General features: G+C 37.4%; 1 protein-coding gene and 2 pseudogenes across 3 annotated transcripts; 1 reads left to right on the forward strand and 2 right to left on the reverse strand.

Annotated features, from left to right (window-relative positions):
• Positions 1-23,298: 23,298 nt before the first annotated feature.
• On the forward strand, positions 23,299-118,006 carry LOC122737353 (zinc finger protein 474-like). 3 transcript variants are annotated; one of them, XM_043979841.1, is made up of 5 exons: positions 23,299-23,416; positions 62,906-63,036; positions 69,501-70,687; positions 108,268-108,448; positions 111,366-118,006. In XM_043979841.1, exons 3-5 carry the CDS (start codon positions 69,683-69,685, stop codon positions 111,515-111,517), a joined length of 1,338 nt encoding a protein of 445 aa, XP_043835776.1. In that variant the 5' UTR covers positions 23,299-23,416; positions 62,906-63,036; positions 69,501-69,682; the 3' UTR covers positions 111,518-118,006. The 3 variants fall into 3 exon arrangements, with proteins under 3 accessions (XP_043835776.1, XP_043835775.1, XP_043835777.1); XM_043979840.1 differs by having other exon boundaries at positions 62,906-63,031; XM_043979842.1 differs by lacking the exons at positions 108,268-108,448; positions 111,366-118,006 and adding an exon at positions 73,301-73,871 and having other exon boundaries at positions 62,906-63,031.
• LOC122751006 lies at positions 51,575-52,796 on the reverse strand (annotated as a pseudogene).
• Positions 66,564-68,737, reverse strand: LOC122751014 (annotated as a pseudogene).
• Positions 118,007-144,179: the final 26,173 nt, after the last annotated feature.

The raw sequence follows: 144,179 nt of genomic DNA on the forward strand, positions 1-144,179 counted from the left end.
CTTTCCTGGGATCAGCTCACATTTGCCTCAAGAGTTTATTTCTGTTAGTCCTAGGAATGTATGTATGTGTGTGAGGGGGCGCGCTCGCACGCGCGCGTGCGCGCGCGCGCACACACACACACACACACACACACACACACAATGGCTCTCTGCTCACTTGCTTATGTGGAACTTGTATTTACCTGTGTTTGTGTACTTGGTCTAATTCCTAAAAGTGCTTCTCGAACACCCCCAAAACTGTTGTGCTTCTTTGTGAAGGTAAAGATAATTTTTCTCTCCCAGCTTCCTTTTCCCAGAAGCCTCCAAAGCCAAATTGAAAGAGATATTATGAAAGTGCTAAATTCTGAGCTAACATTTGTTTTTTTTTTTTGTTTTTTTTTTTTAGTGAGGCAATTAGGGCTAAGTGACTTGCCCAGGGTCACACAGCTAGTAAGTGTTAAGTGTCTGAGGCCAGATTTGAACTCAGGTATTCCTGACTCCAGGGCTGGTGCTCTATCCACTGCGCCACCTAGCTGCCCCACTAACATTTGTTCAAAGCTTGTATTTGCCACCTCTGTTTCCTTTTACTTCCTCTTTCCTGGTATTGCATTATGGCCATGACTTTCCATGACTTTCTCTGACTTTACTTGAATTTCTTGTTGCCTGAGTTTGTTTTTGTTCATGTTTTTCCCATAGAAGTGCTTCTAATATTCTAGCAACCATGAACACATTAGCATAAATTACTTTATCAAATTAGTTAGCAGGAACAAAAGTGTTAAATATATTGAACAGTGGATATCTAAGGTTCAATGGAAAACTTTAGGAAGGGGATGTTTAGAAGCGATGTGAACTATCTAGGGAGGGTCTGCTTAGATGAAGTACCAATGAGGTATGGTGAGACCTACAGGTAGAGGGCAGAGACTTGGGAAAGCATGTAAGGGGAACAGCAAAAAGGAAGAAGAATGATCAAATAGAATTTTAAGTTGGTAGCAAGAGGTACTTAAATTTTACTGCATGCTAGCCCTGGCCAAAGTAAAGGTTCTAGAGAAAAATGGAATTTACATATTAAAAATAATTTCTTCCAAGCTTTGGTTTTGAAGCCTTTTATGTCAAGTAGCCAGTATGACCATAAAGTAAGCTAGTTAATGTTTTAAACACCTGTTTCCTAGGTGGTTAATGGAATACCTATAGGGAGTAGAGATTGAAGTTAAAAGCAAAAGACTAGAGGGAGGCAAGAAGTGAATGGAAATGAGAAGCTTTCAGGAGGCAGTTTAACCAATTTGAAAAAAAAAAGTTTTGGTTTTGTGTGTGTGTGTGTGTGTGTGTGTGTGTGTGTGTGTGTGTGTGTGTGTGTGTGAAAATAGGACAGTATCTATTTTAAATGTATTCACTTCATGACTAAAGGAAGAATAGTACCTCCAAACCTGGCATCAGTTCTTGGTAATTATTTCTGTCCCTCTCCACTTTACTTGGGAGCTATTTTTGCAGGTTAATATTTGGAGAATTCTCAACCCCTGTGGTGAGCTTATAGCAGGAGTTTTCCAGTGCTAGCTCATCTGGGTTTACAAAAAGCTGGTTGCTAAACTTTTAGTGTGAGGGTTTATACATCAGAAATCAGCAATTGCTACAAATCAGTGTTTGTGTGTGTGTGTGTGTGTGTGTGTGTCTGTTATTGTTTATTATCTAGAATCTTAAATGTGCTGGAGAAAATTTTAATGATTCGGATTAAATTTAAAAGTATACATTTGAGGGGGCAGGAAGAGCTCCTTGTTAAACATTTACCAGCACACCTCTGACTAATGGCTACTAAGCTTTACCCTACCTCCTCCTTCCTAAACTTTAAGAACAAACTGCAAGAATCTCTGGAAAGTTTAGGTGGTCTTTTGGTGTAAATGAATGTTGGGATTCTTATTAGAATGAAAACTCTCACTACAAATTAGTTTTTCGGTAGATTGATGTGTCTGTTTGCAGACTAAAATTTCTCCAAAGTAATCACTGTATATTTCAAGTATGTGTGTTTGATAAAATACCTGTCCCTGTTTTTAAAGGGAAGAAAAATGTGCATGTGACTTGTTAAGTACCATCTGCCAAGACATACTATTGCCAACATTTTAAGATCTCTGGATTTATGAGATATTCGTTCTGCTACAGAACCTAGAGAACAATCTTTCAACTGTAACTGATTTATGCATGCATTGTAACCACATGAAACCAAGATTTCTTGTAATACATTTGGCTAAAATAAAAAGAGGTGATATTTTTAGAGTCTTATTTTAAGGTTTGTAAAGCTCTACCGTCATTATCTCATTTGACTATCACCATTTTTACAGAAGACCCCAGCTTCGATCTAATCTAAACCAAAAGTGAAAGAAATACACAACATAACCTACTTGACAAGTGGTCATCCAGCATCTACTTAAAGACCTCTGAGAGTAGACAGACCCTCTCTTAAAGAAGCCCTTTATACTATGGACAACTCTAATCATTAGGAAGTTTTTCCTGGTATTAAGCCTCAGTTTTCTTCTTTGTGACTTCTACCCATTCCTCCTACTTCTTCCTTTTTGGGGAATCAGGAGCTCTCCTCTTTTCTAGATGTAGAAACTAAGCCTCAGAGAGGTTATGACTTACCCCTGGTGATGCAGCAAAGTGTTGTAGATAGGATTCAGACTTTGTTCTTTGTAACTCATGGCATTCATACAGTATCTCACACTGCTTTATATCTCTGTATGAGCTATTTATGTATATAACAGACACACCTTGTGAGCCTGTAAACAGTTAAGGGTAAAGAGCTTCATGATATAATTAATAGTTAACATTTATATAATGTTTTAAGTTTGGCAAAGCACTTTACTTTTTTCATTTGGTCCTCACATCAATCCTATAAAGGGTCACACAGCTAGTAATTGACTGAGGCAGGATTGGAATACAGGTCTATTTGACCATAAGTTCAGTGTTCTAGCCACTGTTCCAGCCACTGTTCCATTTTTAAGAAGAATAGTATGGTATGTATAGATACTTTTTCTTACTCAGTCCTTGACATGGTTACTGACATGTCTCTCCCATAGAAGGCATGAAGTGAAAATTCATTTTTGTATTGCCATCACAAATATGAATTCTGTTGTCATATTGAATTTACTATTTATCTCAAGGAAATATAGTGGTAATAATAATAACAACAACATGTATGCATGTGGATATATGCATGCACACATATATGTATATGTATGTATACACACACTCTCTCTCTCTCTCTCTCTCTCTCTCTCTCTCTCTCTCTCTCTCTCTCTATATATATATATATATATATATAATTATAAGGCCCCTTAGATGCATTATAAAATTTTGATTCTCACAATCATCTTGTGTGATAGGTAGTATTATTACTCTCAATTTATAGATGTGGAAACACAGAGGGACCAAGTGCCTTAGCCAAGGTCACAAAGGTAGTGGATCTAGGATTCATACTCAGATCATCTTACTAGGCCAGACTAGATGAACTTTAAGGTTCCTTTCAATCCTAATTATTTGCTACTATGTTCTTCTACAATCCTTTTACTTTACCCAAGCTCCCCAATTCGAGATGATTTCACATAAATAGGAGTACTGGAGTATAACTAATTGGGGAAAGTAGGTGGTGCAGTGGATAGTGTCTGGCCTGATGTGAAAAAGGTCTGAGTTCAAATCCTGTCTTCAAATACTTGCTGACGCTTCAAATACTTGAAGATAACTTCCATGTCCCCCACTCTCACCCCAATCTTAAGTCTTTTCCAGGATAAATTTTCCCAGTTACTTCGAGCAATTTCTTATCACATGAACTCGAGGTTCTTCACTATCCTGCTTATACTCTGGCTACTCTATACTTAATTTAGGATATCACAAAGTATTTTTTAATGATTCAGAGCTTCTCCATGAAGCAGAAATCCAACTTTTTGATGACATAGTCTTTAGGTGATGCTATAGTATTACAAATCATGTAATATCTTTAAGACTTATAATTGTGGATTACTCAAAGGGGGAATGCAATGACCCATAAGTCAAGGGTATTTATCTTTTTTAACACTATGTATAATTACATCTCTGCCTATCATTTCCATTTTAAAAAATGTGCTTGCCCATATTTATGCTTATGTACTTTTAAAATTTATTTAGAATTTTATTTTTCCAAATTACATGTAAAAAATTTTGATATCAATTTTTAAAAATTTTGTGTTCCAACTTCTCTTCCTCTCTCCACCCCCCCCAAGAACTCAAGCAATTCAATAAAAGTTATACATGAATAGTCATGAAAACATCTCCACATTAGCAAGGTTGTGAAAGAAAACAGACAAAAACAAAACTTCAGATTAAGGAACTATCAAAAAAATTATTCTTCAATCTGTTTTCAGATACCATCAGTTCTTTTTCTGTAGATGGATTATAATTTTCATAAATTCTTCAGTTATGGTGGACTATTGTATTGCTGAAAATAACCAAGTCATTCACAGAAGATCAACTTATAATATTGCTGTTATTTTTTACACAGCATGTTTCACTCTGCATCAGTTCATGTAGGTCTTTCCAGGTTTTTCTGATAGCATCCTGCTCATCATTTGTTGTTGTTGTTTCAGATAAAGTAACTAACAAAAAAAATATGTTTCAATCTGTATTCAAGTACCATCAGTTCTCCCTCTCTAGATGGATTGCATTTTTCATAAGACCTTCAGAGTTGTCTTGGATCATTGCATTGCTGAAAATAACCTAGTCATTCACAGAAGATCATCTCACAATATTACTGTTATTTTGTATACAGTACATTTCATTTTGTATCAACTTATGCAGGTCCCTCCAGGTCTTTCCAATAATATCCTGCTCATCATTTTTTTTTATAATAAACTACATTTATACAGTACTTTAAAGAGATTTCCTTATGATAAATCCATGAGGTTGATTATTGCAACAACGGTAATATATAACATTTATATAGTACCTTAAACTTGACAAAGAATTTTCTTCACAATAGCCCAGCAAAGTAAGTACCATACATTTTGCCATCATCATCACCAATCATCAGTCAACCATCATCCATCACTCCTCATCACCATCCTCAGTCAATCCTTCTAATCATCAATCCTCATCTTCCTCCAATCATCATCAATTCCACCAATCCATGATCATCATCTTACATTACTCTTGCCTCTGCTTCAAAATTTTTTCACAGTTACTATTGTTAACTGTTTCCGTCCATCCTGTCCCTTTCCCATGATATTTACTCTATTTTCTATCTTCTTTTACCCTATCCCTCTTGAAAAGTGTTTTGCTTTTGACTGTCACCTCACCCAATCTCTCCTCCCTTCCTTCACCCCTCCCTCCTTATCTCCTTCCCCTCCTACTTTCCTGCAGGGTTATGTAGATTACTCCACCCAATTGAGTGTGTATGTTATTCCTTCCTTGAGCCAACTCTGATGAGATTTAGGTCTTTGAGCTAATTCTGATGAATGTAAAGCTCATTCATTGCCCCACTCCTCCCCCATCTTTCCCCTTACTCCATAAGCCCTTTCCTGCTTCTTTCATGTGAGATTTCATCCCATTTTACCTCTGCCCTTCCCCCTCCCCCAATGCGATCCTCTACCCCCTCAATTTTACCCTAAAGATGTCATCATGGGGAAGTTATGTGACACAGTGGCCCAAGCACCCACCCTGGACCCAGGAGGACGCAAGCCCAAATTCAGCCTCAGACCCAAGACACTCACCAATCCGCAACCCCAGGCATGCCACTCAACCTTGACCACCCCACAAAAAAAAAAAAAAAGATTAAAAAACTTTAAGCAGTTTGCAACAACCAATTTACAAGGTTTTATTAAATGCTATGGGATAGGCCCTGTACTATGTGCCAGGGAAACAAAAACAAAAACCAAACAATCCTAACCATTATAGCTCCAGACAAATTTCTACTGGTTAATAGAAAGATTGCTCAGTGGAACATATTAGGAACATGACATAGAGAAATAAATGTTTCTAATGAATGCCTGGTTATTTGATAAATACAAAGAATTCAGCTACCAGGATAAAATAAAGTGGATAATTTTGATTATATAACACTAAAATGTTTTGTACAAACAAATCTAAATAAAGTGAAGATTAAAAGGGACACAAAGGACTGAAAAATCTTTGTAGCAAGTTTTTCTGATAAAGAAAAACTTTGTCATTTTCAAGATAGAAGGAAGTGATTGAAATTTATAAGAAAAAGAGCCACTTCTGAATTGATAAATGGTCTAAAGATATGGACCAACACTTCTCAAGTGAAGAAACTAAGGCTATCTATAGCCATATGGGGAAGGGGAGACAGTCCCAAATTATTATTAATTAAAGAAATGAAAATTACTATTATTTTTATTTAATTTATTTGCAGTCTGAGTGGAAGAGAAACTGATGCTGTCATTAGGGTTATTGACAGGAACTGTTGTCTTCCTGCTGCACACAGATCTGTGGGGACCAATTTTTAATTAGGGAGTGTTAGCTAAGCGGCTTGCTGCAATATTGGGGCAAGGAAGGAGACTGGCAGCCTCCCTCAAAACAGAACAGGATTTATTTTAACAAGAATGAACTTTAAAAAAAAACCACACAAACAGGATCAGTAGGATCGCGGGAAAGGTAATAAAATGGGGGAAGGGAAATTATACAACCTCAAAAGATACCACCACCCAGGAATCAGCTGAGAATATGCAGCAAAACTCCTGTTGTTCCAGCGTCCAGCTAGAATGCCCAATTCTCCTCCCCCAATCCCAGAAAAACCCCACATAGCCCTAGCCAATGGGATGGCCACTCTGACAGTCACATGACTGTCCTCACTAGGCTTTCAATCATTTTAATTCTGCCAGGCCCAAGTAGGTGGTGATGATGAGAGGTGCCAGCGCCATGGCAACGGCTACAACCAATGGGTGGAGCACTGTGTGGTTTGTGGAGCCCCAGGCCAGTGCCTCCGAGGCATTAAAAACCTCAAATAACAATTAATTCTTTACAGCTCAAAGATGCTCTGCCTACTTGATTGTAGTAAGAATCTAATCTAAACTTTTACTGAAAGAAAAAAAATGAGTGGTTTTTAATACTGTGAGATTAAAATTGGATATTAGATCATAAATCTCCCCTACTTAACCTTTCCCTTAATTTATCTCCCAGACTAGTAAATGGAAGAAGCTTCTGGTTTTCTAGATAGAGCCTTTATTGTATGGTAGTCACAAGGTGATGTTGATTAGAAGGATAGGAAAGTAGAAATACAATACAAATCGTTTTAAGTCTAGGCTTAGTCTATATTCTGTATAAAACTCACCAAAACCCAAGGCCACTTTTGGGGAGAGAGACCGAGTCAAGCGTGTGCTGTTAACCAAGAGCCTGGCCGAGTCAAACTCCAGTCTGAGTTTGTCTGTGCAGCGCAGCCAGGAGACCAGCGGAGCAGGAAAAAGCTCCACTTCCGTTCTCTCCTTGTCTTTTCAGCTCGCACCCCGGAAGTCAAGTGCATAGCAGGCAGTCTGACATGTGCAGCAGGCACACTGGCGTGTGTAGCTCATGCCATTGGTCTCCTCCCCGAAAGGGTGGTCCTTAAAGAAAAACTGGCGTCTTTCAGTTATCCTAACCGACTGTTAAAAAACTTTCATATTTTTTTACCACAATACCTAGAAGATGTGGAACACATCTCTTTGATTTTGCATAGCATACATTATGGTGCCATGAATAAATGGACAATTAACAATTATTATTTGCTGTTAATCTGAATGATGATAATCATGATGACAAATAGCTTCACAAAAGAGCAACAAGGTCCAGAAAACCTGTATAACAGCAATATCTCAGTGATGAATAAATGGATGAAACACACACACACATTTATAAGTTCAGGGTTCAATAAAATGACATACTGAATAGGAATACATTAGGGTGAAATGAAACAAAAGGCAGTGTGTCATAAGAATTTTGAATTAAGAGGCATGAGCTGTATTCCTGGCTCTGCTGTTAAGTCTTGGACAAATTACACATCCTCTTGGGCGTTAGTTTCCTTACCTCTAAAATTAAGGCTGACTAGATGATTTTTTAATCTTTTTTTTTAGAATCATATCCATAATTCTCATTAGAACAGTTAACCCCAGTCATGTTTTTTTTTAATAAACAGAAACAGGGAAAGGCGATCATATTGAAATGAAATGCTATTAGTTATTAATGCATTGCCTGTGTTAGTAGATCAGTCAATAAACATCTATTAAGCACCTACTAAATGGCAGGCACTGTGCTAGGTGCTAGGGATACCAGAAGCTATGATTCAATGATAATTCAGTGGATCTGTGATCTCACTGATGTGGGTATTTTCTCCAGTGTCCCAGATTGCTTTCTCATCCTGAGGGGACTCTTGCCAGTGAATTTTATTTTGTTTGAAAAATCATTGTCAATTTATGTGAGCAAGGAAAGCCAGAGGCAATCACACTGTGGGTCCTGTCCAGCCATGCCCTAATAGCAGAAATATTCTCAGACAGGAATTAGTAAGTACACAATGTCTGTTGAACCTGAATCCACAACATCATCACTGACTACTCACAAATGGCATTTTCTGTGGGCTTTGCAGAGGCATCCCAACCCAACCACAAGCAGACAAGGCCCATTGTAGGGGAAATACACACACTGTCTACTCATCTGGCTGCCTCTCCATGAGATTTAGGCATATGAACAAAATACATAATGCACACAGAGAAGGGCAGACACCTAGGGACTTGATTTAATGGCAGTTAAGCTGTTCTCCACCTGAGTCCTACTGGCCTCCCTCTGCCTTGTATCTTGAGCACAGAATAGTAAAGGGCTAATTTACAAACTCTACTCAAATATGCTTGGTTGAAGGCAGCTCTACCATGAAAGGTAACCTGGTATACTTTCCATGTCTATTAGCTATAGCTGTTTCTTTTCCAACCAGGAACAGCTATAGCTAAAAACAAAACAAAACAGTTTTTTCACTAGTCCAACCAATATCCAGCTGCACTGTTTTTCTTACTGAACTAACACAATCCACTTACGGTATCTGACTTAATCATCAGCAGAGGGAGAGATACCACAGATTTCAGCAAAACAGAAAAGATCAAATATTCCACATCACATAAAATTTCCAGATGCCTCAACAATATAAATGAAAGTGGTAGCATGTTAAAATGGAAGATTGCTAGCAACTGGACTCAGGAAACACTTGGATTCAATTTCCTGGCTAGTGAGCAAGTCACCTAACTTCTCTAAGTCTCAAGTTCTTTATAAAATGGGGATAATCATATCTATAGTACAAACTTCATGCGATTCTTGTCAAGATCAAATGAGATAATATGTGGAAGAGACTAGTAAATTCAAAAGCATCACTTACACAGCAAATTCCAAAAGCTTATTCTCTAAGCTATTTAGGCTAAGAACTACACGAAGACTTCCTGGTTCATTCATTTCAGTCGTGTCTGACTCTTTGTATCCCCTTTTGGGGTTTTCTTGGCATAGTATTTGAATAGTTTGGCATTTCCTTGTCCAGCTCATTTTACAGATGAGGACACTGAGGCAAACAGGGTTAAATGACTTGCCCAGGGTCACATTGCTAATGAGTAGATACGGTTGGATTTGAACTCATTTCCCTGATTGAAGGCTTGAAGTCTATCCACTACACCAGTCTTCTTGGACACCCTGTATATTAGTTCTCAGTTTATTTTATATGCAATAAAATATATAAGATGATGTCTTCATTCAATTAAACTTCAATCAATTAAATCTTAATTGTTCACTCATTGCCCCAAAACTTGAATGCCAAAGGGTATTTTTTTCGGTGTTAATTTCTTTTAACAACATACTTTATTTTCATAGTTTCATTACTCATTTGCCACATATAATTCTATGTATGGCATAGTGAAAAGAGCACTGAACTTGGAATCTCAGGACCAGGGATTGACCACTTAGTATCTAATTGATTTTAAACAAATAAGCTTATAATCTGAAGGCCTCGGTTTTCTCATCTGTGACACAAGAGGATGTGACCAAATGATATTATCTATCCTAATCCTATAATCCTTTTACATTGTATGGATAAGAAAAGAAGGAAACAATAACAAATAATAAGCATCTACTATGTACCAAGCACTGTGCTAAGCATTTTACAAATATCTCACCTGATCCTCACCAAAATCCTGGGAGGTCATGTGCTATTGTTATCCCCATTCGAAAGTTGAAGAAACTGAGGCAGACAGAAGTGACATGCTGAGTGTCATACGAAGCTGGTTAGTGCTAAGGCCAGCTTTGAACTTAGGTCTTCCTGACTCCATGCCCAGCCATTACAAAGACTTGCAATGATTCCAGTAGTTTGACCAGTTTAATCTTCAGCTCAGTATAATACTATGGGGCACAAGGTATCCCCTAAATATTGGCATCCTGATGTACTCATTTCTCTTTGCTCACTCAGGACTGTTTTCTTAGAAGAATAATTAACTAGAAAACTGACTTCAAAACGATATTTTGCCTGGTGCTTTGAGTAGGATGACATGAAAGTATGGTGATATTTAACAACAAGCTTGGGGATAGGAGAGGAAGTATAAACTGCACACATTTTAATCTATATTATTGACAGTTTCTCTATTGTGATAATGATAGAGAATCTAGATAATCAACAAAATCTAGACAATCAACAAAACAATAACTGAAGCCCTAAATTGTAGTTTTTCTGATTTCTAAGATATAAAATGACCATCCTGAAAATTTAATTGACTTTCCCGAGCCAGTTTGAGCTGGCACCAGTACATCACTGGATGGGAGAGCCCATGCAGGGTATTCTCTATTCTGCTTAGGAGTGGATGACTCTATAGCTGACTCTGTTCTTTCATTCCATGGGCTGTTCAAGAGTTTCTATATAATCTGTGGTATTTTAGCAGTCACTATGACCCTATACAGGGACGAGGACTCAGAGAAAGTGGACCCTTGCAGGTCACTGACTACTGCTCAGTGCTTCTTCCCAAAGGATGAAGTTCTACTTCGTTGAACTTAACCTGACTCCAGGGAAGTATAATAGGATGGAGCCAGAAGACATCCTTTTCTCTTTTATAGTCAGAGAAGTCATACTCCCTATTACATAGTGAGTTGTTGAATTCTCTGAGAATTAAACAGTCCTTGGAACTCTTTCAGAACATAAAGCATAGACTTCATCAGTGGTAAGGTTAATGCTAGGCTGAGACTTTCTGCATGTAATTTTGGTAGAGTTTCCTGTTTATAATAATCTTGAGGTTTAAGGATTGTCTGACTCAGGGGAATTCAAAGGAAAAACATTAAAGCCAATATAATTGAAGGGAAGGTGCAAGTTGTAAAATAGCAAGTTTCTGACTCAGTTCTGGTTGGTATGAAACATTTCTTTTACTGGACCAGCTAATAAAAATCTATTTTCATGGGCAGTTTTTCTCTGTTATGCATTACTTTTCCTGCTTAGTGAAACTTTACTATGAGAGCTGTTTATTAAAACAAAACAAAACAAAAAAAACCTTTTTTTGAGGAGTTTTGGATACATTTTTCAAAATGGGAATTGTTTTCTCTTTTAAGTTTGGGACATTAAAAAGCAAGGATCCCTTATTTAATAGCATCAGAAACCCAAACTTTTAACATACTTTTTACATTTGCACATGGTGATAAATCTCTGGGATTTATCAAATGGACAAATATATAAAGACCATAAAGGAGAGCAGTTTGTTAGTGAAGGTTTATACTAAAGGAAGAACAAGATATATTATAGAATATAATGCTTCCTCCTTGTTTTGTTAAAAGAATAAATATACTATGTGTCAGTATATTTCCACCTTAACTGAGGATAGGCATAACTTAGTGATGATAAAATGAATCCTTTGTCATTGTTTTAGACATGGCAGACTTTTCCTTCCCCTTGTCCCAAGATACAGCTAAGAATTTTATTCTCATAGTGGCAATGTAACCTTTTGGAGGTTAAAATATAAACTCATTGAGAATAAATATTATTTCACATTCATCTTTGTATCCCTAGCCCCTCACACCATATGTAGCATAGATTTTAATAGGCACTCAATAAATGCTTATTCAATGGAACTCACTTGGAATTTCTTTGTTTTTTTTAATCTAAAAATTGGATAGCACCTACCCCACAGGGGTTTCTCAAATAAGAAAATATATATAAATTGCTTTGTAAATGTCAGTTATTATGATTTAGAATCTTCCTAAACAGGAGATGTCATAGATTCATAGAATCTTAGAAATGGAAGCAACCTTAGATATCATTTGGGCCAACTTCTCATTTTCTAAACAAGAAAATGGAGACCCAGAGGGGCAAGGTCACTTTAGTGACAGATCTGGGACTCTAACTCAAGACTCTTCACTCCTATCCCAACTTTCTTTGCGTTATTCTTCACTCTCCAAATGGCAAGTCCAAAAGAGGGTTGGGTCACACAAAAAGTCTTTATTTGGCTTCTTTGCATATCTGCTTATGCCAGCCTATCTCCCTACTGTTTCCCTGTTTTAATTTGATAAAATAGGCATGGGTGTAACCCCAGAGGAACTTTAAAGTTCTAGGAGGGGAAGAAAGTTGAACCCTGATAGTGGGATAGTCTGCCCACCAAATGACTGATGTTATCAGTGTGCTTACATGAAATGGGTAGATAGGCTAATAGTTGCATGCAGCCAACATTTCACGTGGCAAGGTGAGTTTGTGGGGAAAGGATTAGATGTAGAGAGGGAGTAATCATGCCTTACAGGCACTCCTGACATCCGTTGGACTGTTTTACATGTACAGAGTTCTCACTGATTTGGCCGAAAGGCCCCTACTCTTCTCAGCTGGCAAACTATGGCACCCACTAAAACAACTGTGACTTTCAATAAAATCCATGCTGGAGGCCAAAGCAAACTTGTGAAAATTGTTCACTTTCATGCAACCTCAGAAAAGTCTATAGAGTGCTGAAATCACCATTTAAAAGGATTTCCCTAAGTGCCAAAAACTCATTTGAATGGAGATTCTTCTAAAGGGTAGAAGTACTCAGAGCCAAATTTGCATTTCATATCTGGAACCAGGACTAGCTACAGGACTGTGGGAGCCAGTGAAAACAACACAGCCTCCCTGGTTTGTGTTCTCTGAAAGAAGAGTAAATGATGATCACAGGAGTATGGGAAGCTAATTCTTGGGGTTTCTTTGGGTGGGGCTTTTGTTAAAAAAATACACACATACATGATGTTCAATGAATGTCATGTATTTCAACAATTATAGAAAAAATTAGATCATTAAGATAATCTTTTTTTATTTTATGAAATAATTTTTGGGGTCTCATTTTCTTTTTTGTCACTTCAGTTTAGGAATTCCCTACCTTGTAAGTTTTAATAGGATAATTTAATGCTAAATCAAAATGTCACCACTGATCTTGGCAATGTCACCTGGTAACAAGGATGAAAGGTACATGGAACAATTTGTATCATTAAGTGAGTAACCCAGTTTTCCTTCAACAGCAAGAATGTGTCATATGTTTTGTCATTATTTTTCTTGAGCTATTGCTCAAGCAAATGTCTACTTGCCCTGCTAAATTTAGTCCTAGGTAGATTGTGAACAATATCACATATTCGCAATTCAATGAAACAAACATTTTTTGACTACCATGGGAGGAGTCAGTGTATTGTAGGGAAACAGGTTCTTCCTTAGACAATAGAAGATTTGGGTACTAATCTGAACTCTGCTATGAATAGCTATATTATATAACATGATAGAATACAATACCACATTACAGATATACAATCATAGACACATATAGACATCTTTGTGTCTGTATTTGTGTATTTATATATACATACTGCATATTACATGTGTGTATGTGCATGTAGATGTATGTATGTGTTACATGTATGAATATGTATAAACAAAACCATAATTTAATCAGTGTAGGGAAATGCCAGGAAAAAATTTCTTGTACTAATTCAGATTGACACCTTCTCTGCAATTTATGCTGTTAGAGATTTGCCTGGAACACTGAGAAATTAAGGGAATTACCCAGGGTTATGTTTGTTGCCAGTTAGTGTCAGAGGCAGGATTGAACCTAGGTTTTGCAGCTGCTCTTTATCCATTACAAAAGGTGTAAGAAGCATAGAGTAGGAAATGTGCCCTCAAAAGTACTTATTATCTAGTTGGGTAAACTGGACATAGCTTCCAGAAACAGTTAATCATATGATGCCTTGAATTATTAACTAAATACCAAAATGGGTGATACAACTATCAGTCTTTTGCAGTCAAAAAGGGTCAAGATCAATTTGGAGTGGAATGATTGGAAAGATTTCTTAAAGAAGGTAGGATTTGAAATAGACATTGAATGACAATTAAGGTTTGGAAGGGTGGAGACATACAGGATTACTTTCTTTCCTTCTTTCTTTCTTTCTTTCTTTCTTTCTTTCTTTCTTTCTTTCTTTCTTTCTTTCTTTCTTTCTAATCTTGATTTTATGATCAACCTTCTGAATTTGAAATTTGTTTTGCTTCTGACTTTTCTTTCCCCAACATTATTCTTCCTTTTCCCTCCCCCACATGAATATGCTGGAGCTGAGGAAAACCTATTGGTAAACTTTCAGTGTAAAAATTGATACCTCAGAAATCAGCAAATTTTACAAATCAGGCTTTAATTTATTGATTTTTTGGTAGACTACATTTAAGAAAGTGTTAGAAAAAATGTTAATATTGCAGATTACATTTCAGTGTCAGGTATACTTTTTTTGGGGGGGATTGTCAAGCATTTACAATCACACCTCTGCTTCCCTCTTTTTTATCCCCTCAAATCTTTCCCTATTGTGTTTAATGTTTTACTATATGATATTCTCTCTGAGTGTTCATTCTTTCCTTGTCTTTTTCAGATTACAATAAAGAGAGGTGAACTGGGAGTCAGGAAGACTTGAGTTTGAAACCTGACTCAGATACTTACTAGTTGTGTGACCCTTGACAAATCACTTAATCTCTCTTGGCCTTAATTTCTTCTGTAAAACGGGAATACACTATCACCTACCTCCAAGGGATATTGTTAGGATCAAATGTGATAACATATGTAAAGCACTTTTAAAATATTAAAGTGCTATATAAATACTGGCTATTTTATTATTATAAAGCCATGAAATGCACATTCCTCCTAACCATTCTCTTGTTTACATACTTTCCCCTCCACATACTTTATGTTCCTCTATTTCTTTTATTCCTTCCCTAGTGTATTCCTTTATTTATCCATTTTATTTCTTCTCTTAAAACCAACAAAACATAACCCCCCCCCCCAACACACACCTAGACCTTGTGTTTATCTTACTGAAATACTTCTGTAACCTTTGAAGATAATATGATTCTGGTTTTACTTGTCTCTTCTCCCCATCCACTTGGATATAAATACTCATAGTCATTTATCCCCTTTCAAGGACTCAATTTTTTTTCTTTTTTTACTTTTCTATGTTTCTTTTGATACCTCACTTCTCATCTCGAATTTTCTCCTCTTGTCTGTTCTTTTCATCTAAAATGCTGGATAGGATTCATTTGTATTAAGGGTTCATTTTCCCCTTGTACTATTATACTTAGCTTTGCAGAATAAGTTATTCTTGAGTGTTTATCTTTTGCCTTTTTGGAATATATTCCAAGATCTTCTGTACTTTAGATTTGTTGCTGCTGTGTCTTTTGTGATCCTGACTGTGGTCCCTTGGCACTTGAATTCTTTCTTATTGGCTACATATATATATATTTGTCTTGAATGCTCTGGATTTGGGCTCTGTTATTCCTGGTTGTTTCCACCTAGACATAGCTTATGGCCCCTAATTATTAGACCTTGTACTGGTTTTTAGTACCCCTTCTCAGATTGATTTATGACTTCAAATCTATTTGCATGAGGTCACAGTGACTTACCTAGTGTGGCTCCTCTCCTCACTTCTAACTCCTTTTGTTCTTTTTTTTCCCCTTGAGTTGCATAGCTGGTTTCCGTGGCATGACCTCTCAACCAATCTCTGCAAGTTTCTCTATCTTTTGATACAGTTCTCTTTTGGATGGAGGATTTTAATTATGTCTAATTTTTCAGTTTTATTTATAAGTAGTATTTCTGTGATCCCTTCCAGATAGTTGCTAGGGGGATAGGATAATTTACATAAGGAGGCAAGGCTTTTCCAAGACCTTTAAAGTGCAGAAAAGAATCTTATTATTTTGTAATTTCTACCTTAAAAATATATCTTACATCCATCCTCTTTTCTCTACTCACAGTCACCACCCTAGTTCAGGTTCTGATTACCTCTTGCCTGTACTATTATAGTAACCTCCTAATTGGTCTCCTTGATTAAAATCTCTCCCTTTAAAAATTTTGTCCTCCCCATGGATACCTGAGTGATTTCCTTAAAATGCAGGTCTGTACCTATCTCAATAAACTGCAATGGCTTCCTAGTGCTTCTAAGTTCAAATATAAATTCCTATGTAGGGGCAGCTAGGTGGTGCAGTGGATAAAGCACTGGCCCTGGATTCAGGAGGACCTGAGTTCAAATCTGGTCTCAGACACTTGACACTTACTAGCTGTGTGACCCTGGGCAAGCCACTTAATCCTCATTGCTCCACCAAAAAAAAAATCCCATGTAAGCTCTCAGATTCCTTCACTTTGGGGACTCAACTGTATTATATTTTACTTTCCTTCCCACATTCATGGTCCAGTCAAACTGCCCTTGTTGTTACAAATGACATTCTATCTCTCATCTTTGTGCCTTTACACTAGTTGGCTGCCTGCTATGCTTGGAATTATGTTTATTTTGAATATGTTCTGCAACATAATTTATGTTTCTTGAAGGGAATGTTTCATTTTTATTTCTGAATCCCCAGTGATTATTACAGCGCCTGGTACATAGTAGATTTTTAATAAAGTCTTGCTTTATTGGCTATTATAATAATTTAGGCAAGAAGTAGTACAACCTTAAAGAAGTTGGTTGAAGTCTAAATAGAATGAAAGGGCCAGATTTGAGAGATACTGAGGAATTATTAATCACAGGATGTGGCAACCGATTGAATTGGGGTATGGGGAGGTGAGGAAGTGAGAAGTGTTAAAGAGCATATCAGGCATGACTGACTTATATAACATGGTGGTGCCACTAAAAGAAGGAAGGAATAACACATCTTTTGGGGGATAGGTGACAAGGTTAATTTTTGACATACTGAGTTTCAAATATTTGGCAGAATATCCAGGTAGAGGTGTCCAGCAACTGGTAAATGTGAGACTGAGCTTGAGAGAGAGAACTGAATATAGATTTGGAAGTCAGTCATATAGAAATGGCAAATGAAGTCATAGAAATGGATGAGATCACACAAATAGTACCTAGGGAAAAAAAGAAAGTAGAACACTACCTATATTTATGCTGTGGGAAAGGCAAAAGGAACTTGAAAAAGAGACAAAAGAGTGAGGGTATGGTGCTGTAGAGGGAGAGGCCTGTGTAAGATAGAGGTGCTATTTCCTAAAGTGAGGATTTTTAAGTGGATTTTATTGTCTTTTAGTTCAATGAAAGATACTCTGTAGAATGGTATAGAATTTTGATTACCTTGGAGTTTAAAGGCAGTAAACTTAAAAAAAAAAAGTCATATTGTAGATATTTCAGAATTGGCCCAAAGCTCACCTCTTGGAAAACCAACTGCCTTGCTGGAGAGGAAACTTCTCATGAAGGTTGAACATATTGAACCTCATTTTAGATAGGCAGAAAGGAAAAATACATGATCCCTTTTAACTCTAAAATGGTATAATTCTCTGTAATTATTTTGAAGAGAATCAACTCCCTAGTTAAGTTATTTTTATTAAACCTTGGTAATGCCAACTTTGCATTTCTGCTATGGCCACTGGCAAAAAACATTCTCACATGACTTTGTCTAGACTCAGAACAAGTTCATGGAATAAGGCCAGGAGGACTGAATCAATGAAAATCAATGGGGAAAGGGGAAGCTTGGTGGTACAGTGGATAGAGTACTGGCCCTGGATTCAGGAGAACCTGAGTTCAAACGTGGCCTCAGACACTTGACACTTACTAGCTATGTGACCCTGGGCAAGTCACTTAACCCCAATTGCCTCACACACACACAAAAATCAATAGGGAACAACAACAACAACATGTCTTTTATTCCATAAAACCAATGTAATTTATTTCTTTAATGAAAAGTTTAGTGTTGTGGTAAAAACCAGAAATTTTAACTGAATCATTTGAGAGTTGAACGCATACTACTGAAGCGGTTTTTGAAAGACCGCCCTTTTGGGGAGGAAACCGTGAAGAACAGCCATGCTCTCTGTCTCACACTCTGGCTTGACGGCGCACGCTTTGGTGATTGGCTCTGGTTCTTGGTCTGGCAGGCAGTTTTGGGATTCAGTGAGTTTTATAAAAGAATATAGCCTAGGGGGCGGCTAGGTGGCGCAGTGGATAAAGCACTGGCCCTGGATTCAGGAGTTCCTGAGTTCAAATCCGCCTCAGACACTTGACACTTACTAGCTGTGTGACCTTGGGCAAGTCACTTAACCCCCACTGCCCCGCAAAAAAAAAAAAAAAAAAGAATATAGCCTAAGCTTAGATATAAGACTATTCATTTGTATTTCTACTTTCCTATTTCCCTAATTGTTATCACTTGTTTGTTGTCTAAACAATAAAGGCTAATCCCTCACTGATTAAAGCTCAGAGGCTTCTTTTTTTAGTGGTCTGGGAGATATATAAAGAAAAAAGTTAAAGGGGAAGTTTAATGCTCTTATATCCAATTTTAAATATCACAGTTTAGAAAATATATACAACAGCCACAGTTATGTGAAAAGTAAAATAGCCTGGAATTTCTCATTAAGAGTAAAGGTTAAAAAAAAAAAAAAGTAAAGGTACATTTGTGAGTCAGATTGTGGGTTCTGATGTACTGATGAAACATCCTACTTTGTTGGGCTTTTCAAGTTATTGTATGGGGTCAAAAGATTCTTCATAGTGCCTTAAGAAGTGGAAGAAATTCTGGAATTGTCTCACAAATGATAACAAGAGTATTAAGGAGTGAATTGCTATTTGAAATCATTTTTTGCTTCCTCATCTTGTAAAATGAAGGAGTTGAGGGGCAGCTAGGTGGCGCAGTGGGTAGAGCAACTGGCCCTGGATTCAGGAGGATCTGAGTTCAAATCCGACCTCAGACACTTAACACTTACTAGCTGTGTGACTCTAGGCAAGTCACTTAACCCCAATTGCCTCACCAAAAAAAAATAAAAAATAAAAAAAATGAAGGAGTTGGATTGGTCAGGAGTCCCTAAACATTTTTGTGTGTCATGCATGTAACCTTTTTGAAGTTTATTGAAATCTATGGACTCTTTCTCAGGGGAAAAAAAGGTTTTAAATGAATAAAATAAAACACACAGGAAGACCAAAAAAAACCTAGTTATATTGAAATATAACTATCAAAATTAAAAAAAAACACAAGTTAACAGACCTCAGATTAAGAATCCCTCATAGGAAATCTCTGAGATCCCTTACAGCTCTAATAGCCAAGGATTTTATCTGAAGCAGTATCAAATAAACCAGCTCTAGTGGGGAACTCATTGAACAAGGGCTATGGAGTCCTTGTTCTCAAATTGAGCTCAGAAGGACCTGAACATAGTTATCTTGGAAGTTGCTGCTATTTGTTGCCCAACCAACAGATGTGAGTTTCTTAGGAGCCTTCATGAATCAAAGGCATTTTGCCAGTGTTATAAATAGAGATGGGTAAATATACTGGATTCATCAGCTTCCAACTCCTCTTCTGATGTTTGGGGCTCCACAACACCCAGAAGACATCGTGCTGAGCACATTTTCCCTTAATTTGGGGGACCGTGTGTAATTTCTGGAAATGGAATCCATATGCTTCTGTTTCATTTACACTGAAATCATCAAAAGATTGTGTTGTAACAGCTATTTGATGTCTGAGATGCCTTTTGAGGTTTTCTTAAAAAAAAAGAAGAAATAATCTTTAAAGCCTTTTCTCCCTTGAAAACAGGAAGGCATATTTGCCAAGACCAAATAAACTTGAACTAAAAGGTTCCTAACCTATGAATTTCAACTGGGTTCTCAACTCAGAGAAACACAAAGGACATTTTCCCAAAGCTAGTTACTGAGATACACTTGAGGGAATATAGAGAGGCCTGTAACTTGGCAGCTACTCAGAGGGGACAACAAGAGCCCTGAAGCATCCTTTGTTACCAAGCTAACAAATGCTCAGGTTGCTCTAAGCCTCTGTTATTTTCTAGACTCTTGAAAACAGTCACTCCAGGTCAGGGTTAAGAGCTCTTGGCAGGAGCCTCATGTGGGTGAAGCTTTAAATACAACCACTGGCCTTTGTGTGGAATTTAATGATCAGATGCTGTTTTTCTGGGGATAGTCTTTGGGTCCAAGACATTTTTTCTCTGCAGGCTAATCTGCAGCCCCATGTTCAATACTGAGTAGATTGTGTTTGTGAAAGTGTGCAAAAACTCTTTTTAAAATTTATTATATGATTGATTCTCAGAAAACCACTCATCTCACAAGTGTGTTAAAGATAGCTAGTTTTAATAAAGGAATAGAGTGCTTTGATAAACTAACAAGGAACAACAAAGTCTTTTAGTTAAAGGACCTGAGTTAAATTCAATCTTCATAGTGCCTTAGGAAGTGGAAGAAATTCTGGAATTATTTCACAAATGATAACAACAGGATTAAGGAGTGAATTGCTACTTGAAATCATTTTTTGGCTTCTTCATCTTGTAAAGTGAATACTGTGTGGGAAATACTAGACTAGATGTTACTGGGTTAGGTGAGAGTGTATGCTATGGTCACAGTTATACCTAGAATGTAAACAATGTAAAACAAACTTGTGTATTGGGGGTAAACAGGAAAGCACTTGTTCAATTTGTTAATTCCACCACTCACCTTGAAGAGAATACAGAGAGGGAAAAATATATGGACCACTGTTTCCCTGGAGGTAGACATGTACCCTACTTCCTTGCAGAAAAGATACAGTGAGCTCCTCTAATGGGTTGCCATTAGCTGAGGCAATTTGGTCAGAGAAGCCACTCCCACCATAGTCTATAAGAGTGAGCTGGGAAATACCTTGGTTCTTTTATCTACTATTTTACCTACTATTTATTACCTACTATTTTACCTACTACTTTACCTACTATTTTTTCCTGTGCACTTTAAGACCAGAGTGCAAAAATGGTTTAATGAAAATCTCTACCAATCCTTGCCCTAACAGGAGAGGAGAATAGAAACTTGTAAGGGAAACAGATGTCAAATGACCTGTGAATCCCTAGGTGAGCCTGGGCCTCCCAAATCCTGGCTGACTTTTTTTTCTATTTCTTTTTCTGAACCCCAAATCAAAGAATAAGGATTCTAAGAATGGATGTTTCCAGACTTAAGTGTTGTCCCCTGACTAATCTTGAGTTCAAAAGTATCTGAGTCAAGAATTGAACACAAGTCTCCCAAATGAAGAATGTTTTCTCAGAGAAGGAGGAAAGAATCCTTTAAAGATAACCAAGCATCCCTCAGTTAATGTACAAAAGCCATGCCGTGAGAGTCCTAGAGTTTTAGACCTTTGTCACTTTTCCATGATATTTCTGTGAAGTGCTTAGATGGCACAAACCCAAAGTTAATGGGAAGTATTTTTTTATGGAGTCCCAGAAAAAGATTTTACCTTTCTAGGGGATTTTAAAAGATATAATGGGCTATTTGAATATTGTATATTTCTGTATATATTCTTGGGCTCTAATGAGTCTCTGTGTATTATGTCTTATTTTTTTTTTTAGTGAGGCAATTGGGGTTAAGTGACTTGCCCAGGGTCACACAGCTAGTAAGTGTTAAGTGTCTGAGGCCGGATTTGAACTCAGGTACTCCTGACTCCAGGGCCGGTGCTCTATCCACTGCGCCATCTAGCTGTCCCTGTGTATTATGTCTTTTGATGTTGTGTGTGTGTGTGTGTGTTGGAGGAAGTAAAAAGTTATTCCATATGCGATACCCATATTGAACACTGAACATTTTTATGGGAAGAACCCCTGATACTCATAAATATAAGGAGATGAGAAAAGTTCTAGGGATGACATGACACAGACCTTACCTTCAAAGAACTTAAATCCTAATAAAGGATATGTTGTATACCAGTAAGTGGAAGACAAGGTAGGGAATGATGAGGATGAAGGAGAGATCAAACACATATTCTAGGAAAAGGGAAGGAAGTCAGTGTTTTCAGTTGGGGAGATCAGAAAGAAGGATTTCACGGAGCCTTAAAGAAATAGAAGAATTCTGAAAGCTGGAAACGAATAGGGAGTACATGAATGCAAATAATTTTATTAAGATATCTTCTTATCACCTCTACAAACTGGAAAAGCAATGTAGTGATGTGGATAGAGATGGCTTTGAAGTCAGAAAGATCTGGGTTCAAGTCCCTTCCCTACCTTCTACTAGCTGTGTGATAATTGAACAAGTCAATTAATATCTTGGTGTTGTTGGCAACTCTTTAAGACCCTAATTTTCAGAGAATGTACTGACCTACATTGATAAAGGGAGTTTCCTATATCAGTGAATTCACTATCTCATATCACCTCCACCTGCAGATAGTTATATTGTAGGGTATTTAATATAATGATAAAACTTTAAATCATTTAGAGATCATCTAGTTCAGTCAAACTTTATGTTCCATGAGTTACTGAGTCACCTTGCAGGTGACCTCTGCCATCCATTTTTGGTTTGCATAACAGGAAAAAAACCTGAACTTTTGCATTAGGTAAACCATCATTTTGTGGATATTTTTGCACATGTTCCTTTTGCTTATTTTGACAAGGATTCAGATGTATAGTGAAAATATACATTTTCAAAAAATTAATATTTTGGTGTGACTTGTATTTTGGACTTATTCAAAACTAATGCTTTGTGACCCACTAACCTATACCCTCAACTAGACTCAAGTCCTAGACAAGGAAGGATCTTTAACAATCTTTTCTAGAGAAAAGGATATTAAGTAAACAACTAAATGGAAATAACAAAGAAGAAAAATGTATTTATTAAAGGGACATGGTCTATTCCCTTCTTTTTCCCTACTAAAGAAAGAGTCTCTGGTATTTTTCCCCCTATTCCTTTTGGGTAGAATATAGTAGTTCATTTTATGGGTTAGTTTGTGAGAAAATTGCTGCCTCTACCTATTTTCATTGCTTGTTGCTGAGTTCCTTCATTTTTGTTTTAAACTTGTCCAATGTCAACTACTGCAAAACCCAGTCACATTCTTTTTGTTGACAGGTTGCCAGGTTACATCCAGAAGACAAAGAGCTTGGAATCCTGTTACCCAGGCAGTATCAAGAGCTAATATTCTAAAGTCTTAAGGGAGAGGAGACTTCAATCCTTGAACTGGGTAGTTTTCTTCCTATCTTTCACCAACTCTATCGGGGCTTGATATATGATGGCAAAGGGCTGAGACTGAAAGGTAAGAGAGACAATGTCACAAGCCACAATTGTCAGAATGTGTTATTTTTGTGTTGTCTATATCTCCTTTACTCTTAAATTTTTCTTTGAACTAAAAAGAGATTAGTTTTGTTCCTATTAAAGGCTTCTACCAGATCTTGTCATTTGATGATCATTTAATCTTCAATATATCTTTGCTATAGACAAGAAAACCAAAGTAAGATAATTAGCCATTAAGCAAAAAAATAAAATAAAATTATATTTAAAATTCCAATCACTTCATTGTTTGATGCTGGTAATATGAGCCACTATTAAATTGCACTAACACATAAAATGGAGAGTCAATTTTTATGCTGAGAGAGAAACTTTTATCATATTCTGGGGGAGGGCAGAAGACTATAAATTGAGAATGTTTTTGATAGATGTTTATAAATTATGTTATCTGTGAATGAAGAGGGACTATTGGGGCCAAATGCACTCACCAACAATTTAAAAAAATGATTTGATACAGTCTCATTTGTGAATTTCCAATGCTCTACATCATTATGTTTTTAGTATTTGCACCTGGAGCATGCATTAAAAACAAATGTGCAGATTGACACCTTCTTTATTCTTCTTTAGCTGTGATGGACTGTCAGGCAGTGCGTGCTTTCTCCACATATTGCGTGCACATATTCATTTCTCCCACTACTCTGATGCCAAAAAGTTTCTGTAGTTAGCCAGAACCAAAGAGATAAAAAGTTTAAAGTCTCCTCTCAAATAAGATAACTTTAGTAATAGAGAAATATTTTCAATATATATGATTTGAAGTTGGTTAGACCTCAAATTTCTTAGACAACATGTTTTATATGCAGTATATGTATGTGAATATACATTTTATATCTGAGCATATATGTACAGTGTTGCATAGTAAAATGTTAGTTTCTCTAAATAATAACAAATAAATAAATACTTTCTTTAAAAATTGGAGGGGCAGCTAGGTGGCGCAGTAGATAAAGCACCGGCCCTGGATTGAGGAGGACCTGAGTTCAAATCCAGCCTCAGACACTTGACACTTACTAGCTGTGTGACCCTGGGAAAGTCACTTAAACCCCATTGCCCTGCCCCCCCCAAATTGGAGCAAAATAAAATATCTTTACATTTTTATAGCCCTGGATGTAATTCATAAGTAAACGAAAAATTAGCACTTTAAAATTTTTGCTAGCCTATCATTTTAATGAAACAGCAGGTTTCAATGTTTTTCATAGTTAAAAAAAAACACAAAAGTCTTATATTCCTCTACTATTCTGCAGCTAAAATGATCATGTTATCTCATTTTAATCCACAAAAAAACCTATGAGGTAGGCAAATAGATTTGTTATAACCATTTCACAAATGAGGAAATTATGGATCCTGGAAGTTATATGACTTACTCAAGATCAAACAATTAGTAAAAAGCCAGAACTAGAATCCAGGTTCTGTGACCTCTAGCAGCTGATCTTTTCATTGTACCATACAGTACTTTTTCTATGGATTACATTTTCTAGCTTCTTTATAGAAAGTATGATTCTTCCATAATGCCAACGTGCCACCTTTCTTAGGGATTGACTGCTGATATTACCTCTTTAGAGGTTTTAAAAAACCTACACATTCATGAAAATACATACAAAAGCATTTTATCAACCACATACAAACAGAAACTCAATTAATATATTTATATATAAATTGTACACACACATATGTATGTGTGTATACATAATACACCTATTTGCATATGCCTTAAGTTGAAATTTAATGAAATACAAACCAAATGTATTTTTTTCCAGAGGGCTTTTTATCCCAAAGTACATTAAAAAGCAACATCAGAGTGAGTAGCCATACAGACTCAAATATCCTTCCTGACTGAGTACAATTCCTTTCATAAGCTTGTATTCTCCACTATTTTATCAATCTCTGAAGCTGCACAGGCTGTTATAAAAAGTCACTTCTTCATGAGGGAAGGGATAATAACAACTATGTTTGTGCTAAATGTGACCAAAATGGCCAAGTCATGGGACCCAAATAATGAAAAGAAGTTTAAGGATGGTGTGGGGAGAAGCTCCAAAACTTGTTTGATAAACAGTTTTTTTGTTTGTTTGTTTGGTTTTTTTAGTGAGGCAATTGGGGTTAAGTGACTTGCCCAGGGTCACACAGCTAGTAAGTGTTAAGTGCCTGAGGCCGGATTTGAACTCAGGTACTCCTGACTCCAGGGCCGGTGCTCTATCCACTGCACCACCTAGCTGCCCTGATAAACAGTTTTGATGAAGAGGCTTAATAGAAGACTTAGGCCATTTAATATGAAATAATTTGTCCCCCCCATTTTCATGCATGAGAGAAGGCTCTTTGGCTTATTCATGGGAGGGAAGGTCATCCAGGCAAGAATGACAGGTGAGCGGTCAAACTTCAAAGTTGGGCATCAGCCAAGATCTCCAAAATTTGAAAAGTGTTGTTCAACAAAACCAGTGTAATAGTCAATATCCATGAACCATGACAGGGAAGAATAAAAAATGACAGCAGAGATATTGCCAGAGCCTTGAGCATAATGGTCTTCAGGACCATTAGGAGGACGGGGTCCATGATTGTCCAGTGAAAGGTTACCCTTTGTACTTAGTATAGTTATCATAAGCCATCACCATTTCACCCAGATTTATTATATTTAACCAAAAAAAGTTGAGGTCATGCTCTCAGAGCACCATCTTCTCTCCTCCTCCTCTTCTCACATTACTTCTCATATCTTCTCCCACTAACTCTTCCTCCATTCCTATCATGAATGAAGAGGTAGACCTTCTCCTTCCAAGGCAAACCCCTCTGCATGTACTCTTTATCCCATCCTTGAACATATCCAGCAGATTGCACCCTTTTATTATTCCCACTCTCTAATTTACAATATTTTCCTCTCTGCTGCCTGCAAACACACCTATTTCTCTACTATCCTTAATAAAACTTTTACTTGATCACCACTAGCTACTATTCTCTATCTCTCTTATTTACTATTTTTTTTATGGGGCAATGGGGGTTAAGTGACTTGCCCAGGGTCACACAGCTAGTAAGTGTTAAGTGTCTTAGGCCGGATTTGAACTCAAGTACTTCTGAATCCAGGGCCGGTGCTTTATCTACTGTGCCACCTAGCTGCCCTCTTTTACTTACTCTTAACTAAAACTACCTGAGAAAGCCACCTAAATCTGGTAACTCCCTTACCCCCTCACTCATTTCTAAACTCTCTGCAAGGTAAGTTCTAATTTTACTCAACTGACAATGCTCTCTCTCTCTCTCTCTCTCTCTCTCTCTCTCTCTCTCCCACTAATCTCTTAATATGTTAATCTAATTATTTCCAACTAATCTCTTATGGTCTTTTCGTGAATTCTCATCCTCCTTAAACTCTCAGTAGCCTTCATCATTGTCAAGCATCTTTTTCTCTCTTTGTTTCTGACTCAGCTCTTTCCTGCTGCTTCTATCTGTTTAACTATTCCTTCTCAGTATTCTTTGCTGGGTCTTCATCCATACATTATCCACTCACCATGGATCTTCCCCCAAGATCTAAGCCCTCTTCTCCTCTACATCTATACTATCTCACTTTGTTATTTCATCAATTCTCATGTATTGGTTCAATTATCATCTCTATGTAGATGATTCCCAGATCTGTATATTCAGTCCTAATCTCCCTCCTGAGCTTTATTCCCAAATCACCAACTGCCTCTTGGATATCTTGAATTGAATGTCCAGTTGGCATTTAAAACTCAGTATGTACAAAACAGACCCCATTGTCTTTCCCTTCAAACTCTGTCTTCCAAACTTTTTAGCTACTATTGATAGTGCTACCATCTTCCTGATTAGCTAGGTCTACAGCCTTGGTATCACCCTTCACAGCTTATTCACATTCACTTCACATATCCAATTCATTGTCAAATCTTTGTCATTTCTACTTTCACAGCATCTTTCATAAATGTCCCCATCTCTCATATAGCTACATCCCTAGTTGAGGACCATACACCCCCTTGCCTGCAATAGTCTTCTAACTGTTGGTCAAGTCTCCCCTCACTATATCTAAAGTTTCTGGGTGAGTTGAAAGGAGGACTTTACTTAACAATGGGTGTGGACATAAGGGTTAGATTAAAATGAATGCTGGGACAGCTAGATGGCTCAATGGATAAAGCACCGGCCCTGGATTCAGGAAGACCCGAATTCAAATCAAGCCTCACACACTTGACACTTACTAGCTGTGTGACCCTGGGCAAGTCACTTAACCCTCATTGTCCCCACAAAAATAAATAAATAAATACATAAAAATGAATGCTAACAGTTAAGAATTTGTGGGAAAGATGCAAGTGATTCCTATTTGTTTCTTTAAATATTTCTCTAAATAGATATCATCTTTTTTTTTTTTTTTTTTTTTTTTTTTGTGTGGCAATTGGGGTTAAGTGACTTGCCCAGGGTCACACAGCTAGTAATATTAAGTGTCTGAGGCCGGATTTGAACTCAGGTACTCCTGACTCCAGGGCCGGTGCTCTATCCACTGTGCCACTTAGCTGCCCCTAGATATCATCTTTTGATAAGATTTTCCACTAATACTTAGGATAAAGTAGCTTAATATCTTTCTCAGTTCATCATGTCAAGTGAGTCTTCATTCTGTTTAACTATAAACATGTCATCACAGTTTTCCTGGCATTAAAATAATCTATCCTTTAACTGAGAATCCAAAGAAGTATTGTGCCTCTCAAGTACTAGATATAAAAACCTAACTTTACAAAGTGATAACAGTGTTACAGACAAACTGTTCTAAATTAAGAGAATAACATGAAAGCAGGAGGGGAAAATATAGTAAATAGGTAAAAATGGATTTCACTAAGAAGTACAAAAACATAACAAATTGAGAAGATATAAAAGTTCGAAGGGAAAATCACAGAAGAAGACTTCAGAATTAGAATAGCACTGACCATTCTCCCATACTTGGAATATGTTCACTTTTTTCCTTCACCACTCAGAATCCTTTGTTTCCTTTAAGGGTCAGTTCAGGAGCAACTTCTTGAGACTAAAAGAAAAAGAAAGCAGTCCTAAAGATTACAAAGTCTGAGGCAAAAACCTAAATACCTTAGGGAACAGGTGGTATTTTCATAATTACTGCCCATCAAATATTAAAAAGATTTAAAAGAGAGAAGCAGATTTAGTAAGTATTCAAATGATTAAGATGAATTTTAAGAATGGGATTTGGATTTATAATCCAAAGCTCAAAACACAGGAATGAATGGCTTCTGACTATGGATGAAATACATATAACCATGGCTGATAAGAATATATTTTCCCAGAGTCTTGTGAATCTAATGAGAAGGATATTAACTGAAAAGGACAAGGGAGAAAACAGCTTAGAAGTTAAGAAAAATAGCAGTTGAGAAACCCCGAGATTCACATAAGACAAAATTCAAGAACGGGGCAAGTGATAAAACTAATGGAGTCAAATGCACAAAGTATGAGTAACAAGGAAAGAAAACAGAAATAAAGAAACACCTACCAAATAATAAATTAGTTCCTTTCTCTGCTTCTGTGAATAAAGTAAGACAACGCCATAGGTTGTGGATAATCCAACAATGCAATGTAACAATTATCTATTACTTTTGGTCATGCTTAGATAAAGCAGGATGATCCCCTGCTTTAGTAAGATGATGCAGAACATCCTCGATGAATGTCTTCATCAAAATCTCCTTGTCTTTACCCATCTTTTTCCTTCCCTTCTGTGTCAATAAAAGTGATTCTCCTCATTTCCAAGGTTAACTCTTGTACCATTTAAGCCTCGATTCTATCCAATCCCCTGAGACTCTGCTCCATAGATCCATAGATCTGCTCCATAGATCATTCTGTCACACATCTTAAATCACTTGCTCTCCGCTGACTCTTTCCCATCCATCTACAAATATGCTCTGATCTACTTTAACCTCAAAACTTCCCTCTCTCTGACTAACAATTGTTTTATCTCAGGTCCTTCCATTTACCACCAAACTTCTACTTAGATTAGTCTAAAATAGGTGTTTCACTACACATTCAACTGAGTCAAGTACTACATTCCAGAAAATATGCTAGTTGCTTGGTATACAAATAAAAAATGTGAGACATTCCATGCCTTTGAGAATCTTTAAAAAATCTTTTTAAAAATTATTTTTAGGGGCAGCTAGATGGCGCAGTGGATAGAGCACTGACCCTGGAGTCAGGAGTACCTGAGTTCAAATCTGGCCTCAGACAGTTAACACTTACTGGCTGTGTGACCTAGGCAAGTCACTTAACCCAAATTGCCTCACAAAATTTTATATATATATATTTATTTATTTATTTTAAATTTAAATACAAAATGAGAAAAGGGGTGAAAAAGAACATTTCCATGTAAACAGCAGAACATAAAGAGAGGATTCAATATAAAACCATTAACTTTCATTTAAGGCTGTTGACTTTTTTTGGAAAAAAATCTATGTGATAAGTAACACATTGTTTTCAAAGTTACCTAGCTTTTTTGTGCTTCTAAGTTTTCTTTTGTTCTCTGCTGTGTACTTTTTTCCTCTCTCCTCCCAACCCTATTCTAGAGAAGGTTGCAATTAAACACACACACACACACACACTCACACACACACACACACACATATATATGTATATATAGAAATCATTAGCATTTTTGTATATCACCAACAAAACTCTTCAAGAAGAGATGGCAAGAGTTACACCTTTTAAAATAACTATAGATGATATAAAATATCTGAGAGTATATCTGTCAAGAGAGACTGAGGAACTACATGAGCATAATTATAAAATAATTTAATTGGCATGGCATGAATAAATAGATCAGTTAGGTAAAATTGTTACTTTTATTATATTGGCTTTGCCTACCCATGAACAATTAATATTTCTCCAATTATTTAAATCTAACCTTATCTGTATAAAGAGTATTTTATAATTTTATTCATGTAGTTCCTGCGTCTGTTTTGGCAGATATACTGTCAGATATTTTATACTGTCCATAGTTATTTTAAAAGGGGGAACTCTTGCTATCTCTTCTTTCAGGGTTTTGTTTGTGATATACAAAACTGCTGATGATTTATATGGGTTTATTTTATATCCTACTAATTTTATATCCTACTAATTTTATATCCTACTAATTTTATATCCTACTAATTTTATATCCTACTAATTTGCTGAAATCATTAACTGTTTCAACTAATTTTTTAGTTGAATCTTTAGGATTTTCAAAATATATCATCATATTGTCTACAAAAAGAGATAGCTTATTACCACATTTCCCATTCTGATTCCTTCAGTTTTTCCTTCTCTTATTGCTTTTGTTTTCATTTCTAAAACAAGACTGAATAACATTTTTGGCAGTGTCATTTCTCTGTTTACCTTTTTAATTAAATCTATTTTAGCTTTAACTTTATCTAAGATGATGATTGCTACCCCTGCTTTTTTTTTTTTAGTGAGGCAATTGGGGTTAAGTGACTTGCCCAGGGTCACACAGCTAGTAAGTGTTAAGTGAGTGAGGCCAGATTTGAACTCAGGTACTCCTGACTCCAGGGCTGGTGCTCTATCCACTGCGCCATTTAGCTGCCCCCCTGCTTTTTTTTTTTCATCAGCTGAAGCATAATAATTTTATTCCAGTTCTTTATTTTTAACTCTCTGTATATCTCTCACTTTTAATTGTGTTTCTTGTAAAACAACATATTATTGGTTTCTAATTTTTAATCCATTCTGCTAAGCCTTTCAGTTTTGTGGGTAAATTCATTCCATTCACATTTCAGTTTTGTGGGTAAATTCATTCCATTCAAAGTTATAATTACTAGTTGTGTATTTCCTTCCATTCTGTTTTCCACACTATTTATCCTTCTCACCCTGATTACCTTATTCCTCTTTATGCATCAATTTTGCTTTTTACCACTACCTTGCCCTCCTGTTCCTTAACCTATCCACCCCTCTAAGAGTTCCACCCTTATCCTCTCCCTCCAGCCTCCACCATAAAATCTACCCACCCCTCTATAAGACCCTCCCTTATCCTATCCCCTTCACCCTCTTATTTCTTTATAAATTTAGAAGACTTTTATACCCTTCTAGATGTATATGTTGTTCACTCTTTAACCCAGTACCAATGAGAGTAAGGTTCTAGTACTACCTGCCCTTCATCCCCACTTGTTTCTATATCAGTTCTTCCTTTCACACTTCATTTGTATGAGATAATTGCTCCTTTTTACTTCTCCCCAGCTAGTTTTATTTTTTATGATCAACCCATCATACTCAGCTTGGCTCAAACTATATTTTCAAATTACCTAAGAAAAGATCGTAGTTGTCTTTATAGAGTATAGCATACTGCTACAACTCACTTTTGGGGTTCTAAGTGTAACCCTGTTGTAGGGAAGGCTATACATCTCTAACTCACAACTGTGAGCCCCAGCCAGTGTGCTTCATATTTAAATAAGTCAGTCAATATGACACCATTAACTTATTATTTATTTAACCAGAAGACAAAAATATTAACCATAACATAACAGCTGAGTCATGAACTTGGGCCTACTCTCCCATTGATGTATGGCATGTCTATAAGGGAGAATATATATAAACATATAAAAATCTAGCAGGTGTGTACATGAATAGAAAAAAAAATGTACTTAGGGTAACTGCTAACTCTGTACTGTGGGCTTTAATATTCTTGAACTCCTTAGGGGATAGTCTGTACTATGTATCACCTGTTGGGTGGGACTGATTCTTTTCTAGGCTTCTTTAGTCTCTTGCTGGGCAAAAGAATTCTTTGGCTAGATGCAAATATTGGGACACAGAAGTATTCCTCTTTTACTCTTTGAGGGTAAGCAGAGATCCAAAATCATAACTGCTCCCTTGCTTGGGGGAAACAGAAACACTTCTCCTAAATCTGGAATTTGAAGAGTTAGTTAGGTCAGCTCATTGGAATCTGAGGGGTTTCCCCATTAAGATGTAGGTGGCAATAAAGATAGTAAACAAACCTTTGAGGAGTTCTACCTTTCAAGCTGTAGGTGGCAGTAAAGGGTAAAGAAGGCCAACCTTTCCTTTCTCCAACCAGCTCCTCACACATCAGAGAATTCTCCTTTCCTCCAATCAGCTCTTTCAAATAGCAGAGCTTTTGTCCAATCAGATTAGATCCCCAAAGCATCCAGAAACCCTATCTTTTAATCTTATAACAACAATAATAGCTAGCATTTATATTCCATTTTAAGGTCTGCAAAGTGCTTCACAAATGTCTCATTTTTTCCTCACAACAATCCTTAGGTAGTATTATTATAAAAAATTTTACAGATGAGGCAACAAAGGCTAAGGGTGGTTAAATGACTTGCCCAGGGTCACATGGCTATTAAATGTCTAAGATCAGCTCCCATCAGGAGATTCAAAGCTTTTCTTCCTCAACTCAACAGATCTCAGCTGGGCATGGGTTAAACCAGCTTCTTCTCAAGAAGAATTCCCTGGTATGAAATGAGTCATGTCTTTCTTAGGGTGAGGAAAATTCCCATTTCTGTCAGAAGCCAAATAAATAGCTATATATAATTTTCACAGTGATTACAGAGGTCCTAGTGTTTCCCCTAGTTAGCAACTTTAAAGTTCTTTATATTTATATGTAAATTAGCTGCTCAGAAACAAGACACCTTGGCCATCTGTGCTGAAAAGTATTTTTCCTCTCCTCTCAATACATGTATCCAAGTTGCTGCTTTCTTTTGGGTCTTCAGAACTTTGTGTCTCTACCCATTGTAACAAAAGGCTGCTTTTCTGATTGTTTCTTACACAAATGTCCTTTTTTCTTACCCTTTCAATAAATAAAAATGTCCAAATTAGGAAGGAGAACCTTTCATACAAAGAAGGAAAAGGAAGCCCAGAAGGGTATAATGAATTGTCCATCGTTTATGCAGGTAGGGTGATATGTTAGACCTGGGGTTCGAACCTCTCTTCTCTAACTTCAAATCCAATCTCCTTTCCATGTTGTTTTGTGTAAATCAAAACTATGTAAAAAGCTATATAGATATCATGCTTTTTTGTTATGCTTATGTTTGTTGAATTGAACTGAGGAATGGGAATAGTCTAGCTATAGACCCTACCTCTCTTTGGAATCTATTCTTTTTTATGATTATCAATTCAGGGATGTACTGTTATGAGCTTAAACTGGTTTGATCCAATTATTACATTTTCACTGTGAGAATTTATACCTCAAAATTCAGCAAATGCTACAAATCAGATAGTGACTTATTTTGTTGATGTTCTAGACTTAACACAGCAATAAATACAATGTTAATAATGCAGATGAAACTTAAAAGGAAATAAGATTCCAAATATTTTGGAGAATGATTTGGAATTATGCTCAAAGGGCTATAAAACTATGCATACCCTTTAATCCAAAATACCACTACTAGGTCTCTATCTCAAGGAAATCATAAAACAAGGGAAAAGGACACATGTGCAAAAATATTTATAGCAGCTCTTTTTGTGGTGGCAAAGAATTGGAAATTGAGGGAATGTCTTTCAATTGGAGAATGGTTAAATATGTTATAGTATATGAATCTAATGGATACTAGTGTGTTATAAGAAATGATAAGCAGTCAGATTTCAGAAAAATTGGAAAGACCTTACATGAATCAATGCTGAGTGAAGTGAGCAGAACCAAGAGAACATTATACAAAGTAACTGCAACATTGTATGATGATCAACTATGATATGCTTAGCTCTTCTCAGCAATACACTGATCCAAGACAATTCCAAGAGACTCATGATGGAAAATGTAATCCACATCCAGAGAAAGAATTATAGAGTCTGAATACAGGTAGAAGCATACTATCTTCACTTTTTTTTTCTCATGGTTTTTCCTTTTTGTTATGATTCTTCTTTCACAACATGACTAATGTGGAAATTTATTTAATATGATTATACAAGTATAACCTACATCAGAATGCTTGCTGTATTAGGGAGAGTGGAGGGAGGGAGAAAAATTTGACACTTAAAATCTTATAAAAATTAATGTTGAAAACTATCTTTACTTATAATTGGAAAAAATACTATTGTTTTCTTTTTTCTTAAGTTTTTTCTTAATTTTTCTTAATTTTCTTTATTTTTTTCTAACTGCCTGCTTTATATATGTTTGTAGAATATATGCATATATTAAAACATGTATGTGTTATATGTGCATTTTATATATATACATATATTAACAAATGTGTGTGGATATATATGTATGTATACATATACATGTATAGGTATACAGCTATCTAGATATCACATCATCACCTAGAGATCCCAAACTGTCTAAAACTGATTTTATCATCATTGACTCAAAAGTTGCTTATCCTTCTAAATTCTAAATTCTAAATTCTTATTGATGTTAATTGAATCACCATTCTCCCAGTCATCAAAGCTTGAAACTTTGAATTTATGCTTGATTCCATATTTCATTATCCCCAATCAATTTGCAAGTCTGGTCAATTTATCTCAAGATCTGTCCTATCCTTTCAATTCCCACTGCATCCACATTAAGTCCTTAAGTACCCTTATCTGAACTATAGAACCAGCCTTCTTATCTGGTTTCTGTTTCTAGTCACCCAGAACTCTGATCTATTCTAAGCATATAATAATTGTTTAATTAATCTAGAGCAGTGGTGTCAGAGTTAAATAGAAATGCAGCTACTAAATCTGCTATCTAAATATTGACTTAGAAAACCATATACAAATATTATCTATGTTCTATTATATTTTTTATTTATTTCGTTAACTATTTCTCAATTATATTTTAATTTGATTCAGGCATGCTCCCCTTCCCTCCCCCTCCCCCCCCGAAAAAAAAAAAAAAGGTTGTGGCATCAATGCTCATATGGGGTGTTTGACTCCTCTCATGCAAAGTATGCAAGGTACATTGTAAAACCTTAGAGCATGATCTAAATAAATGTCATCTATTATTGGGTTATTATTTTAATATAAAACTCTAATCTTGTCACTCCAAAACAATCTTCATGGTTTCTAAAATATGATACCAAATAAATTGTCAGACTCCTTAGCTTGGAAATCTTACTCCAATCTAGTTTTCTATCCTTATCAAGCTATGCTCGTATAGACACATTATGTACCCAGAAAACAGGATCATTCACCATTCTCCTCTTTGATGCTATTTCTTTTGTTTTTTGTTTTTTGTTTTTTTTTTTTTTTAGTGAAGCAATTGGAGTTAAGTGACTTGCCCAGGGTCACACAGCTAGTAAGTGTTAAGTGTCTGAGGCTGGATTTGAACTAAGGTACTCCTGACTCCAGGGCTGGTGCTCTATCCACTGCGCCACCTAGCTGCCCAGATGCTATTTCTTTATGGTTGTATGCTTTTCATTATGTCATCCCATATGCCTGGAATGTGTTCTCTCCCCACCCATAGTAGGTTTCCGCCAGTCGAGGATGACCATGGATCAGCACCTTGAAGAGCCACAGGCCACAGTGTGACTGTGCAGTCCTATAAGGGAGCCGCAGCTCCTGCCGCAACGAGAACATCGGAAAACTGCTCTCTCTGTTGCCCATTGGTTCCTGCATCTCATTCGTTTTTCTTCCTCCAGAGCTTGGAGGCCCATCTCAGCTGCAAGCTGCTCCTGAGTACTGAACTCCAAGGGGTGCGGTCCTTGGCCATCTCCTCCCAGCTGCTGATGTCTATTCTCAGAGCCCTCAAGTCTCACTTGCATACATCTGTGTAGCGAAACTGGGGACATCCAGCAGGTCTTTGGCCTGAGGCTAACTCGCCATAGAGTAGGTCTTTAGGAAGGCACCGGTCTTGCATGCAGTGCACATGACAGAGCCAGTGCAGCCGTCTTTGTTTCAGTAGCGTGTAGATGCTTGGAAGTTGTGCATGTTGGAGCACTTCTGTGTTGGTGATCCTATCTGACCAAGATATGCCAAGGATGCGCCGAAGGCAGTGCATAAGGAAGCTGTTAAACTTCTTCTCTTGTCTAGTGTATGTAGTCCATGTTTCGCTGCCATACAGTAAGGTACTCAGGATGAATGCTCTATAGATGGCAAATTTGGTTCATCTTGTCAGTTTACTGTTTGCCCAGACATGCTTGGCAAGTTTAGACATGCTTAAAGTAGCTTTCCCAATTGTAATGGTGGGAAATGGGGTACGGGTTGGTGGGAGTTGGGGTTCTTAGGAATTCCTCTTTAAAGAATTACACCCTCTTGCACACAAAACGTAGTTAGAATAAGGTGATAGTTTATTTAGGAGCAAGGGAAGGGAAGGGTGGGGGGAGGGAAACCATGAAAGAAATCCTTGGACTTTCATGGGGAGATTTGGCATAAAGCACATGGCTCAGAGGTACCAAATCTCCTCGAACAGGAGACTGGAAGGTACTTTTATAGAGGACTGATGGGGGTGGACCATCTGCCTGTGAAAAGTTCCTTTAGTGAGAGAGGATCACCCCCCACTGGTGGTAGCTGGGGGAATTGGGTGAGGAGTGGAGGACCATCCCCCACTGGTAGTGACTAAAGGAATGGGGTGAGGGGTGGCTACAGATCCCTCTTCAGAAGACAAAGGCCGCAGCCACACCCAAATTTATCTCCCCAGGGTAAGGGACACCAGAATGAAGGGTAGGAATCCGAAGCTAGCTCAGTTGGATTTGGTTCAGTTTATCTCTCTAGGCATTATCTGTCCTCTGGTTTAGTTTCTCAAGGAGAAGGTTCCTTGATGTGCCCCAGAGAACTTCTGGGGTGCTCTGCACCCCATGACACAATCCTCTGATTGCTCTCAGAATCAAGTGACAAATTGTCACTGACAATAGAGCCAAGATATGAGAATTGGCTTACCATATCCAACTGCTAGCTACCCCACCCATACCTGTTGAAAATTCTGGCCATTTTTCAAGACTAAGATAGCATGTTGCCATGGAAAAAAATCATAAGGCTAGGACCCAGAAGCTCTGAGTTCTAATCTTGTCTTCTTCTAGTAGCTACCTGTGTGATCTTTGGCAAGTCATTCAACCAATATGTTTCTTAGGTTCCCATATCTCCATGGGAATTCCTTCCAAGTACAATAGATGCTGGGGATGGAATGGAAACAGGAATGGCCTGAAAGGTGGGGCCCGCTTCCAGGGCTTTTAGGCTTACCTTCCAGGCTGTTGTAGTTGGTGATTAGATTTTGTTGGTTAGTGTTGAAAAAAGTGAAGCCCTTCTCCACAATGATTTTGTCTATCAGTTATGTCTGAGGAAGCAGGCTGGAAGCATGGCTGGTGGTATTTGTGTGGGAAGTAAGAAGGGAGGGATTTCTATTTCTAAAGACTCCTGAGCTCAGAGTCCTTGACTATCCCCACTGGATTCTGAGAAGTAGTAATCGAGATAGTGGTATTGCTTTGACTTGCCTGGAACATACTGCCTCCTGTCTCTTTCTCAGTGTGCCAGCTTGCCTGATTTGTCTACTCTGTAGGTAGCAGTTAACTGCTCCCCCAATGATACCTGGAGGACCTGGGCTGGAGAATGGCGGGCCCACCTTCTACAGAAAGCTTTCCCCACCCCCACCCCTTTATTCTAGTGCTTTCCCTTTTTAATTGTTTTCTATTTATCTTGTATATAGTTTTGTATATAATGGTTTACATGCTGTTTCCCCTTTAGATTGTAAGATCCTTGAGGGCAGGAACTGCCTTTTGCCTCTTTTTTTTTTTATCCCTAGTGCTAAGCACAGTTCTTGGAACATAGTAAGTGTTTAATAAGTTTTGGTTGATTGATTGCTATTCTCAAAAGTCTTGGGTTCAGGTCTGAGGTAGTGGTTAAGGCTTTGAATGTCAGTAGCCCAATGACAAGAAATAGCACCAGCGAAAACACTATTTTCTTTGTTTGGCAAGACTATTCATTCAGTAATACAATGGAAACATAGGCATCTCTTTTGAGAACATTCTCAACTATGGTTCATTTAGCTTTAAGTAGTACACACTAAAAAGTTAATATTTATCTTAAATAAGTTCATGACTTGTCTTCTCAAAAAATATGTGTAACATCACAACTGGAGAAATAAATATTAGGATGATTTAAGCGTTCAGTCCTTAGTGGGCAATCATACATGTGAACAGCATGAAATTTCACTCAGCCCAAACTAAAAACACATTTCACCTTGGCAATAAGTTGTTTTCTTTATAAAGTGCAGTTTCTAGAGGAATTTAATTATTAAAACTATCAGGTATAATTTCAAGGTAATAGAGATATTCCAGATAAAAGTTTCCTACAGAGGTTCCTGGGATGTTTTATCATACTGACAAGTGGAAAATGGATCCCAGTTTATTTAAAAGTTCTTGGAGTAATCCCAACCCATGTTTTCTTACATAAGATTAATTTAGTAGGGACTCACTAATGATGAAATAATATTTAATGAAATTGGCTCATTGCATGATTAGTTTTTCATTTAAACTGGCACCTTTAATTTATTATGACATTTGAGGTTCATAAATCTTTTGATTTATCTACCCAGGCAAAAACCTTGACTGTTTTATGGGTACAGAATGGATTGATCTTAGATATATGTGTTTTAAAAGCATATTGATTCCACAATGTCTGGAGAGATTTCTTCCTGTCCTATATAGTTTTTCCATACAATCATAGAACTTAATAAAGTCCTGGTATTTGAAGAATTATAAGACTGGGAACGAGATGGTGTAAACAAATAAATGAAAACCAGTACCCAATACTTAAAAGGAAGTTAAAAGAAGAAAATTGGAAGGAAGAACAGTGACTGAAGGAAAGTAACAAATTGTGAAATCACGAAAGCACAGAGAGAGCAAATATGAACTTTATTCCTTATATCTCATCTGCGGTTTCCTACACTGGAATGCTATGAATCTTGATCCCATAGCTAAGTGATTTTTTTCAAAGGAGAGACTGAGAGTCAGAGAAAATAGTAGTAATAGCTAGCATTTATATAGTACCTTAAGGTTTGCAAAATGCTTTGCATATATTTTCTCGTTTAATGCTCATATCCTTGTGAGGTAGGTTATTATTATTATTGTTATTGTTATTATTAATTATTATTCCCACTTTATAGGTAAGAAAACTGGGATTGAAAAAGGTTAGATGATTTGTCCATGGTTATCTAGCTACTAAGTGTCTGAGGCAAGATTAAAACTCCTATTACCCTAACCTCCAGGTCTAGTACCCTGTCTATTATACTACCTACTTGCCTCTTATGCTGATGTGATTTGAAATAATAACTATCTAAGGGATAGATTTGCTATCTTTGCTGGTAGGACTGTTAGGCCTCTACATAAATTGAGAAATCAGAAGAGAGAAAACTAGGAATGTATTTGCTGAAATATCCCATACCTCAGCTTTTGTGGAAGTCCATGGGGAAAGCAGTTTAGGAGCCCTTTATTTAAAAAACAAACAAACAACAACAAAAAAAAACAAGGGGCAGCTAGGTGGCACAGTGGATAGAGCACCCGCCCTGGATTCAGGAGGACCTGAGTTCAAATCCGGCCTCAGACACGAACACTTACTAACTGTGTGACCCTGGGCAAGTCACTTAACCCCAATTGCCTCACCAAAAAAAACCCCAAACAAACAAAAAAACTAGGATAGTAAGAGAAGCTGCTAGATAGATCTTTGGACAGAGCCTGATTGTACAGCATCAGAGTTTTATTCCAGGCATAAGAGATTGGGGTGCAGGTCATTAGAGGTAAACTGTGGAAATGGTAAAACCTTAAAAGTAGTAGAGACTATGCAAAAAAAAAGGAAAAGAAAGAAAAGAAAAAGAAAAGGGCAGCTGAGTGGCACAGTGGATAAAGCACCAGTCCTGGATTCAGGAGGACCTGAGTTCAAATCCAACCTCAGACACTTGATATTTACTAGCTGCATGACCCTGGGCAAGTCACTTAACCCTCATTGCCCCACCCAAAAAACCCCCAACCCCTCCCCCCCAAGCCCCCCCCAAACAAACAAACAAACAAAAAAGTCTATGCCAGGGGAACATAAATTATGGCAGGTATTTCCAAGTTAGAAAGGCTTAGAGCATGAGTACAGGAGTGAATTGTGTGTATGTTGTATTAGAATCAGTCTAGCTGTAATCAGATAGGTTGATTACATGGCTAATTGCAGGGTGAAAAATATTTTAGGGCTGGCAAAGCTTGAAGACAATCTACCAAAGTATAGAGAGATTGTGATCTATTAGTGGAAAGGATAGCCAAAGACAAAATTATAAATATTTGAAGTCTTTTAAATGTCTATTGACTGTTAATCTTACCTATAGGGGTTAGATGTTCTCTAAGATCCATTTTAGTCCTAAGACTCTATGATGTATAGAGCAACAACCAAATATACTTATATATTATTAATGAATTTCTGCTTAATCCAAATAATTTAATCTGTTAAATTCAACTTCAGAGAATGACATGTTTAGGTTTATAGAAATGCCAGGGTTGTGTCTTGCCAAATTGTGAAGTAGGCAAAGTCTGTTTTCTGTGGCAGTTTGCTATTTACCCTCTTGATATCCATTTCATTCTTCTGTTTCCCTCCATTCAGCACTAAATTCTCCAACTCCAGATCCTGTGAATCTCTGCTAAATTATTAAATGATGATTTAAGCAATAATAATAATAGCCAGCATTTTTGTATTGCTTTAGGGCAGCTAGGTGGTACAGTAGATGGAGTGCTGTGCTTGGAGTCAGGAAGACATCTATCTTCCTGAGCTCAAATCTGGTCTCAGATACTTACTAGCTATGTGACTCTGGGCAAGTCACTTAATCCTGTTTGCCTCAGTTTCCTCATCTGTAAAATAATCTAGAGAAGGAAATGGTGATCCACTCCAGTATTTTGCCAAGAAAATCCCAAAATGGGTCACTTACGCATTCATGTTGTCATTATTTTGTTTTCATTTGGTTTCCTTTTATACTTTTTTGCAAATATTTCATCTATTCATTGTAATTTTTGCATTACAATCTGCAAATAATACTTTATTATTTCTATTTTAAAGTTTTTTCATGATTTATTTTATGTCTTACATTATTTTTTCAATATTTAGAATTTTATTTTCCCAAATTACACATAAAATATAAATTTTGACATCAATTTTTAAAAATTTGTGTTCCAAATTCTCTTCCAACATGATTTTTTAAATAATGGTACCACACTGCAGGGATTCTTAAACTTTTTCCACTTGTGATCCCTTTTTGTCTTGGAAATTTTTTATGTGACCCCAGATACATACATACACACACACACACACACACACACACACACATATATATATGTGTTTATATATATATATATATATATATATATATATATATATATATATATATATATATATGGCATACATAATATTTTACTGTTTCCAAATTTTTCAGGATCCCAATATTCATTTACACAACCCCATATGGGGTCATAACCCTCAGTTAAGGAAACTTTGCCATAGTGTATTGAGAAATATGCATTTTCTTTCATTTTCCCATTCAAAAGTCTCCAATCAGTTAAATCTGTTTTCAGACATTCTCTTTAGCTCAATATGTTTTTCTTCATCTTTCTCTTGGATCTTTCCAGCTCTGACAAGGGAATGTAAACATCATCTAATTTTAATGTCTTTTTATAACTAACCCAGTTTTTCTTTTAAGTATAATGATATTATCTATGTAATTTTGTGGGTATACACTTAATATTAACTTCTCCTTGCATCTGATGTCTTTATTTGTGGCATAAGGGTGGAATTTCACTTTTATACATTACTACAATTTTTAAAAGCTTTTTCTTGTTCAATGGCCATCTACTTTGTTTCCTTTTTTTTGTTTGTTTGTTTGTTTGTCTTGTTATTTTGTGGTAGGTTCTTTTACTTTTTCTCATCATTGGTTTTTTTTTTCCATTTCAGTGTGTTTTTCTATTTGATTGGATGTGATAGAAGGGGCAGGATTCCCAAGTGCTGTTATAATATTTGTTTCAAAAATGTGAATCCAGCATGATTGATATAGTAGGGAACAATTTGATCATATTTCAAATTTCAGATTTATTTCTGTTCAATTTCTTTCTTAAAAAATTATAAGAGCAGTCAAAAACCTGCTCCATTTCATAATAACTCAAAAACTGCAACCTTTTAGACACCTACTTCCACAAGCAATCTTCAGATCTTTGTCAAGAGAAAATGTTGTATTTATTGTTTATCTTCTGGTGCAGTAGGATCTGTAAGAGCAGAGAAGGGCTGGTATACCCAATCCCTTCCTCCATTATATCTAGTCTTAAAGCCCAAAGTTATAGCAGGCATCTAAAGCATCTTGCTTTAGAAGCCAGGGACAAATGCTGGGCAACACTGTAGGACACTATTTATTGTAGTATTTTTGTATTTCTTAACCATTTAACATACATAAACTGTGTTGCTGATTTTACTAGGTTCCTATGCGTCACTGACAAAGTTTTTGAGTGTTGTGCCCCAATCCCACTTTTTCCTTATTAAGCTCTGTGGGTTTTGCTGTGCAGTTTTGCATGGCAGGTGCTTTTTTTGAGAATTAATATATCTCATTATAGCAGAAATGCTTGAATTCTTTTAGACAGCAAATAGAGTTCAGCAAGAAAACATTATATGAAATAAATTGGCTAAAATAGGGTTAGTAGAAAAGATGTGCTATTGAAGATATTTTTTTTTAATGATAAGGGAAGTTGTGATTTATTTTCTACTCACAGAACTGCCCCTAAATTGAATGCTTTCAGTGGGAGGTCACAGTCTTCAAATCCTATGAATGTTTTAAAATAAAAATATTGAACAGCTTTTTTGTTTACCAAAAGTGAAAATGAAAACAGCCTCAAGTTCACAGATGTTCTTTTTTTTTGATAACTAGGGGCACACCAAGAATTTTCAATAAACATTCAACAACCACAAAATTTTGGCTAGAAATAGGGTTAAGAGATTACAAACAAAGAGCTGTCACCATGGCTCACATTTTGTCTGGGGGACGCTGAGGACCAGCATGTTCTTTCTAGTCGGCAGGAGACCAATACTATTCATTAATGACTCTACAAGATAAACACATATTAATTTTGCATCACGGGATTTTATGAAAAAATGAGAAGACCGTAGGATGGAGGCTTCAGAACTGTCAGCTAATTCCAATTTTTAGCCAATAAAAAAATGTCCTTTTTCACAGGATTCCAAAGTATCAGATGGAGTGACAATAGCTTTTTGAGGAGTTACTTAGTTAGGAGGACCAGAAGGATATAAAAAACTCTTTGTTCAGGAAAAACGTTTTGGACTAATGGGAAACGTATGTTTCCAATGTGCCACCAAGGAAGTCATGATGAACATGCTAAACAGATTAGCATCAATCAAAGGAAGGTCTAAAACACAACTATTAGCACCACATCTATGGGGTTCTGCCGTATTTGACCCCCCTCTTATCATCATGCTGGTGAAACAGTGTAGGGTAGAAAGCATTTTAATAAAGAGTGTGGATATCATTCTAATAAATTGTAATGAAGATCAATTAAAATGTGTGCCAGGCTCCAGGTGGCTCTGACCTAGGGTTGGGAGCAGGAATGTAAAAAGCTCTAAAAGACTTTAGGGCCAGCACACCATGGAGTTGGCAGTAGTTCAAAATGCACTCCCAGTGTACAGAGGCTCCTTCTCTTCTGTGCCAGTCCAGCCTTGCCAACAGAACCCTTTTGAGCCATGTGTGTTAACCACTGTGTTCTGTTTGCTATAACCTGTCCTCCCCTCACCTCCAACTTTAGATTTCTGGCTGCCAGTCTGTACTTTGGAAATTAGTACTCTTATATGCCGCTATTGTGGTATGTTAAGGAGTAACAACTAGCATTCTAGACAGTGAAAGAGGTTAGAGTATGTGTATCATGTAACTGAACCTAGTTTTTTGTGTTTTTTTTTTAAAGCCTCATTCATTTGAATTTTTTCCAGTTCAAGAAAAACACATTGGTGGGATTGCTTTTTTAAAATATCTTTTATCATAATAAATGAATTCTAGGAACTCAATTCATATTTGATATTTTATCCAAGGTTGAAAGAGGGTTGCTGAACCATTCCTATATATATTTTATTTCTTACTGATTTATAGGCATTGTCCAACAAAACATTCAACTTGGCAGGAAGAAAAGCCAACCAAGTAGTGTAATTCCCAAAAGGAAAGATAATTCTGTTATGAAGTATTTCCAGCCACAATCTTGGAAATCTAACAATAGGCTATATTGTTAATAGCTTGCTTAAGGGTTCTTTATTGACTGATTCATTCTTTCAACTAATAGCTTGAGTCACCCAACATTCTACATGTGGAGAATCAGTGACTGCTTAATGCAAAATCAAGGTCCATTCAGCCTAAGGGAAAGATAGCACTTGGTAGATAAATTAACTAATTTATAATGGGAATACCTTCAAAGGGTTTTCTGAGCTTTTTCCACCCCCCCCACCCCCCTTCCCCAATCATCCTACCAGCTTCATCATAAAACACTGGCTACTGGAATGCCTGTCTATTTCTAATGAATGTCCCATCTCCTATATCGTCTAATGTAAGGGTGCTTAACCTGGGATCTTCTGTTAAATATACAAACACACACAGAGTTATATAGATATATACACATATATACATATATATACACATGCACTTATATATGTGTATGTATATGCACATATATATGTTGATATAGTGGGGCCTTGTATGTATGTGTGTATATATATGTGTGTATATCTATATCTATATATACATGTACATATATGTTCAAGTATGGATATAGATGTAGATTTGGATGTAGCAGGGCTTTAGAGCATGCCAAAATCACCTAACATGGAGGGACCCTTACCACATGGGTGGTTATAGTCTCCTTTGATTGGTTGCATCACCAGAACAAGCTATTAAAAAAAAAAAAAACAACCTACCAGATTTGAACAATCTCTGTCTTCCCATACACTCCTGCTATGTGCAGAGTATGAAAAATCACATTTTGCTTATAGCATATGTCATAAACTGAACCAGGGAGAGAGGAAGAACTTCCTTTCTCTGTTCTCCCATTTATTGATTGGCTCTGAGAAACAGGTCTAGACTTTCTATTTCTGTTCTGTATTGTTTTCTTCAGTTTCAGGCATTGGTGGCAATTTCCACTGCACTGGGGAGTTTGACTTGTGGTGAACTTGGAGCCCAGATTCCAGGAGAGATGTTTCACCTACTAAGCCTGACAGGGAAGGAGAAATAGCACAGAAAATAAACAGAACCCTAGGTCCATTTCTCAGAACCAAGCAATAAAAAGGATAGTTGGGGAAGGAAGGTCTTTCCCTCTCACCATTTTCAGCCTGTTCCAAAGGTGGTACTCCTACTCATGTGGTAGGTGAATATAGAGAAACCAGATGCCTCCATGTTCTGGAATCTGAGCATGCTCTGAAGTCACACAGCTCTATTATACTGGTAACTTTTTTTTTCCAACATAATTGCTTTCAAGTAAGGTCTCAGAACTTATGACACAATTGCTCCAAAAAACCTCCAAATAATGCTATAGGACAATTTCTGGAGCAGCAAAACCCACAAAAGAACAGACTGAGATAATTTTCCAGCCAAAGATGGCTTAGAAGGTCAACAGGAGGGGGCTGTTGTGTCAGGGCAAGAGTAGAGCCCAACCCCACAGTCACTCTGACACAGATCCAGTCCCAAGCAGGCTGAGCCAGGGAAAGAGACTCCCAGAGCCTCTGAATCAGCTGCAGCACCAGTGTCATCTGGAACTAAGCTCATGGTTTATTGAAAGGGCTGAGCAGTTGACAGGGGGAGATTATAGGCATCTCTGCTGGTACTGAGGCAGAACTTGAGTTTTTTACCCCTGCTGGGAACAAGGAAGTAGGCTTGAGTAACTGTGGCCCAGGTTGGGGAGGGGAGCAGGCTCATTGGAGCTAACAACCACAGCACACAAAATTATGCTGTCTGGTTAATTACAAGTTGGCCTGGGGTTATCTATGGACAAGGGAACAGGTCAGGCAAGTGAAGAAAGCTTTGGATAGTGTAGCTTGGAAGTAGGGCCCCACTGTAAGAGGGAGCTAAAAGTCAAGTAAAAGACAAGCAAGATGAGCAAGCAGAGAAAGTTGGGAATCATAGAAAGTTTCTTTAGCAACAAGGAAGATCGAGGTGTACCCTAAACATAATTGGTTTCTTTCGAAAAGCTATGAATTTTATTTTGTGTTTTTAAAAATGTTATTATGAAATAAATCCATAGGCTTCATCAGACTACCAAAGGGACACAAAAAATGGTTAAGAACCCTAATGGCTGCTTTAGTAGCTCATGAAGATTCATGAGTCTATTTTATTTTATTTTTCCTTTGTTTCTCCACACTCTAGAACCAGGCTAACTGATATATCTTGGCCTCTTTCTACTTGCTTCATTAGACCAGCATTGCTGACAAAAGGTTAATGAGAAAGTTCCCCATCAACCAGTAACCAATCTACTTTTGGCAGAGGGGAGGGCCTAAAAGGGAAATGAGAAAGGGTGTGGGTTAAAAGAACATTTCTATTGTTGTTGGTCATTATTCAGTCATGTCTGACTCTTTGTGACCCCATATATTACCAGAGTATGCCAGACCCTTTTATTCTCCACTGTCCCCTGAAGTCTGTCCAAGTTCATGTTCATTGTTTCCATGACACTATCTGGCCATCTCATCCTCTGCCATCCCCTTCTCCTTTTGCTTTCAATCTTTCCCAGCATCAGGGTCTTTTCCAATGAGTTCCATTTTCCCAAAATGTTGCCAAAGTATTTGAGCTTTCAGCTTCAGTATTTAACATTCCAGTGAATGGCCTGAATTAATTTCTTTAAGTATTGACTGATTTGATCTCTTTGCTATCCAAGAGACTCTCAAAAATCTTCTCCAGCACCTCAGTTTGAAAGTATCAATTCTGTGGCACTCAGCTTTCCTTATAGTCCAACTCTCATGGCCATACATTGCTTCTGGAAAAAAACATACGTGGACCTTTGTTGGCAAGGTAAAGTTTCTGCTTTTTGGAATGCTGTCCAGATTTGCCATAGCCTTCCTTCCAAGAAGCAAGCTGCAGTCATCATCTGTAGTGATCTTTGAGCACAAGAATATAAAATCTGATATTGCTTCCATTTTTCCTTTTTCTATTTGTCAGGAAGTGATGAAACTGGTTGCCAAGATCTTAGTTACTCTAAATTCACTTTAAATAGGTATTTGTATATAGGCCCTGAACTCTGACAACAGAATAAATGACTCTTTTAAGTGCTTCTATCTTGTTTCGATATCCTTTTACTCTAATCTACCCAATGATAGGTAGCAATAACCCCTTCCCAAACCTGGTTTACTTCTATTACATGGTGGTCAAATTTGTTCATTTTAGCAGGAAAACTAATTACTTCCTCCTAGATGGCTGTCACCCTCTTATAGACTGGCCCACTCATTCCTAACTCTTCTCTTCCCCTGGGTATGACTTTGCCTTAGTCAGCACCTTTACTCTACCTCTCAGAAGAGATGTTTGTTTGGATATGACCAGGAAATAGAACAATAGGAGAAGGAGTTACACAAGATAAGCTTTTTCAATGTCACTTAGAGAGAAAGCTTTGCTCAATTAAGCTTCCTTTCTGTATAATGCCACTCATTTAGTATTTAGGACTGGATTCATGTGAACTTCTCTACTTTGGGGGAGCTTAATAATATGCTTTCTTTTTTTTCTTTTTCTTTCTTTTCTTTTCTTTTCTTTTTTTTAGTGAGGCAATTGGGGTTAAGTGACTTGCCCAGGATCACACAGCTAGTAAGTTGTCAAGTGTCTGAGGTCGGATTTGAACTCAGGTCCTCCTGACTCCAAGGCCAATGCTCTATCTACTGCACCACCTAGCTGCCCCAATAATATACTTTCACTAAAGATCTCTTTGGTTCCTTTCAAGCCCCCAGCCAGTGAAACTTGTCATTTAAAGAGGACATTCCCTCTTCCCTATCTTGACCCCCTATATTTCAAGACCTTTGTTCCTTTGAGCTCTTTTTATTTTTTCCCTAAGGGCATATATATACAGATGTAAACAATATCTTAGAGAAACTTGTTTCTTTTAAAAAGCATGTAAAAACAGATAATTAATAGAAACAATATATGGGGTGGCAGAAATAGGTTGTCTCCCTTGAAAGAACACAAAAGACAGAAGTGAAATAGAGATCTAGAAGAGGATCACCAGCTCTGTTGGCAACACAAATGGTAGATCTTTCTTCATCCACTCTGTTTAATTCAATTCTATAGTCTCTGTTGTTCTGGTAGCTATGTCTTCTCACTAGCTACAAGCAGCTAGGTGGAACAGTAAATAGAGTGCTGGACATGGGGTTAAGAAGACTTCACCTTGGGGGCAGCTAGGTGGCGCAGTGGATAAAGTACTGGCCCTGGATTCAGGAGGACCTGAGTTCAAATCCAGCCTCAGGCACTTGACACTTACTAGCTGTGTGACCCTGGGAAAGTCACTTAACCCCCATTGCCCTGCAAAAAAAAAAAAAAAAAAAAAGAAGACTTCATCTTCATGGGTTCAAATCTGGCCTGAGACATATACTAACTGTGCGACCCTGGGCAAGTCACTTAACTCTGTTTGCCTCAGTTTACTAACTTGTAAAATGAACTGGAGAAGAAAATGGGAAACAACTCAGTACCCGTGCCAAGAATACCCCAGATGTAGTCATGAAGAGTCAGTCTGTTGAACTGAAAGTGACAACAACAAATGTCTTCTCATGCTATGGTATTTGCTGGTTGGTGGTTTGGGCTCTTGGCAGCCCCCTGATTGGTTACAACATTGTGGCCAAGATCTCTCTTCACTTTATTGGCAGTTTCCCCTGGGGCCTAATACAACCACCCCTCATTGTGCTTACATTTTTACTCTGACATCATTGCCATGTTTGAAATGTCACCTGCTCTTCCTTTCTACCTTAGGGAGAGCAAAAGCTGAGTTTTCTGTCATTAGCTTTCTAGTTTTCCAGGCCTAATGTAGAGAGAATTATTTACTCTCTCGTGGCACAAGTTTCTTTTTGGGGGACAAAAAAAACAATGAGAACCAAGATTACCAAGGCTCAATAGAACTCTCTCATGCCTCCTCTTCCAGTCATATAAGAGTTCTCCACAGCCCTGGGCCATTATAGTACAATTAGGGTGGGGCAAGTAAAACTGCTCCGGTCAGGAAAACTCCTAGGATGTACCACTACTTCCTGGTTTAGGATTTGACCTGTAATTGTAATTCCTTTCCTTTTATTTTTCTCTCTGAAAATAGTAACACTCTGGCTTTGTTATATGTAGGGGGGAAATGGCATATGAGACGACTGAGTTTATAAATAACACATAAAATTACAGGATTCCCTCCATAATTTGGTTCTGTTAGTGGGTAGAGGAAAGAGGTTATATTTCTTAGAACTTCCCTTAGGTGTAAAAAATGACTGATTATGAGTATCATTGATGAAAATCAAGACCTCAAATACACTGAGGTATTTGCAGGACACTGCCCAATTTGGAAACAACATGGGCCCCAATTCAAGACTGTTTTCCCATCACCCCCATGGTCCCCATCCAAAGATTATGAAGATTAGATATTGGTTTCTGACACTTTAATTGCATTTATATGTTCTGATGATGGACCTTCATTAGTGGTGATCAACACTGGAGGGAGATAAGAGTATTTCTGTAATCCCTTGCCACTGGCTAGCACAGCTGTCAATCAGCCTCCTAAAACTGCTAATGGCTGGATGATTAACAAGTCAGCTAGCCAGTGACATGGACAGGAAAAAATGGTCCTAAATTCATGGTTTCATAGGATTTCATGTTTGAAGGGACCTTTGAAGGGACAATTTAACAGGTAAGGAAGCTGAAACCTAGAAATGGAAAGTGAATAATTTGGCCAAAATAATACAGATAGAAAAATAGTAGTGTTTTTCTCCCTATATTTTCATGTGGCCCATAATTATGAGGCTCTGTTTATACAATTCTCTACATATAGCTTTTAATATTTTTTATTTGTATAATATTTTTCAAAATTATATGTAAAAACGGGGCAGCTAGGTGGCACAGTGGATAAAGCACCGGCCCTGGATTCAGGAGGACCTGAGTTCAAATTTGACCTCAGACACTTGACACTTGCTAGCTGTGTGACCTTGGGCATGTCACTTAACCCTCACTGCCCCACCAAAAAAATATGTAAAAACAATTTTCACATTTTTTTAAAGTGAGGCAATTGGGGTTAAGTGACTTGCCCAGGGTCACACAGCTAGTAAGTTTTAAGTGTCTGAGGCCAAATTTGAACTCAGGTACTCCTAACTCCAGGGCCGGTGCTCTATCCACTGTACCACCTAGCTGCCCCCACATTTGTTTTTTTTTTTTTTAATTTTGTGTTTCAAATTCTCTCCCTCCCTCCTCCATTTCCCTCTCTTAGATGGTAAACAATTTGATAAAGGTTATACATGTGCAATTATGCAAAACATTTTAGTCACATTGTGACAGAAAACAGACCAAAAAAATCCATTAAAATAAAGTGAAGGGGGCAGCTAGGTGGCACAGTGGATAAAACACCAACCCTGGATTCAGGAGGACTTGAGTTCCAATCTGGCCTCGGACACTTGACATATACTAGCTCTGTGACCCTGGGCAAGTCACTTAACCCTCAGTGCCATGCAAAAAAACATAAAAAGCACAAAAAATAGTACGCTTTGATCTGTGTTCAAACTCTATTACTTCTTTCTCAGGAAGTGGACATAATTTTTTATCATGATTCCTTTGAAATTGTCTTGGATCATTTATTTCAGAGAATACCTAAGTCATTCATAGTTGATTATTATACAATTAATTACTTATTGAATACTGTTACTATGTACAATATTCTACTTCTGCTCATTTCACTTTGCATTAGTTCATGTAAGTCTGTCCAGGTTTTTCTGAAGTCATCCTGCTGGTCATTTCTTATAGCATAATAGTATTTCATTACTATCATATACCACAACTTGTTCAGTCATTCCACAATTGATGGACATCCTCTCAATTACCAATTCTTTGCCACAACAAAAAGAGATGCTATAAATATATTTGAATGAATAGGTCCTCCCCCCCCTCCTTTTTTGAGGGATGGGCTAAAATGGCTATTTTACTGAGCTAGTTAGATGCCATAACCCTCCCCCACACACCCACACAGTTGTCACTTTTCATATTGGTGACCCCCCAAACTTTACATTTTGAGAAGTAAATTCCACTTGTATTGTTAATTCAATCCTGTGTCAGTCGGGCAACAGGACTAACCATGGGTCATTCTTTCCAGAGAACAATTAACTTCTTGAACCACTGTTTCTCAGTCTCAACCTTCTCAATAAATAGATTGGGATGTGCTAGAGAATTATCATCTTGGTACTTGAAAGTGGTAGGGATACTGGCAGGGTCTATTTCTTTTTCAGTGTGTGGTGGATCCACAATTACTGTTCCTGATGTTGTCAGCTCCTGCTTTCCTTTACCAGGGTTAGTAGGCTTTCAGACTTTACTTGATCTGAACATCTGATGAACAAAGCAGTCACTTTCAATTGTTTCAATTTCTTTGACTCATTTCACTCCTAGGTTGGCTTAGTCTTCTACTTTTCTTCTTTTTGCTTCTTCACTTGGATTTTTAGCTTTCAGGGATTCATCAGTTTTAGCAACAGCTTCAGGGATTATTTTTAGTCTATCTTTGGCTTGTTCAACAAGTGTCAGATATAATCCAGCTTTGATATTTCTAGAATCCCCATACTTGGTGCTGTGAAATTCCTTCTCCTTCCCTCTCTTTGCCTTTCCTCTCTCTTATCTTTTTCTTGAGCTTTAGAACCATCTATACAACTCCACCAACTGTCCATTAGTGTCTCTTTGTGATAGATCATATGCTTGATCCAGCAATACCATTACTAGGTCTCTATCCCAAGGAAATTATAAAAAATGGAAAAGGACCCACATGTACTAAAATATTTATAGCAGCTCTTTTTGTGGTGGCAAAGAATTAAAAATTGAGGGAATGCCCATCAAGTGAGGAATGGATGAACATGTTGTGGTATATCAATGTAATGAAATTCTATTGTGGTATAAGAAATGATAAACAGGTGGATTTCAGAAAAGCCTTAAAAAACTGCTGAGTAAAAACTGCTGAGTAAAGTGAGCAAGATTGTTCAGTGATCAACTATTATAGACTTAGCCTTTCTCAGCAATACAGTGATCCAAAATGATTCCAAAAGATTCATGATTGAAAATGTTGGGGCAGCTAGGTGGCTCAGTAGATAAGGCACCAGCCTTGGATTCAGGAGGACCTGGCTTCAAACCCAGCCTCAAACACTTACTAGCTGTATGGCCCTGGGCAAGTCACTTAACCCTCATTGTCCTGGGGGGAAAAAAACAAAGGAAAATACTATCCAAATCCAGAGAAAGAACTATGGAGTCTGAATGAAGATCAAAGCACATTCTTTTCCCTTTTTTTCTTTCTCATGTTTTTCTTCCCTTTCGTTTTAATTCTTTCACAAATTGACTAACATGGAAATTTGTTTAACATAATTGTACAATTACAAGTATTGTACAAGTATAATCAGATTGCTGTTTTAGGGGAGGGAAGAGGGAAAAGAAGGGGGGAATTTTGGAACTCAAAATCTTAAGAAAATGAATGTTGAGAACTATCTTTACATTTAATTGGAAAAATAAAATACTATTAAATGGGAGAAAGGATTAATACTTTAAAAAGCGATTTAGAGCATTTTTTAATGTGACAATAGAAATCTTTGATTTCTTTAATCAAAAACAGCCAGTTCATATCTTTTGCCCATTTATCAGTTGGGGAATGACTTGTATTCTTATAAATTTGACTCAGTTCTCACAGTTTGAGAAATGAGGCTTTTATCATAGAAATGCTATAAATTTTCCCCCCAGCTTTCTGTTTTCCTTCTGGTCTTGCTTGTAGTGGTTTTATTTGTGTAATGCCTTTTTAATTTAATATAATCAAATCTATTTTATATTTTGTAATTCTTTCTATTTCTTGTTTAGTCATAATGCTTCCCTTCTTCATAGATCTGACAGGTAAACTATTCCATGCTCCCCTCATTTATCACCCATTATGTCTAAATTATGGACACATTTTGATCTTATCTTGGTATATGGTGTGAGATATTGGTCAATACCCAGTTTCCGTTAAACTGTTTTCCAGTTTTTCCAGCAGTTTTTGTCAAATACTGAGTTCTTGTCACAAAAAACTTGTGTCTGTGTTTATCAAACACTAGATTACCATGGTTATTTACTACCATGATCTATTCCATTGATCTACCACTCTATTTCTTAGAATTTCAGTTACAGATCTGATATGGCTAGGCCACAATCCTTCCCATTTTTTTTCATTAATTCACTTGATATTCTTAACTTTCATTCTTCCAGATGAATTTTGTTATTATTTTTTCTAGTTCTATAAAAATAATTTTTGGTAGTTTGATTAGTATGTTACTGAATAAGTAAATTAATTTAGGTAGAATTGTCATTTTTATTATATTGGCTCAGCCTATCCATGAGCAATTGGTATTTTTCTATTTATTTAATCTGACTGTAAAAAGTGTTTTGTAATTGTGTTCATATAGTTCCTTGGTTTGTCTTGGCAGGTAGACTCCCAAGTATTTTTTTATTGTTTACCATTATTTAAAATGGAATTTCTCTTTCTCTTGCTGCTGGACTTTGTTGATAATATGTAGAAATGCTGATGGTTTATGCAGATTTATTTTATATCCTGCAACTTGACTGAAGTTGTTAATTATTTCAACTAGTTTTTTAGTTGATTCTCTATGATTATCATCTTTAATGAGTGATAGTTTTGTTTCCTCATTGCCTATTCTAATTCCTTCCATTTATTTTTCTTCTTTTATAGCTATAGCTAACATTTCTAGTATAATATTGAATAGTGGTGATGCTAATGGGAATCCTTACTTCACTTCTGATCTTATTGGGAAGGCTTCTAGCTTATCCCCATTACAGATAATGCTTATTAATAGTTTTAGATAGATGGAACTTATCATTTTAAGGAAAGCTCCATTTATTCAACAGTCTCTCATGTTTTGAATAGCAATGAATATTGTATTTTGTGGAAGGTTTTTTCTGCATCTACTGAGATAATCATATGATTTCTGTTGATTTTGTTATAGATATGGTCAATTATGCTAATAGTTTTCCTACTATTGACCTAGTCCTGCATTCCTAGTATAAATCCTACTTGTCTAATGTATGACCCTTCAGACATGTTGCTATAATTTTCTTGTTAGTAATTTATTTTAAATTTTTGCATCAAGAATCATTAAGTTAATTGATGTATAGTTTTCTTTCTCTGTTTTGGCTCTTCCTGCTTTAGGTATCAACACCAGATTGGTGTGACAAAAGGAATTTGGTAGGCCTCCTGCTTTGTCTATTTGTCCAAATAGCTATATAGTATTGGAATTAATTGTTCTTTAAATGTTTAGTAGAATTCACTTGTGAATCTATATGGTCCTGGGGTTTTTCCTTAGGGAATTCATTGAAGACTTGTTCAATTTCTTTTTCTAAGATAGGGTTATTTAAGTATTCTATTTCCTCCTCTGTTAATCTGAGAAATTTATATTTTTGTAAATATTCATGTGTTTTGTTGTGTCAGATTTATTGGCATATAATTAGGCAAAATAGTTCCTAATAAGTGCTTTAATTTCCTCCTCATTGGAGGTGAATTATCACTTTCCATTTTTGATGCTAGTAAACTGGTTTTCTTCCTTTGTATTAATTAAATTAACCAATGGTTTTTCTATTTTATTTTTTCCTTTAAATCAGTTCCAAGTTTTATTTATTAGTGCAATGGTTTCCTTTCAGTTTTATTAATCCCTCCTTTGATTTTTTAATATTTCCAATTTGGGGTTTAATTGGGGATTTTCTAATTTGCTCTTTTTCTAGGTTTTTAAAAAAAGTTTAGTGTCCAGTTAATTAATCTGCTTTCTCTCTGTTTTATTGATGTATGTGTTTAGAGATATCATTTTCCCTAATTACTGTTTTGCCTACATCCCATAACTTTTGGTATGTTGTCTCATTGTCATTCTCTTTAATGAAATTATTGCTAATTTCTATAATTTGTTCCTTGACCTACTCATTCTTTAGGATTTAATTGTAGTTTCCAATTAATTTTTTATCTTTCCATGGACCTTCATTGATTTAATTGTAATTTTATTGCATCATAATCTAAAAAGGATTCATTTGATATTTTTGCTTTTCTATATTTGATTGTGAGGTTTTTATGCTCTAATATTTGGTCAATTTTTTTGTAGGTGTCATGTATTGCTGACAAAAAGGCATGTTCCTTTCTATTCACATTCAATTTTCTCCAGAGGTCTATCATATCTAATGTTTCTAAAATATTATTCACCTCCTTAATTTCTTTCTTGCATATTTTAAGATCTATCTAGTTCTGAGAAGAGAAAGTTGAGGGTTTCATTCATGTAACTCTTTAAACTTTAAAAATTTGGATGGTATACCATTTGGTGAATGTATGGCTAGTATTGAAATTACTTCCTCATTTATAGTACCTTTTAGCAAGATGGATTTTCTTACTTATCTTTTTTGTTGTTGTTGTTGTTTTTAGTGAGGCAATTGGGGTTAAGTGACTTGCCCAAGGTCACACAGCTAGTAAGTGTTAAGTGTTTGAGGCCGGATTTGAACTCAGGTACTCCTGACTCCAGGGCCGGTGCTCTATCCACTGCGCCACCTAGCTGCCTATTCCTTATCTTTTAAAATTAGATCTTTTCTTTTTCTTTTTCTTTTTTTGAGATGATGATTACTACTTCTGCTTTTTTTCATCCATTTTATCCCAGTGCATTCTTATTTCTCACCTTAATTTTATTATTTTTTTAAAAATCATCCCATCTTAGTCATTTCATAGTCATGCTCTTTGTCTATGTATATATACTCCTTCTAACCACCCTAATAGTGATAAACTTTTAAAGAGTTACAAGTATCATCTTCCCATATAGGAATGTAAATGGTTTAATCTTATTGAATCCCTTATGCTTTTTTTTTCCTGTTTACCTTTTTATGCTTTTCTTTCTATGCTTCTCATATTTGAAAGTCAAATTCTCTGTTAGGTCTAGTCTTTTTTTTTTTTTTCATGAGGAATGCTTGATAGTTCTCTGTTTCATTGAATATCCATTTTCCCCCTGAAGGATTATACTTACTTTCACTAGGTAGATGATTCTTAGGGGTCATCCTGATGCCATTGCCCTCTGGGATATCATATTCCAAGCCCTATGAACCTTTAAGGGAGAAGCTGCTAAATCCTGTGTGATCCTAACTGTGGCTCCACAATATTTGAATTTTGTTTTATTCTGGCTACTTGCAATATTTTATCCTTGACCTAGGATCTCTGAAATTTGGCTATAATATTCCTTGAAGTCTCATTTTGGGATCTCTTTCAAGAGGTGATTGGTGGATTCTTTCAATGTCTATTTTACCCTCTGATTCCAGGATATCAGTATTTTTCCTTAATAATTTCTTTAAGAATGATGTCCACGTTCCTTTATTTTTTGATCATGGCTTTCAGGTAGTCCAATAATTTTAAAATTATCTCTCCTGCATCTATTTTCCAGGTCAGTTGCTTTTCCAATAAGATATTTCACATTTCTTTCTTTCTTTTTTGTTTTGTTATTTCTTGGTTGCTCAAAGAATCATTAACTTTCACTTACTTAATTCTGATTTTTAAAGAATTATTTCTTCATTAAGCTTTTTGTACATCTTTTTCCATCTGGTCAATTCTACTTTTCTTTTGTTTTATTTTTGAGGGGTAATGAGGGTTAACTGATTTGCCCAGAGTCACACAGATAGAAAGTGTCAAGTTTCTGAGTTCAGATTTGAACTCAGGTCCTCCTGAATCCAGGGTCAGTGTTTTATCCACTGTGCCACCTAGCTGCCCTGGTCAATCCTACTTTTTTTTTTTTTTTGGGCAAGGCAATGGGGGTTAAGTGACTTGCCCATGGTCACACAGCTAGTAAGTGTTAAGTGTCTGAGGTCGGATTTGAACTCAGGTCCCCCTGAATCCAGGGCCAGTGCTTTATCCACTGTGCCACATAGCTGCCCCAATCCTACTTTTTAAGGAGTTGTTTTCATCCATAAATTTTTCTACATTCTTTCCCACTTTTTATGCTTCCTTTGCCAAGTTCTTGACTCTTTTTTCATAATTTTCCTGCATCATTCTTATTTCTTTTCCCAATTTTTCTTCTACCTATCTTATTCAATTTTAAAAAATTCTTTTCAAGCTCTTTCAGGAATTCATTTGGGCCTAAGATCATTTCACATTTTTTTTGAGGCTTCTCATCTAGTCATTTTCACATTTTTTTCCTCTTTTGAGTTTGTGTTTTGATCTTCCCTGTTACCAACGTAACTTTTTATGGTCTGATTATTTGTTCGTCTGTTTGTCTTTGCTCATTTCCAGCTTACTTTATGCCTTTTAACTTTATGTTAAAGTTGGATCTTTTTCTGGGATACAAGGGACACTGTCCCAACCTTCTTGCACTGTGCGTGTATCCTTGCTGCTGCCCCCCTTCAAGGCTGCAGGACCTCATTGTTGGCCTATCCTGTGACTCACAGGACTTGACTCACAGCCCCTATCTTGGGACTTGAGGCCTCTCTGCTGGCTTGCTGGGTGTGGCCTGTTACTGGCTTACCCGGATGCTATATGTTCTGGAATGTGTTCCTTTTTTATCCCAGTGAGACAGACCTTTCCTGCCAACTTCTAATTTGTCTTGGGTTGGAAAATTATTTCCCTATCATTTTGATAGGATGATCCAGAATCCACTTTGAGATGTTATTTTATAATTTTCTGGAGGTGACTTTGGGAGAGTTCACGTGAGTTCCAGTGTTACTCCACCATCTTGATTCTATCCCCAAGCAGCTTTACTATAAAATGATACTAGTTTATATTTAATTTCCAGGACTCTGATATAACTTGTTTCAAAATTTATTTTAATATAATATGTAGATGATCATAGATTTAATTTATCATATGCTAAGAGTGATATACAAGCCCTTAAGGAAACAAAATACATACCAAAACTCAATTAATGGCTACCAAATAAACAACTATACCCTAAGAGTCATTGAAAAAAAAAACACAACATAATTTTATTCTAAAGTAAAACTTTTCATTACCTCTGGTAAAGAAAATTAATTCAATTTTTTTAATACTTTTGGGCTCTATATAGTTTCAAATTTCTTATTTGCATAACAAAAAATCTGTGTTTCCATGATTTCCCGTTCTGTGCTAATTCAAGCTTTATTACTTCCAAGAGACTTTCCTAGAAAGATACTTAGTTTGACAAGTAAAACTAAATCATCTTACCTGCCCCTCCAGTGTGTGTGTGTGTGTGTGTGTGTGTGTGTGTGTGTGTATGTGTGTGTGTGTGTATGTGGGGAAACCAGCTAGGATTTAGTTATAAATTAGGAGTTTCAGCAACAGTTTAGGCATTAAGCATTTATTAAAGAGTAAAGAGGTTAGTAAAGAGAGAACATGTCTCTCTGAAAGAATAAAAAAAAAACCTAACTAAGGATCTACACAGGAGAGAGAGAGAGAGAGAGAGAGAGAGAGAGAGAGAGAGAGGGAGAGAGAGAGAGAGAGAGGGAGAGAGAGAGAGAGGGAGAGAGAGAGAGGGAGAGAGAGAGAGAGGGAGAGAGAGAGAGAGAGAGAGAGAGAGAGAGAGAGAGAGAGAGGGAGAGAGAGAGAAAAGCTGGCTCCATCTAGCAGATAACACTTCCAAAGAGAAAGAGCCTCGCTCAGTTCAACCAGAAGCTCCATGTGGGACCAGAAGAGGAGCAGTCCCCACACACAGCTCCAAGCTAATTGGCTGTAGCATTCAAGTCCCTTGATTGACATGACTTAAAGGTGGTCCATGAATTGTGAGGCAAGTTACGGATGCCAATTTGACCTCAGAAAGGTCACCTGGTTCTCATACTTAGGGAGAGCCAATGATAGGAACTACATCTAAATCCCACCATACCGCATCAAGGGATGACTTTACCAGCAGTCAAAAGGTACATTTCCTTTTTTTTTTTTTTTTTTGGTTACCAACAAACAGTAAGCACAATAGGATGTGAGGCAAGAGGTAGTCCATTGATGGATATCACTTTTGATTTGTTTTTGCTTTTTTGGTGGGGAAAAGAGGGTTAAGTGACTTGCCCAGGGTCACACAGCTAGTAAGTGTCAAGTGTCTGAGGCTGGATTTGAACTCAGGTCCTCCTGAATCCAGGGTCGGTGCTTTATCCACTGCACCACCTAGCTGCCCCATATATCACTTTTGAAAGCCTGCTTGTTGTCTATTAATATTATTATTGAAGATGCCTCCATTTTATGTCTAGATCACTAATATGGTTTGTGTAAGTGGGATAGAAAGGACATACAATGCTAGTTGTTGATATTTTCTTATTTGCCCTTAGGAAGGGAGGAATCTGGGATTTTTTCCATTCCTTTTTAATTTTTTTATTTTAATTTAAATTTTTTGTTTGTTTGTTTTTTGAGGGGCAATGAGGGTTAAATGATTTGCCCAGGGTCACAAAACTAGTAAGTGTTAAGTGTCTGAGGATGGATTTGAACTCAGGTCCTCCTGAATCCAGGCCTGGTGCTTTATGCACTGTGCCATCTAGCTGCCCCTCCATTCTTTTTTTAAATGTTCCTTTAGATACCTTACATATAGATCCACTGGTGATCTTATAATTTTGTCTTCTCCAGTACAGATCATTTTTTATTCCAATCTATCTTTTTTTCTCATTCTTGTTCTCTTGGTGCCATTTCTAGCTCCCTGATGAACTTATTTGAAATAACATTGTTAGCTAAGGACCAAGTTTTTTGGTTCTTTCATTTATAATGCACAAAAACATTTGTTTGAGTCATCTTTACACATACTTTCCATTTTTTTCCTATTTGTTGTCTCTTTCCATTTTTGTCTTTAAATGTTTTAGGGATGATTTTGCTTAATTCTTGCCAAGTTTTTAAAAAACTGGTTTTAACATACTTTCCCATGGTATTTGTTCATTATCATCTTTTCCTTCATTTTCATTTGAAGTCAACAGGTATCAGAATGTATTTTGATCTAATTTGGAATAGCTTATTGAATTCTTCATAGAATTTTTCAACCTCTTCTTCCTCAGGAACTGATATTGGTTCATAAGCTATATTTATTTTCATGGTTCTCTTTTTGCAGATACTTATCATCAGTTATGCAGTACAAAATGACCAGATATCTCATAAAATAAATGTTTCTTATTTCCTTTTGTCATACAATAAAAATAATTTCTCCAACTTCCTCCTCTTCCTCTCCTCCCCTCTTCCTCCTATTCTTCCTCTTCTTCTTCTTCTCCTCCTTCATCTCCTTCTTCTCCTTCTCCTCCTCCTCCTCTTCTCCCCTCATTGGCTTTTTCAAGAGTACTTGAGGGGGCAGCTAGATGGCGTAGTGGATACAGCACTGGTCCTGGAGTCAGGAGTACCTGAGTTCAAATCCGGCCTCAGATACTTAACACTTACTAGCTGTGTGACCCTGGGCAAGTCACTTAACCCCAATTGCCTCACTGAAGAAAAAAAAGAGTACTTGAGATTCTTCCTTCCATTTCACAACTTTCTTCTTTCTTTTAGATTACTTTGTAGCAGAGATGTCAAGATTGATATGATTTAGCTCATCCAGAATTTTTTGGTTATTGGAAAAAGATCTTACATTTAGAGTACCAATAGTAAAATTAAAATTTGTTGATGGTTTAAAAATAAATGATTCTTTTACATGTTTGTTTTCTTTATCACCATTTTGTCATGATCACTGCAAAAATGGAAGGGGAGCATGTAGGGTTGAGCATAATTTTGTATTTTTCTTTGTGTCATAGGTTGCCATGGCCAACACATTCATCATCAAATTGTCAGCATAGTGGTGATGAGCCTTTCCATACTTAGCTGGGCTGGTCTTTGGAAAATAGACTCAGTCTGTTCCCAGGGCCTAGCTTGAAGATTTTCCAGTGTAGTAGAACCTGCCAGCATTTATACTATGCTGGCATAGCCTTTGAGAACCCAAGTAACTTCTGTGCCACAATGAAGCATCAAGTATGATTTTGTGGAGAAATTTAAAACTATCCAGACCCAAAATTCATGCTGATTATTTTATAGAAATGTTAGCTAGCTAACTAGATATGAAATTCTACAAAAGAAGCTTTTATTGATTGGAAATCTACTTTTTAAAATAATAAAGCCTAAAATTCTAGCCATACACAAGTACTTACATTAAGGATTTTGTTGGATTGAAAATGTATTGAATTCAGTTTGCAGAGAAATAGCTCACCCTAGTTCTGAAAAGACTCTTTCCAGTTAACAGTGTGAAGCCTGTTAATTATAGCTAGCTCAACAGCCACCATGGGCTTCTCATTCTAATCTCTAAACTATTCTGAAAGGAGAGATAAAGACAGAGAAAAGTTATAGAACTCAGTGATCTAAGAAGAAAAAGAAGCCTTGCCTATTTTCCTCTCCTTATGCTTACACATCTTCTGGGTCAGTGAGGTGCATACTCAAGAGAGTCCATCAAAGGTGACAACTATCTATCTCCTCCCAGTCCCAACAGCCCTCAGATATCTAGAGCCCCTCCAGAGGTTTATACACCATGATTTCCTTTTCTTTCTTTCTTTCTTTCTTTCTTTCTTTCTTTCTTTCTTTCTTTCTTTCTTTCTTTCTTTCTTTCATTTGTTCTTTTGTCCTTCCTTCCTTCCTTCCTTCCTTCCTTCCTTCCTTCCTTCCTTCCTTCCTTCCTTCCTTCCTTCCTTCCTTCCTTCCTTCCTTCTTTCTTTCTTTCTTTTTGCAGGGCAATCAGGGTTAAGTGACTTGCCCAGGGTCACACAGCTAGTAAGTGTCAAGTGTCTGAGGTAAAATTTGAACTCAGGGCCTCCTGAATCCAGGGCCAGGGCCTTATCCACTGCATCACCTAGCTGCCCCCTATACTCCATGATTTCAAGTCAATAATTCTATTTGTCTGTGTTTATCCTCTAGCTTCCAGAAGTCTCAAAATTATCCTGTAGTTTCTATATTAGAAACCAGACCTGGTAATCTTTATGGTGTGCTGTTACTTAGGGAAAGGGCCAACTGAGAATAGTGACTCTGATCCCTACACACAGCCCTAAGCACATCTCTTTCTTAGGAATTATATTCTGACTGAAGCTGGCCCTTATGGACCTCATTAAACATTAAAATTAAGGTGCAATAATGAAATTAGTTAAAAGCAAGCAGGCTTTTAAGAGAAAGTTGCTGGAAAGTGAGAATAAAGTCAAACATCCTCTATTCATTTTCCTTAAGGCTGGTCCTGACCCCATGCTTCCTCTTATTTGTATTTGCAGGCATACTGATTTGCAGGCATGCTTCCTCTTATTTGTATTTGCAGGCATACTGATGCTCTATTCACTGAGCAATGACTTTGTATGATTAGTATTTCTTTTAATTTTTTGTTATGAAACAGCTTTTTTAAAGTATCAAATCAATCTTTTATTTGTGTCTCCTCCCCAATCCCCAATCCCACTTCACCTTTACAGAACTCTCATCTATTGCCAACATGCAATCTGGATTTCCGCATTCCTTCCATCTGTGGATATATGAATTTTTTTCCCCAATCGCAGGAACAGACGAACTTGGGAAAATGGCACCACATGGATTCAGAAGTAAGGTATTTCAAAGACATTTTTGAAAGGGCCAAAATGAACCACTTTAGCCAGAAGGAGTTTGTATTCATATGCATCCTTTACCAAAGAATGGATATGTTTATAAAACTTTTCTCTTTAAATGCTAACCCAATTGTTTTTATGATGTGTTTAGGTAACAGGCCATGGTAAGCATTTTAAGTGTATATGTTTGATACTTTCTATCATAGTCACTTAATTTTTCAGTAAGTGGTCTCTACTTCATCAGACCTTATTCTGACTATCTAACATTAAGCTCCATCAGCATATTAAGTACTGAAAGGTTATCTTTAGTTTCACACGTACTTTTTAATTTCCTCTGTCACAACTATATCATATATATCAATGATAAGTAGTATGTTGTCACTATTACAAAAATATGTCCTCTGGTCCAGTCTACCTTAGACAAAAGGGCCAGAGCCTGGCTCTGGCATGAGTCCCAATTCAAGAACAGAACCTAAATATGTGAGCAAACAAATAAACCTGACAATAAAGAAACAATAGGAGGAATCTGAAGATAAAATCCCAGAGGAATCTGTCCTGGAGATAATTTTGTCACCTTTCAGGGAAAAAAATTAGGCTAACCCAAGCTGTAGCAAGGAGGAAAGAACTCTAGTTAGGAGTATTGTTATAATCCATATCCTCTGGGTAAATGAACTTGTGATTTATTTTTCATACTTGATGCTTTAAGTTAATACTTATAAAAAATATTGATTCAATTTCTAGATGTTACATTTTAGAAAGGATACTTAACAAAGTAGAGGGTGGTCTTTACCAAGGAGAGTGATCCTCTAGACAAAGGGACCTAGAACTAAGTTGAATAAGGATCAATGGAAGGAATTTAAAACATTTAGAATGAAAAAAGAGAACATTTGGGAAAGTTGAAGAAAAAGGGGAGAAGGAGGGTAGATGGACATAGTTGTTTTCAAGTATTTAAAGGCTTACATATGGGACATTAGGCTTGTTCTATATGACCCCAGGAGTAGAACCAAAAACAATGGGTCAAAGTTTCAGGAACAGATTCTAGTTTTAGGTGAGGAAATTAAAGGTAGAATGGCTACCTAAGGAGGTAGTAGGTTTCTTGTCACCTGAGGTCTTCACACAAGGGTTGGATGACCACTTCTTTGTGATGTTAGGTAGCAATTGAACTAGACCTTGCATGTCCCTTCCAACTCTGACATTCTATGTTATTCTATAGGTTTTTGAGACAATGGAAGTTACATAGCATTCTTTGTGAAAGGCAGCTAGGTGGCGCAGTGGATAGAGCACAGGGCCTGAAGTCAGGAAGACTTGAGTTCAAATCCAGCTTCAGACACTTACTAGCTGTGGGGTCCCAGGGTAAGTGCTTAACCTCTGTCTTCCTCATTTTCCTCATCTATTAAATGGGAAGAATAATTCCCATGGTGGTTCTGAGGCTAAAATGAGATATTATTTGTAAAGTGCTTTGCAGACCTTGAAGCCCTATATAAAAATACATGCTATAAATGCTATCTTCCCTCAAAGGTAGACAAGGCAAACATAGTGAAACAGTAGGAGTTACCACATAAACCAGCACCCTTCTGCCAAGACCTTATTTTCCTCTTCTCCCATTCACCACAACCCTTGCTATACACTGGAATTAAGAGGAACAAAGGAGTACAACTCCAGAGCTAGGGCCTACTGCTTTTTGCATCACAGAACTAGACTGAACAAGGGTTTGTATAATTTCTCCAGCCCCTATTTATCTTTAGCTACTGAGAGCCATACTCCAAAGTGGCACTGGAAGGCATTCAAGCAATATGAGAAGGTAGATAGAAATTTAGCCTTGAATTCAAGGAGACCTGAATTATACCCTAATTATGATGTTTAGATGCTGGATGACCATGGATAAATCACTTAACTTTTCAGTGCCCCAGGATACTCATTGTTTATGAGTTGCAGACCTGCTTTGGAGGGGAGAGTTACAATGCAAGAAGTTCCCCACACTGATAAAATTGCAGTTTAGGACCTCTACTGTCAAGAAAAAATAAATAAAAAGAAACCCAGGAAATTTAAGTTTGCTTGGAAGTCCTTTTAACTGGTGGGTCAAAATGTATCTACTCTTTATGATAGTACCTCCAATCTTTTTCTCTTTCTTTGGAGTACTTGAGTTTCTTAATTGTCTATGGTAGAGTGAGTGGTTCAAGATAAATGATGTGTTAGCCCCAAATCTGGGACTGTCTTAGTGGAATGTTAAGGGAAGAGACTTTTGAAAAGAACATATAATTTCAATACTGAACAGAGAGGAGAGGACATTGAAAAGAAAGATACAAGTATACTGTCCCCACCCACAACAGTAGGTTGGCCAGCAGGAAAAATGTAAATGGGAGGGAGAATTGGATTAAGCACTCCAGACTCCCAAAGATATGTTCTTACTCAAGAGTGGGGGGGGGGAGGTGGAAAGAAGGGGACAGATTGATGAGAGGAAAGAGAAGGGACACAGCTTTTGTGGAAACCCAGGTAGGAGAGGAGCTAGAACTAGGGGGGCAACTTGATGTGCTGGAATATATATGCAAGGAAATCTTTCTGGGATCTATCTAATTTTATGCCATTTTATCAAGTCTCTAAATTAAATCAAATTATATCATAGAATCAAAGTCACAGTTGGATGGCATTAAGTCTAACCACTATGTAAAACATGGTTTCCTCTACAATATGCCCAGCAATTGGTCAGACAACTTTTACTTGAAAACTTCTGGGTGGGGAAAGTGGGAGGGAGGGGACCATTATCTCTTAGGGAAGCCTATTCCAGTTTTGGAATTTTCTGTTAGGAAGTTTCTCCTCACTCAAGCCTAAATTTCCCTGTTTATATTTTTCACTCATTGCTATTTGTCTAATTCCTTTGCCACATAAGAATCCTTCAAATAATTGAAGATGCTGCACACCTCCCTCCCCTCCCCTCAATATTTTTTTCTCCTGGCTCAACGTGCTCAGTTTTTTCAACTGTTCCTCATATAAAATCATATAGTGTCCTGCAAGTTGCTGTTCAGTTTTTAATTTGTTAATGTCTTTCTTAGGAGCCAGAATTCACCAGTGTAATTGACAATCATAATTATTTTTCAAAATGTTAATACTTTTTTTTTGACATTAAAATGCTTTTCCATATTTCTGATTGGTTAGAGTATGCTCATGTCTCTATAGTATGATCTTGGGTGGTTTTTTTTTTTTTAATGTTAGGCTTCAAGCCAGCTTTTACATTCTCCTCTTTTACCATCATCAAAAGGCTTCTTACTTTTTCTTCATTTTCAGTCATCAGAGTCTGACTATCTGAAAATTGGTATTTCTCCCAACAACCTTTTAATTTGTCCAGCCTGGGATTAAACATGATGTATTTTGCATATAAGTTAAATAAATAAGGTGACAATATACAGCCTTGTCATACTCCTTGCCCAGTCTTAAACTAATCAGTTGTTTCAAGTTTAGTTCTAACTTTTGTTTCTTGACCTGCATACAGATAAGGAAGATGATCTGGTACTACCATCTTTTTGAGCATGTGTCAAATTTTGTTGTGATCCATACACTCAAAGGCTTTATTGTAATTAATGAAGCAGAAGTAAATGTTTTTATCTGAAACATTCTTGTATAATCCAGTGAATGTTGGCAATTTGGCTTCTAGTTCTTCTGTCTCTTTGAAAATCAGCCTGCACTTCTAGTAATACTCAATTCATGTCTTACTCAAGTTTAGCTTGCAGAATCTTAAGCTTAACCTTGTTGGCATATGAAATGAACACAATTGTTCGGTTATTTAAATTTTTGCCATTGTCCTTCTTCAGGATTGGGACATAAACTGATCTTTTCCAATCCAGTGACCACTATTGAGTTTTCTAAATTTGCTGGCATACTGGGTACAGCACTTTAATAGTATCATCTTTTAGGATTTTAAATAGCTCAGCTGGAATTACATCATATCCACTAGTCTTACTGTTAGCAATGCTTCCTAAGGCCCACTTGACTTCATGCTCCAGGATGTCCAACTCAAGATCAGTAAGCACACCATCATGGTTATCCATGATGTTAAGATCTTTCTTGTATTGTTCTTTATATTCTTGTCACTTCTTAATCTCTTCTGTTTCTGTTAACTTTCTACCATTTTCTTGAAGAGATCTCTTGTCTTTACCATTCTATTGTTTTCTTCTATTTCTTTGTTTTGCTCATTTAAGAAAATCATCTCGGGGGCAGCTAGGTGGTGCAGTGGATAAAGCACCAGCTCTGGATTCAGGAGTACCTGAGTTCAAATCCGGCCTCAGACACTTGACACTTACTAGCTGTGTGACCCTGGGCACTTAACCCCCATTGCCCCGCAAAAAAAACAAACAAAAACAAACAAACAAAAACAAACAAACAAAAAAGAAAATCTCTCTCTCTGCTTTTCTCTGAAATTCTGCATTCAGTTCTTTTTTCCTCAGCTGTTTATAAAGCCACGTCAGACAGCCATTTTTCTTTCTTGCTCTTTTCCTTTGGGAAGTTTTTTGTTGATGCCTCTTATACAATATTGCAAACTTCTGTCCATAGTTCTTCAGGCACTCTATCTACCAAATCTAATCTCTTAAATCTATTCATAACCTCTACTTCATATTCATAAGGGATGTTATTTAGTTCCTACCTACATTCTGCAATTTAATTCTAAAATTTGAAATAAGAAGCTCATAATCAGATACAGGTCTTGTTTTAACTGACTGTATAGAGATTCTTCACCTTTGGTTGCAAAGTATATAATCAATTTGATTTTTTTTTTTAAGTGAAGCAATGGGGGTTAAGTGACTTGCCCAGGGTCACACAGCTAGTAAGTATTAAGTGTCTGAGGCCGGATTTGAACTCAGGAACTCCTGACTCCAGGGCTGGTGCTCTATCCACTGTGCCACCTAGCTGCCCCACAATTTGATTTTGATATTGACAATTGGTGATGTCCACATATAGAGTCAACTTTTGGGTTGTTGAAAAAAGGTGTTCATTATGAACCAGTGAGTTGTCTTGATAAAACTCTATTATTCTCTGCCCTGCTTCATTTTGTATTCCAAAGCCCAAATTCCCTGTTATTACAATTATCTTTTAATTTCCTACTTTAGCATTTCAGTTCCCTATGATGAATGTCACATCTTTTTTTCGGTATTATTTCTAGAAGACGTTGTAGATCTTAACAGAACTAAGCAACTTTGGCCTCTTCATGATTAGTGGTTGGAGCATAGACTTGTATTACTGTGATACTGAGCAGTTTTCTTTGGATTAAAACAGATACCATTCTGCCATTTGCGAAATTATGCCCCAGTACTACATTTCTTACCCTTTTATAGACTATGAGGGCTACTCTATTTCTTCTAAAGGATTCTTGCCTATACTAGTATACATAATGATCACCTGAATTAAATTCACCCATTCTCATCCATTTAAGTTCACTTACACCCAAGATATTGATGTTTAATCTTTCCATCTCCTGTTTGATCACATCCAGCTTACCTTGGTTCATAGATCTTACATTCCAGGTTCCTATGCATTATTGATTTTTACAACATAGAACTTTCCTTTCATCAACAGATACACCTATAGCTGAGCTTCTTTTCACCTTTGCCCAGCCTCCTCATTCTTTCTGGAGCTAATTGTGGTTGTCCTCTGCTCATACCCAGTAATGTGTTGGACACCTTCTGACCTGAGGGGTTCATCTTCCAAAGTCATATCTTGGAGTTTTCTTGGTAAAGATACTGGAGTAGTTTGCCATTTCCTTCTCTAGTGGACCACTTTTTATCTGAATGCTGTATTATAACCTGTCTGTCTTGTAACCTGTATGTCAGAGCTCATAGTTTCACACACAACAAGGCAGTGATCCAGGAGGATATAGAACATATAGCATTTAACAAAAGGGAAAGTTTGCTTAAGAATATCATGGAAACAATATTCTGCAGAGATGCAGAATTTCAGGTAGGCACAGTTTCTCAACTGCCAAATTTTCACTACACCAAATCAGTAGGGTATATCTAGTCCTAAGAACTCCCGAATCTTCATATGCTGGGCTTTTATTCTTAGGAGGCCAGGAAATTATGACAGTGGATATCCTTAATCCTCTGAACCAATTAAGTCTTTTACATACATGAAGGAGAAATTGCTCCTATAACAATAGTGGTAATATTTTATTCTTTGTTTTTTCTTTAAGAATTCTCAAAGTGGGGCAACTAGGTGGTGCAGTGGATAAAGCACTGGCCCTGGATTCAGGAGAACCGGAGTTTAAATCTGGTCTCAGACACTTGACACTTACTAGCTGTGTGACCTTGGGCAAGTCACTTAACCCTCATTGCCCCACCCCCCCAAAAAAACCACACAAACCCCCCAAAAAACAAAAACAAGAATTCTCAAAGCTCTGAAGAGACATATAATGCCCCAGGGCTGAAGGTTTGTTTCTTTTGCTACATAATTGTAATCATTGTTCTACATTTTCTTTTAGGTCTCAAAGACTTCTGAGGGATTGATGGAGACTTAACAACACTCCAGACCATTGCCTTGCCATGAATACTAGATCTTTGGGACCACAGTACTTGCAACAACATGGGGCTTCAGGACAGCCAGCATTGCACTAAGAAGAAACCCATCTTAAGTCCTCCCTTATGGTAATAGAGATCTTACTGAATGGAAAAATCAAAGAAGGAAAAGACTACCAGTAGATTACAGCAGACTGCAAAAAGCTCAGCAAGGCCCAACCAAATAATCCTCACTAGTGATTCCAACCTTCACAGCAATTCACCAGGAAGAGAAAAGCTTAATACTTCTAAAATCATAAAAAAAAATACTAAGATAAAGAGACCAGGTACTGTCACCCTACTGAAACGATCCAACAGGGGAAGCATGTCTGATGGTCTGGCTCGGCCTCCCATAATCCCACCCAGAAGACCAGCATTTAAACTATGCTACATTTGTGGAAGAGAATTTGGTTCTCAGTCCATTTCCATTCATGAACCCCAATGTTTACAGAAGTGGCATATTGAAAATGATAAGTTACCCAGAAATCTCAGGAGACCAGAGCCCCAAAAACCAAAACCTCTTAGTGGTACTGGCTCTTATGATTCGCGATCTATTAATGAGGCTGCCTTTGAGAGTTCTAAAGCTCAACTGGTGCCTTGTGAACACTGTGGCCGAACTTTCTTGCCTGACCGTCTCATTGTTCACCTAAGAAGTTGTAAGCCAAAAGTTAATTTCTCAGAGAGTCTCCCCAGCAAGAAGAAAACCCTTGGTGGATTTGTGTCCCCACCAAAGACTCTCCTCTGTTACATCTGTGGCAAAGAGTTTGGCAGCCAGGCCCTTTCTGCTCATGAGGCTGAGTGCCTGGAGAAATGGAAAGTAGAAAATGAGCGACTCCCCAAAGAGCTCCGCCAGATAGCCCCTCAGAAGCCAAAGCATTATTCAGCCCAGCCAGCTAAGCCTGAGAAGAAGGAAACTTCTGACAGTCATGATGGTCAGATAATGGTTTGCTCCAAGTGTAACAAGACCTTTAAAGCAGATCGTCTTCAAATACATGAAAAAATTTGCCAAGTTCAACCCTCTGAGCCCAGCACCTTTGGAAGTAGAAGCGGTGGGATGGAGGCGGTCAAAATTCAGCAACAAAAGAGCAAGGCAGGATCCTCCAGATCTGACAAGGTAATCTCTTGCAGAAAAGGCCTACTAAAAGGCCCTGGTGATATTCTCCATGACTCTAAAAGAAACTTTTCTCCTGGACAACTTCTTTAAGTGTCTAACTTCTCTTTTGGGGAACACTTGGGCAATCTGAGGGAGAAGCATAACCTTTTCTATATCAAAGAACTCATGACTTTCCCTATTGTTTTCTTCACTTTCTGAATCTTTGCTGTCCAAAGGGAAGAAAAAGAAAAATGGACACCCTATTCCTTGGTTCCTCATTATGCTTTATCTCTGGGAGAGGCTGTTATTTGCAAATGAGTCATTAATGCTGTGTCTGTGTTACAAAGTTATAACTCCCATTTCAAAAGCCAGGATTCATTGTGGTTTATTTCAGTCATCTGCATTAGGAATTTGCTTTTGGCAATACTGAGTTATGTTGAGTTTATTTGACTAAAATAGAATCTGTGTCAAAAACCCCAGATGACTAAAGCAGTCCACATTAGAGTACTTTTGGTAACTCACAGACCTGCAATTGCAACCTCTTTTTCTTAAATAAATAAATAAATAAATTAGTCAATGGATAGTTAGTAAAATGAAGGAAATGCCCAGACACAGCTATTATCCCATGTCAAGGAAGAAAGGGAGGGGAAAGGAATTAGCATTTATATAGTCCTACTATGTACCAGACACTGTGTCCTAAGTGCTTTATTTATTTATTTATCTATTTATTTATTTATTTATTTATTTAGGCAATGGGGGTTAAGTGACTTGCCCATGGTCACACAGCTAGTAAGTGTCAAGTGTCTGAGGCCAGATTTGAACTCAGGTACTCCTGAATCCAGGGCCGGTGCTTTAACCACTGAGCCATCTAGCTGCCCCCCCTAAGTGCTTTATAAATATTATCTGATTTGATCCTCACAATAACCCTTTGAGATAGATATTGTTATCCCTATCTTATGGAAGAAACTGAAGCAGACAGAGGTTAAGTGACTTGCACAGTCACATAACTAATAAGACTCTGAGGTTGAATTTGAACTTATGTCTTCACAATTTTAGGTTCAGCACTCTATCTGCTGTGCCATATAGCTAATAAATAAGCATTTCTTTGTTTGTTTTTTGTGGGGCAATGGGGGTTAAGTGACTTGCCCAGGGTCACACAGCTAGTAAGTGTCAAGTGACTGAGGCCAAATTTGAACTCAGGTCCTCTTGAATACAGGGTATGTGCTTTATCCACTGTGCCACCTAGCTGCCCCCTAAATAAGCATTTATTAAGTGCATTCCATGTACTGGCTAAGTGCTATTCGTTGCTACCAGAGATAGTTAATATCCCCTACCTCTGCTGACCTCCATGCTCTAGGAATAGCTATGGACCTAGTGTTCCTCTGGACTATGCCCAGTGGTTATTATATCATTTCCCTATATTTTGGTGGTGAAAAACTACTATACTTTTTACCTAAAGCTTTATGATTGACTAGGGGTATGGAATTAGATTGTGAACCTTGCCCTCCTTTGATTTGATTGAGCCAAGGGCAATACATGCCCACCTTCGAGGGCTTGCTTTCTGAAATGCTGATTAATCAGATAAATAGGACTGGCTTGCCTAATTGGGGAATCCTGAAATGTAAAAGTTATTTTTCAGAACCAAATTGGAATGATTTATGACTTTCTCATTTACATGGTTTCTGTTCTCCTTTACTATTTCCTGTTTCTTTGAGGCAAATGTATTCCTCTTCTTCCATCTTTTTCCATGTTTAGCAGTTAAGGATATATAGATAGATATAGATATAGATATAGATATAGATATAGATATAGATATATAGGTGTAGATATAATCCCCAAAAGATTACATTGAAACACCAGAAAAGGTTGCAGTATTGTATACTTTTACACTGAACACTTATGAAAGAATTCAAGGGGTAGCTAAATGGTGCAATGGATAGAGTGCTAGCCTCAGAAACTAGCTGTGTGATCCTGGGCAAGTCAGTTCACCTCTGTTTGCCTCAGTCTCTTCATCTGTAAAATGTGGATAATAATAGCACCTATTTTCCAAGGTTGTTGTGAGAATCAAATGAGATAAAAATTAGCACAGTGTCTGGCACATTTTAAGTGCTGTATAAACATTAACTATTTCTATCATTATTATTATTATTATTAATTTCCTTGTATAATGAAAATCCAAAATTGTAAGTGTGACACCCAAAGGCACTATACCAGTCTAAAAAGTTTGTTTCTTTTTTCTCCCTGCCTTTAAAAATTTCTATATTCATCCAAGATGTTATGTAATCTGACTTCATTGAGAGAGACAGAGAGGGGAGAGAGGGACAGAAAGACTAAGAGACAGACAAATAGACAAAGACAGTCAAAGATTGGAGGGGGGAGATAGAGAGATAGAGAAACAGAGAGAAACAGAGAACTAGCATTACAGGGGAAAATTCCTTGTGAGTAGGGATTATTTTGTTCTTTGTACTTGTATCCCCAAATACCTAGTATGATGCCTGGCACATAGTAGACACTTATGGAATGGTTCTTCATTGATTGAATGTATGTTTGTGCTACAAATCAGATTCCTTTGTATACTAACTTAAAACTTTGTTTCTTAATTGGATCCACTTATTTCAAATGTTCTTATTACAGATCATGGATATGGAACACTTTGGTCAGGATTGTTGTACTTGCTGCAATGCTCACAAGAATGGAGCCAACAGGCAAAGCACAGCATGTACTCCTATGCAAGTCATAACTGCTAAAACAAAGTGCCTTGGGTGATTGTCTTATAATACTCTTTTGATTCAAGCTGAAGGCAAATAAGTACTAATACATGTCCAGTGATGGCACATATCTCCACTAGACACCTCCACTAAGCTAAGGGGAGTCCCAAGAACCAAACCAGAACTATTCAAAGATGCTATAACTTGTGTATGTCAGGGTACATGAGTCACAACTCCCAGCATAGAGTAAGTATGTCAATAGGAAACTGTCACCCACTGCTCTCAGGCATGTCCTTGCTATTCCTAGGATCACTCATACTTTCAGAGAGAATATAGGAAGGCCATCCAAGATGGATCCCTTTAGCTGCATGATTTAAAAAAAAATAATTAGGAAGGAGAGAATTATTGGCTTTCTGAAAGGAAGAATTACTCCTAAAGCAATTGGACATTCATCATTTCCCTTAGCTATACTATTTCTCATTCCAATAAAATTCTTCAGCAAGTAGTATTTTCTTTTCCTTTCCTCTTTGGTGCAGTTTATTGAATAATCTTCTTCTTTTTTAATCATTCTGTTCCCTACTAACTCTTAAAGTCTCTGCCCAGACTTCTATTCTTTTTTCTGGATAGTGAGATCATCAATTATCCTTCCTTTTAATACTCTTTAGTTTCTCAATGTTATTCTAGTATAGCACCTTGTCTGGGATACTCCCTCAATTTACAGTGTGGGTCACCATAGTTGTTACTACTCTTGGGATCTAGAGCTAACATTGAGGTGCCATATTTTTAACACTGTAGCTCAAGAGCCCCCACTGGTGTGTATCCAATTAATAAACACAATCAGTAAAACTCAGCTTTTAGCAAAGTCATTTACTAAGTAGGCATTATAAAATTAATAATTACAACCACTTTCAAAATAATACACACACACACACACATATTCACAAAAACTTCAGGTAAATTCTCTTTTCCCATTTTCCTGTCCTCAGTGTGTCTTAGTTTCTCTGGTGACATAGTCAATGGGACTAGTGACATAGTCATTTTCCCTCCCAACTTGTTGCTTTCTCGTATAGGTAAAAGTAAGGATCTGTCTTCATAAAACACTTCTTATCCTAGACTTTTCTACTGTTAGACTGGCTAAACCCCTAAATTCACTTCCTGTTCTAAAACATAGGCCAAAGGGGAATGTGTGAGAATGATTCTCCCACCCAATCAAATTGCTTTCTTTCTTGCACCTATTAGGGAGAAGTTTGCACCTGAGAAAGGAATCAAGGTATAGAAAATTTTGCTTACATATTAAAAACCTGTCTTATTGTATTATTGTAAGATTGTAGGAAATTCACTAAGACTACAAATTCTATGATAAGATCCTGTAATTGATTAATTGATTGATTGACTGATTTGTTCATTTGAAGTGCCTGGGCTTTTTGTGATTACATTAATTGAAATAGAATTGGAATATCCCTCTAATTTATGCTCTTCCTCAGTAAACATTTGATGTTCCTGACAAATCAACAAGAATAATTTGGCAAAGTACATATTCACAAATTCTGGATTTAGGGAATTCACTTTCCATTTGCTAGTGACTTGGGATATTCATCCTTTCCTAGTGTTTTATACCAAAGAGTGTCTGAAAAGTATATGTGGCATGGTTCACAAACAAATGTAGGAATTATCATTTTGCTATATTTCCAACGATGTGGAGATCTAATTTTACCAAAAAAAAATACTCTTTTATAAAGTTCTCATAGGTTACCACTTGTCTTAGTGCTTGCAAAGGTCTTCCCCAACCCAAAGACAATAAAGAAAAGAAAAAGTGAAAGTTAAATGTTTCAAATCAGAGGAAAAATCTTGCTACAGAGGTCCCAAACCATGTTGGGCCCTCTCCATAGGAAGTAAGGACCTGGGGTTCAATGAAAGTCAACCTCTAATCCTTCAGATGAGAAATTAAGCCTCTTTGATTTGGTGCTTGGGTAATAGCACTGAGCCTGGGACACTTACCTTTTCTCTCTGCTACTGAGGTCCCTCTCTGTACTGGGTTCACTCAGATACTAAGTGCCATAACAAACTGGTATAGGATCCAGGGTAGGGAGGGCTACAGCACTTGTCCTCTCTCTGAATAATCACTCCTAAGTCCTCTCCCTCTTTGTTTAAGGGACCCCTCTTCTCTGGACCCACACATACAGCCTGGGTTTAATCCTATGAAATTCATCTGGGTCCCAACATACTCTCTAGAGATCCTTGAAGCACACAGGGTCTAACTACAGGTCTAGACAAAACATTTCCAGGTGTCCCATCACACATAAAGTACACCATAATTACTAGAGATTTCTTTATACATAAGGCAATCCCATTCGAGGTTTCAGATAGAAATTATCTCTGAATCCCTGTACTATACATTATCAAAAATTTCTCCTTGAAACTCCTAAGGGAATCCATCTAGGGGCCCCACTTCACCTCTTACTACAACAAGTAGACTAACTTGAAGAGAAAGAAAGTGAACACAGAAAATTTCTTAGGGGGGTGCTCCTCAAAGGTCTGATTATTTTTTTTTTCTTTTTGGCAGGGCAATGGGGGTTAAGTGACCTGCCCAGGGTCACACAGCTAGTAAGTGTCAAGTGTCTGAGGTTGGATTTGAACTCAGGTCCTCCTGAATCCAAGGCCAGTGCTTTATCCATTGTGCTACCTAGCTGCCCCAAAAGGTCTGATTATTGAGAATTTCTAGTCTAGAAAGCATACTTTATTCCTAGTAATCCATAATGATCTGACATTTAAAAGTTCGAGAGAATTTCTGGGTAATTTAATAATCCTTTTATTAATAATGCCACATTTTAAATAAAGGTCATTAATACTCTTGAATGCCAGACCATAATGACAGTGGACTCATGGTTTCCATGTCCTTGGAAGAGGGGTGTTCAGGAGGATGGCAATCAACTTTCACTGGTTAACAATTAATGAGAGAATGACTATTACAAAGATAAGTGAGCTCTTGCCAATAAGAGGCTCAGAGTGACATCATGTCATTCTTGGCCAGAGAGACTGTCCTGATAGGCAGACCACTCCCCAGCCTTGGGCAATCTAGACAAAGAATCTGTATCCCCCACCTAAGCCTGACCTAATTGGAGGAGCAGAAATACCAGGAATGAGAATGTTAATCCTATCTTTCATTAGTCCTGTCCTGGAGAAATTGAACAGGGGAAAAAACAAACTTAAGTCTCCCCAATTTTGGGGGGGTGGGGCAGCAGGGCAATGTGGGTTAAGTGACTTGTCCAAGGTCACACAGCTAGTAAGTGTCAAGTGTCTGAGGCTGGATTTGAACTTGGGTCCTCCTGAATTCAGGGCCGGTGCTTTATCTACTTTGCACCTAGCTGCCCCAGGTCTCCCTAATTTTAATAATTAACTATTAATAATGGAGAGAAATAATAATTTCTCTCAATAAAAAAAATAAGCTATATAGAATCACATCATGATAAGGCAAACTGTCTAGAAATGCTTAAAAGGAAAAGAAAAAAAATGAATATTTATGATCCATTATAGCCTGGTCTATATGAACTGCTCAGCACCAGTATTTTAGGAATACAAAAGCCATACTGCTCATTTTAGCTTCAATATTTATAATGGATACAGTAATATGATAGACATCAGTACATAAACATTAAAACAAATAAAGTTATTTCAAAGGAATTAGTTTAACTTATAAAGGAAATGTACTGGAAAAGTGACTGCCCAATTACAGTCTAAAACAAAATAAGAGAGAATAATTGTTTTTTTTCATTTGATCTCTGCAAATCTTAGTACATATGAATAAGAGTCCTGGCTGGAGAATCTCTCCAGTAGTTCCCTTCAATTGCAGTGGGGAGAGGGAGGGGTGAGGGAGACTCACATCTGAATTTCTTACATGAATTTCATAGGATTAAACCCAGACTGTATTGTGAGTAATGGGGGTGGTGTGGAGGCTTAAACAAAGAGGGAGAGGACTTAAGGGTGATTACTCAGAGAGAAGAGAAGCCCTCCAACCCCCCTGGGCCCAAAGCCAGTTTGTTATGGCATTCGTATCCAAATTCATATTTCCTGAACAAACCTCCTCTGAAGTATTCCTTCAACTTGTGCAAATAGTTTAGAGGTCCCCAGAAGGTCAACTGCTAACTCAGAAAAACTCTTTTTTTTTTTTTTGGTGAGGCAATTAGGGTTAAGTGACTTGCCCAGGGCCACACAGCTAGTAAATTGTCAAGTGTCTGAGGACGGATTTGAACTCAGGTCCTCTTGACTCCAGGGCTGGTGCTCTATCCACTGTGCCATCTAGCTGCCCCAGGCTTCACTCTTAACATTATAATTCTCAAGCCCCCACTTATGGGCTTCCTATTAACAATCAGATGCTAGACAATTAGCATTTAGCAAAGGCATTTGCTTTGATGACATGGTAAAAACAATTGGTACAAAACAGTTTCTTCCAAAGCCTGGAAAACACTTTCCCACAAATACACAAAGTGTCCTTGGGAAAAGTAGATTCATATGTTCCAAAAAGGCAATTCAAAATCCCTAGTACTGAAAGTCCTTTCTCTCTTTATAGCATGCTTATGCAGCTTACTTCTGGTCCTCGTGTTTGTACTAGACAGGCTGCCCAACTTCTAGGCTGAACTGGTTACCAGTAGTTCCTCCTTTCTTGGGTCCATAGGTACCATTGGGTTCATATAATTGCCTCCATAACTGTCTCCATACCACAATGGATAACACTTCCTGAAGCTGCCTCCCTCTCCAGATATCTCTTAGTATCTGTCCTCTCTGTTCCCAGATGGATGTATTATCTTCTACTACTTCATTGACCAGTAGCATGGTCAATGTTAGATGGGGAAGTGGGAAATACCTCTTATGGGTTCACTCCCTCTCCATGTCATCCCACCTTGCTATATGCTGGGACAGGTACAAAGATCTGCCTCAAACTGGAATGTTCTATCACTCGACTGGTTGAACTCCTGGAATAATTTACAGTTTTTATACACAGGCCCAAGGGTTTAGCCGATTGTCTCAGCCAATCACATTGCTTTCTTGACCTCAGGAGAGAGACTTTTGTACTTGATAAAGGAATCAGGGCTTAGACAAATCTTGTTTATAGACCAAAACCTAGTCCTGTTATTACATTATTATGAGGATATAGGAAAATCTCTTAATACCTACTACTTTGTGATTATATTCTGGGATTAATTAGTTTAACCGAGGTATCTAGGTCTTCTGTGTTTCTATTCATTGAGGACTGAGGCCAGGGGCAAATCAGAGAGTGGAATCCCAGTCCCTTTCACCAGATTCCTCAATTTGAGACCAAACTGGAACCTAATATTACAAGATCAGACTCACCAGACATCCTCATCCCATAATAAATCATCCCAAGGAACATATTTTCCAGAACTCTGATCTGATACTCCTTTAAAATGAATCATATCTGAATGGGTGATGATTGCTCCCCTGAAATAATATATTTTCTTGCTAATGCATCAATTCCTTTCTCTTCCATTGATTCATGTAGTTTTCTTAGTTTCATTTGTAATACAGAAGCTTCTGCTACCTTTCCCTAAATCAAAAGGACTTCTTGAAAACTTGAGGAGTTATATTGTAGCCTTATTTTGGGCATGAATCAATTAATTGGGTTGGAGCAAGTCACACTGGACTTTAGTTTCTTCATTTGTAAGATAGATATGAAATATCTTTATGCTGTTACTTTTTATTCAGGGAGGGGGGAGAAAGGAGAAGCCCATAAGTCAATACCTTCTTATTATAACAAACTTGATCTTTGAACTTAATTTTACTTCCCTCCCCCCAAAAAAGAACAGAAGACATAGGAGGAGCATGATATGGAAGCCAGATTATCTTCTTAATTATAAATGTTTTACCTACTAAAATAGTACCTTTAATATATATTTTAGAACAACAAATAAGAAAGATTCTTAAAAAATAAAAATTTTAAAAAGCTGCTCAAATACTTTAAATAATTTATTTCTCTTTCACCCTTGGAATTGTCTGTCAGATTCTTATGTAGATGATCCAGATGGAAATCCATTTTTTAGTACTGGTAATTTACTATCTGGCAATCTTTGTCTTTTCCTAAAATAGGCTAATTTTTTTTAATTATGTTGGCTCTACACTCTTTTAGACCATTTGGATCAGAGATAGAGTTAATAACACAATTATAAACTAAAACAAAGCCTTTGCTTAGTTAACTTTTAATAATTATATGCTATTTGGGTAATTATATTGCCTGTATGATGTGACATAATATGAAACATTCTTTCTAAAATCCTTTAAGAAAAATATCTGTTTTACATGTTCATATTAGACACTGTGAATACACTGTGATTGATTTTGGAAGATGTAATGCATTTAATTTTAAAACCTTGTCAGACATATTTTTAGCATCTGGTGCTGCCATCTGGTGTTTTTCCCCTAGTGTAACTTTCTTTTACAACTTTTTTTTTTTAACCCTTTCTCATTGGTATCTTGCAACTATAATCTCCATTAAAGGTTTCCTTTTTATGAATTCCCAAATTTATCTAGATCAGAAAGAACTTGTAGATTTAGATTAACTAGATTTTATTTGAAAGGTGTTATCATACTATTTTTATGGAAAAGATGGAAATATATGAGCTAAAGGTACATATAGTAAACCTCTTCACCCATGGAATACTACAGCCAAACTGTACTACTCACTGTTCCCTTCCTTTTCTCTGCTTGATGCGCTTGTGGAGGAATCTCATATCTGGTATGGATTTCCTCACATCTCTACTCATAGAAATGCTTCCTTTTCTGTAAGGCTCAGTTCAAATGCCAGTTTTCCTAGAAAATATTTTCCTGATCTCCTTAGCTAGAAGTGATTCCTTCCTCCTCAAATCTGTAAGTCATTTAAATCCATATTTAGATGTATATTTTAGTTATTTGTATACCTGTCTCATCTCCATGTATACTCACACATATGTACACACACACACACACACACACACACACACAGGATAAATGAATTCCCTAATGGCAGATTACTATTTTTCATCTTTGTATCTCAGTGCCTTATATATATAGATATATCAGATGTTTAATAAATGAGTGTTGAATAAATCAATGACCAGAGAGTCATATTATCAGAAGCAATCAGAAGTTATGAAAGATGTCTAGAGGTCCTTGAGTCCATTTTACTGGGTTCAGGACAGATAGTACCAGAATTATTTTAAGCAACTAGGTGGCAACTCTTCTTAAACAGTTTTCTCAAGATAGAGCATGTAGATTTCCTCCTGCTAAACATATTTGAGTGTGTTTCTAGACGTGTGATCTAATAAGTTCTTAGCAAAGTATTATTTACCAAGACTGTGCACAAAAGGATTTAGGTCTATGTAATGGGGGGCTATAATGGGCAGTATGTCTATATCTAATGTAATGGGGGTCTGGCACATGTGCAAACCACCCGATTTGAGATCTCTTCACCTCAAAAACCTGGAAAGTCTGTTTCTAGGAGAACCCTAATAACCTTCAGAAGAAGTAGCTTGGAGAGACAGACTGTGGAGGATGTGAAGACATTTCTGTAACTACTTCTAGGTGTCTAGCCACATATTGAAGAGGAGGCATTTTGATGGACTTTTGTGATATCCAAAAAAGTCTATCAGCTTCAGCTACCATCTCTTTGCCTTGATACTCTCAGGGAGCTCTGTGGCCAGTGAAGAGAATGTAGCTTACAACTTTTTTGAGTTCAAAAAGTCCAGAGAGCTCCTTGACCTCCCATGATTCCAGTTAGGATTTTTAGACAGTGCATCATTGATGCCTCAAGGGGCAAGGAGTGACCTTTTGAAACCTAACCCAGTGGTAGCTGTGACAGTCTCACTGAGCCTTGATGCCAATTCTGAATATGAACTTGTTGTGTTACCAATACTTTATAGGAACTGAGTTAAGCTGAGCTTTCTCTCTCCAGACACCAAGGCAGTGTGGGGAAGAATATGATCCTGAGTTATTGCTAGGGGAAATGTTTGTACTTTGTCCTCTCTCTGTCTTTGAAGTAAATATTCCTTTGTAAAAGCTACCTTGTTAAAGGGTTAATGGAACTGAGGAACTAGTTATGGTCCCTTAAAAATGGGGGAATATAGCTGGTGGGGGCTTGAGGCAATGACAGAGAAGGAAGAGAAACAACCTCCTTGGGGTACCCTGAGACCATGAAAAGGAGAGTTTAGACTGCCTTGCTCTGAGATAAAGGGCTAGTGTTCTGTGTACATTTTTTTTTTGCAGGGCAATGGGGTTAAGTGACTTGCCCAGGGTCACACAGCTAGTAAGTGTCAAGTGTCTGAAGTCATATTTGAACTCAGGTACTCCTGAATCCAGGGGCTGGTGCTTTATCCATTGTACCACCTAGCTGCCCTCATCTGAGTACATTTATAATACACTTTAAGGCTTATACAACACTTTCTTCAATACCTCCATGAGGTAGATAGTAGAAATAAAATTATCCCATCTACAGATGAGAAAACCAAAATTTTGAGAGGTGAGGTGACTTTGGGATATCATACAGTAAATATTGGTAGAACCATTATTCAAACACATCCTCAGACACCAAGACCACTTTTCCGCTGCCCTAAAATTTAATTCATGGCCTCCCAAAGCCTCACTCTTCTTAAAAATTGCTGGTAACTGATCATATAGGCACTCTTTGGAACGCCCAATTAAATGCTTTAAACATTCCAATAGTCGTTCACAACCTTCCACCTATAAAGGATGATACAGTAATTGTCTGAAAAATAAGATTTCTAATCTTTTCTCAGATTCTGACATAGTGACATACCTAAGTAGAAATGGAAACCTCTTAGCAATCAGACAGTCTCTGAAATGCCTGCCCTAGTACTTTTAGCCCACCAGTCCTGCCTCATTGATTGTTCTATGAACTTTTATGCCTGTATATGATCCTGCAGAAGACAGCAACTTGACCTAGAACAGTCTCGACCACTGACATTCATATACTAATACCAAGCAATAAGCAATGTCTCCAGGCTCAGTCTCAGAAAAAAAAAAAAAGGTTACTGGGGCCAAAAGGAAGGTTGAGAAAAAGTTTAATCAAAACCATTCCTTGACCCCTCCCTCCACTTTCCCATTGCCAACCAATATCCTGCTAGAGAATGAATCAACTGAGTAACTCTCATTTTCATAAATTTAAAAGAAAAAAAAAGATGTGAAACTTTAGAACATCTTAGAAACTATGTTCCTTTCAGCAACATGGATTTTTAATTTAGAAATTGTACTTGGACATGCATTTTTTAAAGCCTGTCTCTCAGGATGAACTGTTAAAATGATTAAAGTCATTGTCACGTACACTTAAATTCCAGTAGTTCTTTTTTTCAGGTACAGAGAGATGTTTTCAAGTGAGTGACATTTCCAAATTAATGGGCAAAAGTCTTTCTTGTTGTTAAGTCTCTCTTAAAAGGAGCAAAACAAAACACCAAGCAGTAACAGACAGTCTAGTTACTGTCCAATAAGCAGTCTGGATTGGAAAATTCCTCAACATGGAATTCAGTGATTTCCAAAAATAATTTAATTTCAAACAATGATCCTTCCAGATGTGACATTTGGGTAGAATAGTTGGAGAATGCCAGAAATGAATGTTAAATTCTAGCGGTGTATTGAATCCTGAGTTACCTCTGCTATTGTTGATATTTTCAAACTTGAGAATCTGTTTCCTCTTACTCTTTACAGGAAAAAATATTACTTATTCATTTTGTGAACATGTTTAAGTGCATGGAAAGATGGCAGGGGAGGACAGAATTGCTAGTATATTTTCAAACTGTATATTTTGTTTCAATCATGTCGCAAAAATAAACATATTAACTCTCTTTTTGTCTCCCCTCCTCCCTGAGAAACCTATGGTTTCTCCATCCTGATGACTGGGAACACAGGTGGGTGGATGGAACAAATTAATTTTAGATCTCTGATCTTATGATCCTATGAACACATTCACAGGTGACAAGGATTTTGCCCCAGGGTGCTGACATCTGGAAGATCAGGCTTACTCCCTAGAGTAGTCCTCTTGTTCTACTATTTCTATTCCTTCTGGTCCTTTAATGTTCCATATCACGTGACACAACCATGTTCACCATAGGATGTAACCATTATGGCTCCATTTGGGGGGTCCTCTTTTCCTTACCATAATGTCCTGTTTGACAGAGACTTCACTCCTCCTTCTTCCTGGTAGAAGTTCAAGGATTGAAGATAAAAATTGGACTTTCTTAGGGAGACACACTGTCTTCTCTTCCCATGTGACTACACTGAACATAAGTGGGCTGTCCTCTATACCATTCCAATTCCCCAATTGAAGTGTTCCATGTACAAGAATTCCTAGTTATGGTTTTATCCATCTTAGAATGATGCTTAGAGATGGTAAAGTTACCCAACAATAGCTGGCTAATGTTAGAATTTGGAAAAAAACAATAACAACATTAAGTGAGCTATTTAAGGGCAAGGACCTTTCTGAAGTCCCATCAGGTAAATGTCATAAGGCCAGCCTTGGTATAGCACATTGTAGAGGGAAAAACTTTAGATTTAGAATAAGAAGACTAAGGTTCAAATCCCACCTCTACAATTTTCTATACCCATTTCCTTAGAGAAGTCATTTAAATTTATTGGGTCCCAGCTATAAAATAAAGAAACTGGTATAAATTATCATTAAAGTTCTTGTAACTCTAAATATGTAAAACAATAACATAAAATGAAGTGTGTCATCTCCAGGACACTGGATCTGGAATCCAAAGTCTAGGTTCAAATGCTTCCTCTGATGTTTCCTATCTCTGTGACTTTTGTCAGATAATTTAGTCTTATTGTGCCTCAGTTTCCTCAGACATAAAATAAAAGGGTCAGAATAGATGGTCTCTGAGAACCCTTCCAGGTCTACAGCTGTGATTTTATTCTCTTTATCATTTACCCATCTATACATCCTGGGGCAGCTGGGTGGTGCAATGGATAGAGCACTGGCCCTGAAATTGGGAGGACCTGAATTCAAATTACACCTCAGACACTTACTAGCTGTGTGACCCTGGGCAAGTCACAAAACATCGGGGGCCATCTCCAATTGTCCTGATATATATCTTGCCACTGGACCCAGATGGTGCTAGAGGAGAGAGTGAGGTTGGTGATCTTGCACAAACCTCATTTACTTAAATCCAATTCACGGCAAGTCATGACATCACCCCAATGTCATGGTCCTCTTCAAAAAATGAAGGACAAACAATAACAACAAATACATCCTATGCTTTTGAGGGTTTAGCTCCTAGTGAATGAAGGAATCCTTCTACAGTCTCCTTAACAAGTAGTCTTTCTACTTCCAGCAGTGAAAAACCCACCACCTCACAAAGCAGCTCATTAAAGTTCTTTTTCGGTAAATCTGAGGTGAGGAAGCTTTTCCACATAGTGAGCACAGACCTGTTTCCTTGAAACTTCTAGGCCACCTGTAGAACTGAGCAGTACAAAAGGCACTGCATCTGGATTCAGGATACCCAAGTTTGAGTCTTAAATTGTTTACTTCTGGTTCAAGTCCTTACATACTTACTAGAATTGTATCCTTGGATAAGTCACTTACACTCTATCTGCCTTAAGTGCTAATGACCTGTGATGAGATAACACTTATTTTACCTCCTACCTCTCAAGGAAAACACTTTGTAAATCTTAAAATGAGTTGTAAACAAGGGTAGTGGTAGTGGTGGTGTTAGGTGGTGGTGCTTAAGTCCTAGTTTTGGTATCAAGAACTACACAGTCTAATTTCTCTAATGTTTGATAGTCTTTTAAATATTTGAAGATAGATAGTATATCCTATATAAATTTAAAAGTGAAATTTCTGAATCAATCAATAGGCATTTTTATTTTATTTTATTTTTTTCCCCTTCGGGGCAATGAAGATTAAGTGACTTGCCCAGGGTCACACAGCTAGTAAGTGTCCAGTGTCTGACGTAGGATTTGAACTCAGGTCCTCCTGAATCCAAGGCTGGTGCTTTATCCACTGCATCACCTAGCTGCCCCCTCAATAGTCATTTATTAAGTACCTACTGTGTGATAAGCAACAAAGAATGTCCTACAGCCTACAGTTGTGAAAATGAATTTTGTTTTTGTAAGAGATGCCTGGCCACTCACATGAAGATCTCACATTTAAGAGTACCAGCAATTCAGTTAATGTTTATAGAAAATCTAAAAACAAGAATTCCTAATACTCTTTTCTACTCCTCCCCTTTCTATTACCACTACTGAAGAAGAGACTACACAAAATTGAAGCCATTCTGTATTTTTCTTTGTTTCACTGATTACCATGACCAAGGAACTGATTACTTAGTGGCTAATATAGATAAGCCTTTGAATTAACTAGACTTTCTCAAACAACATGGAATATAATGTCTCTTGATTGGACTATATTGTAGAAGACTTTCATTGTAGTAGAACTACCAAAGCTTACATCTTCCTGGCATAGCCTTCAAAAATCCAGAACCATCTTTATGTGAGGATGTTCCAGTTGCATTGATAAGTAGTTAGTCAGTAACCATTTATTAAGTTCCTACTATCTGCCAAGCACTATGCTAAGCACTGGGAATATAAAGAAATACAAATGATAATCCCTGACCTCAAGGAGCTCACAATCTAATTGTAGAGACAACATACAAACAACTAGGTACAAATAATCTATAAACAAGATAAACAGGAAATAATCAACAAAGGGAAGGCACTAGAATTAAAAGGGATTGGGAAAGCCTTCTTGTAGAAGATGTGATTTTAAGAAACCAGGGAAGCCAGAAGGAAGAAATGAGGGAGAGAATTTAAAGCTTGGGGGACAAGTCAATAAAAATGCCTGGATATGAGAGATATAGTGTCTTGTTTGTGGAACAGCAAGAAAGTCATTATCACTGGATTGAAGAGTGCATGGTAGAGTGAGGGGATGTAAGGTGGAAAAAGAAGACTGGAAAGGAGAGCGAGAGAGAGGGAGAGGGAGAGGGAGAGGAGGGTGTTGGCTATAAAAGACTTTGAACACAAAAAAGGGAATTTCTTATTTGATTGTGGAGATGATAGGGGGCCACTGGAGTTTACTGAGTAGGAGGAGAGACATGGTCAATCTTTTTGGTAGCCAAATGGTGGGAAAACTGGAGTGGGGAGAAGAACTGGAGTATGGCAGGTTGGCTATCCCAGTAAACCAGGAGTGACAAAATAAAGGCATGTACTAGGGTGGTGGTATTATCAAAAGAAAGAAGGGGGCATATTTGATAGATGTTTCCAAGATAAAATTGACAGGTCTTGGGAACAAATTGGATATAGGAGGTAAGAGTGAAAAGTAGAGGATGACACAGGTTGCAAGCCTGGAAGACTGAGGGGATGGTTGTGCCCTTAATAGTAATATGGTAGTTAGGAAGGGAGGAAGGTTTAGAGGAAAGATAATTTTGGACATGCTTTGGACATGTCGTATTTAAGTTGTATACAAGGTATCCAAATCAAAATGTTGAATAAACAGTTGGCAATATGAAGCTGGACAACAGTAGAGAATAGGGCTAGAGAAGTACATTTGAGATTCATAAATATACATATAATTGAATCTATGAAAACTGATGAAATCACCAAGTAGTAAAGAAGGAGAAAGGAAGAGGCCCAGCATTTCTCCCTGTGGGACACCCAGTGGTTATCAGGAAAGATCTGAATGAAGATTCAGCAGAGGTGACTGAGAAGGAACAGTCAGGTAGGACAAAACAACAGTGTCCTAAAAACCTAGAGAGAAGAGAGTATCAAGGAGAAGAGGGTAATCAGTAGTGTCAAAGGCTACAGAGAAGTCAAGAAGGATGAGGACTGGGAAAAGGTCATTGGATTTGGCCATTAAGAGATAAGTGATTACTTCGGAGAGAATGGTTTTGGTTAAATGTTTAGTTCAGAAGTCAGGTTGTAAAGTTAAAAAAGAGTGAGAGGAGAGGAAGTGGAGGCACATATTATAGATAGCCTTCTCAACCAGTTTAGCTATAAAAGTCAGGAGAGATTTAGGATGATAGCCATGATGGATAGATCAAGTGAGCATCTTTTGAGTATAGGGAAACGTGGACATGTTTGTAGGACATAAAGAAAGCCAGTAGATAGGGAGAAGTCAAAGGTGAATGAGAGAGCAGGGATGATAAAAGGGGATGGGATGGAATGTGCTCACTTGTGAAGGTAGCTACATTTGCCTTGGAAAGGGCAGCTTCATGTGAGATAGGGTGAAGGAGGAGATAATGGCAGAAGGTATCTGAGTGATAAAAGATGAGGAAGAGAGAAGTAGAAAGTAAAATATGAGGCAAAATTCTCAGAAGAGAAGGAAGAGGCAAAACAATGGGAGAGACATGGAAACCTTGGGCAACAATGGCTTAAAATTCATTTGTAAAATGTTAAAGATAAGACTGTTGGAAGGTTACAAGCATTATCAACAAACAAAACAACAAAGAAAACAATTCTGCAGAAACCTTGATGCAACACACATCACAACCAAACACATTTATGAATGAAACAAAAGAGGATAACGAATAGATTATTTAATGGTATCGATATACATGCATTTTTATGGCAATCATTTTCTTCATCATTTAGAATGGTGGAACTACCACATTTATCTTCAGTCCCTGATTTGCCATAGAAGCAATGGAAATGGCATTTAAATAGACTAAATTTTTTATGATTATGTAAAACATTACCATATTTGTCATTTTTACAAGAAAACTTGATTAAAAGATAAAAAATGAAAAGAAAATGAAAAATAGCATGCTTCAGTCTGTTCCATCAATATCAGTTCTTTCTTTGGAGGTGGATAGTATGTTTCATAAATAGTCCTTTGGGATTGTCTTGGATCATTGCCTTGTTAAGAATAGTCAAGTAGGGGCAACTAGGTAATGCAGTGGATAGAGCACTGGCCCTAGAGTCAGGAGTTCAAATCCAGCCTCAGACACTAAATGCTTACTAGCTGTGTGACCCTGGGCAAGTCACTTAACTCCAATTGCCTCACTTAAAAAAAAAAAAGAATAGTCAAGTCATTCACAGTTCATCAAACAATATTGCTGTCTCTATGCACAATGTTCTCTTGGTTCTGCTCATTTCACTATACGTCATTTCATACATGTCTTTCCAGGCCTTTCTGAAATCATCCTGCTTGTCATTTCTTATAGCACAATCATATTCCATCACCATCATATACCACAGCTTGTTTAACCATTCCCCTAGCCACCACAAAAAGAGCTGCTATAAATATTTTTGTACAAATAGGTCTTTTTCTCTTTTGGGAGATAAATAGACTAAATTGTAAAGAAGAGATCAAGTACACAAAGAAGAAATTCATGCTGGAAGTAACAATCTTGAAAGGACTGACAGATTGGTTTTCTATATAACTTAAAGAGTGGAAAATATTAAATAATTTCAAAAAATCACAGATGATATTGTTACTGAAGAGAGGTGATCAAGATGACATTGGTTAAAAACCACAAGCCTACTTTATCATCTCTATAAAATATTCATAGGAATGCTCTATACACATAAAGGATATCTGAGTAAAAGATAAAGTAGACTTTTGAAAATGCCTTGTTAAGAATAACAGACCACATAGTCATAGTCACAAAATTGAATGAAAGGTGTAAAGAATACATGATCTCACCATATTTATTTTTGTTCATTATAAAATAGTATTTGACTTGATAGAGTAAAAGGATAGAATTAACTCTTTTCTAAAAGGTTGTCTCCCCAAACTATATGAGTTAGTACTTTGTTTTTTATTTTGTTTTGGGTTTTTGTTTTTTGTTTGTTTGTTTGTTTGTTTTTAGTAAAAGGTATTACCTGAGTACATGTTTTATAAGCACTTTTAACTCTCAAAGGCAGAAACCTAGCACAGCCTAGGGATTTCTGTTCCTCTGAAACTATGAGCCTGTTACTCATTTCTGTTGGTTGTAGGTCACCAGCACTGGCTCCCTGTCTGGTCACCTGGTGGACCTTGATGTTAAGCAGTTCTTCTGCAGTATCTAGAGAGCGGGGAGGAGAGAGAGTGAAGGAACTGGTTTAGAAGAGAAAGACTGTCCCCTGAAAACCCCAGAGAAGAATATCAGATATTCTTGAGGTTTTCAACTCCTCCCCTTGTAGAGAGAGGCAAGAGATTGGAAAACACAAACAGCTGGCCACTATAGCCCTACTTGGGGCTACACATTTACAAGTGTTTTCTCTCCCTATTAGAATGTAAGTTCTTTAAGGGACAATGTCATATCTTTTTATTGTCAACTGAACCTAACAAAGTACAAATAGTAGAGGGAAGGAAATAAACATTTATGTAGCACATACTATGTGCCAGGCACTGTGCTAAGTATTTTATAAATACTATCTCATAATAAGTGCTTAATAAGTATTTGTTATGTGAATGAATACATGAATATATTTTAACTTAGAATCTTTATTAAAATGCAAATACTGATAATAGCCGACCTTTATATGAAAATTTTATAGGCATTGACTAATTCAATCCTCATAAGGACCCTGTGAGAAAAGATACTATAAATATTATTATCATCATCATACAGTTGAGGAATCTGAGGAATAGAGAGGTAGGTGCAGCCACTCATTTAAGCTATTAAGTATGTAGCCATTAAATATCAGAACTGAGATTTAAGCTCAGATTTTTCCTGACTCCAAGACTAGGGATTTTTTCACAATACTATTCTGCCTCTTCTAGAAATGATTATTTTTAGTTTACCCATAATTTTTTTTTTGGAAATAGGAAGCTCCTAGTACAGAATTTTCACCAAAGGAGATCAGCAGCACCTTCTCTGTAATTTATAATGGTAGCTTCCTGAGGCACCAAAAAATAAAAAAGGTTGTAATGGGTTATACCAGTATTGTTTGAGATACAGATTAAAAAATAACAGGGTCTTCCTGTCTCTAAGCCCAGCTCTCTATCCACTATGCTATTCTGTATATTATCAGTTTTATTATGAAGTTAGTTTCTCAAGTTGGTCAACTGACCTCAAAATGGTACATAGTACAAATAGATTATGGAATTGGAAAGAGGAGATCCAGGGTATAAGACTGCTTAGGAACAAAGGAATATAGCCTCTTGTCAAGTCAAGCCCAGTGGAATGAGAGGCTCTGGGTATCTGAGGGAACTTGAAGACACTGAAAGGGTGAATAGCAGGGCACTAGAGACAAACATAAACCACGTGATAATTTTGTCATGGTCTGATCCATATGCAATATATTCTTCTTTCCTGATACTTTAAAAATCATGTCACTAATGGTAATTCATATGCACCCTTAGGTTCTAGGTCCATTTCCTCACCTTTGGGTGAGATATGTGAACAGTAGATATGCAGCAGATACCTGGGAGTTATACCATTTAGGCATTTTGAAGTGCTAGCAGGAGAGGAGAAAATGGCCCTAGATTCTAGAGGATTCTAGTGATTTCATCTCCAGTCATAGCTCAGTCCAGGTAAGGCACTCCTCCACTTGGCAGCAGGTCCTCTACTTTCTACTCCTCTTTAATTTCTCAATTTCACAATTCCAGTTTGAATTCTTCAACCATTTTCACTTCCCCTTTCCCTAGTCAGGGAATGTCAGTCAAAATGTAAGCCAAATGTATATATATATATATATATATATATATATATATATATATATATATATATATATATGGCAATTCTACTCAATGGTCCAGTGAAGGAGCTTCAAAAAAATCAATCAGGACAGCCCCAAGATGGCAGAATACAAGGAGCAATTCAGATGAATTCTCCCAATATTTCCCTCAACTTTAAAAATAACACCTCAAATTGAATTCTGGAATGGCAGAGCTAACCAAAAGTCACAGTAAGACATTTTTCCAGTACAAGACAACTTAGGAGGTTGACAGGGCAGGTCTATGACAACAGAGTGGTGTTTGGACCAATGTACAGCACAAGCCATGGCAACATCAGCAGCAGCCTTTGGAGGCAGTGGCAATAGTAGCTTTGGGAGCTCTCAGCCCAGAGACTGTAAGGGTTCAGGCAAATGGTCAAAAACAGATTACAAGGACCCTTTGTTAACACTGGGTGGAAGATCCAGTCAAAATTGCCTACATGTAATTTCAGGTAATAGTTCCAGTGTGAAGACAAGCACTAGTGCTCATGGCTATAGGGCCTTAGTCATAGTTCCAGGACAGAGAAGTGTTTATAGTCTCTCACAACAGAGTAGGTACCCTGATCTCAGTTCCAAAGTAGAAGGAATACTAGTGTTTGCACCCACAGCAGAGTAGGGCTCTGAGTCACACTTGCAGGAGCAAAAGGAGTGATAGCACTTGTGACTATAGGGAAGTAGGAGATGTGGTCATAGTTCCAGAACCAAGAGGAGCACTAGTACTTATACCAGGAGAGAAACAAGGTCCCTTCCTGGGTAAAGACCAGAGCACAGGCCAGGAGAAAAGTGACCACAACTCTCCTTAGATTATACCATCTTGGAAGTATCAAAAACTTACAGACTTACAAAACTCACTCTGAAAACAGTTACATGAAAAACCTGAAGCTTGGGACAGTACCCCCTGCATACCATGGGAAGAGCCCAAATTTAGCATAAAGTTAAAAGTAAAAAAGGCTGGAAAAATGAGCAAACAACAACAGAAGAACCTGACCACAAAAAGCTATGATGGTGACAGGAAAGATCAAGACACAAATTCAGAAGATAATGATGCCAAAACAAATACAAGAAAAGTATGAAAAAAATGTGAATCAAAACCAAGTTTGGCAAGAATTCCTCTAAGAGCTCAAAAAGGATTTTAAAAACCAAATTGGAAAGGTAGAGGGGGAAAAATGAGAAGTGATATAAGAAAATTATGAAAAGAGAGTAAATAGCTTGGTAAAAGGCATAAAAACACTGGAAAAAATACCTTAAAAAACAGAATTGACCAAATAGTAAAAGAGGCATAAAAGTCAACTGAAGAGAAGAACTTAAAAAGCAGAATTAGGTAAATGGAGGGGGGAGGGTACAAAAATCCACTAAAGAAAATTTCTTAAAAATTAGATTTGGGCATGTGGAAGCTAATAGCTTTATAAGACATCAAGAAACAATAAGACAGTAAAAAAGAATGAAAAATAGAAGAAAATATTAAATAGCACATTGGAAAAACAATTGACCTGGAAAAATAGATCCAGGAGAGATAATTTAAGAATTATTGGATTGCCTGAAAGCCATAATAAAAAGGGGGTTATATATCATATTTTAACAAATTATTAAGGAAAATTTCCCTGATATCCTAGAACCAAAAGGTAAAATAGACATTGAAAGAATCCACTGATCACCTCCTGAAAGAGATCCCAAAATGAAAACTCCAAGGAATATTATAACCAAATTCAAGAGCTTCAAGGTTAAGGAGAAAATATTACAAGTAAACAGAAAGCAACCATTCAGACACCATGGAGCCACAGTCAGAATCACAAAATATTTAACAGGTTCGACATCAAGGCATAAAAGGCTTGGAATATGATATTCCAGAAGGCAAAGAAGCTAGGTTTACAATTAAGAATACCTATCCAGCAAAACTGGGTGTAATCTCTTAGAAGGAGAAATGGAATAGAGGATTTTCAAGCATTCTTGATAAAAAGATCACAGCCAAATAGAAAATTTGACATTCAAACACAAGACTCAAGAGAAGCATAAAAAGGTAAACATGAAAGAGAAATCATAAGGGACTCAATAAGGTTAAACAGTTTCTCATATTTGGGAAGATGATACTTGTAACTATTTAGAACTTTATCGTTATTAACACAGTTAAAATGAGTATACACAGACAGAGGGCACAGATGTGAGTTGATCATGAAGAGATAACCTCAAAAAATTAGGGGTGCAAAAGAGGGATGCACTGGGAGAAGAAGGAAAGTAGGAGAATGGAGGAAATTATATCACATAAAAGAGCCATGCAAAGAAGAGGTGGGTAATGCTTAAACAAGTCGCTCATCAGAAATTGACTCAAAGAAGGAATAACATATACACTTAGCTAGATACATAAATATAGCTTGGAAAAGAGGGAAGAAAGAGAAGGGGATAAGAGAAAGTGGTAACCTAATAGAAAGGAGAGTGGGTTAGGGAAGGCAGTGGTCAGAGGCAAAACAGACTTTTGAGGAGAGACAAGGTAAAAAGAGAGAGAAAGGATAAACAGATGAAGGGAAATACAACTAGTAATCATAATCATGAATGTGAATGAAATGGACTCATAAAATGGAAGCATATAACAGAATGGATTAGAAAATAGAATCCTACAATATGTTGTTTACAAGAAACATGCTTGAAGCAGAGAGACTCATACTGAGTAAAAATAAGGGGTTAGAGCAGAATCTATTATGCTTCAGCTGAGGTAAAAAAGGCAGAGGTAGCAATCATGATCTCAGACAAATCAAAAGCAAACACAGACATTTAAAAGAGATAAGAAATCTACATTTTGCTAAATGGAACCATAGACAATGAAGTAGTACCAGTATTAAATACATATGAACCAAATGTCAAAGCACCAAATTCTCAAATGAAAAATTAAATGAGTTATAGGAGAAAATAGACAGTAAAACTGTTCTAGTGGAGGACCTCAACTTCCCCCTCTCAGAACTAGATAGATCAAACCATAAAATAAATAAGAAAAAAGTGAATAGAATTTTAGAAAGTTAGATATGTTAGACTCAATGGAAATAGAAAGAAGTGTACCTTTTTCTCAGCTGTATATGGCACCTTCACAAAAACTTGACCATGTTTTAGGGCATAAAAACCTCACAAACAAATAAAGGAAAACAGAAATATTAAATGCATCCATTTCAGAACATAATGCAATGAAGATTATATTCCATAAGGGACTGTGAAAACATAAATTAAAAATTAATTGACAACTAAATAATTTAATCCTAAAGAATGAGTGGGTCGAAGGACAAATCATAGACGCAATCAATAAATTCATTAAAGAAAATAATGCTGGAACAACCTACCAAAATTTATGCAATGCAATCAAAACAGTACTTAGGGGGAAATTCATATTGGTAAAGGCTTACATCAATAAAATAGAGAAAGAACATAATAAATTAGGTATGCAATTAAAAAAACTGGAAAAAAGAACAAATTAAAAATTCCTAATGAAATGCCGAATTGGAAATCCTGAAAATAAAGGGGAAGATTAACAAAATTGAAAATAAGAAAAACATTGAATTAATAAAACTAGGAGCTGCTTTAATTAAAATAACACAATAAAATGTGTAAACCATTGGTTTAAAAATGATTAATGTGATTAAAAAAGAAAGAAAACCAAATTACCAGTATAAAAAATACAGAAGGTGAATGTACCAACAATGAAGATGAAATTTAAACAATTATTAGGAGCTATTTTCCCCAATGATATACCAATAAAATTAACAATATAAATGAAATGGATGCATATTTACAAAAATATAAATTGCCCAGACTAACAGAAGAGGAAATAGAATACTTAAATAACATCATTAAAAAAAAAAATTGAACAAGTCATAGATGAGCTCCCTAAGAAAAAATTTCCAGGACCAAATGGAATCACAAGTGAATTGTACCAAACATTTAAAGAACAATTTATTCTAATACTATATAAAGTATTTGGGAAAATAGGCAAAGAAGGGGTTCTACCAAATTCCTTTTACAACAGAAATATGGTGCTGATACCTAAATCAGGAAGGGCAAAAACAGTGAAAGAAAACTATAAACCAATTATCCTAATGAAATACTAGTAAGGAGATTATAGCAATATATCAAAAAGATCATAAATTATTACTAGCTAGGATTTATACCAGGAATGCAGGGCTGGTTCAATATTAGGAAAATTATCAGCATAATTGACCATATCAATAACAAAAATAACTAAAATCATATGATTATCAAGTAGTATCCATCTAACACCATCAGCAAGCATTATCTGTAATGGGAATAAGCTATAAGTCTTCCAAACAAGATCAGAGTGAAGCAAGGATGTCTATTATCATCACTATTTTTTAATATTGCATCATAAACTCTAGCTATAGCAATGAGAAGAAAAAGAAATTAGAATAGGCAATGAAGAAACAAAACTTACACTCTTTGCAGATGATATGATGACATGCTTAAAGAAACCTAGAGAATCAACTAAAAATCTAGTTAAAAAAATTAACAATTTTAGCAAAATTGCAGTATATAAAATAAACCCACATAAATCATGAACATTTTAATATACTACCAACAATTCCCGGCAGGAAGGGATAGAAAGAGAAATTCCATTTAAAATTACCATAGACGATATAAAATACACAATTACAAAACACTTCATACAAATAAAGACAGATTTAAGTAACTGGAGAAATATTAGTTGCTTATGAGAAGACTGAACCAATATAATAAAATGACAATTCTACCTAATTTACTTATTCAATACTCTATCAATCAAACTACCAAATACTTATTTTATTGAACTAGAAAAAATAATAGCAAAATTCATGTGGAAGAGGTATAGGTCAAGAATATTAAGTGAATCAATGGGGAAAAAAGTGAAAGAAGGTAGCCTAGCAATAACTTATCTCATACTGTATTAAAAAGCAGAAGTCAGGGGCAGCTAGGTAGCGCAGTGGATAAAGCACTGGCCCTGGATTCAGGAGTACCTGAGTTCAAATCCGGCCTCAGACACTTAACACTTACTAGCTGTGTGACCCTGGGCAAGTCACTTAACCCCAATTGCCTTACCAAAAAAAAAAAAAAAAGCAGTAGTCATAAAAACAATCTGATATTGGCTAAGAAATAGAGTGGAGAATATGTGGAATAGATTAGGTACACAATACTAAATATTAAATTACCAAGTAAATTTTAAGAAACCCAAAGATACAAACTTTCGGGACAAGAACTCACTATTTGACAAAAATTGCTGGGAAAACAGGAAAGCAATCTGGAGAATACTAGATATAGACCAACATTTCATATAGTATACCAAGATAACATCAGAATGGGTACATGATTTACATGTAAAGGGTGATATTAGCAAATCAGGGAAGCATGGAAAATTTTACCTGTCAGATCTATGGAAAAGGAAAGAATTTATGATGAAACAAGAGAAAGAGAGAATCACAGGAAGTAAAATGAATAATTATGATTGCATTAAATTAAAAAGTGTTTGCACCTATACCTCTTCCCACTCTTGACAGAATTATTTTCATCCCACATCCCTCTTCACCTTTGCTGAATTTGTCTCAGGCACAAAAATTTCTAGTTATGTCTTTGAGTTCTTTTGTTTTCCTCACTTCATCCCACCCCATATCTCTTCAATCACTCACCCCAGTGCAGCACCTCTTGCTTTTTTGGGGGGGGGCAGGGCAATGAGGGTTAAGTGACTTGCCCAGGGTCACACAGCTAGTAAGTGTCAAGTGTCTGAGGTCGGATTTGAACTCAGGTCCTCCTGAATCCAGGGTTGGTGCTTTATCCACTGTGCCACCTAGCTGCCCCCAGCACCTCTTGCTTTAAGGGTGTTCTGTTTGTTTTAACTCCACCTCATATGGCCCTCTTACTGATCAACTCCCTTGGACTGGGCCTCCCAACCACTTTGTACTGCCATCTTTCCCTAGTCCCGTCGCTTTTGATGTGTCTGTCCTCAGCCCTAACCAAAATCTGTCATGGTCATGATCCATTTCTATAGTAACCTTCACTGAGATTTTGTTCTGAGGTATCTTATTTCCTCAAAGCCCAGGTCTATTTTTTGCCTTCCAAGGTAAAAATTAGATAATCTGATTGATCATGCCCATTATACTATTGTAATGGGAAAGAGCGGGTCCCACTCTTTGCTACTGAGGAATTGTAGGGATTTTAGATTAGAGAAGAGAGAAAGAAGAGGGAATGTTGAGGAAAATTCTACATAAAGGCTCCCTACAAACAACATATATTCTAAATTAATCAGTCAATAAACATTTATTAAGTACCTCCTATATGCTAGAGATAGTTCTCAGCAATTGGGAAATAAAAAAGGCAAAAGACTGTCCCTGCCTTTCAGGAGTTTACAATTTAATGGAAGAGATAATGTGCAAATAAATATATACAAAGAAAGTTATATACAGGACAAATAGCAAATGCTTAATGGTAGGAATATACTGGGTTTAAGAGGGATTGGGTAAAACTTTCTATAAAAGGTGGGATTTTAGTTGGGACTTATAAGAAACCAAGGAAGCCAATAGTCCAAGATGAGGTAGGAGAATATTCCAGGTATGGGGGTATCTTAAAAAAAATGAAAATCATATACATATATGCAACATGTTTAAATGTTTGTGTATCTCTATCTCTATTTCTCTACATATCTATATCTTATCTCTATATATGTAGATATATATCTACATATATCTCTATCTCTATCTATATCAATCCATCTATCTATCTATCTATCTAGACAGAGAGTTCAGAGCAGACAGAACTTTGTCGCAATCCTCAAATCACAATATATGGGAGGACTACTTTACCCATGCATGAGACTGACTGTGAATGTATAGTACACGTGCAAACATACAAGCAGACTGACATTAGCATCTTTCATATTCGAAGTTTTGAAAGTTAAACCATTTACTAAAAAGGACTGCTACTTGGTTGTGTGGGTAGGTCTGAGAAGGTCAATCTATGATTCAGTCTTCTTCACTGAACATGAAGCAGCTTTCTTGATTCCTTGGCTACAGATGCTATTTACCATTCTCTTACTCTTTGTTAATCTCTTCCTAGCCTCAAAATCATCCTGAAGCTTTCCTGACACCACAACATGACTGAGAGCTACATCCCAGACTGTTTGGTCTCCCATTGCTCCTTCGCAATAGGCTGCAGCTGGAGTTCATTGTCTGAAGATGTGCTTTTCCCATGTCCTTCTTGTTGTGGTTGCCTCACTTACTCCTCATGGGGCAGCTGCCTGAGTATACTGCTGTCATCTATTCCCCACATGTGTCCCACCCAAGGAAATTATGTTTGGGACAAGCATTTTTTCAGTACTGGCAAGGCCAATTCCATTATAGGACTTGATTGTTCATAATCCTGGCTCACCATTTAATAGCTAGGCTCAGAAGTGATGTGCACAAGTACAAACACACACTTGAGACAAAAATGTGATGCAGATTATGTTTCTGTCCTTCTCTTAGAGGCATGAGTTTTAGAAGCTCTTATTATACTTTAAAAATTTTCCCTTTAATTTGTTAAATACCTCTTCTACAACCAAGCATATAATTCTTTGTAGTATGTGGTAAAATTAAAAATTCCTTTAAAAGGGATATATGCTATTTTCAGGGAACAATAACTTGGAGAGAATGGAAGTGACTGGATCATCTCTTGGGTGGTTAGGAACCCAGGAAGCCAAGGGGAAATGATGGCACAAAATACCCTTAAGAAATGTCATCAAAGCAAGTCCTGGGGCTTCTTGGTAGAATAAGAGTGATGTTCCCTGGGGCCCCACCACTGAACTATGTTTAGTGTTTAGGCAGTGGCCTATTTCCAAAGTAATTACTAGGAGACAGTGTGGTAAAGTAGATAGAGTGCTAGACTTGGAATCAGGAAGACCTGAGACATTAACTCTGACCATTACCATATCATTTAACACTTTTTCAGCTTCAGTTGCCTCATCTGTCTACAAATTAAGATAATAAGGACACCTATTTCACAGGGTGGTTTTATAGCCAAATGATGTGTTTCAGTGTTTTACAAAAATTAAAAAACTATGTATATGCCAGTCATTATTAGTATTGCTGAGTTTGTACAACCCCAAACAATGTGGGGAGTTAACAATTAGTGTTTTTTAGGCAGCCAAACTGGGTAACTCAGGACAAACTAGATTTGTCATCCACTCTATTCACCAGAAAATTGTTGAAGGTCACCTTTATTTTATATTGCACATACTTTACCTGAGAGAATGAATTCTAGCATTTCTTAGCAGTATAAAGCAGAACAATCAACAGCAAGAAAAACATTGTTAGGTAATATAAATTATAATTAGCAGCAGGAGCTAAAGAAAATTAAAAACATAAGGAGATCAAGTAGATCCAAGTTTATAAATGTATACAAATATATACATATATATTATGTGTGTATATATACATAATATACTTTATATGTGTATATATATACTTATTATATGTGTGTATATATACACAATACACTTTATATGTGTGTATATTCATACATAATAGATATGTGTGTGTATACACACATATTATATATAGGCATATAGGCATATATGCATATATGCATATACATATACACATATATAAGCTCTCCCTAGAGTTTTTAGGTCCCTCTTTTCATATTCTAGCTAACCAGGACATGCCCGGTAGTTGACAGAACAAAAGAAAAACTGAGCAGTAATAATAGGCTTCTGCATGTAAGGGTATCATATTTCATCCATTGGTTTAATTCTCACCTGTGATTCAGGAAATTAAGTTTAGGTAGATTCTGGAATAATGATATTTTCAGGCATTCTCTCCACTGTTATAAAAGCTGCATAGAGCTTCTTAAATGTAATCTGAAACTTTGACACTTGCAATCTAATCCTTTGCTCTGCAATAACTTTACATTAGCCACATTTAGAAACTTCCCTCTCTGCCTTCATTGGATTGCACTTTCTATGCCTTGGCAAGCAAGCTATGGCCAAAGCACAGTAAAGACCTAATTGCCCTGCTCTTATCAACTTCCCCCACACCCCAAACTTTCATTTCCCTTGGCCCTGTCTGTAATGGCATATCCCAAAGAATCAGGAGACTGCATATTAGGAGAAAAAGACTTGATGTGGCTTCTGGCTAGATTTCTAATCCCTCCCACTCTTGCTGTGTTCCCTGTTGACACACACCCATGTGCTTTTGAAAGTACTGGAGGGAGAGGCTGGACACTAAAACCTTGGCAACTGGCAAAGTCACAATAGCCCCAAGTTGAAAATGGCTGAGCTTCTGACTGACAGTTGTGAAATTGATGAGAAATACAATGTGCTCTTATCTTAGTCCAGATTGGATGGGTTGTGTCCTTTACAGCAGTTGGGACTGAATTGCATATAGTTCCCTAGAGCCTGATTTAGGAGTTAGGATGTTCAGAACTCAAAAATATGGAACAGGTTCCAAGTTCAGCTGCAGTTCAAATAGTATAATGCATGGATCTAGCCTTGGAAAATATAACATAGGCCACATTAGCCTTTTATGGTATTAATTTTCTTTCACATCCGCTTTTATTTTTCTGTATAAGTTTTCTCGGCTCTGTGTCTACTTATTCTCTTTTTAACTTTTCCTAACAAAGAAATCTTTGACAAAGTGGCAGGAATGTCATTTTTTGTGAATACATCTTTTTTTTTTTCCTAGCATGCTGAATTAAATACTAGCTTTGGTTCATTCTTTTTCATAAGGAAATTTAATAAAAATAATTACTCTCCAAAAAGAAAGTTGCTTCTCCATTTTAACTGATCTATCTGTATCTCAATAATCTTGCAAGCAAATTAACATGTAAAAAATTATAACATTGTTATAATATTTTCTTAAGAATACAATCTTTTAATGTTGTCTCTCTGGGTCCTAATCACTTTAGCTTTCAATTCTTTTCCTTTTGCCCCCTCCTGTTTTTTGTTGGTTTTTTTTAGGAGCAATGAGGGTTAAATGACTTGCTCAAGGTCACACAGCTAGTAAATGTCAAGTGTCTGAGGCAGGATTTGAACTCAGGTTCTCCTGAATCCAGGTCTGGTGCTTTATCCACTTTGCCACCTAGCTTTCCCCTGCTCCCTCCTGTTTTTGCAATTTTTAATCACTGGATTTTAAAATTTCTTCAAACTAATTTTTTGGAAGATCTGTGATATAGCTGCAGAAGGAAAGTAAAGTGGAAAGTGGATCAGTTTTCCAATTTGGTCTATGTATTGGCATAATTAAATAGAGATTTTTTTTCCTCAAATAATTTTTTGCTTACATTATGTGACTATTAACTTTGCTCTCCATTTGACTTGGCCTGCACTGACATGGAACATGCCAAGAAGTCAAAAGCCTGTGATGATTCTGTTTAGGTGAGCAGAGATTACAAACTGTTAGTTACCTCTGGATCCAAATCTTGTCGAGCACTAGTGTCAACCTCAAATAGAAATGGGGGGGGGGTTATTAATCTATATGTAAAGATCATTGTAGGCAATATATTGATTTAGATTTAAAATGAGATATTACCTATGTTCTATTGTATATTTGTATTTATTTTGTGAAACATTTCCCAGTTATGTTTTAATCTGGTTCTGGGGTGGCCTGCACACATTTATTGTAAAAGTCTCTTTCCCAGGTATCCCCTGAAATTTAGAATTCCAAGGGAGGCCAGCTCTATAGAATAGCAGATATCTGGATAATTTAGGTGAAATTCTTCTCCCTTTCCCTCACCCCATTTTTTAAATGTTACCCAGGCTTTTATTATCTACATTATCCAAATTCCTCAAATTACCCAGATAATCTTTGATTACATTGTGTTCTTTGTATACCTGCAAAGAGACCACAAATATAACTGATCTCAGAGACAGAACTATGAATTTATTCTTGGTATTGAATTATCTATTACCTTGTTTGATAAAAAAGAAAACTTTGCTCTTTATCTCTGGGAACTCTTTTTCAACTCTCCCCTACTGAAAGAGAATTCAATTTAATCTATTATTAACCTCTAGGGATTAATTTGTAAAATATTTTCTGATTATGCCAAGTTTCAACACACCACAAAGTTTTACCTTTATTCATAAAACCTTGGCTCTGTACTTTTATGCTCCTTGGTAAGATTATTTTTTTTCTGTAACAAGCTCACTAATATAAGATAATGATGTCATATTCAATGCCTTATCAATCTCTAGTCCCTATTCTTTTCTGCCTACTCCCTATACTGTCATTCTTGTCCCCTCCCATAATCTATGGTTAGCAATATGCTCTTTATCTGAAGTTTCTTTCTCTTACATTCCTTCCATCTCCTGGTACTAAGATCTGGCATTTTCCTGGAGATTTGGCATCTATAGTGATAGATATCCTCTCTATTGCTGTCCATTCATTTGCTCTTGCCTCCAGATCCACAGGACCAGGAAAGTTTTCTTTTTTATGTATTATCTTCTTCATAATTGCTCATCCTTGTGCCTTTTCCCCCAATTATCAGATGACATCGCTTACCTGCCAAACTTACACAGCTTTTAGAAATAGGTATTCACAGGGCAGCTAGGTGGTGCAGTGGATAAAGCACTGGCCCTGGATTCAGGAGGACCTGAGTTCAAATTCGACCTCAGACACTTGATACTTACTAGTTGTGTGACCCTGGGCAAGTCACTCAACCCTCATTGCCTCACCAAAAAAAAAAAAAAAAAGAAATAGGTATTCACTATGAGAGTGTAGTTGGTACAGTTGATGTAAAATATGCCCCCCAAAGTTTGTGACACACTTTCCTATGAGGGGAAAATTGGGTCCCAATTTAGAGATTCAATCCTGGAATTCCTTTTGCTGGAGCCTTCAAAATGTTTCCCTTAGGTATGCTACAACTTTTCCCCTGTGTTTCTTAGAGAGTCTTGAATCTTACCCTCATTCCATACAATCTTACCTTCTCATTTGGATGGAGACACTGACATCCATTATTCAAGAAACAAAAAGGAGCTCTAGATTAAAACATTCTCTAGACTGTTTAAAATTCACAAGATCCTCCTCCAGCCAAAGTCAAGTTTGGGGCAGAGGAGGAGATGGAGGCCTACATTGTGGCAAGGATTTTTTTTTCCTTGCCCCAAATCCCCAAAGCAATTTCTTCTTAGAGGCTTGACTGGAGGCTTCCTCTGATAGACTCTCAAGTCTCCTGAGTTCCAAAGTGTTCTGTCTTTTAGACAGTCACAGAGCTTATGAACTTTCTTATATCCAAATACACTCTCTGTGTAATATCCCTTCAGTTCATCCAGTGGCTTTCAAGGAAATCTAAATGGATCAAGGTCTTTTTTCCCTACTTAGTCTAAAGCCCATGACTAATGAACCATGCAACTGAGTCTATGAACCTCCATTTTAAGGAAGATATCCAGGTCAACCATGTTTTCATTCCTTCCCAGGCTACATCTCCATAGGATGTTCTATACCATAAAATAGAAACCATTCACCCTGGAAGCTGACTGTGCCCTTAGATTACTTTTCATATTGAAAGTACAGTCAGTTTCTGCTATAATGCTTATTTTGAAAATGTGAATTTGTTCTAACACAATTGATACATTAGGAAACAATCTGAGCATAATGCAGACTTTGAATTTGCTTATGTTTGTTTATGCTCATTTTCTTTCTTGAGAAACAGTGAGAATGAAGAAAACCGTATCACTTCACAATTGCTCATAAGTTGTAATCTTTCTGATACCCACTTCTCAAATGAACTTTGGGTCTTTTTCAAAGCCACATTTACAATTTATCTACCAGTACATCTGGTACCTGTGGGCAGAGGAAGGTTGATGCAAACCCTGAGGACCCCCCCCCCCCCCCCCCCCGCCACGAGCTTTCTATCATGGCCTCTGAGGCCCAGAGTTTCACACTGTCCAACTTGCAGGAGATTTTGCCAACCCAGGCCCTGTGGGAACCAGGGCTCAGGTTTACCACCAGAAGGAAGTAGTATATGCAACCGGTACTTATTGTAGTATTTATGTATTTGCCACTATATACTGTAGTCTTTATGTAATTCTTAACCATGTAACATGTATAAAACTGTGCTACCATTTTTATTAGGCTCTGAAATTTTTTTAACATGTCACTGATGAAGTTTTTGAGTGTTGTGCCTCTAGCCCTATATTCTCCATAAGTTCTGTAGTTTTTCATTATACTAGTTGGCATAGAATGGTGCTTTTGGGGGACATATATCTCATTATAGCAGAACTGACTGCACCCTCCATCCCATTAGTCTCTCACTCTACTCAAATGGTTCCACCCAGAGCCTCCATTTTAGGAAAGAGGCCAAGGCCAATCATGTCTTCATTCCTCTCTAGGTTGCACTTCCAATTCATCTCCATAGAAAATTCTCTATCATCTCTACCCTAACCTGGTACCTCCATTCTTCCTCCCTCCCTCAATTTTCAGATCCCTTTTATGTACTGTCTTCCCCATTAGAATGGAATCTCCTTGACAGTAAGAATTGTCTTTCTTTCTATTTGTATTTGTATTCCTAGCACTTAGTACAGTGCTTGGCACATAGCAAATAATTGATAAAAACTTGTTGACTAAGATTGATGATTTCACCAAATAAGTGATCTCATCTGGTTAATGTCTCAGAGGATAACATATTAACGTTATACTCATCCCCAGCTTTCATATTTGCTATCCTCAGAAAATCTGTTGGAGTGTTTGCCAAAGTCCACAGTTCCAAAAACTGGAGAGTGCTTCTGACGTAGATGTTCTTCAGTATCCTTTTCACGTACCTTCCCCAATGTTTTGTACTAAAAAGTCTTGGGGAAAGTCTATGTGGTACAACTTAAAATCAAATTCAGTCATTAACATCCTTTCATACTTCTAAATATTTGGTGATAGCTTAACAAACAAGTATCATTTCACCAGGTTCTAACAGATCATAGGCAGAAAAAAACCACCCAAAGAAAATCAAAATTGCCTTCTCACAGGGAAAGTGTGACCACTTCAAAGTTCCCTGAGCATGAAATTCTCTCCCTACAAGGATTAGAGAACTGCCATCAATTGAAAGTCACCCCCTCACCATTTGGGTGAGAAACCAAACTGTCCTGGGCAAAAACTCTTCTATGATTCCCTCAATGTAGAACCACTAACAACTAACAACTGGATTAAATTTCTATGTGTCCTTTCTACACAAGGCATTCCCAAACTTCTCCAGAGATCTCTGTCCCATAGCCTTGGAAGTCCAGATAAATTTCTTCTGGATCCCTATATAAAAGGGCTTCTGAAAATTTCCCCAATGGATCCCTGTCTATTTAAGAATGATCCAAATGAAGTTTTGGACCTCTCATTGGAGCAAGCCAGCTAACTTTAAAAATTGTCAGGAAAATTGTCACAGAGCTATGGAATTCCCCACCAAGGGATTGAGCACTTTGGGTTGATTACTCAAAGTTTTTAGGTCTGTTAGCAAACTTTGTCCTAAGGATCTATAAAGATCAAAAATCAACTTTCTGAATTCACTGCCATTGTGGTGGAATCATCAAAGGTTCTTGAAACTACTCTTCTGAATTTAATCTTAGGGAGGGGCATTGACCATATTCTGCCATTGAAGTGAGAATATTTCTGGGCCAGGTGACCTAGACCTCCCATATTAGAACGTTTACCCAAATGGGCCCAATTCAGCCTCATCCTAAGAAACTGAGGATTCAGGAAGACTTCTAGTGACCAGTTACCTACTTTTTCTTACCTACCCTTTCCTCCTATTTTGATCCTGTGACTATCTATACTTAGACCAAATGACCAAGGAATCCACACCAAAAATATAGGTCATGTTATTTCTTATATTGCCAACACTAAAAAGCTCACTATTATCAGCTGGCCCAGTTACATAGGATTAGTAAACTGCTGACTATCCATGAATACTTTCTATTCTTTCAGTCCCTTTCCTGATGTTCTAGTCTATCATTTACATAGTGTGAATAAGCTCTGTCTTAAAGAGAACTTATATTTACATTAAGAGGCGATACTTTCTAAGCATACTCTTGGTTTCTTTTTGTTTTGTTTTGTTTTGTTTTTAGTGAGGCAATTGGGGTTAAGTGACTTGCCCAAGGTCACACAGCTAGTAAGTGTTAAGTGTCTGAGGCCGGATTTGAACTCAGGTACTCCTGAATCCAGGGCCGGTGCTCTATCCACTGAGCCACCTAGCTGCCCCTCTAAGCATACTCTTAAGGGTGATTATAAATTGGAAGACTTAGTAAACAATATGTTCCAGTAGGAGAGAAAAGAGGATTTGTCAAACTTAGAAGTGATCAAGACTAATAGTCAAGTCATGAGCAGAGGAACAGTTTTCTGCTGTGGAGATGTTCTTAAATGTAACGATAGCATCAAAGTCTGGAGTCTAAAATTGTGAGTTACCCTGAGCATATGTGACTCCTTGCATATTATAAATTTGACCCATTTCTCTATATATTTGAGAAATGAGGCCTTTATAAGAGACACATGCTGTAAAAATTGCTTCCCACCTTTCTGCTTTTCTTCTTTGTTGATTTTTTTTTTTTTGGTGAGGCAATTGGGGTTAAGTGACTTGCCCAGGGTCACACAGCAAGTAAGTGTCAAGTGTCTGAGGCCAGCTCTGAACTCAGGCCCTCCTGAATCCAGGGCCAGTGCTTTATCCACTGCACCACCTAGCTGCCCCTCTGCTTTTCTTCTAATCTTGGTTGCATTGGTTTCATTTGTGGAAAACCTTGAAACCAAGAGTAGAAGAAAAGCAGAAAGCTGGGAAACAATTTTTACAGCTAGTATCTTCATAAAGGCCTCATTTCTCAAATATGTAGAGAACTGAGTCAAATTTATAATAATATGCATCATTCCCCAATTGATAAATGGTCAAAGGATATGAATAGGCAATTTTTAGATGAAGACATCAAACCATATGAAAAATTACACTATTGATTAGAGAAATGCAAATTGAAACACCTCTGAAATACCAGCTCACATGTATCAGATTGGCTAAAATGGCAAAAATGAAAATGATAACTGTTGAAAAGGATGTGAGAAATCTGGAACACTAATGTACTATTAGTGGAGTTGTGGACTGATTCAACCATTCTGAAGAGCAATTTGGAACTATGCTCAAAGGACAATCAAACTGTTCATAATTTTTGGTCCAGCAATACAACTAATAGGTCTGTATCTCAAAGAAATCTTTTAGAAAAGGAAAAGGACCTACAAAAAATATTTGTAGCAGCTCTTGTGGTGGCAAAAAATGGAAAATGAGAGGATGCCCATAAATTGGAGAATGACTAAACAAGTTGTAAAGCTTCTAATTTAAAGCAACCACAATTTAGATTTTAAACATCACATATATGATAATAATGGAATACTATTGTTTTATAATAAATGATGAGCAGGTTGATTTCAGAAAAAAAAACTGGAAAGACTTACATGAATTGATGCAAAGTGAAGTAATCAGAACCAAGAGAACATTGTACATAATAACAGCAATATTGTATAATGATCAACTGAATGGCCTAGCTATTCTCAGTAATACAATGATCCAAAACAATTCCAAACGACTTGTAAGGAAAAATGCTATCCATATCCAGAGAAAGGTCTGATGGAGTCTGAATACAGATCGAAGCATACTATTTTTCACTTTTTTTTTCCATGATTTTTTTTTCTTTTGGTTTGTTTCTTTCACAACATGACTAACATGGAAATAAGTTTTATATGATCACACATATATAATCTATATCAAATTATCATCTTAGGGACAGGGAAGGTGAGAAAGATAGTAAAAAAAATTTGGAACTCAAAAGTTTTTAAAATTTGAATGTTTAAAATTGTCTTTACAAGCAATTGGGAAAAATATACATATATTTTTAAATTTTGCAATCACAATCAATCCATGACCTCTTACATCATAGCATTTTTGTCCTGCATTTAGCAAATATTTGTTCAAGTACATTGAGTTGAATATGGTCACAACTATTTAGTTTCTAAGCAAATAAGGTTCTTGTCAAAACTGGGGTACTTCAAACTAAACTGGTCATGGACATAAATGAAAACCCCCTCAAAAGCTTTTTGGAGCAGTGTTTTTTGTCATTAACCTTAGAATGAATCGAAATCTCACAGTTTGAATGCCTTATATGAGAAGTCCAAACAGATTAGAAAACTTAAAAGTAGAGTAACTTAAAGAAAAGTGCTGCATAATCTACTTGGCCACGGTAAGGCAAAACATACAAAAACTACAACTGATAAATGAATTTCAAAACATGAACTGAATTATAACTTTTTGTTGCAGCCCTTAGTGATAAGACGGCCACCAACAATTATTTGCTACATTTGTGGGCGTGAATTTGGAACTAAGTCCATCAGTATCCATGAGCCACAGTGTCTGAAAAAATGGCATAATGAAAACAATTTGTTGCCTAAAGAGTTACGGAGACCAGAACCAAAAAAACCAGAAGTCAGAACCATTGGAGGTGAGCTACTGGGGAAGTCAAGAGTGGTATTATGTAGAAAATAGAGTTCTTTCCATCTTTCTAAAAATATGAGAATACTATTCATACTTTTCTGTTATTTGTTCATAATTCTAACATCAACTATATTTTCAACCTTGGACACTATTAAGTGGGGAAAAACTGTCATATTGCAATTTCAAAAAGTTTGACATAAAAAAAAAGAACACATTTTCTCCTCAAGGCTAAACTAAGGAAAGGGATATATATCACCTGATTTATATGAGTTTACTTAAGGATCATCTTTCATATAGCATTTAAAAGTGGCATCTAAAATGTAAATGACCTTTGGCTCAGACCTTAGCTGTGCAGCCCCTCTAAACCTATTTCCCCAAATGAAAAATGGAGAAAATAAAACTTATACTATGCCCCCTATAAGATGAGAAAGGTACTTTATAAATCTTTAAGTATTACACAAATAGGAGTTACTATTTGTGTTATGGTACCATAAGGCAATGTCTTCAAACATGAGGATATACCTTAGTGCTCACAGAGAGTTTCATGTTTATCTAAAGTGGCACTTTAGTACAAGCACAGAATTGTCTCATAGTACTTTTCTAAGGAGATAACTCTGTCTAACTCTTAGTTTGATGTAGGGGCTGGACTAATTCCTCAAACCCCTTTCCAGGAATGGTGCAGAGAGTTTTATAGTCCCCTCTGGAGCTCATGATAGGATGGTAGATATTGCCAGGCAAAAATTATGCATAGTCTCTTCCTAGAAGACAAACACACACACACACACACACACACACACACACATATATATACAGTCTGAAGTATGTATATGTGTTTGTATATATGCTTATGTGTGTGTGTGTGTGTGAGTGTGTTTTGCTGTTACACTCTGAGTCTTTTCTGTCTCATCCAACTCTTTATGAGTCCATTTGGAATTTTCTTGGCAAAGTTACTGGAGTGATTTGCCATTTCTTTCTTCAGCTCATTTTCCAGATGAGGAATTGAGGCAAACAGGGTTAAATGACTTGCCGAGGGTCACACAACAAGTGAGTGTCTGAGGCCAGATTGGAATTCAAGATGAGTATTACTGATTCCAAGCCCAGTGCTCTATCCACTGCACCAATTAGTTGCCAGGTGTGTGTATAAAAGAAGGCAAAAAGAACAAAAGATGAAAGCATTTGTATACACATGGAGCCTGTTTAGACTGCTGAGCACCATCACACTTAGCAGTCTTCTTTTCCTAAATTTGTTTCTTCCTCTCTGCTCACCACTCTACATCCCCTTCTCTGCATGAGCAAAACTTTCATGTCTCTGGGAGTTGGGATGGAAATAATTTACTCTGTAAGCCAGGATGGATCACTGTGAAATCATTTGCATGCTGGTTGGACAGAGAGGTCATTATGACTGCATTTCTCTTAGTTTCCCCCTCGATCTGTGCTGCCCCATTTCTATCACCGCTGACACCCCTTCCTCTTAATCAAAGAACCTTTATTCTATGAATCCCTACCACTTTGACTTCAGTCTTAAAGTTGTTGTAGTCCCTTCACCCAGTGCCAACCAGACACATGGTCTCAATCTGTTAGATATATGCAAAGTCTTTTCCAAAATTATGTAAACCCTTTTCAGTGATGCTTCCATATAGTATCACTGAACAAAAATGATTATGCTGGTTAAAGGATGTTTTGTGTTTGGGTTAAAACTAATCTGGGCAGGGGGCAGCTACGTGGTGCAGTGGATAGAGCCCTGGAGTCAGGAGTACCTGAGTTCAAATCCGGCCTCAGACACTTAACACTTACTAGCTGTGTGACCCTGGGCAAGTCACTTAACCCCCATTGCCTCACTAAAAAAACAAACAAAAAACAAACAAAAAAAAAAAAACCCCAAAACTGATCTGGGCAAAAAGAAAGTTAGCTCCATTTTTTTTCCAAGAGGCTTTTCAAGGTACTCAGAAAACATATTCTTTTTCTGCACAGAATGAGGCACTTGCTTCAGCCAAGAGAGAGAAACAATATTGTGCTTCCCTACTTGCTCATTGGGAACAGAGATATTAAGAGATCTAACACTTTCTGTGCTCATATGAATGACTAGATATGAATCATCTTTAGGTGATCTGAAGCTTTAATGAAGAGATGTATTCTATTTCTGAGACAGAAACTAACACTATATATATATATATAATTCCATGTTAAAAATGTGTTTAAAAGTGGCCATTTGCTTACAGTTCCAAGATAGTCGATTGTTGCCTTTAAGCTCTTCTTTTTTAAGGTCCTTTTGCTAAGGCAAAATTCCACACCTTTTTAAAAAATAAAGCTATGTGCATTTTTCTATGTCCCACTAATGAAGATTATATGATCTAGATGATATGTGTGAATATGCATTTAAGGAAATAGTCTATTTTAGTAGCTTAGCTGTTCTGCTTGGAATGCCTCCACATTATAACTTAGGAAAACCAACTTTCAGGGTAAAAAGAGCTAAGATTTTAAGATGAGAAACTGACTCAGCTGGAAATGCTTGTTTCCTCAAAATGCTGACAGGGGAGAAGCCTAAAGAGGTATGCTCCTCTCCTTTAGTGAGCTCATCAAAGTTTATTAAGTATCTTCTGAAAGTGGTACAGAAAGCAATATTTGCAGCATGATGATGGTGATTTTCTTTTTAAAGAGAGACATTAATTATTAAAGCCAAGAATGATTATTACAGGCTTTCCCCCTTTCTTTCAGGCAGCAGAGTAAGTTCTCTGGTCCATAGTTAGCTTTACTCAGCCCTTGGGACATTTTGCAAAAGCAATATGTTTTTGTTAAAAAAGGCTCAGTCAACAGGTATTTCCTGAAAATATTTTCCATAAAGATTTGAATATGATTCTCCAGAATGAAAACTGATCCTGTTTTCTCCCCCCCCCCCACCCCCTTTCCCCTTTTTGACTTTTCAGCCAAAGGCTACTATGATCTGGATGCTATAAATGAAGCTGCCTGGGAAAGTGCCCAGAGCCAGTTGGTTCCATGTGATAACTGTGGGCGTACTTTCCTGCCAGACAGACTAGCCGTCCACCAGCGGTCCTGTAAACCCAAACCAGCCAAGTAAAGCCTTCTCTCTCAACCAAAGTGTTACAGAACTTAATCCCATTTGAAAGTGAGGGTGGGAAGGGGAAGTAAATGAGAGATAAAGTAGTTGGGATAACAGGTTCAGAGGCTAATAAAGTAGCTGATAAAGGGAATTAGGAGAGGTAGAGGAGAAGCATGGTTAAAGCCCATCAAGGCATAGCCCCATTCATTAATAATTTTTGCCAATCTACCATGAATATTCCCTTATTTTTTGCTCTCAATTGATAGCTTAGTCAGTGATAGTCCCTGGCACAGGGATGTTTTGGGGATATATTTCCCCACAGTGTCATTCAACATTACAAAGGTGTTGTTATTCAGCAAGCATAGTGCTGGCCTTAGCTTCCACAGGAAACATGGAAATCGATACCTGTCATTTCCTCCATTGACTTTTTCATGAACAAGACTTTACCTCATGAGTGAAGGTCCTTATTCAGCTGAAAAGAGCTGCGTGGGCAGTGGTGGGGTTCCAGTGCTTCTAGAAGCTATTTCCCAGTCCTCATGAAGCTTGGATTCCCCTTCTTTCCTAACCTCTGTTTTCCTGAATTATTATGCTACTTTCCCCTTTTTGGGTCCAAGAACAAATGTTAATTGAACAGAAGAGGTATTCAGATGGAGTTGTGAATTTCAAGTATTGTGTCCAATTTTTACTCACCCTCTGTCCAATAGTCAGCTGGGGAGCAAAGGCCTTTTCCATCAAGTACAATCACAAAGAAATCATAGAATAAGTACCTCCCTCAAGGTTTAGGAGATTATCCAATACCCCTGTGTCAGAAAAGGGTGGAGATTACCCCCTTCCTTCTAACAGAAATCAACCTCATCAGAGCTCCCAACTCCCTCATTGTGGTTTATAGGTATTTCGTTATTGAGCTCCAACAGCCTTTCCAAGAAGCTGTATGCCTCCCCACCCATGGATCATACACAGACTGCAAATTGTGAAACTTTCATAACTCCTGAAGTCACACATGCACAATGAGAACACACACATACACACACATGCACCCCCCCCCACACACACACACACATACAAAGAAGTAGAGTTAACTTGGGAAGGGTCCAGGCCCTTCCAGGAGCCCACCGCAGGAAACCTGCTCCCCCAAGCAACTCCAGTTCTCTTCAGCTCCAGGCTTCTTGCTCTGTGCCTTTGTTTATTGTATATCTCCCTTCCAGGGCCACTTTAGATCAACTGATGTTCAGTAGACTCCACATTCTTGATCTTCCATAGTATAAACAATACCAAAATAGAGACAGCTGTAGCTATCCTGCCAGTCTCACCCACATCTCTTCCTTCTATGATGAAGCAGGCCAGGAGAATGAGGCCAACCATTCTAGATAGATCCATTAATAAGTAACAGGACAAAGTAACTATTTTAAAAAATTTCTTACTATCCCTTCCAAAAAGAATGGTTAGAGAGCTGGCCAGGAAGAACTGCAGTTCAATACTTGCCCCTAACATCTAGGCATTGCTATTTGACCCTGGGCAAGGCAAGCAACTTCTTAGTGTTCTAGGCAACTCTATAAATCTATAAGTTGCAGAGACTCTACTGACCAGCATTGATAGAGGGAGTTCCTGATCCTGAAAGTTCCCTAGAGCATGGGAATCCCAGGTCCAGTCCCTATCCCTGCAATACCCTAGCTCTGCATTCTTAACCTTATTTTTTTGCATCATGGAACTATATTGGCAGTCTGGGACCTAGCTTAAGATAACATCTTCATTTGTATTTTTTTGGGGGGGGATGGGAACGGAGGAGTAGTAAGTAGCTTTGATTTATGTTAATCACTTGTGTGCCTAAAGCACAGCATCAGTAGAATTTGACAAATGCCATAGTTGAAGGCTATGACAAATGTTAGAAGTCTATATATAATATTTAGTAATTATATCAAATTAGGGATCTAACCTTCAAATCCTGGCTCTGCCATTTAATACCTGTGTGACCTTGAGCATATCACTTAATTCTGGGTCTTACTTTTTTCATCTGTAAAATGATGGGAAAGGATTAAGCGATCTTAAAGATTCCTTCTACCTCTAATGAATTGGCTGTATATGTATTGCTGGCCATTTTCTTTGTTTGTTTGTTTGTTTCTTTCTTTCTTTCTTTTGATGAGGCAATTGGGGTTAAGTAACTTGCCCAGGGTGACACAGCTAGTAAGTGTCAAGTGTCTGAGGTCAGATTTGAACTCAGGTCCTTCTGACTCCAAGGCCAGTGATCTATCCACTGTACCACCTAGCTGCCCCAGTTACTGGCCATTAGAATCAAGTAAATGTTCATAGGGCTAGATTATGTTGTTTGATATTTCAAAGGTTTATGCTGCATCCTGCCTGGTCAAAGAAGCAAAAAGCAGGAACAAAACACATCTGCTCTGGCTCAGTCCTCTTAGGACACTTGGAAAAATGGAAAGAATCTAAGGCACTTTACTCCCAACATATATTCAAACACAATGCTTGATTCTAAAGTGTGAGAGTCTTTGAAACAGCTGAAAGGGATGAGTTTTGTGTGAATTTTTACAGAAGGAGAACCCTCAGTCTGGCTGAGTTAATGCCGCAATGGCACAGCCCAGCCTGGAGGTCCTACCTTACCAGTGGTTTTAAGGAAGAGAGTCTCAAAGTGTATTATGTATTGAAATCTGGAACCAAGCAACCAACTGTAATGACATCAATGTACAATTGTTGGCAGGGTATCAAAACAATGCAACAGCATTTTACTAAGAGGAAACAGTTTGCCTGCACCTCCTCCCAATTAATTGGGGTGGGGAGGGAAAAGAGGAGAGAGGAGAGGAGAAGAAAAAGAGGGAGAGAAAAAAGGAAAAGGGAGAGGGAGAAAGGGGTGAAATGAGAGAGACAGAGACACACAGACACAGACATAGACACAGAGACAAAGATGAGGGAGGAAGTGAGATAGAAAAAGGGGAGGAGAGACATTTTCTTTTGGCTTCATTGTTTAAACCAGACAGACAGACGGATGAGAGATGGGTCTCACGAATAAAAGAATTTCTCATACAGTGGATGGTACCTCCAGGAATTCAAATCAGATCATCTGGGAAAAGTACAGTTAACAGTTCTGAAGATTATTTCCTATTGATGATACAAAACAGACAGGTTAAAGTACTTGGGACTTTGGGAGTGAGCTAAACTTTTACTGGCACTGAGCTTATTACCATTATTGTTATTGTTAGTCCAGGTCTGTGATTTCATCTGTTTGGGGGTACTCCTGTTGTGGAAACAGCTGTAGAGTTGCCTAGGGGCACTGAGAGATTAAATGATATGTCCATGATCATATGGATAATGTGTGTCAGAGGCACACTCTAGCCACTGCGTCCTGCTACCTCTCAATAGTATTTTAGGCATCCAAAAATGCCATGACCACCTGAGTTCAAATCCAGCCTCAGACACTTGACACTAGCTGTGTGACCTTGGGCAACCCTCATTGCCCCACAAGAAAATTAATTAAAATTAAAATAAAAAAATAAAAATGCCATGACCCTTTTAATTGGTGCTGAGCAAACTTTAATTTCCCTCTCTTAGTATATGTAGTTGTTGGGTTGGGACATATCCCAGGATTTCTCTGATAATATCGACTTGAGTAGTCATTAACATCATTATCAAGGCAGGACAGAGTGTGCTCACAGACAAGGAATGATGGGGCTTGAATGTGGTCAGTACTGTACAAGTTTCTCAGTGCTAAGGAGGAGAGAGACTTCTTTCTGCTTGGGAAGAGGCAGTTCACCCTCTGGCTTTACATGTATTTCTGTTAGAAATAGGTCATGTGAGCTCATCGGGCAATTTAGTAGCAGCCACAGGAACCTCAAAGGGATATAAGCTGGCTATGGCCTAGAGGGAACTGAATGTGAGCCAAAGGTATAGAAGTCAATACAAATACAAAGCCTCAGAGCTTTTAGAAGTGACAGGTTAGGGCAGCTAGGTGGCACTGTGGATAAGCACTGGTCCTGGATTCAGGAGGACTTGAGTTCAAATGTGGCCTCAGACTCTTGACACTAGCTGTGTGACCCTGGGCAAGTCACTTAACCCTCATTGCCATGCCAAAAAAAAAAAAAGTGACAGGTTGGAGGGTAGGAGGCAACTCCTATCTCAGGAATACATTCTCAGGAACATCTCAGGCCTGAGACTCTCTCCTCTATAAGGGCTACTCCTAGCACATAGGACACTTTCTGGGACAGAAGGAAGAAAGAGCCCTAGGGACTTTGGGAATGAAATCAGACTTTGGTGTCTCTAAGTTTGACTCATTCTGGTGTGGAGCCACTTGCTGTCTTTCATTCACCCTGCTTTCCCCCCCACTTTGGCCCCACAGTCAGGCAAAGGAAAGGAGAGAAGCTTAACCTATTCTTTCACCTGTGATCAAGGGTGCATTCTTTCCCTTGGCAACTATTCACTTTCTCTTATCACAATGAGTCATTGTCCAGACCACATAAATGGCTTTACCTGCTTCTGCTAGCACAGTACATGCCCTGTGAATACTGTGGAGAGAATTGAAAAATGTTTTCCTGCATTTGGAAAACAAAACAAAACAAAACCCACTGGAATACTCATAGATTTGTAGCATTTTAAAGCTAGGGAGAACCAATCCGTTTTAGAGATGAGGATATTGTGGTGAAGAGAAGTGATAATACTTTCCCAATATCAAACAGTATGTAATAGCAGAGATGGAACTAGAAACAGATCTCTTACCATCCAATTCAGTGCTCATCCCTCTACAAGATGCTTTAATTGCTGACAATTACTCAAGGGAGGGAGCTATCTGGGGAGGTGGTGAGAGGGAAATGAAGCTATAGTATCAAGGAAATCTTCAGGCTAGTGTCAGGAGACCTGAGTTCTAGTCCTCCTTCTATACCTTGCTTATTAAGTCATCTAAGATCCCTTTCAATTTAAAATCCTCTGCTAGGGTCTTGGGCAAGGCATTCTTTGGGCATCAAGATCATCTGTAAAATGAGGGCATAGGATTAAATTATCTGTAAGATCTTATTCAGCTCTGACCTTCCTTATTTTATTATTTTATGTACAAGAATGTATACCTCATGTTAAACTCCCATTTTAAAATCCCACTGAAACTCAGGTTAACAAGTTTAAAAACTTTTAAGCCCTTACATTTTCCAGGCATTATACTCAGCACAGGGAAGACAAATATTAGCAGAGTTTTTGCCCTCATAGAATTTACATTCTAATGGGAGAAGAAAACATTTTTTAAAAGGGGGAGCTGAAAAGATGGGCATGGGGGAGAAACAGAGGAGAAGGTACTCATTTGGGGGCATGGTAGAGAAAATCTGGAGAACCAGAAGTGGAATCTGGAAAGGAATGAAGACTAGTCTGGTCTGGCTATTTTCCTTCTAATGGAAGTTCTGGGAGGAACCAACCAATCAGAGGAAGGGGTACTGGGGTGGAGAAAACTTCCAGGCTGAGAAGTCCAGGGGTGAGGTGAGCTTCAAAAATGAGGAGTCTTTTGTGGCAAATCAGAAAAAGTTTAGAGTCAAGAGCAGAACCCAGAGAGGAGAAGAAAGAAATTTAATTTGAATAAATCTTGGGTTCTTAGGGTTTAAAGCTAGATAAGACCCTTAGAAATTATCTTATACAATTCCATCATTTTTTCTTTTTACAGATGAGAAAAATGAAGTTCAGAAATGGAATTGCCCAGAGTGAGAGGTAGTAAGTGATAGAGTTGGGATCCATACCTAGGTCCTAACAAATGCCCATTTCAGGTACACAAAGAAGGAAGAGAGACAGGAGAAGGTCCTTGTACTTCCATAGTTACATCTGCTAGCATCATTCATGAAATAGCAATGAAAACAAGAACATTGTTTATTAAATTATTAAAGTGAACTTGAGCATGAACAAACTGAAGATGTGATCAAAGATGTGTGAACAAGTCACAGTAGGCATATTTTCCCAGTATAAGATGAGCTATATGAGATATAGTTACTTTAAAAAGTGTGTGGTTCAATAGAGTCTGTGTCAGTTGGCACCACTGACTACATAAACCCTTTACCTTTTTACAAAAATGGCTTTCAAATGCATATAGTGGGTGAATGACAAGAGAAAAGCTTAGTATTCAGTTCTGGGGGGAAACTACAGCTACTACTTCAGGTACATTGGGTAGTAAAATATCTAGGATCACATACTTTGGAGTGGGAAAGATCTTTCAAGATCACCTAGTTTTACACCCTCATCTCATATATTAGGTTCGGAGAACCAAAACAACTTCACTAAGGTCACAAAGCTAGTAAGTATTATAACAGCCAGGACTCAAAGCCAGAGTCTCTGATTCCACAAGCAGGGCTCTATCCATTATAGTGTGATGTATAAAGAGTATCAAGACACTAAATATTGCTTTAATTCAGTCAAGCAGAAAACAACAATGATCTTGAACATGTTTATAATGTGTGTAGAACAGACAGCTCTGACGGTGGATTTCTACCTTTCTGGAGAAAAGCATTTAAAAATTTTAAACTCTACAATACCAAATTTGCCATATGATTCTATGTTGTTTTTTGTTTTTTCTTTCAAAAATAAAATGGATAAATGCAATTAGACTACTTGGTGATTTTCTTTTGGCACAAATAATACCCTCTTTCCTCCAACCCTTGTTCTGTTAAGACTGTGAGTCCTTGGTCACTTTCCTTTTAGGGAGTTGCTGAAAGGATGTAATTGTTTAATCTGAAATGTTAGATGGCTTCATTGTTTAAGTAATCTACAAATAAGTCATAGATTCCACTGTTTTGAGACACTTTGTCCTTACACCTATAAACATGTACTGTATAAAGCTCAAAACTTTTGTGACTTGAAGGTCAGATCCAGGTATAGAAAAAGGAGAGAGGCAATGTACACAGTGACAAATACTCATTGGGTAAAATTAAGTAATGGTTGGATAAAAATAATTGGAATTAGGACCCAGCCCCCACTACAATGACAAAATCTGCAATTTCTTTAGCATCAGTTTATCTTTCATTTTGGTACCCTCTCCCCCCTCCCACCCCCAGGGAACTCAGTCAATAGGGTTTCAGTGTCATCATGCCCTCATTTGACTCTCCAAAGCCTTGCACTGCAGTATCCTGCCGAGGTTTATTATCCCCAGGCAGCATACAGGCTCCAAACCTTACACTCCTTTTTCACACCATGGAAATTTACCTGTTCTATGCCAAATTCTCTGAGTCCTATAATCAGCTATTTCATTGAGAAACACATAAATTCATGATAAGGTCTTTATGGCTGATAATGATTTAGTGTGTCACCTCTCAGGTTATGGTAATTTTTAACAGAGGAATACTGAAGGCAAAATGCCTTTATCCAAAGGAATTTAAATTCGAATTTTGGATTTCAGTCCCTGTGGCAGGCAAATATGGGAAGAAACCTTCCCATAGTATTCCCAAATATATTAACTTTAGCCTATTTCATTTACATTTAATCTCAAGATGTTAGTGCCATTTCAGCCTCTGATTTGTCCACATTATCTTTGACAAATCAACATATTTCACATCTGTAAAATGGAGGAATGGAATTAGATCTCTAAGATCCCTTCCAGATCTAATATCCTATGAATTTATGATGACTAATATATAACATTGACAAATTGGCCAATAGAAACCATTCCTTATAGCATGCTCAGGTACTTCCTACTTGATTCCAACAACCATGTGGAAACTTAAAGGAAGATTATTTCCAGACATGTGAGGACCCACTGCTAAAAGGACTTGGCATTTTAATATGATGTAAAAGACTCTGAATGATCCTTTGCTCATCCCTCCAAACTGTGACAGCAGTAAGGGGCATCTTTAAAAAAAATAAAAAGAAATAGTTTCTGGCTAGTGCTCTCTTGGCTACCATTCTCTAGGGGGTGGGGAGGAAGATGTGACTCCATTGAGGGGTTGGAAAGATATGGTCATTCCTATCATGTTATCATGAGGGTACTACAAATGTGGCAGTTGATATGAAGGACTCACCCAGGCACTAGGTGCTAGCTGCCATTGCCTTTTTTTGATTGTGCTTTGCTGATTTTAGGTGAATGAATACTCCAAGATAGATGGAACTATGCTTGGAATTGACCTTGTTAGCTCATATAGAGGTGTGTGAGTAGTGTGGTGGCAACAATAGTGTCAACCAGAGTGGTGGATTACAAGGGAGAAGTCCCAGGTAGCTATTTCACCACTAAGAGAGGAACAGGAGCCAAGGTGGACAGGGGGAGCCAAGATGGAGGAGGAGATGCTGTGATTCCCCCTAGCTCTCAACAAATCCATCCACTCATTCCAAAATAATGCCATTAAAAAATACCCGAAGGCAGCCTAACTCACATAAGAACAGAGTGAGACTAATTTCCAGCCAGAATTGGTGATTGAAATCACCTGTTGATCATGCTGAAAGAGGAGCTAAACATGGCCTAGACCCACTCAGGGACAGATGCCTCCTAGTCTTCAGTGCCAGCGGCCTCTTCTGAGGCTTGGCTCAAAGACTGGTGAAGGGGTTCGGCGGTTAGCCGGGGTGAAGTAGCTGTAGTCTCTGCTGGAATTGGGGTGAAGCACCCTGGTTCTAAACCAGTGGGCCGAATTGAGTGGTGGCAGCCCAGTGGGAGAGGGGCACAGGAGTGCCGAGCTTCCAACCATAGAGAATCATATTTCAATCAGACATCTACTTCCAGTTTGAGATAATTAGGCAAAGAAAACAGTGGACAATAGACAGCTTCTTTGGGGGAGGGGTAGACCAGAATACAGCCTCAGAAGAAGATAATAACAAAGTTAAAGTTCCAACATCTAAAGCTTCCAAGAAAAATATGAATTGGTCTCAGGCCTTGGAAGTGCTCAAAAGGGACTTTGAAGAGAAAGCAGGAGAAATTGAAGGAAGATTTAGAGAAAAGGAGGAAAGAATGGAAAGAGAAATGAGAGCAATGCAGGAGACGCATGAAAAAAAAGTCAGTAACTTAAAAAGCCAAATTCAAAAGGAGATAGAAAAGCTCTCTGAAGAAAATAATTGCCTAAGAATTAGGATTGAACAAATGGAAGCCAGTGACCTTATGAGAAACCAAGACACAGTAAAGCAAATCCAATTGAATGAAAAAATGGAGGACAATATGAAATATCTCCTTGGAAAAAAAGCTGATCTAGAAAATAGATCCAGGAGAGATAATCTGAAAATCATTGGACTACCTGAAAACCATGACCAAAATAAGAGCCTAGAAATTGTAAGGGAAAATTGCACTGATATTCTAGATGCAGAGGGTAAAATAGAAATTAAAAGAATCCACCAATCACTTCCAGAAAGAAATCCCAAAAGGAAAACTTCCAAGAATATTATAGCCACATTCCAGTGACCCCAGGTTAAGGAGAAAATATAAACAGCTAGAAAAAAGGAATTCAAATACTTTGGAGCCACAGTCAGGAAAACACAGAATTTAGCAGCTTCTACATTAAAGGACCAGAGGGCATGGAATATGACATTCTGGAGGGCAAAGGAACTGGGATTACAACCTAAAATAACCTACCCAGCAAAATTGAGTATAATGTTTCAGGAGGGGAAATGGGACTTCAGTGAAAAAGAGGACTTCCAGGCAATTGTGATGAAAAAATCTGAATGAATATAAAATTTGACTTTCAAATATAAGACCCTAGAGAAGCATAAAAAGGTAAACAGGAAAAAAGATCATGAGGGATAGTAAAAGGCTAAACTTTTTACATTCCTGAGAAGATAATATTTCCAACACAGAAGAACTCTTAGTATTAGGGCAGCTGAAAGGAATACACATAGACAGAGAGCACAGGTGTGAATTGAATATGAAGGGATGACATCTGTAAAGCATTTGTCTATGTTTTTTGTGGGGCAGGCAGGATGGGGTAGCTTATGTCTGGGGCTGGATTTGGGCTTGGTGCCTCCTGGATCCAGGGTTGGTACTTTGTCCACTGTATCACCTCGTAGCCCCATGATGACGGCTTTAAATAAAGTTAAGGGGTAAGAGAAATGCACTGGAAGAAAGGGAAAGGGAGAGGTGGAAAGGCGTAAGAAAGCTCACATAAAAGAAACAAGAAAAAAACTTATGGAGGGGAGGGGAAAATGGGGAAGGAGTCGGGGAGTGAATGAGCCTTACTTTCATCAGAATTGATTCAAAGAGGGAATAACATAAACACTCAAGTGGGTATAGTAATATATTTTGCTCTGAGGGAAAGTGGGAAGGGAAGGGGAAAAGGGGGGGATGAAGGAAGGGAGGGAATATTGGGGCAGGGGGTAGTAAAAAGCAAAACACTGTTGAGGAGGGATAGTGTGAAAGAAGATAGAAAATGGAGTAAATATCAAGGGGAGGGAATAGGATGGAGGGTAGTACAGTTAGCAATAGTAACTGTGAAAGAAATGATGAGCAAGATGATATCAGAAGGATGTATGAAAATGCAAACCATCAATAAAGGAAGAACTGATGGTGTTTGAATACAGATTGAAGTATAATTTTATTTGTTAGTCCCTCTTTCTAATGTTATTCTATTTTCTTTCACAACTTGACCAATGTCAAGATGCTTGGCATAACTGCACATGTATGACTTATATTGAATTGCTTTATTCCATAGGGAAGGTTGAAGAGGGAGGGAGGAAGAAAATTTAGAACACAAAGTTTAAAAAAATAAATGTGAAGAAATGATGAGCAAGCAGATTTCAGAGAAATCTGGAAGGACTCACATGAACTTGATGCTGAGTGAGATGAGCAGAACCAGGAGAACATTGTACACTGTGTCAATAACATTGTGTGTTGAACAACTGTGATAGACTTAACTCTTCTCAGCAATACAGTAGTCCAAGATAGTTCCATGATGGAAAATGTTCTCCAAATCCAAAAAAAAAGAACTGTGGAATCTAGATGCAGATTGAACCATACTATTTCTACATTTTTTGTTGTTTTCCTTTTTTGAGGTTTTTCCCTTTTGCTCTGATTCTTCTTTCACAGCATGGCTAATATGGAGATGTGTTTAGTGTGATTGTACATATATAACCTATTTGAGATTTCTTGCTGTCTTGGGGAAGGGGAAGGGAGGAGAGGGAAGGGAGGGAGGGAGAAAAATTTGAAACTAGAAATCTTATAAAAACAAATGTTGAAAACTATCTCTTCATGTAACTAGAAAAAATAAAAAATTATAAATCCTTTATGAAAGAAAAGAGAGAGGGACCAAGCCTGGCTCTTTTTACCCACTGGAGTAAAATTTGAAACGGCCATGTAACAGCCTTTCAAATTATTTTATTTCACAAAGAGGTTTAGCAACTAGCCTCCCAGAAAATATTATACTTGATTCTGTTTAAATCACTCTGTTCATGGACACTTGAACACTACTCTCTATGCAGGAATAAACTACATTTCCTTACTGGATTAATGTTTATACATTGAATACCTTTATTACTCCTCTTTGTAGAAACTCAAGACATGAGCCTTCACCTAAGTCATGAGTAAAATTTTCCCTCAGTCCCTGGGATTAGGGTTTGTTATCAACCAGTGAGTGAGAATGAAGAGTCCAGTCTTCTTAATTAGAGACCAACTTCCTGATAAATGAACTCAGTCCCTATACCACAATGGCTGGTTATGGTACAGAGAGTAAGTAGTATAGGACTCCAACCCATCTGGGCCTAGTTGCAGTGCTTTTATGATGAGTAAAACTACTATTTAAATCCACTAGCATTGCTTGCTTTTTTAAGAAAGCCAGAGAAGGACATATTGCTCCCCTTTACTCCTCATGGATGATCAAGTTTCAAAAATCTGTGGTACTCTTTGTACCATACAATGTTAAGCATTGAGAGGGGAAAGAGAAGAATCTCCTTCCTTCATCAAGCTTATGTTCTGGTTGGGAAGACAATACAAATGTACATGAAACAAACAAAAAAATAATACACAACTACATGGTTATTTTGGTGAGGGAACATCTGAACCAAGACTTCTTCAATTATCATAGGCTTTTGAGAGGTTGAGGCTCCAACCAATTGATACTTGCCCTGTGGTATGGCTAACAAATTTGCACCTACTCTCAATTAATACCTATGATTCAGAGTTGTTTGCTCCTTGCATACTCCTTGAGTCCTTTTGCTATGCCCACACCCTTTCTCTGTTACTACCAGTCAGCAATCTGTCTTCCAGATTCACTCCATTTGTTATTTCAGAAAGGCCTAGAAAGACTTGTATGAACTGATGTATAGTGAAATGAGCAGAACCAGGAGAATGTTGTGCACAGTGACAGCAATATTGTTTGATGAAGAATTGTAGATGACTTGTTATACAATGATCCAAGACAATCCCAGAGGACTAATAATGAAGCCTGCTATCCACCTCTAAAGAAAGAACTGATATTGATTGAACACAAATTAAAGCATGCTATTTTTTACTTTCATTTTATCCTTTATTTTTCTTATACAAAATTACTAATATGGTAATGTTTTACATAATTGCATATGTATAACCTATATCTGATTGCTCACCACCTAAGGGTGGGGGGAGGTAAGGAGGGATAAAATTTGGAACTCAGAATTCAGGACTTAGTTCAAAATCTTTCTCTGCAGAGTTCTACCACTTATATTTAGAAGATTTCAATATCCATGTTGATGTTCTGTCACACCTAGGGCTCCCAGTTCTTCCCATGATTTTTTGGGGGGCTCAATGAGGCTTAAGTGACTTGCCCAAGGTCATACAACTAGTAAGTGTCAAGTGTCAGAGTCCAGATTGGAACTCAGGTCCTACTGAATCTAGGGCTGGTACTTTATCCACTGCACCACCTAGCTGTCCCCCTTCCAATGATTTTTATTGTAGCTCCACCTCAGTCACTCATTGGGGTAGTCATAATAACTCATAACCATCTCACCTCCATGAGTTTGAACTCTGAAATTCTTCTTTCTGATAAAAATCTCCTATATTAACTTTTATTTCTACCCCTTTCATTCATTCCCTATTTCTATTATAACAGGAGCCTCATTCAACTCCAGGATCACAGTGGTTATATGTGTGTGTGTGTGTGTGTGTGTGTGTGTGTGTGTGTGTATACACATATATATATATATATATATATTGCAGGGCAATGAGGGTTAAGTGACTTGCCCAGGGTCACACACAGATAGTAAGTATCAAGTGTCTGAGGCCAGATTTGAACTCAGGTCCTCCCAAATCCAGGGCAGTGCTTTATCCAATGCACCACCTAGCTGCCCCCTAAGTTCAGTGTAATATTAAAATTATGCCCTCAACTAGTATATTCTCTACCCATAATGATGCAGGAACTAAAAATTCAATAAGAAAGTATTTCCTTAGTATGGAATACCAAGTAAATGGCAGTCAAAAAGCAAGCAGTGGAATCAGTCTCAATACTTCATCTTCTCCAGATCTTCCTTGCTTGCCACCCTACCCCCCACAATTAGGTATAATCTTTCATAGTTTTATGCACTGCTAGGAAAGAAACTACCTGGAAAACGCATACACCAAGGTAAGGGAGGGTTGGTGGAAGGCATTTGTCTTGTGAGGTAATGTGGCATAGTGGATGAAAGCTGCCCTCAACCCCAAGCTGACCTGGGGCTTTTGATATGGCTTCTTTTCCTGGCCCATGAAAAGTTGGAAGAAATATCTTTAGATTTGGGGACTGAACAGTGAGAGATTATGAAATCTCATTGGGAGTTAAAACAAAAATGCTAAGCAGCAGTTCAGGCATTTTTTTTCTTTATTTTCCTTAACCAGTAGGTGCAAGCTTCAAGGAGAATAGAGTGTTAAAGAAACAGACATACTGTGGAAGAGGCATCTTCAATGGGGCTGAAGGCTCCTAGGCTCCAAAAGAATGTTTTGCATCATTAGTCACTGCAAACAGCCTGGATGGCAGCAACCAGAGTAAAATATATACTCAATTAGTAGTGTATTTTCCCCCAACTTCACCATGAAGTCAAGTGGCTGAGGGAAAGTGGTCTTTCTCCTCTCAATTTCTCTACCCTTCACCCCCTCCCTCCTTTCAGATAGAGTTTTAAATACAAATTTTCCTGTACATTTTAATGTTATTTCTATGGTCAAAAAGTATTTTTGAGGGGGCAGCTAGATGGTGCAGTGGAAAAAGCACCGACCCTGGATTCAGGAGGACCTGAGTTCAAACACAGCTTCAGACACTTGATGCTAGCTGTGTGACCCTGGGCAAGTCACTTAACCCCCAATGCCCCTCATGCAAAAAAAGTATTTTTGATCTACTTTCTCTAGTTAAATGATGAGATTACTTCAAATTTAAACTCTCCCTTTCAGTCTTGGTGGCTTAGATGTCACCTGGGGATGAACAAGCACTCTCTTTATATAAATAACTCCACAACATTACAAAGAGGTAGAACCTTGGGAACCTAGGACTTTCTTTTCTGCCTCTGGATTTAAGGTGGCCTATTGTGCTAGAAGGCAAGCATGGTGTGTGGCCCCCTAAGATTAAGACTAAATTCCTGGGGCAGCTAGGTGGAGCAGTGAATAGAGCACCAACTCTGGAGTCAGGAGTACCTGAGTTCAAATCCGGCCTCAGACACTTAACACTTACTAGCTGTGTGACACTGGGCAAGTCACTTAACCCTAATTGACTCACTAAAAAAAAAAAAAAAAAAAAAAAGACTAAATTCCTCCCCAAACCCCCATGCAGAGAAGAGTATCCCTAGACAGAGAAGGAAGGGGTGAGGGGAAGCTTGAGGAAAGGAAAAAAAAAAAAGGAAAGAGCAAAGACTTAAAAAGCCATAAAGCCATACCTAAAGGAAGAAGGGCTTACTATGTGTCAGGCACTATGCTAAGTACTTTACAAATATTATCTCACATGGACATAACTACCTTGGAAGGCCGGTATTATTATAATATGCCTTTTACAAGTTGGGGGAACTAAGACTAACAAAAATGGTTTGACCAAAGTTTCATAGCTAGTAAGTATCTGAGACCACTTTTGAATTCAAGTCTTCCTAATTTCAGGTGCAATGCTCTACCCACTAGGCCATCTATCTGCCTCTAGGTAGAGATAAGCATTGCCTGGAAGGGTTCTGTTCCTTCTCTTTTCCAGATTGGGCAATGGTCAACAGCCAGTCATATTTACTGTCCATAACAACACTCAATAATGTGTATGTGTACATGTTGTAACATGTTGTGATGGTTTAAATAGAATGTAAACACATTGACTATTTTCGACTCTGTTTTTGTATCCGTGTTACTTGGCATGCTGCCTAGAACAGAGTTTGTGTTGTGCTTCATAATTAGTTTGCTGAATTAAATTGAATTAGCTCATGCATTTTCTCATAATTCTCATATTTGATTTTTTTCTCCATTTGGACCACAGGCAAACCATTGCTGCTAGAAAATACAGGGAGTTACTTCTAGCAACTGTACTCTTTGGAAGTAACATCCAACCAATCAAGAAATATTTATGGAGCATCTAATCTTAAGATGTTCAAAGTATCATTGGAGGTACAAAGCTTATAGTCAAATTAGGGAGACTCATAAAAAGGTAGCATCATTACATAATAAGCACCAAAGGAATAGGATAGAACATTTCCACAAAGGGTGGTTATAGAGTCATAGGAATTTAGACCTGAAGAAGACTTTAAAATTAGAATCTAGAACCACCCTCCTCTCTATCAAGTGGAAGTGCGTAGATGATGATGTCTCTTTTCTCAAGTTCCCAACAACTTCTCCCCACTTAAAGTCTTAGAATATTGAATAATCAATCCCCACTTTGAGAACTAGGAATTTCTGTGGCTACTAGAACCTATGAGTTTTTCCTAACCCTACTCTGCTGCCAAAATTTTCAAAATATCGTAAGGGGAAGAGAATAGCCTAAGACTGATAAAATTGAAATTATGTTAAGTGGTCAGGAAAGCTTCAAAAGTTAGATGACAAAGTTTAAATTTATGGAGAAGAATGGTAAAGGCATTTGAGGTAAGGGGATTAGAATGAGAAAAGAGATATGTTCTCAAGACAATAAATTTACATAAGCAATTAGGACAATTAATCTAAATCCTATGATTTTGACTTTATCTCAGTAACAGAGAAGTGGAGGGGAAGGAAGAAGATTAAGATGTAGTTAAAAGTGATGTTAGCAGCCAATCATGACTGTAGAAGACTAATGAAGTCAGTCTTTCACGTTAGAGTGGACTCCAAGTAGAGAATAAAGCATAGATTCTCAATATTTGATACATTTTAGTCTTGCCCAACTAGAGTAATTTGTAATTAGAAAGGGTCTTATGTGGGGGGGGGGGAAGAGAAAAAGGGAATTGTCAGTGGGAAGTGATAAATGTAAAAGTAGAGACACTCAAAATGTTTTTTTAATCATAATATTAGTTATTTGGTTTATTATAGATGCCCCCAAAAGGTTGTTTTAATAAATTCAACTTTATCATATTATTAGATACAGCCAAAACTGATGCATTTTGTATATAAAGGCACATCCTAATAATAATTTGTTGTCCATAGCATTTTAGAAATGAGAGAAAATCATGCTGTATATTAACTTAGTGGAGTGGTGTTTGAAACTGTGTAGAGATCACCTTCACTTGTCAACATCTCATCTTAGCTGCCCCGACAATTCATTTTTAAATGTTTTATTTTGGGGGGCAGTTAGGTGGTGCAGTGGATAGAGCACCGGCCCTGGATTCAGGAGGGCCTGAGTTCAAACCCAGCTTCAGACACTTGACACTTACTAGCTGTGTGACCCTGGGCAAGTCACTTAACCCTCATTGCCCCAGAAAACAAAACAAAACAAAAACAAAAATAAAAATAGTCAAATATATTTGAGATTTATTATGACCATCCTGACACAGCAATAAGTATATAGTTTGTCCAATTCTCCTCTGGCAAATTTAATTGGAGACTTGAAGCAATTATACAGATACTGTAGGGTAAAAAGGGCTAAGCCACTCAGGCAAAAGCAGATATTTTGCTTACATTATAACAATCTTACTTGTCCACTTAGTGGTATAAAAATTGTTTTCTTTTTTGTCATTTCAAAATAATGATGCATAAAGGAAAATCAAGAACTTAGAATAGTGCTTGAAACATAATAAGCACTTAATAAATGCTCAATTGCTTGATTCAAAATATTGTAAGAGGAAAAATTATTTTATTTCAAAGTGTCAAGCCAAAAGATTTAAAACCACCCACCCAGTCTGTCTATAATTTTCTCTAACTTTAATATATGTTATCATCATATAGTGGGTTTCATTTCCTTGTTTCTGTATACCAAATGCAAACTAAGTAAAAACAAAAGTAACCATAAAGGTAAGGAAAGTCTAGATTAGTGTATGAAATCGAGTGACTAAACTCTTCTTTAATTCCTTTATAGTACTGGAACGAATTTCTTTAGTCTGCTTCAGGTAGAAATGATCTCAAAAATACTACTTAAGCAAAGTAATTATAAAGCATGTTTAACTATTCCAGATTAAATTGATCATTCATATTACATTACATGTTTGGATCAGATCTCATTTTCAACATCTAAACATTTAATACCAAGATCTAATTTTTTCAATACTCCAAGGAGTTGTGATTTCATTATTATAGTTTCTTCACTGATGCATATCATAAACCTTCCATTGTTGTAAGCCTCTCTTTTCCATGACTTTCCAGAGATTCACCTCTGATGGTATGAATTAGGGTCATTCGTTGGGGCAATTGGAATGAGGGCTTTCTGTTTAAGTATGAGAGGTGTTAAAATGAGAAAATGATCAGTTTCTCCTACTTGTCTCAATTCCTAAGTTTGGTAGCAGATGTATCCCAAAATCAATAATTATGTGATAACCCAGCATGTATACTAGAGATAAGAAAGGAGACAGCCTGTGTTCAGGACTTGTGTCCAAAAGAGGTTTTAGAACAAGTTGGAGGAAGATGCTATCTTCTTCGATCTCTTTCTTTTTAATTTTATTTTTAATTTATGGAATAAAACAACCATTTCCATAACATGATATAATAAAAATATGATTGTGCATAAAACTGCAAATCTGTCATGCACAACTTGCTATTCCTTTCAAATGTACAAAATTATCATGTAAATTTCTTTTTTTTCTTCCCTTTACTCTCTGCCCTAGAGATGGCTGCCATTAGACACAAATAGGTATGTGTGTATGTGTAAATGTATGTATATATATATATATGTGTGTGTGTGTGTGTGTGTGTGTGTGTGTATGCATCTTTCTTCATATGTCCTTTATAGTCAATCTGGATATTTATAATAGTCAAAACAACTTATTTGCTCAATCATTCTTTTTTCTTTTTTTTTTTTTTGGTGAGGCGATTGAGGTTAAGTGACTTATCTAGGATCACACAGCTAGTAATTGTTAAGTGTCTGAGGCTGGATTTGAACTCAGGTCCTCCTGAATCTAGTGCCGGTGCTCTATCCACTATACCACCTAGCTGCCCCTCAAAGTCATTCTTAAAACAATATTGCTGTTATTGTATACAGTGTTCTCTTGGTTCTGCTCATTTTGCTCTTCTTTATTTCATGTATTTCCATGTCTTTCTAAAGTCTTTGAGTTAATCATTTCTTATAACACAGTAATATCCATCATAATCCCATAGCACAACTTGTTCAGTCATTCCATAATTGTTGGATATTCCTGCAATTTCCAGTTTTCTGCTACCACAAAGAGAGTTGCTATAGATATTTCAGAACACACGTTATATATATGTGTGTGTATTATATATAATTTATATATAAAACATATGGGTTCTTTTCCTTTTTCCTTAATTATCTTTGGGAATAGACCAAGTAGTGGTATTGCTGGGTCAAACGGTATGGCTAGTTTAATAATTCTTTGGGCATAATTCCAGATTGGTCTTCTGTATCTCAATCCATCAATCAGTACAAATTTATTAAGTACCTCATATGTGCCAGAGATTATGCTAAATGCTGGGGATACAAATATAAAAAAGAAAGAAAGAAAGTCTCTGGCCTTGATGAGCTTACAGTCTAATGATATGATCTAATATCTGCATCCAAGCTGGTGTGATATGATGGTAAGGTAACTCTTCCTCTGGGTAGGAAAAAGTCCCATCTCTAACATATGTTATAGATAATATCTTTCCTTTGGGGAATAATCAGTGGCATTCTGATAAATGTGCAACAATATACTCTTAAGTGTAATCTGCATTATTCATATTTTTTCCATTACTTTATCAAGTTTAGATAATCAACACAACAATCAAGTCCTGATTTGTAGAGTTTGCAGATTTTCAAGGTATAAATGCTCACACTGGAAATTTAACAGTCAACTCTTGCAAGCTTGTTCAAGAAGACTACAACATACCACTGGGACCAGCCAAACAAAGCACCAAGAGGATCTAGACCAGTAGACTTGCCATGGAGGGATCAATTCTTTGACAATGACAAACTATGAAAAAAAAGACCTTATTAGTGTGAAGTTAATCAACTTCCTTTATAATGCCTGAAGACTTAATAGCAGGTCTGTCATAGCAAAAGACAGACTGTGTGCATTTGGCAATCTTCCAGCTTTGCATTAGTCAAAACATTTGCAGAAACTTCATTTATATTCTTCATGCCAAATCTACCAGAAAACTGACTTAAGTCAGAAGAGGAAATATGGCTAATGATTATCATTAAACAACAGCAATGTTGAACTCTATTGACCAGTTCATCTTAAGTTTTTGCATTTCTTTCAACCTCTCTACACATTGGTTTCTCCCTGTAAAAAATCCAAGAGGCCTTTAAAAAAAGGAATGTTGAAAATTATCTCTAAAGAGGTAGGAAGTACAGCCAATTCAATACAATACTGATGTATAAATGGTAGAAACAATCTGCTTTTAAGCATTTATGACTATTATGATATTTATGCCCATCCTTCTAAATTTAGATTTTTTTGATCAGAACCCTTTCCTCTTTCTATGGCCTTGAAATTGTTGAAGGATTATGAAGGAAATTTTGAATGCAATGGACCCTTGCTTTAGACATTGAAGGTATTTATATCAGTATCTCTTCCACCTTTTAATTGTTGAAGACTAGAACCAGATGAAATTAAGTACCAATCAGTATTACAATTCAAAATGTAAAACAAAGTCCATTGCATTCCTCTTCTTAAAAAATGAGGGGTTAGGGGCAGCTAGATAGTGCAGTGGATAGAGCACCGGCCCTGGAGTCAGGAGTACTTGAGTTCAAATCTGGCCTCAGACACTTAACACTTACTAGCTGTGTGACCCTAGGCAAGTCACTTAACTCCCAATTGCCTCACTAAAAAAAAAAAATGAGGGGCACTGGTGTGCCACAACTGACTCAAAGAAACTTGCAAAAGCAAATTGTTAAATTGTTAGGTGAGCATTTACGTTTGGAATCGGTTAATGCTGCATATCAGAGCTTCATTTATTGTTTTGTGAATTGTCTAGATTTAATAAAATTATGGAGAAATTGTTAATCATGCTGACTGAACTTAAAAGTGTGTTGTATGTATATTTTCCCCCCAGAGATTCAGTTGTTAAAATATTTACCAGCATACTTGCTAAGGAGTATCACAATGGAAGAGAAACAATAAATACAATAACAAGTTTGCAAAGCAATTTACAAGCATTATCTCAAAGACAGAGAGTTTCTTTTATCTAGCCTCTTCTCCCTTTCTGATACTCACCAAGGCATATGATTAATAATATTCTATTAAGAAGTGCGTTATGGGCAGTAGGTTCACTTAGAGTCTAATGAAAAACACATTGGGAGTGAACTGACGGACATGAAGAAGCAGTTATTGGAATTGCTTGTAGATTAGCACAAAATTAAAATAGTGCAAGTTGCTGGCTATAACACATTGCTTCCAAAGGCTGAAGTCTTATTTCTTATTCATTATCACAAACAAGAAAACTGATCAGTCTAAAGTTGTATTCAATTCCAGAGAGGCTAGAGAGAGTTGCAAGTTAAGCCGACACCCAGATAAATCCATAGAGTCCAGCAGGTGGCGATATAAGCATTTCTCTCTTGCTTCATCTGGATTGTATCCCTTGCATTATATCTAAACTTGCTAAACTTTTATGAAAGCCAATAAATATCCTTTCCATTATCTCCCACAACCTTTTTGTCTTGAGAGGTAGGTGAGGTCGCAGGGATGGATCTGGAAAAAAGGCATAGGAAAAGTTTGATTCATGATAAAATTTTGTTTCCTTGACCTCAGATAATTAGTTTTCAATAAGATGGGAATGTGTGTTTTCATGTCTTCTATACATATTCCCATTAAAAACATATTTCATTAAGTTAGAGGAAGGTTAAATTGTAATCTAATATCTAAAAGTTTAATTCTTTTCCCCCCTGCAACCAACCTCTCAGCAAATTATTTTGTATGCCCTGCTCTACTTTGTCTTCATCAGACCACATATGGAGTGTTGGGTTCATCTGGACACCACATTTTAGAAGGATATTGAGAATCGAGAGAGTGACCAGTATAGGGCAATCAGGATGAAGAAGGATCATATGCCACATGAGGTTCAAGTAAAGGCACAGCCTAGAGAAAGAAAAACTTAGCTGAGACATGATAGCTCTCGTGTATGTACAATTATTCCTAGCATAGCATACTAAAAAGGAGAGACATCACCTTCCCAACAAAGGTCCATTTAGTCAAAGCTATGGTTTTTCTGGTACCAATGTGTGTCTATGAGAGTTGGATTATAAGAAAAGCTTAGCACCACAGAACTGATGCCTCTGAATTGTGATGCTAGAGAAGACTTTTGAGAGTCCCTAGGACAGCAAGGAGATCAAATCAGTCAATACTTAAAGAAATTAGTTCAGGTTATTCACTGGAAGGTCACATACTGAAGTTGAAACTTAAATACTTTGGCCACATAAGGAAAAAATGGGACTCACTGGAAAAGACCCTAATGTTGGGAAAAATTGAAGACAAAAAGAAAAGGGGATGGCAGAGGATGAGATGAATATATAGTGTCATGGAAGCAATGAACGTGAACTTGGACACACTTTGAGAGATAGACATGACTGAATGACTGAACAACAACATGGTATAATATACAACATAGCATAGTATAGTACATTGTTGAGTTATTTCAGTCTTTTTTGAATCTCCATGACCCCATTTGGGGCTTTCTTGGCAAAAATACTGTAGTAGTTTGCCATTTCCTTCTCTAGCTCACTTTACAGATGAAGAACTGAGGCAGAGTTAAATGACTTGCACAGGGTCACACTATGTCTGAGGTCAGATTTGAACTCAGGTCCTCCTGCTCTATATATAATATAGCACAGGAGATGGATGATGTAGCCTGTGAAGTCTCTTCCAATTTAGATTCTGTGTAATATTTTATACAGTGTCAAAAGGAGCTGAAATCCTTGCATTATAGGAGGTAGGGAGGGAGAAATAGAGAAAGAGAGAGAGAAGGAGAGGAGGGTGGGGAGGAAGGGAAAGGGAATACAATCCCAAGGATTTTCACTTCAATAGCAGCATGAGAAAAGAAAAATTACTCACCAGAAACATTAGTTTGACCCATGGCAAAAGAAAAGAACAGGAAATAGCCAAATGATTTATGGTATACTATAATATCAATATGTAAATATTGTAAAAATGAACAATTCTGACAGAATTCAACACTCTGAACAGGGCAATGATCAAACATTAATCCAGAGGATTGATGATGATGCCCACTTCATAACTAGACTAATATTCAGAATCAGAAACAAATTTCTGGGAATGGTCAATATGGGGATTTATTTTGCTTGACTGTGTTTATATGATACAAGGGTTTTATATTTCTTTCCCTTTCCCCATACTCCCAGTCACCCAGATTCATTCTTTTTTTTTTTTTTTTACAGGCAAGGGGGTTAAGTGACTTGCCCAGGGTCACACAGCTAGTAAGTGTCAAGTGTCTGAGGCCGGATTTGAACTCAGGAACTCCTGAATCCAGGGCCGGTGCTTTATCCACTGCGCCACCTAGCCACCCCCAGATTCATTTTTAATTCCTCACTATCTCTCACCTACCATATCTAATTTGTTCCCAAGGCCTGTCAATTTTAACTTTGAAATATATCACCACTCTGGTCAAGGCCCTTATCACTTCACACCTGGACTATTACAATAGCCTACTGGTGGGTCTACCTGTCTCAAATCTCTCCTCACTCTAATCTGTCTTCCATTCAACCACCAAAGTGATTTTCCTAAAGTACAAGTCTGATCATGTCACCTCCCTGTCCCCAGCATGTCACCCCCCACCCCAACTCAGTAAACTCCAATGTTTCTCTATCACTTCCAGGATCAAATACAAAATTCCATTTAGTATTCAAAGTCTTTTATAGCTTAGCCCTCTCTTACTTTTCTAGTCTTCTGAAATTCCTTCCTTCCCCCAATATACTTACACCATCTCAACTCTGGGCATTTTCTCTGGCTGTTCCCCATGACTCTTCTCAACTCTGCCTACTGGTTTCCTGTGTTCCTTTAAGATTCAACTAAGATCCCATCTTCTACAGGAAACCTTTAATTATTTCTTATTTATTCTCTGTGTAGCTTATTTGTAACATATTTGTTTGCTTGTTTTCTTGTCTCCCCCATTAGTTTATAAGCAACTTGAGGGCAAGGGCTATCTTTAGCCCCCCCCCTTTTTTTTTTTTTGCAGGGCAATGGGGGTTAAGTGACTTGCCCAGGGTCACACAGCTAGTAAGTGTTAAGTGTCTGAGGCCGGATTTGAACTCAGGTACTCCTGAATCCAGGGCCGGTGCTTTAACCACTGTGCCATCTAGCTGCCCCTTAGCCCCTTTTTTATATACCCAGCACTTGGACATTGCCTAACATATAGTAGGCCTTAACAAATGTTTATGATGATAAGGATGATATTTACAACCTGTCCTTTTCCACAATTCTTCCTGGTTAAAAAGACCCTTTCCTTGGTAAGGGACTCCATTTTTCCTTTGGGTGATCAGTCTCGCTTCAACCAATTCTACTTCCAATATTACTTTGAAGATCTTATGAGGATGAGTGACTAGGAACTAAGGTTTGATTGTAGAATGTGACTTACAAGTAAGTTCATTGCTTTGCTGATTTCTTCCTATGTGATTGATCTATTTAAGCTTCAGATTCTTTCTGGGGTGGGTATCCAATTCTTTGTGACCCCATGGCTCAGAGTACACCAGCTCTTCTGTCTTCCATCATCTCCCAAAGTCTGTCCAAACTCATGTTCATTGCTTCCATGACACTAGCTATGCATTTCCTCCTCTGCCATCCCCTTCTCCTTTTGCCTTCAATCTTTCCCAATATCAGGGTCTTTTCCAAGAAGTCGCATCTTCTTATTATGTGGCCAGAGTATTTAAGCTTCAACTTGAGCATTGGACATTCCAGTGAATAACCTGAACTAATTTCTTTAAGTATTGCCTGATTTGATCTTACTGTCTAGGGGACTCTCAAAAGTCTTCTCTAGCACCACTATGTCTAAAGCATTGATTTTGTGGCACTCAGTTTTCCTTATAGTCCAACTATCGCAGCCATACATTTCTACTGGAAAGTCACAGCTGTGACTATACAGACCTGTGTTGGAAAGGCAATGTCTCTGCTTTTTCTATGCTATCCAGATTTGCTAGAGCTTTCCTTCAAAGGAGCAAGCATCTTTTAATTTCATGCCTGCAGTCAATGTCTATGTGATCTTTGAGCCAAAGAATATAAAACCTGACAGTGATTCCATTTCTTTTCCCTCTATTTGCAAGAGAGAGAGAGAGAGAGAGAGAGAGAGAGAGAGAGAGAGAGAGAGAGAGAGAGAGAGAGAGAGAGAGAGAGAGAGAGAGAGAGAGAGAGATGGGACTAGTTGCCAAGATCTTATTTTTTTTATGTTAAGCTTTAAGCAAGCTTTTATACTCTCTTCTATATATGCTTCAGAATAGCTCCCAAGTTTCCCTTCTCTAGGCTAAACATTCCTAGTTTCTTCTATTCATTTTTATATGTTATGCTTCCCAGTCCCCTTACTATTCTGGACACACTTCTTAAAATGTGGCACCAAGGATTGAAAACAATTATGTAGATATTATGGGACCCAAGCAACGAACAGAGGGATTATAATCTCCCTAATTCTATATACTATACTTCTGTTAATATAACTCAAACTTGCATTAGCTTTTGGGGTTGCCAAGTCAGACTATTGACTCCTCTTAAGCTTACTGTACATTAAAATTACTGTCCAGGCTTTTTTCACATGAACTATGATCTGGTTATATCTATTCCATTTTGTATTTGCTGAGCAGAATATATTTTTAACCCAAGTATAGAATTACATATTTATCCTTGCTAATTGAATTAGATCTGATCTATAATTCTGTCCTGCAAAGATCTTTTTGATGACCAGTTCTCTCATCTAGTGGGTTAGCAATTCTTCCCACTTTCGTGTAATTCACAAATTTTATTAGAATGTGAACTGTGACTCAATAGACTTCAAGGGGCTCAGTCAATGTGCATAGGATCTGGAAGAATACTGAGGGGAAAACTAACCATAAATAAAGGGATGAAGTCTCTATGTATCTCTCTCTCTATCTATCTCATCTGATACAAGCCTTCCCCCTAAATCTCTATCATGCTTGTATTAATCATACAAAGATTAAAAATCCCTAGATTTTTCCTAGAATGAAATGATAATACTGAAAGGTCAGTGAACAAAAAGGAGGGGAATCATTCCCTTGGATAGAAAGGAGCCAGAGTTTGCACTGCTAACTACAAGGTAGAAATTGGATTCTTCTGCATTTAATTCCTCTTCTTAGGAGTGAGCAAGAGACAAAACCTGGGGGACTTGGACAATTAATGGGAGTTGTTTCTTCCCCCATTATAGGAAAAATGGAAAATGAAGATGCCTCATTGGGGTGATTAAAATCAGTTCTTAGTAATTTCCTGCTCAGTACAGTAACAGCAACAGCCTGTCAAAGTCTCAAAGGAAGAGTAGGAAATCCCAAACTTGGAGACCTAGCAAAATATTCCACCCATGCTGAACTGAACCTTTGCCTCCCCCCCCCAAAAAAAAATCCCTCCCCTCTTTTAAACTCTTCTATTTCTTCATTTCTTACTCAGCTATTCTCCTGGATTTCATCCTGGTCTCCAGGAATGCACCATCCTGCAAGATTTTTAATACACCTTCTCAGTCCCCCTACTTCTGGGGACTTTGCCTCTCCTTCCCCACCCTAATTTTTAACTTCTTTGTTATGTGCTTTCTTTTCTCTTTAGATCGTGTGCTCCTTGAGGGCAGGGACTGTCTTTTGCCTGTACTTGTATCCTCAACACTTAGTATAGTGTCTTGTACATAGTAGGCATTTAATAAATGTTCCTTGACTATCAAAGGCAACAGCATCCTTCCAATATCGCAGGTTCATAAATTTAAGATTATCTTGGAATCTTTACTTTCTCTCATCCCACATATCCAATTTGATGCCAAATCTTTTTACTTTCATTTCTGTAAAGAATTAATTGTTATTTCAGGTTTTTATGCCTCGGCGTGCACTGGCCTGGGGCTCCACAAACTGCATGGTGTTCCACCCACTGGTTGTAGCTGTTGCCAGGGCTCTGGCACCTCATGTCATTACCACTCACCAACGCCTACATGGGCCTGGCAAAATTATAATGATTGGAAGCCTAGTGAGGGCAGTCATGTGACTGTCAGAGCGGCCATCCCATTGGCTGGGGCTGTGTGGGGTGTTTCTAGGTTTGGGGGAGGAGAATTGGGCATTCTAGGTGGAAGCTGGAAAGCTGACAGGCATTCTGCTGCGTATTTTCATGGGCTGTGGTATTTTTTCAGGTATTATAATTTCCCTTTCTCCATTTTATCTTCTTTCCCTTGATCCTACTGATTCTGTTTGTGTGTGTGTTTTTTAAGTTCGTTCTTGTTAAAAAAAATCTTGTTCTGTTTTGAGGAAGGCTGCCGGTCTCCTTCCTTGCCCCAATATTGGGGCGAGCCACTTAGCTAACACTCCCCAATTAAAAATTGGTCTCCACATTTCTCAGATTCAAGTCATTCTTTCCACTCACACAGCTACAACTTTAGTTTAGGCCCCTATCACCTCTCACTTTGACTATTGCAACAGCCTCCTAATTGGTCCTTTTTCATTCCGATTCATTCTACATACTACTGCCAAAGTGATTTTCCTTAAGCCCAGGGCTGACCACGTGACTCTCTTATTCAGTCAAATTCAGGGGCTTCACAAGGACCAATTATTGTTTCTAGAATAAAATACAAAATCTTCTGTTTAGCATTAAAAACCCTACATAACCTGGCCTCAACTATCTTTCCAGCCTCATTAGACTTTACTTCTTTCCTGTACTCAGATCCAGGCAAACTGGGCTTTTGTCTGTTCTTCATACCTATCTCCCATCTTATGCCCTTGTATTCAAAAGCACTGCCTTCTTACCTCTGTTTTATAGAAGTATCCCTTTTTCCCTTTAAATTGTAGCCCAAGACTATATCCTTGGCAGGAAGCCTTTCCTGATCCCCTTCCCCCCAACTCCCAAACTGTCTCCTATTTTAACTATCATATTTTTTCAAAGATTTTCATATTTGACTTTATTCATTTTATAGTCATACATATTTATGTATGTACTAGTCTCACACATATTCTAGTGTGTAAGACATTATGTCACACACGCATGTGTAAATTCCTTGTGAGTAGGGATTGTTTTATTCTTTTGTACTGTTATCCTTAGCAACTAATGCAATTCATGGCATATAGTAAGTGCTTAATCAATACTTGTTGATTACTTGGCTTGTTGTGGGCCTACATAGTCCTAAAATGGTGAATAGCATCACAAACTCTTTCTTTCTGGCTCTCCGCACCCTACCCCTCCAGAAATGTACACAGTTCCAGAAGTCCAAATTCAAAAATCTTATCATCATGTCAACTCTGAAATAGCATCTGATTAAAGTCTCTCATCTTCTTAGGAAAGCAAACACTATATATGTTAACACATACAGAAAACATGAAAAACCTCAATTAGATTATTATATTAATTTTATTTACCAATTTAGTGGACTACTGAACAGATGTGCCATGTTCACATTCATTCAACTACTTATTTCACTCTCTTGACCAACTAACAAGGTCTGGATCTTCTGACCAGACAAGACATTGCTTGGGGATTTCTTTAACACTTCCATTACAAGGGTCCTTCTGGCAATAGCCATCTTCTTCCTTGATAAACATTGGGCTATTATTGTAATTACTTCCTGCTGGGCAGTCAGTATCCAGCTCTGGTACTCCAAGACTCTTGACATAACTCTAGAAACTGGAAATATTATTTCTACTAGTTACTAGCCTATGCCCAGAGAAGGAAGTAGAAAGTAGAGAGAGGCAGCCAGGGACTCAGGCTCATCAAGGCTAGTTCAAACTCATTCATCCTTCCAAATACTTTCATTACCATCACAGTTGGAAGAAAGGGGAGAGAAAGCTCCTCCTTTTCCCTACCATCCCTCCCCCACAACTCATGCAAGAAAGTCTAAGGGAGAAAAAGGGGAGAGAGAGAGAGAGAGAGAGAGAGAGAGAGAGAGAGAGAGAGAGAGAGAGAGAGAGAGAGAGAGAGATTTGGAGAGTGAGAGAGAGAGAGGAGGGAGGAAGGGAGAAAGGGAAGAAGGAGAGCTCACAAAGGAGAGGCGGAACTGTTTATCCCAAAATTTTTATGAACTATTAAAGGGAGAAGTTCCTTCACAAGATTCTGCCAGAGTCAATCATCTTTGGTACTGTATTTCCATTTTCCTATTTCCTTATCTTTGATTTTTATTAGTTTCACCTTTGTTGTTTAATTAATTCCCAAGTAATAAAATCTGATCCTTTTGTGAACTAAAGCTTTGAGGCTCCTTTCTTTTTTGTTTTTGTTTTTGTTTTTGTTGTTGTTTTTTAGTGAGGCAGTTGGGGTTCAGTGACTTGCCCAGGGTCACACAGCTAGTAAGTGTTAAATGTCTGAGGCCAGATTTGAATTCAGGTACTCCTGACTCCAGGGCCGGTGCTCTATCCACTACCCACTACGACACCTAGCCACCCCTGAGGCTCCTTTCTTATTGGCCAGGGAGAAATATCTAAAAAGGGCAATTCAGAGGGGAGGGTTAAACCTAAAAGGTCCCTCATATTTGCAGGACCCCAATATTAAGGAGAGTCACCCAAATAATGCTCTGTATATCAAATTTTGGCCCTCACAGTACAACACCCTAGTCAAAAGAATTCACAAGGATGAATTAGTAGTTTCTGTATCATCCTAGTAAGAGGTATATGTGTCAGCAAGGTATTAGAGTCTATATCTAGGTCCATGGAAATTGCTTCAATTCAACATTTCACATCTATGTACATTGGGGAAAATTTGTCTATAGTTTTCTTTCAGTACTTCATCTTTCTGTGGTTTAGGTATTTGGGACTATATTTCTCTCCTAAAAGCAATGTGGTAGGGTTACTTTTATCTCATTTTTGCAAAAAAAATATGTATACATCCAAGGGGTGAAGGTAGCATGAACTGAGTTGGGTGAGGAGAAGGATTGCCTTCTACTCCCTCTCTCCTTTTTAGACCCAGTGACCCTGAGAATTGAGACTACGTTTTTAGATTGTTGTTATTTTATTCTGTTTCCTTTGTCCTTTTCAATTCTAAGTGCAGACAGTGAAATCTCCATACCCAGACTTGAGCCATGGTAACCTTGGAAGCTGAATTCCAGTATCAATGTTATAGCCAGCCCAGCAGGGAATCCCTAAGAAATTAGAGTGTTCAGGATTCAAGCCCAATGTAGAGGCTTTTGATTTGGAATTTGGAATAACTGCTATAGTAACTGATCTAGACTATGAACTTAATCCCCTTCTCTCCAGAGACAAAGATGGTATAGAGAGGTATTATGTCCCGAAATGTTTGAGGGGTGTTTGTATGTTCTTACTATAACTTTGAAGTAAATATTCCTTTGTAAGAGCTAAAACAACAAATAGTGCAATCCCAGAAAAAGAAACTGAAAAATCCATAAACTCCCAAAGGAAAAAAGTGGAAGATTAGTTGAATTTACAAATGACTTCATTCAAAAATTCAAAGAACAATTAATCAATTTTATTTATCCCCTAATCTGATTCTTCAGAATTGCTACTTTGGTGCCTAGCACAAAATTCTTCAGGATTAAATTATTTAACCTCCATTTAAATTTGAATTACTTCTTTAAATGCCCTTTATTGATCATATTTTTTATTGTATTGTTTTCAGGAAAAAATGTGGATGCTGATCCCCATCTCTAACAAATTTAGTCGTAGTTAGAGGACAAATCAATGGATTCTTGTCAGTCCACAAACTTGAAATGTAACTCTATAGTATGAATTTTACTGTGATAGTCCAATTCAAAACTAAGAAGCCCAGGTTATGTATAGTACAGTGAATCACACTGTTGTTAAATTCTTTGATGGAAAAGGTAATCAGTTTCTGACAACTGTCACATTTTTGATGTAAGACTGATTCTAAACTTTCTAACCCAGAATCCATGCAAAACAAAAGGCTCTTCTATATCTGCATAGAGAGCCAGGGAAAATGCCCCAAATTAAGACATGGAGTGTCTTATGGTGGAAGAGCAAAGAGGTGGTGTCACGGGATCAAAGAATACATTGTGGGAGGCAGCTAGGTGGGGCAATGAATAAAGCACCAGCTCTGGATTCAAGAGGACCTGAGTTCAAATCCAGCCTCAGACACTTGACACTTACTAGCTGTATGACTTTGGGCAAGTCACATAACTCTTGTTGCCCTGCCAAAAAATAAAAGAATATTTTGTGGGGAGGTGGAAAAAGAATAGCAAAGTAAAAGGAGCCTAGGTTCTAAAGGGCTTTGAATGCCAGGAGTTTGTATTTGATACTGGAGGTGATATGGAGCCACTAGAGTTTATTGAGTGGGGGTGGGGTAACGTGATCATATTTGTACTTTAGGAAAATCACTGATGGCTGAATGGAGGATGGTTTGGAGGGGAGAGAGACTTGAGGCAGGCAGACCCACCAATAGGATATTGCAATAATCCAGGAGAGAATAAGAGGGAGACAAGATGGTGGAGAAAATTTAGGGACTAACCAGAGCTTCCCCCCAAAACCCCAAGTACCTTAAAATATTGACTCAAAACAAAATTTTAGAGCAGTAGAACCTACAAAAGGACAGAGTGAAACAATTGTCCAGCTCAAGACAATTTAGAAGGTTAGCAGGAAAGGTTTGTTGCATAAGGATAAGAGTAGAGCACAGTCTATTGCAGGTCCCACCAGCACAGACAGGCCTCCAACAAACCACTTTGGGGGTAATTAAATCAGTGGCAGCAACTGAATCAATAGTGGCAGTGGTGATTCCCTAACCTCTCAGCCCACAGATCATAAGGTCGAACAACTGGTCAAAAGGAGATTACAGGAAACCCCTTGCTAGCACTGTGGGCAGGACTCTGTTGTATTGCTCATACTTGGGTCTTAGTCACAGTCCTGGGTCTCAGTCACAGGGCAAGGAGTAAGACTAGCACAACAGAGCTTGTAGCCTCAGGGTAGTTAGGACTGATCACAGTTCCAGGGTAGAAAAAAGTGATTATGGTCACTCACAGACTAGTGTACAGAACAAGAGAGTAGTAAACACACCTCTCCCTAGACCATACCACCCTGAAAGAACCAAAAATTTACAGATCCCCAGAATTACTTCTTAAAACAGCTGCACCAAAAAAACCCTGAAGCTTGGGATGGTGTCTCCTAAACCTGAAGCAGAGGCAGCATTAACATAGAGTAAAAAGTCAAGAAATAGGCTAGAAAATGAGAAAACAGAAAAAATCCTGACCATAGAAAGTTGCAATGGTTATAGGAAAGATGAAAAAATACACTCAGAAGACAACAAAGTCAAAACTCCTCCCAAACTCAAAAACATCCTCAAAGAAAAATATGAATTGGTCTCAGTCTATGAAAAAGCTCAAAAAGGAATTTTTAAAATGAAGTAAGAGAGGTAGAAAAAACTGAGACGAGAAATGAATGATGCAAGAAAATCATGAAAAATGAATCAATAGCATGGTAAAGGAGTCACACACACACACACACACACACACACACACAAAATACTGAAGAAAACATCACCTTAAAAACAGAATAGGCCAAATGGTAAAAGAGGCACAAAAATTCACTGAGGAGAAGAATTCCTTAACAAGCAAAATTGGCCAAGTGGAAAAAGAGGTACAAAAGCCCACTGAAGAAAATAATTTCTTAAATATTAGAATTGGGCAAATAGAAGCTAATTACTATGAGACATGATGAATCAATCAAAAAAATGAAAAAATAAGGTGCAGCTAGTTGGCTCAGTGGATAAAGCACCAGCCCTGGATTCAGGAGGACCTGAGTTTAAATTCAGCCTCAGACTCTTGATGCTTACTAGCTGTGTGACCCTGGGCAAGTCACTTAACCCTCATTGCCCCACAAAAAAAAGAAAAGAAAAAAGAGAAGAAAATGTGAAATATCTTCTTGGAAAAACTGACCTAGAAAATAGACCCAGGAAAGAAAATTTAACAATGATTGAACTACCTGAAAGCCATGATAAAAAAAGATGCCTAGATATTATCTTTGAAGAAATTATCAAAGAAAACTGCCCTGCTAATCTAGAACCAAAGGGTAAAATAGACATTGAAAGAATCCACCAATCACCTCCTGAAAGAAATCCCCAAATAAAAACTCCCAGGAATATTATAGACAAATTACAGAGCCCCAAGGTCAAGGAGAAAGAGTTAAAGCAGCCAAAAAGAAACAAT

This window comes from Dromiciops gliroides, chromosome 1, assembly GCF_019393635.1.
Source record: "Dromiciops gliroides isolate mDroGli1 chromosome 1, mDroGli1.pri, whole genome shotgun sequence".
Classification (NCBI taxonomy): domain Eukaryota; kingdom Metazoa; phylum Chordata; class Mammalia; order Microbiotheria; family Microbiotheriidae; genus Dromiciops; species Dromiciops gliroides.

Excerpts from the sequence above, each read along its gene's own strand:
- LOC122737353 (XM_043979841.1), top strand. The coding sequence starts at position 69,683 with ATGGAAAAATCAAAGAAGGAAAAGACTACCAGTAGATTACAGCAGACT. Across the intron at positions 70,688-108,267 it reads GATCCTCCAGATCTGACAAG|CCCTTAGTGATAAGACGGCC; the intron begins GTAATCTCTTGC and ends TTTTTGTTGCAG. Across the intron at positions 108,449-111,365 it reads AGAAGTCAGAACCATTGGAG|CCAAAGGCTACTATGATCTG; the intron begins GTGAGCTACTGG and ends TTGACTTTTCAG.